Below are 140,424 nucleotides of genomic sequence, written 5' to 3' on the forward strand. Positions count from 1 at the left end.
TGTATTATGAGCATACAAACAGCATAGCCCCACATCCACAGATAGAAAGTGGACAGTACAGTGTATTTAATGAAACACAAATAAGACAAAACTGCGAATAAACAGGATACTACCACAACTTTGTTGATGTACAGGGCTGTAGCCTATCTTGGATTTTGAGGTCGGGGCTAGTGGGGCCGTCAGACTTTCTGTGTCGGACATCCAACTTCAGGGGGCATTCTAGTTGAAATTTCCAACTGGGAAATTCTGTCTTCCGAGTACAACTAGAACACACCTCATTGTAAGCTAACAAAATCACAAGGATTCTTATTTTCAAATGATCATGCACTAATTAAAACACACTTAAAAATATTATATTCTAAATATTATATATGTAGGTTCTACTAGATGACACTAAATTGTCCACACTGCACCTTTAAAGTCATATTTACAATAAGCTTAGAGAAACGTAACACTTTCAGCAGATGAATGTGAAAACAGCGTTCACATACATAATTGGGCACAGTGAAGGTCAAACATTCAGCTGTAGGAACAAGGAGAAAAACATATTTTTGAGTGAAAGGGGCCCATAAGGTTTTTCAATCTCTTCAGTCAGGATCCAGGACATTCATTTTGCAGCAGGAACATGCGCAGTCAGCAGCAGTCAGCTGACAAACACACACTGACACAGAGACACACAGAGGCTGCTTCACCTGACGACAAGTTCACTGACCGGGGTGAGTATTATGAGTTATAATTCTCACTATCTATTTTTTAATTAGTGACAGAGGCTCTGCGCTGTCATGTGATCCCTGCTCACTAACCTTTAGTCGTACTGGCATGCCGCTAACACGCAGATAGCTTCAGCCACAGCTACAGACAGGATAATAAGTGAACTTAAACGAGGCTAGCACAGTTAGCCACATTAGCATTAATTTGTCCAGCGGCGGATAAACAGGTAACGACCACTAACCGTTAACGTTACGTGCTCCAGGCCCTACGGCTGGCGTCACAGCGGCAGGTCGTGATTGTTTTTGTGTAAATTAAACACTGTCAGGGTGCCTAGGGGACGCATTGAGAAGCTATTTCAACCACTGACTACCCCAGCCGTGTTGTTTCCTATGTGATACGTCGTGTGTGTGTGTGTGTCTGTGTCTGTGTCTGTCTGTGTTTTTCACATTATGTCATTTATATCTGTCCATTAGAGTGAAGACGTCGTGTCATGCTGCCTGATAAAGATGGTCCAGCTGTCGGAGGTGGACAGAGCTCTGCTGCGGGAGAGGACCTCTCTGTGACCCTGTTTAGAGAGTACCTCCGCCTCAAAACTGTCCACCCAGAGCCCGACTACGGTGAGAACCTTTGATTCATTGGATCCAAGCCATACCTACTGAAAATGTCTTGTTTGTGTGCACCTGGATGAGGAGCAAATGCAAATATACACTCAGGGTCACTTTATTGGGTACACAGTACACCTGTGCAATCTAATTCAATCCAATACAACAACGCTGCTATAAATTCTATTTTTTAAGTTTAGACATTTTTAGTTTTTCTTAACATTGTCAAAAAGGGATAATTCTACATTATGTTCATTACTGAGGTCGTACTAAATGGTGGTGGCTACTGAGGTGCATTATATTGACTGGCAGAGCTGTTGTATTGGATTGCACAGGTGTACCTAATAAAGAGGCCAGTGAATGTGTGTGTTTCCCCCTCCAGTATACATAATACATAATACATAATGTTTTCATGTTGCTGTTACCTCACTTAAATTATTAGTCAGATCTTATCAATTTATGCACCAACAGTAACATAAAAATACTTGTATGTAAAACTGAAAATGTAGTTGCACACTCCAGCTTGATAGTGATGTGCAGTGTGACATCTGTTTGTCTCCCGTGTATTATATAATCATTTATCAAAGTTCATTTGTTATCAGTGCCGGCTGGAATTAAAGTTCATTCTAGTTATGTATGAAACACGGTGTGGAAAAGAAAGCTAAGCTCATAAACAAGAGATATATAATAGATCAAGAGGTTTTATCGACACATACACAGAAAAAGAGCAGATGGCTTCTCCCAGGTCTAGTTCCAATTAGAGTATATAATAAAATGAGAGATAAATATAATAAAAAACTTCCAATTCAGTAGTGAAACCTTATTTTTGATCTTTAAAAATTTGAATCCTGACCAGAAAAAAAGAGGTTCTTTGCTGAAATCCCAGCTGTAACCTTCATCAAAGGGTACATCAGAGGACCTCAGACATTTAGGTTGGTTCAGGTTTCTGTCCATGATGCCTCTGTTTATTTCGAGGTGCGCCAGTCAAGAATAACTGGGACGAGATCTTGTAGTTGATCTGTGGTAACACAGGAGGGGCTACATCTTCCAGTAGGCCTGTGAGAGTCTGGAATACCCTCATAGTGAGAGTAAGGAAAGTAATTAGTCCAGGGATCTTTGGACTTGTCATCTCACCTGGTTGCTTCCACACACTAAAATAAATAAATGTCCGGAAAGCAGAATATGAATGTGATGAGACAGCTTGAGTTTCTGTCTTGTCTTTCTGTGACCTTACCAAAGTCTGACAGTACCATCTATCCAGTGTTGCCAAATGTTCACACCATGATTAAAATTTAAATGTACTGTTCTGCCATCTGTTTATTCATTTATAGATGCTGCTCTTAGGTTCCTGGACAGAATTGCGGAGGAGCTTGGGCTACCCATAAAAAAGATTGAGGTGTGTGTCAGTCCATGTTAATCCATGTTGCAAAGATTTGTGTACATGCTGTAAGTAAAGTTAACAGTGGGATAAGGCTGTCTCGTTTAAAAAATACTATACCCATACCAATACCAGTACCCCTAAAGTGATACAGATACCAATAAGGTACTTTATCTGATAACTTTTTTTCTAGTTGATTTGATACCCATCATGTGAATGGAAGCAATCAGTGATCTTTTTTGTATATCTCAGTACAGAACAGATTTACGGCAGGTATCATTTGACTTGGTATCATTGTTATTCATTACTGAATTATTTTGCTCAATACTTTTTTTAAAAAAGGTATTAAAGACTGTAAAGTAAGTTCAGCGTCAATGTTTCTGGTAGAGGTGGTGACTTTGATTGACACTTGGTAGGGGGCAGGGTTTCAGCTAACTCGGCGGGCACAGAACACATGTTTATTCTTACTTTACACAGACTTTAAGTACTGATACCCAGCCCTACAGTGGAACTCATCTGTTGTTACCTTTGCCTCTAGGTTTGTCCAGGCAGAGTCGTGGCGATCATGACCTGGGAGGGGACGAACCCGGCCTTGAAATCCATCTTACTGAATTCCCACACAGATGTTGTGCCTGTCTTCCAGGTATGTTGTCCATGTTTGTCTACAGCTTTACAATCCTGTCATACCTGTTATGAACAAGAAAAAAATAGATTTGATATCAATCTCTTCTCCAGGAACATTGGAAATACGATGCTTTCAGTGCTTTCAAAGATGCAGAGGGCAACATTTATGCCCGGGGAACACAGGACATGAAATGTGTAACTATACAGTGGGTATAAACTGCCTTGATAACTTGTCTTATTAAACAGGATTTGTGCTCTAGTGTTGTTGTGATCTTCACTTTTAAATATGTTCTATGAGAACACCTGTAGCACCCACTCATCCAACCTGCATACTGTCAGTTCAGACTGTCTCTTCTTCTATTTCTGTCACAACTCTGCCGTGTCTACGTTTGTTCTCTGTAGGTACATCCAGGCAGTCAGAAGACTGAAGGCAGAGGGACGGAAAATGTTGCGCACTGTGCATTTAATGTTTGTTCCTGGTAAGATATTTGATTGTTTCCCTTCTCTATTTTTAGTTTGTTCTTAAATCTTATAAACACTTGGATGACCCACACAGGTATTGTACCTGATTAGACCTCTTCTGCTCCAGTATTGACACGTTCAGACTGCACTTGATTAGCACCATCCTCACCCTTCTTTTTTTTCACAGTGTGAGACAAATTAGACCTGTATCACTGGATACACTCCAAAACCAGACTTAGGGCGCTTTCACACCAACAGCAGTTGGTGTGCACTAAACAGTCCATTCAGACCAAAAGCTCTTGGTTCGGTTCGTTTTCGTTGGTGTGAAAGCATCAATCGCACTCGTGTGTGCACTAAATCAAGCGGACCGAGACCTCCAAAAAGAGGTTAATCTGAATGGGAAAAATTCATGTACTATCTCTTCCATTGCTTTTAAGCTGTAAGAAGATGAAATTAAAGTTTACCACAGCATGTTTAATACTTGCTGCTGTTTCATTATTATTTAATAATCAACACCATACCTGTGGCCTCTACTCCATTTAAGCAGGTTTCCTGCCCTTGTCACTGTGTAACAAGTGGCATGTCAACATGGTAAAGAGGAGAACAGGAGAATTATTGATTCATGGAGTTTGGTGACTAGCCAAAAGCTCTACCCAAGGTCTAATCAGCCAGAATGATTCAAAACACCTGTGTGGGTCTGTAATTACAATGCAATGTGTTCTTGTTTGGCAGCAGCTATACTAACCGCTTTATAGCTACAAACATTGTTGCAAAATAAAATATGACATTCATTAATAAATCTACATATTTCTTTTTAGATGAAGAAGTTGGAGGTCACAAGGGAATGGAAACATTTGTGACGCATCCAGAGTTCCAAAAATTAAACATTGGCTTTGCCCTCGACGAAGGTAAATAAATAACTGTTTGCAGCATTTTTAAAAAGTTAATGAATAAAAGTTGAACACGGAAGATAATTCAGTCACTTAATGAGGTGAAACTGGGGTCAGTATTTGAGTTTATACCGTGACCACGGATATTCCCTTTTATGTTTAGTTGGGAGGCGTCTGTTAAAATTGTACATCAAAATACCTCATGCAGTCCAGCTTATTAGTGTAATTAACACTATTATAGATATTAAACTGCAGGTTACTATAGCAACAGGACATCTGCTCCAAGCTACATAACCAGTCCTTGGTGAGACTAAAATAACTGATAAAATAAACTTTGATGAATGATATGATATGATATGATATGATATGATATGATATGATTTATATGATATGAAATAAATAAACTTCAGGAAACTGACAACAAATCTATCCATGTTTCCTTTGGGCAGTGACAGAGGAGCAATGCATTCCAAACAGACATAAAGGTTTCAAAGGTGGAACCACCACTTTATATTGTGGTAACTTTTGCCTCCATCTTATTCCTGTATCAAGACAAATCCACCATCCTCTGGATTATTAATACAGGCTAACAGGCCATAAGTGTGTTTGAGTATGTGGTAACCAGGGTTAATGTCTGACCAAATGTTGTCATATCACTGTTCCTAGTTGCCCTCTTTGATTTTTAAGCCAAAGGTAAACAGGTGATGAATTTCAGTCATTATTTGTATTCAGGAATCCTGGCAGGGTGGATATAAATGCTAATCATCAACAATTGTCCTCTATCTTTTAGTTTGTCTGTTTTATAGTTATAGTTGTATTTATGCAGTAGTTAAATGTGCGTAATGTGTGTAAAAAGTTAAAAATATGCTTTTTACATTATATCTGCATGTTCTCTGTAGGTCTTGCCAACCCCACTGAGGCCTTCACTGTGTTTTATGGAGAGAGGAACCCTTGGTGTGAGTATGAAATACATACTGCAGAAAGAATTTCACCATCTGATCAGATTCCAGGATTTTCCAGATTTGATTGTAGTTTGTTTGTAAAACCTTAAAAATGATAAAATTGATATGAATATAGTGACGTCTTCTTTTCAGGGATTACAATCCACTGCCCAGGAAGTCCAGGCCATGGGTCAAGGTTTGTGGAGAACACCGCTGCCGAGAAGCTGGTAAATTTAATTGTCATGTTACCCGTGAATAAAACTAGTTTTAATCATGAAGACCTGTTACAAGGACTGCTAGATGGTGTCAGTGATGACAGTTGTCCTTTCTGTTTCTTACAGCGCCAAATCATAAACTCTTTCCTGGACTTCAGAGAGAAGGAGAAACACAGGTGAGACTGGAAGAATATTTATACTTTCATCTGTTTTGTGTATGGCATGTCTGCCACCTGTGAGATAACAACCTTAAAATGAAGCAATACTCATGGAACAGAGATGTTATTATGCAGTTTGTGTAGTAAATGTTTGTGAGATATTTAACAGACATTCCATAAATATCTGAAAAATGGAGAAATGTGTAAAAATGGAATTTGAACTAGTACAGGGGTTTATTCAGTCGTCTTGCATAGTAACACACAAGTCTACTGGGCACTAACTTTCCAATTTGTCAAAGTTGATTCTTAGAAAGTTTCATGTAAATATATAACCTCAAAACTCAAAATTTAAAGCTAAATTGCCAGTTTCAGAATATTCATTCATTCATTCATTTTCATGCATTCATTACACAATTACTATATGTAAAATACAGTGTTTATGTTATATCCCTCTTGGAAGAAATTTTATTAATTTGATTGGCCCCTGCTTATTTGAAAGAAATGCCGGGTGACTGATGTGCCATTATTTGTTGTGTTTGTGTCCCAGAGACATTTGAAATTTGTATGAGTGGAAACAGTGAATTGCTTGGTGGCTTTTTACTTTCTTGAACAAGAAGTTATGTTAGTTTTCCATGTTGCTCTTGCAAAAATTGGACTTTAGATTTAATTAGAATTGCATTTTAGTTACAGTAGTTTCATTATGACAATGTTTGTGGATTTCAGGCTAAACACCAGTGAGTGTTTCACGCTAGGTGACGTCACCACAGTAAATATGACCATGGTAAAAGGGGGCGTGGCCTACAATGTCATCCCAGCTGAAATGGATGTCAGCTTCGACCTAAGAATACCACCTACAGTAAACCTACAGGTGTGTGAATGTGTGTCTGTATTTACAGACTTTATGACATGCCCTCCTCAACTCCACACTCACCTCTTAATGGTTGTCATTATTCTGGCAGGAGTTTGAAAAACAGATCAAACAGTGGTGTAAGGAAGCAGGGGAAGACGTCACTTATGAGTTTGCTCAGGTCAGTATACTCTACACTCTGTTGTATAACCGCTGTTGGTTTGTTCCTGTTGTCAAATGGATTAAACTCACTGCCGTCCTCTGCAGAAACACATGAACCAAAATGTGACATCGACAGAGGAGCGTGATCCTTGGTGGAGCGCCTTCAGTGGAGCCTGCAAGGCAATGTGAGTTCCCTGTACATACTAAAACATTATGTTGTGTTCATCTTGTGTGTTTCATTTTAGATTGTAGATCCAGATGCAAAGACAATGTAACAATGTATGTACATGCCACATGCACATACAAATATTATTTTCTATTGACACTACACAACACATTTAAAGCTTTTAGTATATTGTGACCACTTTAACTTTACTTTTGGGCTTCAACTCCAATTCAATATGGACAAAAAGATTTTTTGGAATTAAGTTAATTTGTCTGTAATGAGTGTGTATTCATATTCTGTTAAGCCTTGCTGAATAATTTTACCATATTTACAAAATAATTTTTTGGTATACTCTAACATTGCTTCCACAATCCTTTAACACACTTTCACTCCCTGAGTCTTCACACCTTAGTTGCAAATGTTCACACAGCTTCCACAATATTCTGTTCTTGTCTTTGTCTACCTTGTTTACAATTACTCATTTTAGCATCTGAGGAATAAATAATTCTTCTCTCTTTCATTTACTATGTATTCTACTGAAAATTTTGAGGATTCTTTTGGTCATATCTGACATACAATCAACTGCACTTTTATCCAGATAACTGTAGGTGAAAAAAACATAAAAGTACTGTTCTTGCATCATGTAAGATAAGTCTCATGTTGGATATCTTTTCTGCAGGAATATGACTCTGGAAAAAGAGATATTTCCAGCCGCCACAGATAGTCGTTTTATTCGTGCGGTGAGTACGGGCCAGGGACAATAAGAATGAAACCTCCATGAAAATGAATTCATCCATTTATCATGTTGGGCAAAAGCAATTTTTGTGCTTCAGTTCTGTTTGTTTGATGACTCCAGGTGGGTATCCCTGCTATTGGCTTTTCCCCGATGAACCGGACACCAATCCTGCTGCACGATCACAATGAGTATCTGAACGAGGACGTCTTCCTGAAAGGCATCGAGGTATACGAAAGGCTAATCCCAGCTATCGCCAGCGTACCTGCCCTTCCCGCTGAGGCATAGACAAGTTCTCTATTAATGCTCTCTCAAACATATTTCACTGATTATCTTAATCTTTAACTTGAAGGAGATTGCAGAGATTACCAAAGAAGAAGAAGAATAATGTATATCATTAAGCCAAACTGAGCACTTAGCCTTTGGTATTATTGATTTTTAAAATTATTTTTATGATTCTCAGGATAAATGCACAGCAAACTTTGCATTATTCAGTATTGCAGCAGTTTAACAGCATACTGACTGTTTGTTAACATTGTTGATTGAGTGCACCTGTGAGTATGCAGTCTTAAAATAATATCACCCTACTATGTAAACCACGTTTCCTATTAGTATGGAAAAAAAATCAATATACATTTATGTGGAGATGACTTTGATTGATACATTCTTTGATCAAATGCCATTTAATTGCCACTGATTAAATTTTGTTTGATTTTAAAAGTAGCTTTCCATAGATAGAATTTTATTTAATAAACTGGAATTGAATAAATATGTTTGTTCATTACTTTCATCCCAATATTTTCTGTGTCTGCCATACTGACATGCAATTAAAAAGACTTATGAATGAGAGGCAGGATTAGAGCTGTTATGGAGGAAGGTTTCTGACTGCTCACGGCAGCAAGCATTTAACCTCCAACCAACCATCTGCTTCAAGGACAGGATTTAACATAACTACATCAATAAAAACACTCAACATATCAGCTAAAACATGAATCCATCAGTGCAGCATTCAAATCATTGCAAAGTGATCATTGAGTACAGTGTTTGGGTGTCCTGATGGGAAGTCCAGCCTACACACCTCAATGAGCATTACTACATGCACTAAATACATTTACTATGTACTAATTAGCAAATGTTAGCATGCTAACGCTATACAAAGATGGTGGAAGGTAGGGGTTGCTTTAAGAGTAACCTCACAAAACTGCTAGCATGGCTTTAGACTCTTGTTGTCATATTTAATGCAGTCAAATTATTAATAATTAGTTTTAATTCATTACACTGATACATTCTATATTGGTCATACAAATATACATACATACATACATATAACCACATTTTAAAATCTATTGTAAAAAGATAAAGTAATTGGTTTGGCTTTCACTGTTGAGCTATTTTGTGTTCTTACAGTGAAACAAGAGGTGACTCAAGAATTTGCCTTAAATGATGAAGATAGAGTTTGGAAATATTTGCAAACATGCATGTCTTGAAATAGGGGTGCAATAAGGGAAATGAGAAATTTTCTTTGAATTTGTAATGCTGTTTACTTGAGATAAAGGTCGGTCTCATCTACAGTTCAGCTCCCTTTGGAGTTGTCGTCCAATTAACAGTGTTAGGCTCTCCAAGGGGGACTGGCAGGAAGACTGCAGTCAGTAATTAGTCTTCTCTCTCCCCGGGACATGACAGCAGTATTAGCACATGGGGCTGTCAGGGAGATGACTAAAGCTGAACCCACATCCTTCCTCCCAGAGGGGGCAGGAATAGGTGCAGTCATCCTATCGGGTCAGCTGCCAAGCATCTGAGTGTCTAGCTGTGGAAACAGACTCTGTTAAACAACTTACAAGCTTTATGTTCCTCTATTTGAGGAGAGCTTTACATTACAAACACCTACAATATAAAAATGCAGCCAGTTCATTCTGGTTTGAGGCTAAAATTATATTTATATGCCTGTTATTTCTCTGGTAATGATTAACTGCAAAGGCGCAATTCCCTTTCTCTCTTCCTCCCTCGACAGTTGCTCCCTCAGTCAGAGGTTAGGATCAGCTTCAATAACATGAGGCCTGGGTTAGGTGGGGGATTCAGGTCTCGGTCAAGGACAACTGTACATAAGGTTTAACCCCATGGGGAGCTTTAACCTGACTCCTCCAGTCTCTCCCTACACCCTGCTTCGCTCTTGTCAGGATTATTATGATTATATATACTCTCAAAGACATATTGCCAATGGGGGACTGACTTGCATTTACAATGGATGCAAGCTGGCCTGCAGGGATGAAATGAGAAGGTGAGAAAAAGAGTACATTCTTCAGAATAAAGCAGATCACTATATATAAAGAAAGCAATCTTCATATCACTGCTCGTATAGAGCTGTTTCATATTCTGCATCTTCGTCATCCCACAGCTGAGTCGCAGAAAGCTGTTAATATTCACAGATGCTGCGGTGTATGAAGGAACATACATGCTGTAAATTCTCTAGCTGAACGGTATTTCTCTTTATTGTGTTTTCCTGCTGTGAAACCACAACTGTCCTCTGGTGGTAACTACAGCCAAACTCTGTTGTGATAGCCACAAGATTTCCGCTTAAGTGGGGAATAGTTGATTTCAGTTCTTTCACTGTACTGTGGTTTGTTGTCTTGTTTGCTATTTTTTCAAGATCACATAGCTTAAGATATTTATTTTGAGTATCTCCAACTAATTTATGACATTTATGTTTATTGTTGGCATGTCATATTTTGTTTAGATATATCTTGCAGTATTATTTTGGACACTTGGTGGCGGTCATTATATGCACATGGTTGTATATGTTGGTGCACAGGTGACAGGAAGTCGGAGGCACAGGTAGGGAGAGTGCATACAGTTCTCAGAGCAACACACTCTAATTTGTGGAACTGGAATCCCTTTGCATAACTAACTCGATAAACAACAAACTACCATCGACTGCAAAATCTGTTGATTGAGTCTACATAAAATCACAGCTAGTGCTGTTCTTATATTCTGAATTCACCTTGAATGGTTTAGTAGTGGTGTCTCTCTCTCTATCCTATCGTAGTCAAGCTGCAGGAGGAAGACATTCAGTAAAAGCTTATGTATTTTTAATTATGTATTCACTTTTTTCACCTATGGTCTAGTGTTATTTTCACATCTGGCAGTCCATAATTCATTGCTTTATGTGCTCACTTCTGGGGAGTATATGGTGGGATTAGTTTGTTAGGAGGCCTGCAAAGAAGAAAATGCTGTTGAGGCCCTGTTGAGTCCTCATCTACCACATTATGTATGTTCCATCTAAAAATCCACGTTCCTATTTAGTAAAGTGTCCATGTCAGACTGTAAGGATACTGTACCTCCATAGACCCAGACATGAACACCCCTCATATGCTGGAATAATACAATTTAACCCTAGGTTGTCTCTGTATCAAGTAGTTTGTAGTAATTTGATAAAACCCAACATTCGTCAGGGATGTGCACTATCATGTAAGCATTAAATAAACTAGACTTGACACTAGGCCCCTCAAAAAGACGGGGTCCGAATCACGAGATGATAATATGGGACCCACCCTATTTGATATAGACCTTTGTCCCAGCAGGTATTGACATGTGAAAGCGGACAGGGCACAGGTGTAATAATAAACGTTAATGATGGCTGCAATTAGTGGTGATCATGTTTGTGATATAGTGTGCATACTTGGCTTATAGTAATAAGTCATTACTCATCATCACTTGTCTTGGGCTTTTCCTGCTTTGACTAGTCAAAATGTCTGCAGTGAAATATGTATATTTTTATTTTTCAGTTTTTGTTGATATTGTCATACAAGTGGTTATGTATATTATTGACATCATAATGGGTGATGTTGGACTGGAGTGCATTATTGAATGGCGTTCCTAATATTTTGTCCACTCCATTAACACACGAGTGGGAACAGTGTGCTGGATTGCATTAGAGTAGCTATACATGTGTTTCTAATAAAGTGGTAGGTGAGTGTATGTACATATAAATGAAATATATTTGTATATTAATAGACTCTGACATTTTAAGGATGTTTAACACGGCAACCTACTTTTTTTGTGTGAAAAAATCAAATGAGACACAATTTCGTTTCCAAGCATAGTATTTTTTCCCGGAGGAGGTCTTTTTCCTCATTTTGTTGACCCCTTGAGGACTTTAACCTGGTCTTCAGTATCCCCATTCAGACGACTAGCTTTCACTGTTGTATAAAAACTAAATGTATGCTGATGATAACTCCCACGTGGCTCTGCAGAGATAAATAAAGCCAAACTAGATTCTTCTACTGCTCCGCTGTTGCCTGGTGAGCGTGAACGCGCCTGAATGAGAGAGAAAGAGAGAGAGGTGTCATGAACGCGCCGGCCTATGTGGTGGAGGAGGTGGTGGTAGTGGTGTATGTGGGAGCAGGAGGAGAGACTCTGCAGTGTCTTGGCAGCTGCATTAGTGCATCTCCCACCGTCCGCGATGCCTCCACGGCCAATGCCTGCCTCCTCCGCGTTCACTTGACAACACAAACCGATGATGAACTGATCGGGAAACTGAGTCTGGACGTTCACACCAGATCGTTATATATGCCTCGGAGACAGTCCGGAGCTCTTCATTCACGCACCGAAACCCCGTGTGACGAGTATTTTTAATGGAAAATGGCGATAGGCAGAAGGTCTTGCAGCATCGTCTGCTTGGTATCTATCCAGATCATCTTGATTTTCAGCGCATCGTGGCCTGGAGCGGAGGGTCTCACATTCCCCCAGCAATACACGTAAGTAACATCCACCCAGGCTCTGTGGTGGGAGACAACTTTGGGCTTGTCCACTCAGCTCTGGTGTCAAGAGATACTTCAGTCAACCCTGTTCAGTTTGGTGTTTATTTCATTTGGCGATTGTATCAACGTAAAGGCTCTGTAATTAAAGCTCAGTGAAAGGTGTAGTCCTCACAGTATGACTGGGCATGCATAGCAAAGATAGATCATTTATAGATAGGGCCTGTGCAATCAGGTTTGGGTGTCTCAGGCAAACAGAAGACTTTAAAATGTCTTCTTTTTTTAAATATCATGTACAATTAGTAGTATTTAGGGACTAAATATAGGCACATATGATGAGTTCACTCATTTTCGTGGCATATTCCTCATAATCAGATGTTTTGTTTATGTAATTAAAAAATACAGTATCATGCCAAATATTCTGCTTTTTTTAAGAGATGATGGCATGAATGGAGAGATGTTTCCAATGTGGTCCTTCACAAGTGAAGTTTTAGGTGAGGCTGACCATGCCTTTAATTACTCAGAAGTCAGATACTCACTGAATTTAAATATGTGCAGTTGTTGTTGTAAAAGTGGAAAAAGTGTTTTTTCCCCCCAATGCTGTACTTGTACTAGAGTACTAGATTTTTCCATATAGACTTGCAAGGAAAAAGCATAACAATGTCTTTAATTTTGAAACACTTTCTCACAACCTCTTAAGAAATCCATCAGTACAGTATAGCTACTAGTAGTTCTCAGTAGTACTAGAAGTAGGCCTACTCGTTGCAGAGACGAAGAAGAAGGTGTGGTTTTTATTGTGACTTCTTGCTGCAGGCTGCATAAGAATGAACACTTTCTCTCTCTTTTTCGATTGATCCTGAGCTTAGTTCTGGGTTCTTAACCTTTAACCCGTTGCCATTAAGTACAGCTGGCACTAAACTTGAGACTACAGTTATCTGGACCCACCTCCAGGCTCCGCAATCAGGCTGCTCTGGAGGGAGGAGCAGCGGCCAGATGGTCCACTCATCTTCGGGGCACAGAGAGGGATTTCTGGCCAATCACAACTGGAGAACTAGAGATGTATTTACCAATTAGAAAAGGGAGTCTATAAATCAGGGAGGTGTGAGGGTGTGTGTATGCATGTGTGCGTGTTTTTTTTAAATGATGAATTGGGTTATTTCAAGTCGGGTAGTCGTTGCTTTCTCCTCCTCCTCCTCCTCCTCCTTCTCCTCCTCCTTTCTGCTGGTTTTTCTGCTGAGTGCTCTGAAACAGCTACATAGCCCTCTGCCCTGGGTCCCTTCATGTAAGCTAAATGAAGCAGAATCGCTACGCTGAAGAACAGCATCTCATTCCAATTAAGAATTAATACTGCAGCAGTGAGAATTTATTCTCCCTCTCGCCCTTTTCACTCCCCTCCCCTTCTGTCTTGACTCTGTCTCTTGCTCTTTGTCTCTGCAGATAGATTTTTTCACTCCAGGAAATGTCCTTAGACTCTACAGAGGAGTTGGTCAGGGTAGATGGATTTTGAGGCTGGAGACAGGGGTTTATTTTTGTTGTGAGTTTGTCAACAGTAGTCCATAACAGTTGATTAATGTAGTGGTTCTCACATATGGGGGAAGACATTTGATTCATATGGGGACAATAAGCAAGAGTGATGCTATTGTGGCAAAGTTGTCACTGTTCAAGTTAGCAAGATTTATTTGTACAAAACAACATGTTAAATGCTAAATGTATGCAGCTTTGACATAAGGACATAACAACTTATATGACAAATTCTATCTTATTCTTGAGAAGTAAAGCACTCAGTTTGAGAAAAACTAAATACATTGTTTAGGTTTTCATGTCAGAAAACAGGTCACAGAGGCCAAGGGACATTTTTTGGACCAGTCCAAAACCCAAATGTAGTCAATTTGCAGTGATATGAAACAGAACATAGTAGCATCCTCAAATTGGTTTTGGCATTTTTGCTTTATAAATGACCTGAACTATGAATTGACAATCAATTGTTGTAGATTAATTTTCTGTTGATCACCTAATTGAACTATTGACTAATTGATTTAACACTACATGCTTTTAAATATTAAGTCTTGTCCCATTTCATGATCCTAATGTTAAAGTACCAATGAAATCAAACTGTTTATGTTTTTCTGCTACAGTTTACATATCTGCTCAGTAAATCACATGTCCTGTGTTCTCCCAACAGGAAGAAATGTATATTTTAAATTTTGTTAATGTCAGTTAGCAGGCTAGGTAGCTAATTAGCAGCTCAACTGAGGAACATTAACAAGCATGTAAACATACCTCAAAATGTCACTTCAGTGTGATTATATCCTGGTTAGTCTTCAATACCACTGCTAACAACATATTGTAGATGTTCAACATGAACATTTTGTGGACAATTTGCAGATAGATAGATAGATGTCTCCATCTCTTTCTAATATCCCACCTATCGCTCCTGCTGCTCCACCCTCCAGCCTCTCGTTCTCTCCGCTGTAAGTGAATATGGGTCACATCATGTAGTGCCTCTCTTTCTCTAATCCCAGGGGTGTGTGAGTATAGCAGGTAACAGAGTAGAGGCACAAGTGTGCTTTGCTGTTCAGCCGCTTCATTGTGCTGTAGCTCTGCAATACAGAGTTTTCTGATGTCCCACAGGGCTTGAGAGGAGAGGAAATGGAGCACACAGTAAAACATTTAGAATTGTGCTTCAGCTGCACTGACTCACACAGTTAAAGTCGCTCTGCAGATCTGTGGGCTACAGTCATGTAACAAACCTGGTTTACTCATACAGAAGAATTTCACATGCATTGAAATCATCTTTGGTTGCCGTCATCATCACTCCTGCTTACACTGATCATACAGGGGGAAATCCACAATCCTTCTTCTGTGCAAATATATGAGACTTCAACAGTGCCCCTCCACCACAGTCAAGGATACACATGGTGATTTGGTATTGGTATATTTGACAAACTTGGACTGCTGGAGCCATATTAGCTTCACCTGAACATTAGAAGTCATTTCTACACAGAATGAGCACTGTGGATTTTGTCTTCCCAAAAAGTCAGGTCGTGGAGTTATGGGTCTCTTGGCAAGTAGTATGGATGGACAGGGAGAATCATTTCAGCAACCAGGAATTCTTTCCTTATGCATATGTGGCTGTTCAATTAAGACAGATTTAAAAAATGTGAGAACTGATGTAGTAAAAATGTCTTTTTAATTCAGTGAATCAATTAATTGTAAATTGTAGGGCATACTAATATAATCATTAATGTTAAACAACCAGTTAAACCCATTTAAAATACTAAAGGTGAGTTGAAATTTGGAGGATAAAGTTTATTCAGAAGTAGAGAAAAAGACTGAATTACCTTATGAGGTCCTACACTGCAGTGTGATCAGAATATTCACCATCACATATGACTTTAAGACAGATATCTTAAAGTCTAACACAGATTGTGACAAGATTTTACTTGACCCATCTTACATGGTATGACATGCAATACACCTGCAGGATCACTGTTACTGTACACTGTATAGGTGCATTTAAATGAAGAAAAAGCAGCACATCAATCCATTAAGAATGATCAAGAATTAATTAAATGTGGATTTAACTTAAATGTGATTTAGGATTTGACTTTCCTCTATGGATTTCCTCACCTGTTTTGGTTATTTGTGGTGTTCCCAATTTATAAATTTGAAAACAATGAAACACAGACAAAATGTCTAAAATCAAACTGATTGAGTCTCAAAAATAATCCCAAGATTGCAAATGAAAGCCTGGCTCTTGTCTCTGTTTGTTTCTTTTTTAAATCATGGCTATTTTTATATTAGATCTTTAATTTCTGCCAAACAAATAAGAATTGTGTGAAAATCTCAACATGCTGACTCACTGTTGTTCTGTGGAATGTCTGGAGAAGTGTCTCTGTAGCAAAAGTAGCTGCTCAGTTATCATTTTCACAAACCTGAAATCAAGGTGACTGCAGTAATCACATTAACACACTAGACTATAAAAGTTTTTTTTTTTTTTTTTACCGCTTCAGACTGAAAATGATCTCACTTTTAAATAGTGTTATGCTTGTTGTTGGAGTTGCTGGAGTTAGGTTAGATCTAGATGGCATTTTTAGCTGAAAAAAGAAAAAATAGAGTGTTAAAAGTCTGTACCCAGAGCCATCCATTCATCATCAGGTCTACAAGTCTTTTAAGTCCCCTATGTTCAGCTCTTACTAAAATCCAAAAAAGAGGAGGGAGGGGGTTGTAAATAATTAAATACAGTCCTGATTGCCTTGTGAAAAGTGAAAATGTCTCTGAAAGAGTAGCCATGTCTTTCTGCGGATGTGGACAGTTGAGTCAAGATTTGTGGCCTGTCCTACGCTAGAAACAAGACCAACAAGACTTTAATCTGTGATGTTGTCTCGTAAATCTACTGGGAGCTGTCAGACTGATAATGAATTGACTCTCTGGGCACTAACAGGATCCAGGGCTATTTTCCAGGTATTAAGATTTATTTCCAGGTTCGAAGTCGTTTAGGGAGCGAGCCCAAATTATTTTTTTGCCTTCACAATGTCTTCCTTAATCCATTTAGCCAGGCTAAATTACATGATCACCTGTTTGGGCAATGAATGAAGGTTGAACAAGTGAGTCTTTATGGAAGCTGCATCCATTCAGTGATCCTCAGGGTCTCTTGATGATGCGGTAGCAAAGTCTGAGCATGCAGGGAGTCTAAAACACAAATATTATATAGTCTCTAGACTCCTAAAACATATTTTGACCTCACAGAGTGGATTTCGCCTCATTTTAAATGCCTTTCCAAACCACTCGCTATGTTTCCACCTTCCAGCCACACACCATTCACTTCAATACAATAACAGGATCTGACAGTTTCAAAAAAATGCATCTCTATAAACATAACAGCATCAATTCTGGCAGGACAGCAAATTGTGGAAATATTATATTCCAATGCAAATTTCTCTTCTGTTATGACAACTGCAGGAGGGTGGAGGCCTCTGCGATTCATCACGAGCTCCTTTTATGCCACCTCTCTTTTTCTTGAGATCTGCTTGATGTTTTTTTCCCTCTGTTACTGTATCTTCTACAAATAATAAGATTGCTCATGGAAGAAGAAGAGGGTGAGGGTGTTACTTAAGTATATGCACTTTTCTGGACATGTTCCTTCCCGAGTCAGGGGGTAAAATTATCTCAGAATGAACTCCACATCCCATTGATATTGTTGTTTTTCTCGAGGATAAAAGGTATATGAGAGATAGATAGATAGATAGATAGATAGATATGAGCTTGACCGAGCTGGGGAGGAAGGGGGAGGGGGCTATGAGTGTGATTGACAGCTGTCAGACACTCCACCAGACACAATCCTGGCTCTGATTGTTTTTCGCGGTGGATTCTGGCAATTTGCAGTAGGAGCAGTAGGTGGGGCTAAATGAACCTGTTTTTTTTTTGTTTTTTTTACAGATTACTAGTTTCATGTAATGCTGTCTTTACATAGTGACAGTCTTAGCAAATATGACAAAAAGTTACTTTCATAAGACCTACCAACTGCAGCTTTAATCTGTGTATCCTCCTTTTCTTGTGAATGCCACTTCAACATCAAGGGTGATGTTTGTGTGGGCAGAGAGGGAATTAGCTGCAGGAACCACATGTGCTGATACAGTGCTGGTGGTGTTTCTGGCGCCTGGTGTGCATTGGATGGTGGGTGTGATTTCTGTGCTGGAGTTGGCATTTAACAAAGAGATTTTTTGATGTGCTGATGGTGTTGGACACTCATTGGTTAAATAGCCAGTTACCCAAACATTTTGACTCATTTGAAATATGTTCTCTTTTAAAAACATGTTGGCGCTGGCAGTCCTCACCATCATCAGCTGCAGTTTGGTCCTTGCCAAACATTTGTTTGATGCACTGACAACACAACTGGTTGCACTGATGTGATTAAATATCTAGCTAGTTTGTAATAAATTCAGCTCCTGAGAACATTTTCTTACGTGCTTTCATCTTGTCACTGTTAGAGCGTTCAGGGTCAAATGTTGCTGGATTGAAAAGGAATTTGAACATAAACACAATCTATAGGATGAGAGTTGGAGAAGAATCTATAAAACTGGAAGACTTATATTGTCATTGTGGGATGACTATCCAGTAAGCAGTCCACAATAAGATTCTATATTTTAAGTCTTTTGGTGATTATGCTATGTATTTAAAATATATCACCCTATATGCAAAATGTAGATAATTTGACCAGCCATTGATAAATACTATCAGATTTCCACACTGCAGTCCACACATTCTATTGTTTTCTAACTTAACATTATAAGGATTTGTACGTCTGTTTTCAGACAAAATAGAATTAAAATACAACTTTTGGAGACTGAGGATACTGTAACACAAATGCAGGGTTGTATGAAGTCAGCTTCTGGACAAATAGATGTTTGTTACTGCAAAGTTATAAATGAAAATCATCAAAGCAACTTGTGGGTGGATTTTATTTGGGGCCAAAGCAACGTCTTCTGGTTCAGAACTGATAACACAGTGTAGGATAAGATGGGCTTGGAAAGTCAAGCAATTTGCAGTTGAAGTAAAAACAGAACACAACCCACGTTTCACTGCAGTCTAATGAGCTGCTTCACCACACAAGCTCATCACAGAGCCAAGCCTAATTTGTCAGGTTTCTGACATGGAGCGAGACAGTTACCGCTCTTCACAAACATGAATTTAACTATCCAGATATTACATTTTAAAGCCAACTACAAGCTGAAGTGTCCAGAAATGTTATTAAATACTCCTGAAGGCTCATGTATTCCTCCTTTCAACAGTCATTTAAATAAAAGTTGTAGAGATTTGGGAAATGCAGCACACTGTATTCAGCTGTAGTCAGACATATTTTTCATGAAGGGAGGTCAAAAGTCACAGATCTGACCAGTTGTTTTGTCCGATTAGTCTCCTGTCTACTTATTTTTTCGAGTTTTCCTGGCCTGCATTACTGTGGCTTTATTAATTGTGATGATCACAATGTGCAAGCAAATACTGCATGTAGATTTTTGAAAATTTACTACATGTTTATCAAAGAGCCATAGGATTGAATCCTGCTACAGTTGTCAAGCTTCTCGAAAATAAAGCAAGTTTTTATCATTTTTGTGATATTTCTGTTGCAGCACCACCACCCCATCACACACACACACACACACACACACACACACACACATACACACACATATTATGTATCTTTTGCATTTGTTTGCCTTTTGTGACAGTCAGCCTTTGATGTTTTTCACCAGGATAATGCACTGGGCCCGGCGTATCGAGCAGGAGATTGACACAGTCTTTCAGCACATCACTGGAGCTCAGCAGTTGAAAGGGGTGAGTGTGTACTCTCTTTTTATACTATACAGGTCTTACTCATCATAGTGCTGCATTAACCCAATAAGAAATGGCCTAAGCAAAGAGGTCAGCAAAACATCTTTAAATCCATTAAGTGATAAACAGGTATATAAAACAAGAAAACAACTGCAGTCTTCTTCCTTGAAACTTTTTTTCATGATTTTCTGTGGCTCCTTGCAGAGTAACACTTGAATATTTAGTTTTTCCTGAACAGACATAAAACTCTAATGAGGTTTATATTCAGCAGTTTTCAGAATCTATGCTCTGTTTTTTAGATGCTGTTGACAAATTTTGGTGGCACCTTGTGAATTGTTTGAAATAATTATCAATTTTGCACACATAGTGTAATTCCTATGAAGTGAGAGAAATGCCGGAACACATGCCTAGAGTGGTTAGATTTTGAAAATCTAGTATTATATTTTATGAAGTCATGAGCTCGATAACACCTACATTCAGGAATACTCAGACCTTGTGTCAGCTCTCATAAGCTGATCATGTACTGCCTCCATATTAATGCATATGACAGGCATCTTGTATCAATCATGTTGTGATCGTCATCATCATTATGTTATCATCATTTAAGTAATGTGATTACCCCTGGCTCTCTGCACTAAAGTGATTTCTGAAACATAAACGAGAAAACCTTACTTTTTACGGTTAAATGGTCGGTGCCACCAAATCTAAAATCAAATGTCACTTCCATCTGGCACCACCCTAGTACATGGAGGGGAAATGGATTTTGAGTCTGAATATGATTTTCCATGGGGACTATTTTTTCTTTTCACCTCCATTCTATTGAGGTTGAACTAGAGACAGTTATCACTGAACTGAGACTAATAAAAGCACAACTGTATGAATGGCTAAAAACCACAAGTGGTAAATGAAGAAATATGAACTGACCCTTTAAAGGGTAAAATCAATCTTTTTAACACAGTTACATCAGTACTCAAGAAACATCATTATTTGTCTATGTAGCTATTTGGATAATTTATTTATTATTGAGTCATATTTCAACCAAATATGTTTAAATATGTCCATTTTTTTTTCCTTTTTTGTGGCATTTCATACATAACAACTGACTAATTAGTCAAAAGTATATCGATGCAAAATGCAGATTAATCGATAATTAAAATTAAAAGCCGTCAAAATAAAACTGAATTGATATTTTTAGATTTGCTTTCACCTGATTTCTCACAATGATCACAGTCTGTGAGCATTTAAACCTGAATTCAACATTGTAACTTGGAAGTAATGTCACATCATTGCTGTAGAAGGAGACTGGGAATAAGGGGCAGTCCCTGAAAAGCCAAATGCTAAAAATTGGATAAAAGATCCTCTGTAGGGGACAAGAGTGGCCTGTTCTGGAAAGATGTGTGGGGGCGTTCCCTCGGCAGAGAGCAGCAGCACGTGTCCTCTCTGTTTGTGTCACAGCAGAGCAGATGGTCAGCCTGCAGCCTGCAGTAATGCCTTGATGTGAGACTTACTTGTTCATTCAATCCTCATTAATCCCTCCATGTTCTTGAAACAGTCTCGATCTGTTAAAGAAATTGTTTTACTCTGCCTGTGGAAATACAGTGATAATGACAATGTGAATGAAACATTATATTCAGTTTCCAAGACACTAAAAAGTCATGATTTTGCATTCGATAACCATTGTGATACAGGTCCACTGTATCACATTATCACTACTTACTGTAGACTGCTGCACTGTGGTTTTGCAGGACTATTTTTGATGGTGCTATTTTTAGATGAGATCTCAAAAATCCCTCCAAATCCCTCCAAGACCACCTTAATAATTAATAAAAACAAAAATACCAAGCAGTTCTATTAGGCTGTATTTCGGCACAGTAATGCTTCAGCTAAATGTTCATGTTTATGTCTGTGTTAACATGTACATGATGAAAATGCTCAAATGATGGGTACCAGTTGTAATATTTCCCATGGTGATGAATTCTTTCTTTGTTTTGGATACATTTAAATTTTGAGATTTAGTCATAACCACAAATGTCAGCGTCATAATGATACTAGAGAGTAAAATGAGAGAGAGATGCAACCTCTGGTAACCAAGAATGTCAAATGGTGATTCATCCACCAGTCTTGGACTGACTGACTGACCGACACGCAGACCGACATGAGGCTATAAAAGTAAGGCTGATTATGTGCCTGAGAATTGATCTTTTAGTGAGGTTTGTTTGATATAATCTCACGATCAGTGGTTTGCTTTCACCTCATCTTGTGTGAAAATGAATGTATATTGTTAAAAGCTTCGGGCATCGTCAGTGGATCATCTCTACTCTGAATCTGTTCCACACAGGCCCTAGTTTTTCTCAGACAGCTCACAGTTCACACAGTGATACTGTGTTCATTACTGCATGTTCCCATCTGTGAGAGATGGATGCAAGATGTCAGCCTCGGCCAGTAAAGCATCTGGTCAGTACAAAACTTGAGAGATGTCTTGAAGTTCATTTCGTGAAGTCCATTTATAGTATGCACGCATGTTTGCCAAATTCATGCATCCAGGTCACTGTCTCCCCTCTTGTCTTCATCTACTCGCCGACATATTTCTGCACAGCTTAGACACTAGACACACCAGATTTATGTTACACTATAGGAGCCTTTTACTGCTGCATATGTGATGAGAATGAACCTGCTGAACTCCCAGTTACTGCTGTGGTTTCTACATACTGTATGTTTGTATATAGATCCTGCAGGTGCAATGAAAATGGTATATCTCCACTGGCTTTACACCTGCAGCATAATACAATCTCTGTCAGTTTTAGAAACCAACAAAAATAACGATTTTGACCATAAAGGGATAACAATTAGATGTAAAAATGTAAACTCTTAATCTTAAATGTCAGACCACAGAGAGTCAATTTAACAGAGCCGTTTAATAAAAATAATAATGGTAATGCATTTTATTTAAAGGGTGCCTTTCAAAGCACTCAAGGACACCTTACAAGACACACATGACACAACAGTTCATCAAACAGTATAAATCAGGTAACATTGATGTGGAAGTTAGTGCAATTTTGCAAAGATAAATGAATGAAATGAAAGATAAATAATATATATTATTATAATTAAAATGTTGTAAATTAAGTTAACTGTTGTGTTTCCATGTGTAGTCTAATTTAACTTTAGACCTACTGGAGACAAATGTTATATGGGTGAATCTAGTTTCTTTCTGTTTGTATTTGGTTTTAGCCTCTTGACTAAATCATACCAAGTAATATTTGTATAATTTATTACTTCAGTCTGAGGTATAATCAGCCTCATAGATACTGTATTGGAAGACATTGTTGTTAGAGGAAATAAAACTGGATGTCTCACCAGTCTTTACTTCAAAACAATTGTGTTCTTGAACTTGAAGTGTCTTAATGAGATAAATATCCTCAATGTGAGTTTGAATGCTCTTTCTATGATAAATGCCACATTGTGTAATTTAGAAGTGAAACCCCAGTAATATGATTCCTCAGTGAAAGACATTTTTGTTTGAATAGATATCACGAAAATATCCATCCAATATCCATATTTAGGTTTGTATTTAAAGTTCAAACACAACAAGTGTCGTCAGTTTGTAAATGTAAAGAGATTTTTCTTTTGCACATCCACAAGCTTTGAATAATAATTTTTGTTCTGAGATTTTGAGGTTCAAACTTCAACAGTTTCTTGTTTCATGTTTTGTTGGTGTAATTTTACAAAATGCTTCTTTTCAAATATTAAATAGCACCACAAAGATAATCAACCATACTAATGGTAACACAGTCAGCCGAAAGAGCAATGGTCAGCAGGAATGATTTGAAGCTATCATTGTTCTGATGTTTTTAATATTGTCAATAAAAACATTTTCAGATATACAATGAAGAAAGAAGAAGGTTCAGTGTGGTGAGGAATCAGCCTCGGAAGATTGTGGAGAAGGTGGCCTCAGATATAGAGAAACTTCTGGCTAAGAAGCGCAAAGCCCTTGATGTAAGTCTTTTTCTGATAAATATGAAACACTGACAGCTCACTGATACCACTGACTGTGCTTCTTCATTTCTTTTTTTTACTGTAAATATTTTTCTTCTTAGAAATAATGATATAGCTCACAGTATAACCTTATGTTTTACTTATGCAGGAAATCCTTTAATAGAAAATGAAAATTTTATTCATTTAGAATGATCTTGCTGAGCTTCCTTAAATCCACAAACCTAAAGCTCAGCTACAGGCTTTATATGTCCAGTAGATTATTTTCATATACTTTTAATAGCATGTTTTTAACGTTTTGGCTAAAAGAGGGAATAACTGGTGGCTGTCTGACATTGCCAGCAAAGAAGAAATGAAGACAAATACATCAAATTTCGATCGACAACTTTCCTGATATTGTCTGATTGGTTCTTTTGTGGTGTAAAATGCAGGACAGTTGAACCGTGGCAGGTTCAGAGAAATCCACTGTGTGATTCCTTGCACCTGCTTTCACAATGTTCTCTCTTCTTTGTTTAAGAGAGAGCAGACATGTAATTTAACCGGCTCCACTAATGTGAGTGTTTCTGTTTTTAACATGCAGAGGTTAGCCAGTGAAGCAGAGCGGCTGCAGAGAGAGCATCTATGGCAGGATGGGATAAAGGTAAATACTTAAATATCTTTATAAATGCAGTTAAAATGATGTATTTTTAAATTGTTTTCACAGTCACAATTACTTTTATTTAGTACGTCATCCATGCCATCTCCTTCCTAAATCAAAGTTTGAGTCAAAAGACAGAAGAGGGGTGTGCAGACTCATCCTCAGGTTCGAATCCCTGCTGGAGATCCTTTGCTGCATGTCACAGCCCGCTCTCTCTCCCATGTTTCCTGTCTATCTACTGCTAAAATAAAGTTGTCTATGCCAGAAAAGATCAACATATTCCCTTACATAATGCACATTTTACAAACTCAAATTTAACCACTGATTAAAATAATTCAGACCAGATGGGTCTGTCTCTCAGTGTTTTGACTCTAAAACCGGTGAGAGAGAAAGAGCATTCCCCATTCAGCTAAGCTGCTCCCTCAGTGCTCGACTGGCTGAAACAGATGACTGAGTGCATTCAGCCGTGTGGCTCTGTTGAGTCCCAAACACATTGGCATTCCACTTTTCCACTTGGTCTGCTTCGTTTGCCCAACAAAATGAGACGGGGTTAACCTCATCCTCTCACATGGCCTCCCGCATCCTTTTCAGAGGCACTGAATCCGCCCGTTGTTTTAGAAGAACACTGGTGGTTTTGCATGTTTTATCCTATCATTGAAACATTGTGAAGTGAATCGTGAAGAAGTTCAAGTGTTTGAATTGAAACTTGAGCTTGAAAGTGTATTCTTTATCCTGAAAATACTGTAGTAGTTTAGACCCAACAGACTCAGTATCCACTTACCAGTTTTTTCCAGAGCTTTCGGGTCTCTTTCGAGATTCTTTTGTAAAAATCCATTTCAACCACAAGCATGGTCTCTGCTAATTGTTTTTCTTCTGTGTCCTCTGTGAAATAACTTTATATGCAAATATGTTTATCTATCAACATACTGTAGATCACATTAAATTTAATCTGCATATGTGAACAGCTTGGCACATAACCAAGTGTAAAACAATAAACAACAGTCTGTATACCAAGCCAGAGCCATATAGATCTCTCTATGGCCCTGTACCAAGCTAAGCTAACTGGTTGCTCCCTGTAGCTTCATATTTACTGTGCAGACATGAGAGTATTACTGAATAGTACTCTTCAAACTCTCAACAAGAAAACAAATATGAATATTTCCCAAAAAATTTGAAATATATCTTTTAATTTGATTTAAGATTAACAGTGACTATGACTCAAGGTGATGCTCTCACACAAATATGTAATTTAATTCAAGTTATTTCAAGACACAGTGTAAAAACTGTTTGATAAAATAATCACACCACAAGGTTACCCAGTGGATCTTTTAATCCAATTGTACCATCTTCCTCAGCAGATAACCTTAGTCCAGTTGTCATGGAATTGTAATTTTAAAGGCTTTGTCCATGTTGACCTTAAAATTGAGATTGAAAAAATGTGACCTACTGATAAAGAAAGCTAAATGTTTATAGGAATGTGCTCCTCAGAAGACAGGAGATCTGTACTGATTAACAGCAAGAAGACAAACAGGAGACCGAGGGAGAGGTGTCATGTTTAGTTAAATTGTAATATAGGCTATAACTCTCTTTGGAGATGTTTGGTAATCAGAACAGGCCTAAAATAGAAAGATATCGGCCTCTGAGTAGATGCCACAGCTTTTTGTGAAGTGTGTTAGGTCTCCACAGAAACTCAGACTACCAGATGGCGATGCTCTGCCTGAGCCTCACAGCTTGTCGACTGATTCATAATGTGACAGTACTAAGCAGCAAACAATAGTTAACATTTGGTGGTTACAGCTTTGCAAATGGGAGGATTTGCTTCTTTTCTCTTCTTTTTTTAATCATTGTAAACTGAACAGTTTGGTGTTTTTTGACAGTTAAATATGGAAATTTTAGCAATAACTTTGAAATTACAGAATGTTAAATTGATTAATTGCAAAAAATAGATTAATCTTTTCAGTCTAAGCATTTAAGCAGCTGTCAATCGGCACATCGATAGACCTGTTCTTTCCAAGCAAAATTAGCTTTGATGCTCAGATCCAAGCAACATGTTTTTGTTCGTGTCCCACTGTCCATGTTATTTATTGGTTTTGATGTTTTTATAATAAAGTCTCATTAAGCTTTGACCCATAAACAGCATGAAGTCAGGATAGTGACATGGTATGATTTCAGTGAAATCTGAGTAGTTACTTTGAGTAAAGGTTTGCTGTTGCACTTTATTCATATTTATTGTTTAGGAGGCTGTTGTGAGCCTGTCATTTTTGTCAGTTACAACAAAAACTGATTTCAAAAACACATTTCAGTGATCATTTGATTACTCTTCTGTTATTATTCATTATTTTTGACACTTTCAAAACAGAATTTTTCTACTTTGAGGAGCAGATTAATCAAAATGGTGCCAAAACACACATTTTTGGACAGGTTTAATCAATAATGAACAATAACTATTAATCTTCAGTTGGAGCCCTAATTAAGTATTCTTAGTGTGTCCAGAGGGTGACTTGATCTGCATGAACACGTGACTTCTAGTCCTCATAATGTTTTGCATCCCATCTGTTTTCTTCCAGGAGCTAGACATGGCATATTATGACTCCAAGGCAGAGCTGGATTATGTGAGTAAGGGACAAAAAAACTGATACTTGTGTTTTATTTATAATTATTGAAACCATTTAGCAGAAGGAAGATTATTTGAATGAATAGAAATACAATGTTAAAAATGCACAATTATCATTTTCTGAAGTAGAGGAAGTAGAATTCTAACAGTGCTGATGAAAGGATGAAAGTTAGTTTAATATGCTTGTTTTCTCATGTTCTCATAGTATTCCATGGATGGAGAAGGAGAGGTGGAAAATCCTTCTCACATCAAGCTGGAGTTTGTTTACGATCCAAATTTCAAAAACAATGTCAACTACTCCTACACGGCTGTTCAGATTCCCACAGACATTTATAAAGGAGGCAAGTGGAGTGCATATGATGTTTTGTTTTTTTTTACACAGTAGTCGTCATTTTATTTATCTGACATATTCTAAGGAGCATATCGATGACCTTTTTCTCATCAGCTCCAGTCATTCTGAATGAGCTGAACTGGACACAGGCGCTGGAGAAGGTGTTCATGGAGAACAGTCGGGAGGACCCGTCGCTGCTGTGGCAGGCATTTGGGAGTGCAACAGGAGTCACCCGCTACTACCCAGGTACATTTTAACTAGGATGTAAATTATGCCTGACATTCAGGGGAACTCAGTATTTTCTATGAAGTGGGATGGGAGGTTGTTTTTGACTGATCTTTAAGTTATAGTGATTTAAGCTTACAATATTGCCCCACCACATTTAGATGATGATGGCAAGAACAGCATGCATGGTAGTATCTTAATGAAAGTGAATTTGTGATGAATCACCCTCATGCATGAGTCATACATCATGCATGAGTCATACATCAACATTTTATGCATGATCAATGACGATGAAGAGACACAACAATACAAATGCATAGCAAAAAATAGCATATTGTCAATATTTTAGAGACCCCCCAAAATTTCACAAATCATATTTTCAGGAGAGCTCATGTCCTTTTAAAAGGAGCAACGCTACCCCTGGATCCCTTGGTTTTAACAGCCACTTCTGTTTTTCCCTAACTGATGTCAGATGTGACAGGTGAACTTAAGTGTGCCTTTGTGTGTGAAAGAAGACATACCTTGAAGTTTGAGGGAAACATTTTCTTTTTGCTTTTACAGCTTCACCTTGGAAAGCTCCAGATAAAATTGATCTGTATGATGTCAGGAGGAGGCCCTGGTACAGTATACTGCTTGATACATTATTTCATGGTGTAATCTTTCACATAATTAGTAGATTTAGAGGGTTAAAGTACTTTATCCTTTCTTTTCACAGGTACATCCAGGGTGCCTCATCCCCCAAAGATATGGTCATTCTTGTTGATGTGTAAGTAATTCATATTTTAAAAAGTTGTTATTTTTATTGGGTTTAGCAAATAGCTTTAATGTGCTTTATATGTGGAGCCCTCTTCTTTTCTTGAAGTTTTAAATAATTAACATGTGTTGGAACCAGTCTGTGAAGTTTTTTTCCCCCATCTTCCTAGCACTTTCTCACTCATAAGTAAACACAGTGAACAGTGTTATTTTACATAAGTGAGCAGCTTTTCTATGCTTCTGGTCCAATTGGCCATCAGTGCTAGAGAAAGAGGCCAGACTGCAGTTGTAATGTAATGGAAAAACTGCACCTGGCACTGACTGCACCGAAAGCGAGAGTGCAGTTCATACCTCTAATCAGGTGTAGCCCACCTAAAGGTCATGTTAGAGATGATTCAGACATTAGAACAGAATCTAAGTGGTTCTTAGAAGAGATGATTTTATTGTGTGTTACTGCAGAAACAATGACGGACTGTTGATACAGTTTGATGAGACATGAGTTTTACTCTTTACCGAAATAGTCCAAAATTTGGGTAAAATACTGTACGTTTATATGCTTTGTAATGGAGAGTTAGATGGCCATTTCTACATTATAGCCCTTTCATGTCTACCTGTTGAATATACTGTAAGGCTACAGCCAGTAGGCGGTTAGCTTAAGCTGTAGCTTTATTTTTAACAAGAATTCATGCTGAATTAATGATGTGTTGGAACACAGCAGCCTGTGCAACCACTGTGCTGTCCCTGTGGTTGCTATTCATTGTGGTGATATTCAGCTGTCTGTAAGGTTAATCCTGTTGTTGAGTTGAATGAGATAAATAGGAGAGCAGCCCTCATGAATGACCTTTCATCAGCATGAAACATGTTTGTTTATCACATGAAAAAATGAGTTATGAACTATGGACAACCCTCATCCAGACAGTATTTAAAGACACAAGGGTCTATTTACCAAGATTAGTGGCCTGCTTTTAGGTGCAAACTAAACAGTGTGAAGATCTGATTGGGGTTGAAACATTTTCCTGATTAAATTTTGTGACTTGGAGTAAGTGTGCAGGGATTGCTTTTTTCATTGTTCACCAAGGTTTGCAATTTTGTGCTGACTGATCAGGGAAAATCACGTCTTTGATTTAATGCGTGAAAAAACCACGTGTAACATTTTCAGCTTTACTGAAGACTTTAATCAGGCACTCAGAGGCACAGAGAGTGATACTCTTATCTTAGAACTGAAGCATATAATTGCCTACTTGTAGATAACTACCCTTACTCACTACTTTACTTATTAAATAGGTCTATTGGAGTCTTTATATCAGCAGCAATAATCGTGTCAAGTTTTTAAGAACTATCAAAAGACTGTCATTGATTTTTTTTGTAAATCTGAAAGAATTCTTATCTTTTTGTTGCACTAGTATTTCTTCACATATCCTCGTTGTGGGAAAAGTTCCCAAATTCATTTCCACACAAACATGAATGCTTCTACCAGTACTCTTTTGTTCAGTGGCAGAGAACAGTTCATTTTCTGCTCCATTGTTTTTCAGACATGCGTCGTAAGCAGCACAGCATCAGGTCATGTTTAGTGGTGCTTTATTAAAATCAGCTGCAGCTGGGCTCATGTTCAAATGTAGTGTTAGCAAACATCCTTTTGAACTGAAACATGCCATTACATAATTCTTCAGCCCCATATGTAGTATTTTCTTTTTTCCATGTTTGACCACATGACCGGGATGATACTTGTTTCACCCCTTAGGAGCGGCAGTGTCAGCGGACTCACCCTGAAACTGATCAAGGCGTCAGTGATGGAAATGCTGGATACTCTGTCTGATGATGATTATGTCAACGTGGCTAGGGTTGGTCTCTGCTACACGTACAGCATAATTGATTTTCTGTTATTTCACATTTGTATGTTCTGGATTTGTTGACCTCATTCCTTTAATTTCAGTCTTACCATATTTGAGCCCCAATTGCTTCCTTCTGTGTTTCAGTTTAACGAAAAGGCTGAGGCGGTGGTGCCTTGCTTCAAGCATCTAGTCCAGGCTAACGTGCGCAACAAAAAGATCTTCAAAGATGCAGTGCAGCAGATGCAGGCTAAAGGCACCACTGACTACAAATCTGGATTTCATTTTGCCTTCAACCAACTGTTAAATGCAAGTGACATATTGATTCAGATCAAGCTTTCCATGTACTGATTTACTGTACCAACTCAGCTGTTCAATCTCATTAATCCCCTTTTTATTATTATTTTTTGTCATATTTCAGAAGACAAATGTCCCACGAGCCAACTGCAACAAAATAATCATGCTGTTCACTGATGGAGGAGAGGACAGAGCTCAGGATGTCTTCATGCAATACAACTGGCCCAACAAAACGGTTGATTTCCTCTCCTCATCTCCCCATAACAGACTCCTTAAAGCCTCATCCAGTGTTTGAACAAGTGCACTGTGCTATCTAATTTGCCCTGTGAAAACTGTGTGTTTAATTTTCTCTATTATCTCTTCCTAAGGTTCGAGTATTCACCTTTTCTGTGGGTCAACACAACTATGATGTCACACCCTTACAGTGGATTGCATGCACGAATAAAGGTGAGTTGAACTTCCTGAGTGCTTCCATCACCTCGTTCTGTACTTACAGCGTAAGTATATAGGTTATCTAAATAATAATAATACTACAAAAGGTACAAGGTAAGACTGCGGTCTGACTGAAGTGTCCCAACACTTAAAAACACTGGTAGATGATGGATGTGTCCTGTATAGTGTCAATAGTAAACTGAGCAACTTTTAAAGTCATTTCTTTAATATCTCATTCAATCTGTTCTTTTAAATTCCTGTGCACTTTAAATTAGTTAATCAGAGCTTAGACAGAATAACAGTGCACCAAGATCAGAAAATAAATCACTGAGCGTATTTTGATAAATATATAATATATATAATATTACAATATATATATATAATATTTTCTTTTGTTTAAACAAGAATACCAAACATGAGCCAGATTCAGCTTCTCAATTGTAAAAATGTGCTGCTTTTTTGTCACATTAAAGTGAATATCTTTGTTTTTTTTGGACTGTTGGAGACAAAACAAAAACAATTTGAAGATGTCACCATGGTCTGCGAGAAATGATGATGATTTATGGACCAATTTATTAATACATTAATTGATAAAATAATAGATGATAAATTATATGATAATTAGTTGCTGAAACAAAATGGTTGATTCTTGAAAAATTGGAAACTGGATACTGTATTTGATAAAAGAAGAAAAGCAGACACACAGACTTTTTTAAAGCAGATCCTGATAACGAATGAGTTTTTTTGGTGCTGCAGGAGCTTTTAGGCTGGACTTTCTACTGATCTAATGGTGACTGAACTGTATAAAAACAGAAAGCTCAGTTTTAAAGCTCAGTGGTATTCCTCTTTCAGCTTCCTATCTGTGGGATATAAGTGGCTGAGTCACTGGTCTAGTAGCATCTAGTAAAATCTGGAATATTTATGAGCGCCACTCCTGTGTTTTCTAATAGCTCTCGCTCACACATGCTCTTCCTCTCTCTCTCTTTCTCTCTCTCTCTGTTTGTCTTTTTTCTCTGTCGCTTGCCAGGTTACTATTTTGAGATCCGTTCCATCTGTGCTATAAGGATTAACACCCAGGTGGGTTTGTCTAGTGCCTCTGACACAGCTGATCCCCATTCTCTGTTCCTCCTTCCCCTTGTGGTGCTCGCTCACTCTGTAGAAACATCTACTGCCATTTGTTTGCACACCCATTCTTCCCTGCTTCCCTGAAGCTGCAGCCGATCAAGTCCAGTATCACTTGTGTTTTGTCAGGAGTACCTAGATGTGCTGGGGCGCCCCATGGTTTTGGCAGGCAGTGATGCTAAGCAGGTCCAGTGGACCAATGTGTATCAGGATGCTTTGGTGAGACAGCATGACCCCTTTTCCTGACCTTTATCAAAAGTATAGCTTCAAACATATACACACACTGAAAAAACTCATCATTTATATAACTTTGAGCTTTATGTTTTGGCTCTGTAGGGTCTCGGCATGGTAGTAACTGGGACTTTGCCTGTATTTAATCTGACCATGGATGGAAACTCACAGGTAACAAAACAGTAAATAATATGATGATACTTGCAGATTAAGGTCCCTTTGTCTTTTTGTATATAATAAATATCCTAGCAGACCACACCTATAAAAGTAATAGTTTGACATTTTGTGAAATACGCTTATTTGCTTTCTTGCTGACAGTTAGGTGATAAGATTGATACCTCTTTCATATATGTAAAGTAAAAATGAAACTGACCGCAGCTGGTTAGCTTAGCTTAGCATCTCCTCCTGTCAAGAAACCAAAGAAGCATATTCCCTAACTACTCCTTTAACTCGCTGTTTTGCTGCTGTTGTCTTACCAGAATCAGCTGATATTAGGTGTCATGGGAGTTGACGTGCATCTTGATGAGATAAAGCGACTCACACCACGTTACAATGTAAGTGACTTTTCTTTTGTATATTGTATATAATTCTTGAGGAACAAGACAGACACATAATTGCCATTCCTCACTTTTTATGTCCAAAGCAGCTCGGAGCCAACGGCTACATATTTGCTATTGATCCAAATGGATATCTTCTTCTTCACCCTAATCTTCAGCCAAAGGTGAAACATACTTTGTTGTGGAGTAATGTCCAGTTGATGATTAGCACATTGTTCTCCCTGTTTTACATTTATGTTTATGTAAATGTCTTTTTCCCATTCGATCCCTCTTAGTTGGTGAACCTACCTGAGCCTGTGACGCTGGACTTCCTGGATGCAGAGGTGGAGGACAGCAATAAAGAGGAGGTGAGCACTTAGTGCATAGTAGAGTTGAAAAGTTTCTGGTTTTCAGGCGTTTTCTGTTCTTTGCTGTTGTTAAGCTCATGTGCAAACTTATTATCGGGCCAGCGAACAAATATGATCTGCCTCAGGTCACTGACAGCCCGTGTAACATGTTTTCATAACATGTCTGTGGTAAAAATATCATTTTGTGTTTACATTTGCCAGATCCGGCGACAGATGATTGATGGAAGACCAGGAGACATGCAGATTAAAACTCTTATCAAGTCAATTGATGAGGCAAGTCAAATCTCTCTCTACTCTGTAAATCTGATTTCAGCTGCCATGTAGAGTTCACTAACATGTTGGATAAACTGTTCAGTCATCCTATTTCATTGATTACAATACAGTTGGTTACATTTTACTCATCAGCTTCATTGTAGCGATCACAGACCCGGTGACACACATACTCACACATAATCACAGATTTACAGCGTTGGGCAGTGTGTGGGCAAACAAGCTTAAATAAAGTCCTGTTTAGCTTTGTTATCCAAACTACTTATTTAAGAGAAGTGTTTAAGGTCAACTTTATCCTACTTGACATATTACTGCACAGAACTCACCTTAAAGTTATGATTTAAAAACCGAATCCTCGTAAACTTGCTGCTTTTGCTTATTTGTCAGACTATTATAGTGATGTGCAGCTTACTGAATGTAAAGATGAGACAAGAGCTCTTCCTGCCCGCTGAGTCATAAAGTACCTCTGCTATGCAATAAGTGAAATAATGGACATTTAAAGTAATAATTTTCAACTTGGCTATACATTTATTTCCAAGTAAATGGTTTTGTAATTGTGTTAAAAGAATACTTCATCAATTCATCATTGCACTCCTGTAATACTGTCAGACTATGGGCAGTTTAAAAAAAGGATCCATGTTGATGCAGAAGAAGCATAGAAATTGTCTTTTTTATTTCACACATTATGCTTGTAGATGCAGCAGACGTCTGGTAACATCGTCCTTTCTGACTCCAATCAATCAATCAATCTTTATTTATATAGTACCAAATCAAAACAAAAGTCATCTCAAGCCACTTTACACATAGAGCAGGTCTCAACCGTACTCTTTAAGTTCAATTTAAAGAGACCCAACATTCCCACATTAGCAAGCACTTGGCGACAGTGGCAAGAAAAAAACTCCCTTTAAACAGGAAGAAACCTCAGGCAGAACCAGACTCAAAGTGGGCGGCCATCGGCCTCGACCGGTTGGGGTTGAGAGTCCACACCCCCAAATGTTTTTATTTCATTTTCAAACTTTGCACAGCTCCCTTTAGAGTTTCAATGACTGCATGCAGCTTTTTTTTACTTATGCGGTAGTGCTGCCCAAGGCCCGTAAACAGACTTTGATGTTTAAAATCGATAGAATTCCCTTTTAAAGGCCCAATCCTTCATTTGAATTTAATTTCAGAAGTTTCACATACTATTTTTAGAGTTAACTAATCAATTGTAGCGTAAAATGGGTATCTTAAAGATATTGAAAATAGCTCTCGTAATAAGGGGCACCACCTTCGTATGAAGGAAAAGATTTTTCTTAATTGGTTGTTTGATTAGCCAATTAATAAATCATTAAATCATAATAATTAATAAATCAATACATTTCTGAATCAGTCAAATATCTAAAGTTCGTGGCTCTACGGTTCAATAGATCCCCTGTATCACTTCAAAGAATAGACATACACAATTGATTGAGTTTTATGGGTTTTATTAACTACACACTACTAACCAATGATGTATAAATAAATGTGATGGTACAATACAATATGAATTCAAGAGGTTACTCGATATAGCAACATGAATGAAAGATGATGGTGAATGATGAACTTAAATGAAAGATATGTAATTATGTGGAAGCTAAGAAACTTAGTCTATAAGTTTTACTGAGCCTTAATTTTAAAGGAAATTTGAATTACTCGATCTGACATCAACCCTTGATTAATGCAATATTTGGATCCTACTTTCATCCGTGGAGGGTCTCAGCTGTCCGTCCTGCAGAACCACGCGTAACGCACACCAAGTGGAAGATCTCAGACAGCGTCGCAGATTCGGGCGGGGTTCGATGTCCGGGTCGGCTGGCCTCCGTCAGGCTGCCGGTTCCGGTCGTTTTCCGCTGGCAGACTTTGTTCCTCTCGGTTATGATGAGTCGTAGGGTTGACAGACGTTTGTCTGCTCAAAAGGTTCTCTCGGGTTGATGAAAGATGGAGGAAGGGTCTAATTTAACTAGCTCTCTTTCTGGAGAGATCTCAGCGTCAACATCATCAAAAATGTCAAAAACAGGCTGAATGCAAAACTTAATGACGTGTTCACTTAAAGGGCCTTTTTCTAGACGTTGCTGGTGAAAGTTACAAGATTACAAAACTTAAGAAAACTTAGATGAAGGATAACTAAAGATTAAGCTAAGAAGAAAAGAAAAGATGGACAGAGCAAGACCGCTGGTTCGGGTCATGCTGAGTCCGGTTCAGGTCATGCTAAGACCAAAAAAGGGGGGAGAGAGGGCAAGAGAACAAGGGGCAGAAGACAGCGTGCAGCTGGTTTTTGTCCCTAAGGAGGGCTGTTGTGTCAGCCAATCAGATTCATCACAGCTACTCTGAGGATCTAATTTCCAGCTTTTACCATGTAACTTTTCATCATTATCATTCATTCAGTATTTAATCCTGATTATAAAATGCATACTATAATCTATTAACACAGAACACAGGATGTATTATTCTGTTATTAATATGACATCAGCTTGATTCATCAAGCTGCCATTCATTAAAACCTGAAGAGGATTAATATTATCAAACATAACACATAGTTATTCTACTTATTCCATGATAGATAATTGATTATCACCAAAATGTAAGCATAACATCAGTGTAACACTTTCTCACATTAAACAAACATTTCCATACCAAAATTTAGTAAGTAAGTAAACTAAAGAAAGTAAGAAAGTATAATCACAGTTCTTCAAATACACATTTATCTCTGATCGCTGTAATAGCTGTTACAGTGGAGGTTTAGGTAATTGATAATGATATAAGTGATTGGTATTGTTTAAACCATACTTTTCACTAAGATGTTCTTACTTGAGTATTTAACACTAATTTCCTTCCTTTCATGCTCTGTGTGGTTTCAGGAGACACAGAGAAGGGGGAAGTCCGGAATGTGTCTTTTAGTTTACGACCGTTGTTTGTGTGATTCTTCTCTGAGGAGAAGGAGTCTCTCTGATAAATTATGACGTCCGAAGGAGACACCACGTCTGTTTTTCGTTACTTTATGTAGTTCTGCTCACCCTTGGTTGCCCATGGAAGACTTGATGGCTTACAAGCTTCTCATGAGACCCCTCATAAGACCAGAGTCTCCGGGTTTGGGGTGAGAAAAGCCATTTTCCATGCCTCGGGTTAAACCTTATGACCGGAAGAGTGGGAAGAGGGACAAACTGGCTCATTCTTACCAAGTGAATTATCCCTTAACGGTCCCTCTGTAATTAGCTCAAAGCCTTGATTCTGTCCCATGGAATGTTAATGGATCTTTGTTTGTCCAAGAGAAAGACCCTGTTTGTCTCGATCAGACCTGGTTCAATTTCCTCATCTGAGGGTCAAAGGTGACTCTGACCAGAGGATGTTCTGCAGTACTGATGTCGTATTCACTACACAATTAATTAGTTGTTTAAAAATTCTTCACCACAAGAACTGATTTCTTCACTGTTGGCCTAAAGCATATTGAGATAAACATCATCTCGTAGTCTCTTTCTACTCATCATCGTCATCGTCGTAGTAGTAAAGAAGGACTTTTTTTTCTGTTTACAACATAACTGTTGTTTAAAAACTGTTACAGGATCAGAAAATAGTAATCACTGCTTTTAGATTATTAGATTATATAGGATTATTATTAGTGTTTTTAGATTTAGAAGTTGTCTGGTGTTAGACTCTGCATTAAGACATCTTCCAGTCCTGTGTTTTGAATTTTGGTGGTGTAGAAGTTGTTTCGTTTGCATCTGGATCACAGATTAGGTTTTTCATGTCCAAAATAACAATAAAGCTAGTGAGTAAAATTGTACATAAATTAAAATTGGTAAACTGTAGCTCATTTACTTTATCTTTGACTGAAGTGTGTTGAACTGTGTTCTTCATTGTAGCAATACATTGACGAGGTGCACAGGGGTTACACCTGGACTCCTATCAATGGTACAGATTACAGGTGAGTGGTTATAATGATATGAATCACAAATAATAACCAACCAGCAGCTGATGAGGACTGTGATGGATTCATTCTCTGTACTATTGAAGACACACTCCTTATCTGTCTCCCCATCAATTCACCCATCTACCTTTTGGGATGCTGCCACCTGCAGTCTCGGTTTGGTATTACCGCCCTACAATGAGTACTACATCCAGGCAGACCTAAGTGATGTGATGCTGCAGCTCCAGTGTGAGTACCTGTAGGCAGAGCTTTCAAGTCTGTTTTAGACAGATGTAACACAGAGATGAGAGAAAAATCATCTTGCTCTTTCTTTGTTACAGATATGCAGTCGTTGCTGCCCAGCTCTTTTGAATCATCAGGACATGTGTTTCTAGCTCCTAGGTGACTTTTTCTCTATCTATCTATCTATCTATCTATCTATCTATCTATCTATCTATCTATCTATCTATCTATCTATCTATCTATCTATCTATCTATCTATCTCTCTCTTTCTCTCTCTCCCTCCCTCCCTCCCTTTCTCTCTCTCTCTCTCTCTCTCTCTCTCTCTCTCAGACCTCTTCTCTTTTTTTTTATCTGTAAGTAAATGACAGATTCTGATTCTACTCTCTCTGCAGGGAATACTGCAAGCGTCTTCATCTTTCTGACAACAACACGCAGTTTTTGCAGAACTTCCTCTCTCTCATGTTGGACATTTCCCCAGAGTCTGATGAGTGTAAGTTACACAAGTGTAATACAGCTTTTATTAGTATTTTTGGCTACTGTTTAAGACAGTCTGCAATTATTTTTTATCTCAGGTGACCAAGGCCTCATCCATAACCTGATTTTGGATTCTCGGATTATTGGGCAGCTGGCCTCACGTGTATGGAAGAACAAGGACCTCAATTCGTGAGTTTCTCTACACATCATCCCCACACACTGTTCATTGGGAAAAATCACTTGCATTTCAGAACAAGATAACTCATAAGAAACACAGAACTTGCTAATTAAAAATCCGCTCTTACAGGTATGGCTTCCTGGCTGTTTTTGCGTCCACAGATGGAGGAATAACAAGAGTTTTTCCCAACTTGTGAGTAAGATAAATGTACTCACTGGATCAGAGAAATATGCAAGTGATCTTGCACACTTAAAACACTGAATGTTTTGTGTTATGTTTGTTTAGGGCTTCTGAGTTATGGGATGAAGATCCTGAGCCCTTCAATTCCAATTACTACAGACGGAGCCTCGACCACAAAGGTTACATGTTCAGAGCTCCATCCAGAGGCTGTAAGTAACTGAGCAAACCTGTTCTCATGTTCCTGTTCATGTTTATAGAATGAGGCCTTACTGTAAATGTTGATTAAAGTGGCTATAATCAAATGACCAATCTACATTTGCCCTTCAAGTAGATATGAGGGACAACTGCAGCTTTATAGTGTCTTTTAGCTGAATCTTTTGCTTCTGCAGCTCACAACTTTTCTGTTTTGATTCAGTCTCAGTGCCCTCATAGCACCACTTTTGGCTGCAGCAGGCAGCTCTAAAAAATGACTGTACAATATCTGTACAGCACTAAAGATCAGGCAGACAAAGTTAACAACTGGCTGGTGAACACACTGGAGCACTTAGTAGCTTAAATATTTCTCTCAGGATTGGTGCAGAACAAACAAAGTTAAAATGAGAGTGAATGGACTCACATTCACCAGGTGTCCAAATACAGAACTCCTAATGAATGATAATGTTGCTCTGTAACTGTCAGATGTGTGACAATTATTTACTGAAAACATTTGCTACATCGACTTAAAGGTTCATGTCAGCGTTGTGTTTAGAGATTGTTTATGCTGCCCCCAAGTGGGCAAAATATCCAGTTAGTTCAAGGTTAATGCATGAAATGCCAGTTTATCAAATGAGATTTTACTGTAAATATGGATAAAGCGACAATGAAAATTTAATTTTAAGCAACCCTGACCTTGGGTTGAATTTGTGGGAAATACATTTCCTCCTGCATTTCCTCTCATCATATTTTTTATGGCATGTTTTTTTATTGAACAGCCATGGACGACCCTGCAGTTGCAGAAAATGGCACAGTCGGAATTGTGGTTAGTTCAGCTATAGAGGTTAATTTAGGAGGCAAACTTCTCAAACCTGCAGGTAAGCCAACTTGATGAAATATCTTGTGCTGTGTTTACGTACTACTGCTTTTATTTTGACTATTTGCTAAAATGCTGTGTCTTGCCTTCGTGTTATTCCCTCCTCAGTGGTTGGAGTAAAGCTGGACTTGGAAGCGTGGGTGGACAAGTTTAAGATCCTGGCTAGCAACGTGTCAGACAATCGACAGGGCTCACACAAGGTACAGCACAATGTTGCAATTTACAAATTAATAAAATTATTAATCACACAGTTTTAGACTCAACTTTAAAAAGTGACATTATTATCTCATTAAACATTTTTTTAAAACAGTGTGGCCCATCCAGGAGTTGTGAGATGGATTGTGAAGTCAACACTGATGTAAGAACTTTTCTTATTTCACACGACAGTTGTACTGTAGGAGACAGTCATCAATGTTTATATTTGACATCACATTCCTGAGGGAGGATTGAATTTGTTCAGGAAAACTAATATAAATATTTCAATATAAGTCACTCATCAAATGTTACCTTGTGAGATACACTACATTACATTACACTGTGGAAAATTTCCGTATTAACTAGGTAAGTTGCTCAATTGGGATTCCTGGGATTTCCTCAAAGTATGCAAAAATTGTCATTTGGGTGAGATAACCTGATTACATCCAAACTTCTGCTGAACATATCAATTTGTTTTAAGAATTTTCTTAAATCCTCTGTTTAATTACATGAAAAGGAGCAATTGTAATTATTGGGGGTTCATGTACTCTACTGTGAATAAATGTCTTCCAGCATATGTGAAGTTTTACTTTTTACTTAAGTTTTGTCTGTTTTCTTCTTATAAGATTTGACATTTTCTTCTATTGTTCAGTGATACACTACACAGTTAAAAACTGGTGCTGTGTGTGCAGCGTTCTTGAACTGTTAACTGTGTTTTCTGTAGGATCTCCTCTGCTATCTCATAGATGATGGTGGGTTCCTGGTTATGTCCAATCAGAGGGATCATTGGAAAAAGGTGTGCTTTCTGGTAGAAAGTATATATATATATTGTAAACAATTAGGGGTAGAATGAAACAAGTGAAAATCAGCAGTATGGTTTATGTTAAACCACTGTGTGGTATTGTTTCTTGACCTCCCTGACCTTCCTTTCCTTCCATCACAGATCGGCCTTTTCTTTGGCGACGTGGATCCTTACCTAATGCATGCACTCTACAACAACTCTATCTTCACTCGGCGTCAGTCTTTCCACTACCAGTCTGCATGTGAACCGGTCAGCAGCAGCCACACCGGTGCAGCACCAAGAGGCATCTTTGTGGTAAGAGGCCATTTAGATTTGGGGACATTTTATTATTTGTTTTAAGATGATTGGAAATTCTCATCCTAACTTTATTTGCTGGTTTCTGCAGCCGTCCATCGCTGACATCCTCAGCTTGGCCTGGTGGACATCCACACTGGCATGGTGAGACTTTGTTTACCAGAAATCAAATAGCATGTGAGGTGCCCCTAAAACAATCTTAACTGTGTCCAGACTTCTGCACATGAAAGCCTCCTGGTTTCCTGTGCATGTCAGCTTGTCAGCTGCTGCACTGTGCTCAACTATTTTCAGTTCAATGATACTATAGCCTTGACATGTTTTAACTGTTATTTATTGATGTCTCCAGACTGCACTTCGTTCTTTAACAAGGTGCAATGTGATCACCTCTGCAGGTCTGTGATGCAGCAGCTACTGTACGGACTGGCATACAACAGCTGGCTCTACCGAGGTGGATTTTTACATCTTCATGCAATCTTTCTGTGTGTGTGTGTGTGTGTGTGTGTGTGTGTGTGTGTGTGTGTGTGTGTGTGTGTGTGTGTGTGTGTGTGTGTGTGTGTGTGTGTGTGTGTGTGTATACATAAATGTCTGATTAATTCATTAATCAAATAATCTATTACTGAATCCAATTTAATGTTCATTACTTTCTGTTTGTAGTCATGATTAAGAATGTAATTTGCAGCACAAACATTATATTTTAAGCATTTATTTTTTGTATTTACACTACAGGTTTTCTCCTTTTTTTTACTTTTTAAAAAAAAATAATTTCCTTACTTGAAGCATTTTCCGAGCTGTCCTTGTAATAATAAGGATGTTGTTGAAAGTGAACAATGTGTTCTTGCACCACAAAAGTGTGGAAACAGCAAGCTTTTTACATAAATCTGAGTGAAATCAGATGAGAAAGTTTTATTAAAACCACATAAAATGCTAAAGTTTGATGTGTGTTTGCCTTCTAGACGATGTTCTGGTGGAGGGTTTTGAGACAAAGGAGAGCAGCTGTGTGACCATCCAAAGCCAGTTCTACTTTACAAACACCACCAACTCGTACAACGTGCTGCAGGACTGTGGAAACTGCTCACGGTATGTTTTTCTGGAGAGTCAGCAGAATGTGTTCACAGTCTGTGTATGCTACCATATATGTAACAGTACTCTGGACTATCCATCACTGTCTCCAATAGGCTGTTCCATGCAAAGCGGATTGAAAACACCAACCTCCTCTTTGTGGTGGCTGAGACACTCCCCTGCAGCTCCTGTGAGATAGAGAGACTGACCCAGGTCAGGACAGAGTGTATCCTTTCACATACTCTGTGATGCTTTCATATGTGCTGAACGTGCAAACTCATTCATCTAGTGTGGCAGTTAAGTTTACGGTTACCTCTCTTAACTAAATACAAACAGTCCAGGAGGAGAATCCATGTGAGGTACTGAGCAACGCACGGTATCGCAAAGGCCCAGCTTCCTGTTTTGACTACAGTGCCTTAGTAAGTAGAACAGCAAATGCAAATGCACAAATCATTATTTTAATTTACTTCTTAGAGGAATAGTTAAACATTGTGGAAAATAGACTTATATTAGCTTTTTTTATGCGAAGAGCTTGATAAGAACATTGATACCACTCTCTGAAGAGTTAAATATGAAGCTACCACCAGCAGCCAGTTAGCTTAGCTTAGCAGAAAAAGTGAAAACACAGATTGGCTCTGTCCAAAGATAACAAAATCCACCTACCAGCACCTAAAGCTCACTAATGAACATGTGATATGGCTTGTTTAATTTTATATGACAAACAGTCTCTACTGGTTGCCTGGCAACTTCGCAGTGACAAGCATGAATGTATAAAGAGACCTGGATACAGGAACAGCACCAGGCTTTGAAAGCGAATGTGACATAGCAATCAAACCTTGTAATTACAGTGCCTCATGATTCACGCTGACCCACATTGTGAAAGGGACATCTGTAAATCAGCTAATACAGTTTTCTGAGCATCACAACCTCTGTGAAATTATTCCTTTCCTTTACATTTCAAAAGTCTGGAAGAGATTGAATTGTTTTATCCCTATTCAAGATAGCTGGAGGATTAAAGCAGAAGTTAGCCATCTCAGCTGGCAGGTGTGCCTAGTGAGCATGCTCCATGGGTGCATGCAGAGTGGGAAGTGGCTTCTTTGGGTTTATGCACACTGTACAACTTTAATAGGAATAAGTGTGGCCCCACCTTCAAGGCTGTATCCCATTATACTTATCAATCCATGGGGACAAGTCACTTGAGAGTCACCGTAACTGGCAATCTGTGATTTTGTTACCTTCAAAGAGAACCCAGCTAGCTGTTTCCACCTGTTTCCAGTGTTTTTGCTAACCCTAAGCTAGTGGTAGCTTCATATTTAGCATATAGAGATGAGAGCAGTATCGATTTTCTCATTTAGCTCTTGGTAAGAGAGCGAAAAAGCATATTTCCCAAAATGTCAGACTTTACCTTTGATGTATATAATATTATGAGCCATTTATTGTTCATTTTCATTGCAGGAAAACACATCAGAGTGTGGACGCGGTCATTCTCTGCAGTCGTCCATAGGAGTCCTTCTCTTCATTCAGCTTCTTCTGCCTGTTTTTCATCTCTGACACGTGCAAACACTCTAACTTACATCTTTCATCTCTTTGGGTTTAGGCTCGGATCTACTGAAAGTCAGATCAAACTGCAACTGCAGAATTATTCTTTCTTTTTTGATCTACAAAGAGCACACAGTGCATTGTCCTTCGGAGAAAAAAAACCTGGATCAGCTCATAGTGTTTTTTGCCTTATTGCTTATTCATTTGTTGGTGTTTCACGGCTTTAGTGCAAAATGCTGGAGGAGAATGTGTTGAGTGTGCATGCCACTTAAACTAGGACAAGCATGTTTGCAATGTTTTGCACATGAGCTCGACCATGTATACAATCACCAGAAAGTCAGGGAAGCAGTTGAAACAGATTTTTTAACAATCCAACAAAGTATCTCCCAGCTGAAACTGATGTCAGGTGCGGTCGTGACAAATTCTAGGTTTTTAGAGCTCTTATCATCACTTTCTGACACCCTGCTTATCAACTCTGGGTCATGACTGATATGCATTTCTACTGCAGGTTTGATATTATTGTGTGTTAAGGCAGCCCATTAGGTGAGTCTACTGTATACATAGATTTACAGTTTCTATACAGTAGAACTTCTGGGTAAACCTCTCTGGAGGCCTGTTCTGTATCATGAAGAAACATTAGTGGCTTTCTTTGGTCTTCATTCAAGTTTAAAATGGCTCACTTAAAATCGAGGTAGATCACCATGGTAACATACAGATGATCAGAACAAACCTATTAACAGTCCAACTACTGAACAATCAGCTCATTCCTATAGGATTGTGACATGAATTAAAGTACTGAGTTTGCAATACAGTGACTAATAAACACATATTAACATTTTGAATTAACGTAAATTATAAGTGCAACATTTCATATAGATTGACCTGATCAGGTGTTTATTTTAAACTATCTTTACATTTCCTATCTGCTTTGGTTGCAGGAAGATGTTACCTTTAGCTGTTTAAGTGTATCACTTATTCATGACAACTTTTTGATTATGAGACAAAAAGCAAAGAATGTCACTGGAATTACGTACAATAAGGATATTTTCCATATTAATTCTGGACTACTGAACATGTTAAAAAGTTAGAGAGGCCTATATTATAATTCCTAAATACTTTCAATATTTTTATATTATTGTCAAAGTGTCTACAGTGTCTTTTTCTTTTGTAGTTATGTGATTATGTTGTATATCATTTACCTCCTCTTGTTTCAGATCAACCTGCTCAAAGCTGGAGAGAAAAGTTAACTGAGCCAGTGTTGACCTCAATGACAGTAACCCAAAGAGAGCCCAGCTAATGGAATTTTCTTCATGATGCAGGCCCCAGAGCATTTACACAACTGACAATTTTACATTGTTCACACCACAGAAGAAGCTACAGCATGAAAATAAAGAATACAAAACAAATAATAGACAGAATCTGCTGCTGGGTGAGCCTCACAGTTGAAGCTCCCACCTACAGTTTTTGCTCAGATGTTGCTTTTGGCAATTTTTGCTGTTAACTAGAATGAATAATCCGCGCCAGTTTTCATTTGCATGTCTCGTCCTAGTCAGTGTCCTTGCACATGCAGGAGCTCCTGCACTTCGAGCAGTTTTTACATGACAGTAGATCTGGGCCTTCACCTCACATTCACTTCAGTGTCTTTGACCTTTGCCGAGACAGTTTCAGTACAGCACACGACCCAGAATGATTACCCTCTGCCCTCTTGAGTACACTATCTCATAAATCTACTAAATCCAACAACATATCAGGCAGAATTTAAGTGAAGAGTATTTTTCCCTGAATCTATTTTCTCAGAGCACATGACATGTGAGACAACGGATTAGATAAGCCAGTATGATGACAAATACCAGTGTTAGCACATATCAGTGATGAAACATCTGTGAAGTAAGTAAATGTATTGTTTTTTTGAAATGCTTCCACAGATTCCTGGTATGTTCTTCAAGTGCTTCCAGTCAAATAAAAAGTTGCTAAAGGATGTCAAATTGTCAAAAGACAAAAACAGACCAAAATTATATATTTATAAAAAAGGAATGTAGGAACATGTGACAGTGCACAAGGTTCAGTGCAATAATGCTGTGATAATTGGATTCTAGGATTAATTATTGTGACAAACATTTCAAGTGATCTACATACATTTTCTTATGTAGACTTTTAGCACAAAACACGCCCAGAAGTCAGGTGTCAGTGGCCGAGATTTCTTTAAACGTGCTGCATAATTTTTTTGATTGATGGGAAGCTGTTTGCCCGTTTTGTCCCATCCTGTATTGCCACCGTTGGTCAAATCTGAATTTATGCACTTGTGTATGCTTCTATATGGGGAATGTAGCTTCTGAACAGCTTTCAGTGTTACCAATATGTTATCGGTACGTGATGTTTTTTGGCCCTCTGTCCAGATTCTCCCGATCTCTTATTGAAAGTGATGATTCTCTGTGGGAGAACGTTTCTGTTTGATCACACGCCTCATCCTGATGTCCACAATCTGATTCAGCAGTCAGTCTTTTGACATCAGTATGAAGCTATTACTGTGTGCACTGGATCACTTATATTGGAGTTTGTAAATTTGTACAAATACATTTATTTATTTCAGGGCTTAATCTGGATTAATGTTAGCCCCATAACACTGAAATAATGACAAGAAATGAAAGGAATAATCAATAAATATACATGAACTTAATCACCAACTATTTTGATAATTGGTGGTAATTTTGAGATTAATTCATAATGAAAATAATTACAAGTTGCAGCACTAATAATGACAGCATATTTTATGAATAAGTATTTGTGGCAGGAAGGCACTCAGGGCAAAAATGTAACTTAAACATTATTGCCAGTTTACATAAAGAAATTGAATTGAGTGAGTAAAGTGGTCACTCCAATAACTCTCCATGTATTGCTCAGTATGACAAACAAGGCAGTAGTATATGTGAGTTGAAAACACATTAGAATAAGTTAATTAGTGGAGAAAGTGATTAACAGCGTCATCCTGTGAGCTGCAGGTGTATCAGCGTCTCATTCATGTGCAGTTACGCGTGATGAAGTCCTGGAAACGTCCTCCCTCAGTGATTTATCAGGCCCTAATGTCTTTTTGTTGTTACTATTTGATCTGCTTACAGAGTTAGAAGGGATATTTTTTAAAAAGAAAAGGCTTTTTTGACAAAATATTTGTAAAACGCTGTTTTTCTCCGTCTGCCCGGTGTTCCACCCAGCAGTGCCTTGTTGCACTCGTTTTGGATGGCAGGAACATCTGGATCATCATAGATGTGGACGTTCATCCTGCAGGCCATGTGAAAGACGCACTTAAATGTCAAGGGTTGCAGTCGTTAAACTCTAAATGGACTTCTTGGAAAGGGGAAAAGAGGAGAAAAAAATAAAGCTCATGAACTAATGAAACATTTTTAAAGAGCACAACAGATGGGTGTTCAGCAGCTGGCCTCCCCATCCTGCCTTTTCATGGAAAGATGTTTGAGAATGCACCCTGCTGCCCTCCTGCTACGTGTCGTTTCTCTCTACACTGTGGTTCAGCCTTGAATCAAAGCACAGACACTGTCCATTTTCAAAGATTTCTACTTTGTCCCATCTACACACTATTATATATTTGAAGCCTGTCAGAGACTTTCTCCGTGACGACTGACTGAAACAAACGAGTGAATGTTTATGTACAGTATACGTACTGTCGTGCATCTCTGCTGTCCCCGAGCATGGTGGGGACCCAGAGAAGCAAATTAAAGCTCAACACTGTTTGGAGACCTCAGCAACAACAATGCTTTCAGAAAACAATGACAAAAAAAACGGCTTTTCATCTTGCAGTATTTACTTTATTGCAGTATTAAAACAACACTGTTGTACATTGAGGAGAGACATTTTGTGGAAGTCTTTATAGCCTATAATATATTACTACTGTTGAGGTCAGTGTTGTAGTTTTGTTTTGAATTTACCGGTATTTATTTGCATGATCTTTTGAACAATCTACAGATTTGTGTACATAGTCTGATGGATATTTTACATTCCTTTCCACGTCCAGCTGTCCAGTGCTGTCGGGAGAGGTGAGGGAGCCCTCTGTGGATATTTTGGGGTGACATGTGGGACCTCAGAACCCCTCTGCTGGTGTGTAAACAAACAAAGCTGAAAGTTTGACTTCAGTGAAGCCTACAATAACTGTCAGTGTTTGCAATTTAGGTCTTTTGGAACAAGTAAAAGTTTAGAGTTATGAGCAACATACTGCCTGATTGAACATTTGTCATTTATTAGGAAAAATGTCTCCAAGCGAAATAATAGCACTTGAAATGATTTATGCATTTAAAGGCTGTGTAAACAAATAGGGCATGTGTGGGGATTATTAATTAACTTTGTTTATGAAAAACTGTTGCTTATTTCATTTATATATGTATTAATTATTTTATTTATTTATTTATGTATTTATTTGGGTATTGTGAATAATATTTGTATTGAACAAGAAAGGAACTGAATGTGTTTGAAGCTTGCGTGGGCACAAAAAGCAGTTTACAAAAACAAAATAGCAAAACAGACAAAAAATATAGATATATATATATATATATATACTGTACGTCTATGTCATTTTATTTATGGAGTATCAAAAACATAAGAATGTTCATGTTTTTGCTGTAACTTTTGCTTTTCATTTTGCTGACATTGTCGTTTACTCGGGACAGTTTCCTCTCTTTGTGCCAGTCTCTGACGCCACCTCATTTTTGTACAGATGTGAAGCAGTCAGCAGAAGATGAAAGCTTACTTTGTAAAGATTTTGTCAGTCACATAACAAAATGGATATTTAAATGTTTATATCTTTGGTGATTAAAATGCTATTGATATTTTTCACTTCAGCTCTGAATCGTTCTTGTTCTTCACTGTTTAATATCCTGGTTGGACAGTGCTGGAGCACATGCAGTATGGGAAGCAAATCCTTTACAAAGCAGTCATGTTAATACAGTAAAGGGACATGAAACTGCCCTGTTAATATTATTGTTAACATTATTTCATACATAATTGTTCATATTATTAGTGACTTGCATCTAAAATCATATACTTTCTTTCTGTGTCAAAATGCAAACATCTTGACATCTACAGTGTGATGATGCAAGTATGGAAAGATGTCCAAAATAGGAAGTATCTCCTAACATGAAAACAATAGATTTTTTTTTTTTTTTACTGTTTTGTAGCATGGATGACACAGCTGTGCTAATGTTCGGTTAACTAACATGAGCTGGTCACTGTGTGGAAGAGACTGGGTACATTCCTTTATGTGTAACGCATCAGACTTAACTTAAATATTGCTTTCCTAACTTTGCAAAACAAAATGTTACAAATAAATACATAGATATAAATTTACTGAAATGAAATTGAAATAATGGTATCTGATACCAGATCAGCCCAATGTTACCGATACCCAATCCAAGTATTGAAGTCAGTATTAGACAGATGATCCCTGCTGTAAAATCCGGTTTGTACCAGCTTCAAACCTTAGCTGGATTTACCTGCTGAGTCAGCTTGGTTTAGCTGGTTTAACTGGTGATCAGCTGGTATTCCAGTATTGTGTAGTTGGTTAGGCTGGTTTGAGATAGGTAGTAGACAGCTAGTAAACCAGTTACAAACTCAGTGCATATTTAATTCACGATTATATTAAGCAGCAAATTCTTACCAAATTTGAGAAGCTGGAACATGAGAATATTTGACATTTTGTTCTAGATGATTGACAAATACTTCTCTGTTTATCAACTAACTGATTAATTTACTGAAAGCACAAAATTAGTCTGTTGCTGTTCTTCGCTTTGTCCTCCTTCATGGCTGCTTTATAGATTAAGATTATATTTACAGATACTTTAAATGGACACTTGGGTAGCATTGTGAAAGTTCTTTTGAAGATCAGAAGTGACCTTTGCACTCTGGGCTCCTCAGCATCAGATACACACATAAGAAGGTTACTCTAATTGTCTAACATCTCCTCAGAAAGTCAGCTCTGTCCTGCTCTGTACTGCCAGTTTATAATGCAGTGAAGCTGAAGTCTTAGCACTATAGTATATTCCAGTAAGTAGGCGTGCTCTTTTGTCAGCTGTCAGGGATTAAAACTAAAATTTCAGGCTGTTACAGGCGTGGACCAGAGGAGGAATCCAGCTTGTGTAGATGTTATGTGCATTTGCTCAGGATGTCATTCAGTAAGGATATCAAACATTAGGCCAAAAGCGCCAGAGGAAAGACGATAGGTTATTGACTACTTCAATGAAACCTCCAGAGAAATGTATGGGATGTTTTGGCCTCACTTATTCAATGAAGTAGCAGTCATTCAGGCCCTATGTGCTCACTAGTCCTATTTGGATAAGTGATCCTTTCCATCCAGCAGGCACAGAGCCCTGTTATGGGACTTAAAAAGAAATACACCATTTGATTTACTAGTGCTATGATAGACTGTGAGTACTTGGCAAAGAAGTTTGAATCTTGTGATTTCACATTTTAATGTGGTAGGCTATATCCAGCAGACCTCACAAGCTCATCCCTCACAAGCTGAACAAATGAGACACTGTGCACATGAAGCTTTCTGGAGGTCTGCTGCAGAGCACAAACATCGTTTTGGGTAAAATTGTTTGTGATTATAACTTATCAAAGATTTCAGCATCAGATTTTCTGTCTTTAAGTATAAGGTGGCTTTTTTAGTCTACAGTTGACTAACTTATAAATGTGATGAGTTATTTCTGCATGATGCATGTGTTTTAGAGCTGTATGATCAATTATGCCCTTTTAACTTTGACTCTTTCCATGATTTATTTATGAAGAAGTCATTGAGGTACAGCGATGAAAAACAAGTGTAACATGACAGGACACTATATGAAGCATGTCCATGTAGAGGGCACAGTTGTTGTCTGTGTTTCTTTTTTCTAAATTCAATACTTGGGTACATGTTACTAGGAAAGGGGGGCAGGGAGGTATTTGGGGTCTCTGAGCAGTACTTGTTAACTACATAGAGAAAATACAACTATCATGTAGCATACTTGGACCAAAGGGCCAATATAAGATTAAAATAGACAAATAATTGTTAAAATATCTCACTGTCTCCTGTGTGAGCAGTGAAGAGACAATAACTTTACAGTATAAAGTATTGTCTGTCACACATTGTGCTACAGATTCAGGAGCAAACAAGCGCATAAAGATTAGTGTCAGTGGGAGAAGGCAGCTGTCCTTTGTCTCTATGTCAATGAAATGGCTCCCCGAAGAGGAAACACACAGCAGCGGATGACTGCTTCACCCCCAAAGGCTTGTGGAATATTTTTTTGTTCTGTGCTGTCAAGAACACTCACTCCATCTTTACTCCCACTTGCCACATAATTTGGTTAAATGGTTGTCTTAAATAATATAAATATTATATCTATTGACTGAGTGTGATGCAGTGGAGATTAGCAACATGAGAATTCAGATTTTGTTGTAAAAAAAAAAAGTCAAATTCGTTATTGAATTTTAACCTCTGTGCAGGATGAACTCTGCTCTTATTTCTAGGTACAATATACCTGCCCGGTATTCAAGGTGAGAAAACCTGTGCAGGTATGTGACAGATAATTATAATTAACTAATTAATTGTTGTATATATCAAAACAAGAATATTAAGCAGTAAAGGTAAAGCTGTAAGGTGTGCACAGTCAACTAACTGGAGAATGTAAATGTTCCCTTTAAGGCCTCATTCACTGGCTTAGACTGGGGTCATCTCATTTTTTATCCTGATATATTCATATTCAGATGCTTATTCACCCATAGTTTCTGTCATGTGGCTGAAATTTGACATTTTGATAATCTGATGAAGGCCAAAAACAGTTTGGGGCATTTGGATTTTCATAAAGTGTGAATGAGTTGTTGAATATCAGAATTAAACAATTAATATCAGCAAAAGACCAATGTTTCTTTTCTTAGCCTGTGTAAAAAGATGGTAAACAGGTTTTGTATTGTGGATTGAGATCTTGACAACTCACCTGAACTCCCCTAACCCATGACAAAGCATACCTCGCTAATATTTAGTCCTGGAGTGTATCAGCAACTCCTGTTTCTCTCTTCAATCCTTGAACCAAATGTTTTGTGTTTTTGCAAAGATAAGAAACATTTGAAGGCAGCAGACTGACAACACATTTTTATTGAATATAGATCTACAATATTTAGTGAGAATATCTCAATGAACAATCATATTTTATGATTCTCATTTGTGTCTCTCATAGAGGTTTCAGCTTATTCTTCAGCATCTTTTGCCTGAAATAGAGAGGAAAAAAAGAATGAAGAATGAATTCCATTTAAAATTACATTTGAATTAAAAAGAGTCACAACTTTATGCTTCACCAAGGGTGTGTTACTTACTTTTCCAATTTCTCGACTCTTTGCCCTCAGCTTATTGACCTGGGACTCTGCGATGTCGGCACGCTCCTGAGCCTCCTCCAGTTCATGCTGAACCTTCCTGTACCTGGACAGGTGAGTGTTGGCCTGCTCCTCCTGTGAGGAAATTCAACACTAAAGTCAACACCCAAGAAGACTGAAGATAGGATGATTTGACTTTTCTGTTAGCTACAAAAGTGGAGACGTGTTTTCCTTTTTCCAGGTCTGCATGTACTTACAGCCTCCTCAGACTGTCTCTTGTAGGCCTTCACTTTAAGCTGCAGCTTGTCCACCAGATCCTGAAGTCTTGCAACATTCTTCTTGTCCTCCTCAGTCTGCAGTTAAAATTAATTCATGATTAAAATGTATTTATATAACCAACTGTCAGACAACTGTAACAAGCAATAGGAAAAAAACAATTACCGACCTGATAGGTGAGCTCCTTCACTCTTCTCTCATATTTTCGAACACCTTTAATGGCATCTGCTCCCCGTCTCTGCTCTGCTTCAACCTCACCCTCAAGCTCACGTACCTGATGTGAACAATGCTATTATTCAATTTGAATATTACATCAACAGCTGAGATCAGCTTTGAGAGTAAATCAATCTTTACCCTAGACTCCAGTTTCTGGAGCTGCTTCTTGCCACCCTTCATGGCCAGATTCTCAGCTTCATCAAGGCGATGCTGCAGGTCCTTCACTGTCACCTCCAGGTTCTTCTTCATTCTCTCCAAATGAGCGCTGGTGTCCTGCTCCTTTTTCAACTCCTCTGCCATCATGGCAGCCTGAAATACAACAATCATGAATGCAGCACAACACCACAATGGTGTAAAGAGCTATATATAAAATCACCTTAACCCACATCAGTGATTGCCTTCTTGGCCTTTTCTTCAGCATTTCTTGCTTCCTGGACAGCATCTTCCACTTCACCTTGGACCTGGATGAAGTCAGCCTCCAACTTCTTCTTTGTATTGATAAGGCTGGTATTCTATTTGAAATAAAAGCAATGATTAACTTTCATGTGTTCAACTAAATTGCAACTTGTTTGTTAAACCTTTGAGAGTACCTGAGAGTGCAGCAGCCCCACACGCTCACTGGCGTCAACCAGCTCCTGTTCCGCCACTTTGCGGCTTCTCTCTGTCTGCTCCAGTGCAGCTCTCAGCTCCTCGATCTCAGCCAGCATCAGGTTGTTCCTGCGCTCTACCATGGCGACCTGCTCCTTCATGTCATCCTGGCTTCTTATGGCTTCATCAAGATGAAGCTGGGCATCCTGAATTGTAAAACATGATAAGATCAGCTGGTGTCTTTTGTTGAGCTGATCTGTCAGGATTTTGTCAGTGGATGTACCTTAAGCTGTCCCTGGACGTTTCTCAGCTGTTTCTGGGCTTCAGCAGCCTGGCGGTTGGCGTGACTCAGCTGAATCTCCATCTCATTAAGGTCTCCCTCCATCTTCTTCTTGACTCTCATGGCGTCATTCCTGCTCCTGACCTCAGAATCCAGAGAGCTCTGCATGGACTCAATCACTCTCTGACTGTTCCTCTTGATCTGCTCAATCTCCTCATCCTTCTCTGCTATTTTCCTGTCAACTTCACTCTTGACCTGGGTAAGTTCAAGCTGAACGCGGAGAATCTTGGATTCCTCATGCTCAAGGGTGGCCTGTGAACAAGTGTGATCTTTATCAACTAAAGCAGAACAGTTCCTTCATTCAAGATACAGAAATGGAAGCTAAGTCACAGTGCTTATATTTAAACACTTTTTCTAACAGCAGAACTTCAGATTTTCTATCTGTGTTACATAAAAAGTTCTTGTACAATGGCTGAATCACTTGAACAAGGCAGTCCTACTATCACAAAACTATAAGTAATGATTGATATGACGACTGAGTTTTACCTCTGCCTCCTCCAGGGCCGTCTGGATTTCACTCTTCTCACCTTCCACTGTCTTCTTCCCCTTCTCAAGCTCGTGAATCGTTTTACCGGTCTCTCCAAGTTGTTCACTAAGATCGGAGATCTCCTCTGTTGGAGCAGTTTATCATTGAATACATTTTAGAACATTAACCAATGTAAAAAGTTTTTTTTTTGAAAACCAAAAAAACCTATTGTAATTAAATAATAGAGACACCTCTGATAAACTGATTTTGTGATTAGAGTGTGAATCTTTTGGGGAATTGAAACGGGATCTAATGTCTTACGTTGAAGGTTCTTATTCTCCCTCTTCAGGGTCTCCAGGTGGTCCAGAGCTTCTTCATAGGAGTTTTTCATTTTGAACAATTCAGTGCTGAGAGAACGAGCCTCTTTTTGAGATCCCTCCAGCTCTGCCTGGCTTTCCTCATACTTCTGCTTCCACTCAGCAACAACCTGAAAACATACAGGAGCCCCATGTACTTCAATAATTCACAATTCTATGGATTTTATGTGAATGCAAAAGGCACAAATAAATATCTAACCTTGTCAAAGTTCCTTTGCTTCTTGTCGAGGGTAGCAGCAAGGGCATTAGCTCTTTCCACATCAATCATCAGGTCTTCCACTTCACCCTGCAGTCTCTGTTTTGTCTTTTCCAGAGAGGCACATTTTGCGTTTACAGCCTCGATGGATTCCTCTGCATCCTGAAGACGCTGGGCAAGCTTTTTCCTTTCAAGAATATTTGATTTAAAAACTTGATGATAACTTAAACTCATTATGCATGTGTAGAAGAAGCTACAATTGTAACTGTAATACTTACTTTGCCTCCTCAAGCTCCTCAGTACGCTGAATGGCATCAGTCTCATATTTGGTTCTCCATTGAGCCACCTCACTGTTGGCCTTGGACATTGAACGCTGCAGCTCAGCCTTGGCCTCCTGCTCCTCCTCATACTGCTCTCTGAGCAGGTCACAGTCATGACGAGCAGACTGAACAGCATGAGCCAGGGCGTTCTTGGCCTACCATTCAGGTGAGAACATGATTAATATTGAGTAATCGTCCCGTGGCCTTTTCCTCTATGATTATCCTGCTGATTTCATGTACTGTTACCTTAACTTCCTCCTCTATGTGCCTCTTCAGCTCCTCAATCTGCTGAGTGTAAGCCTGCTTGCTTCTTGTGAGCTGAGACACAAGAGCGTCCTTTTCTTCCATCTGACGCACAAATTCACCTAATCAAAGACACTGCTTTTAGTAACTCAATGAGCAACAGTACTAAATGACTCATTACATCATATGTTGATGTGTGCAGTGTACAACAAAACCTCCATTTTGTGAGCACAGGGAACAAAACAGGGTTGTTAGAGATACATAATAAACTAAGGGAAGTCAGTAAGAGTTTGATTTTATTTATGAAGATTTATCATACTTTCATACCATTTTCAGTTGCAAGTCTTGCTTTTTGTGCACTAAGGTCATTTAGTTGACGAACATTCTCATCATTCTTGGATTTGAGTTCACTTAGTTGATCTTCTAATGTCCTGCACATTTTCTCAAGATTGACCTGGTGAAAGACAACATTTACTAGTATAAAAAAAGAATTACCATTTGTTTCTTGCTTCCTATATGAAGTAATGGTACTCTCACCTTTGATTTGGCAATGGACTCCATATTGCTGCTAAGATCGTCAATCTCCATCTTATATTCACTTTTCTCTTTCTCCAGTTTTTGTTTGACACGCTGAAGGTTATCAATCTGTTCTCCCAGTTCTGCCACACTGTCAGCCTGCTTCTTACGGAGAGCTGCGGCAGTGGCCTCATGCTGCAAGGTGGACTCTTCAAGATCACGACGCAGTTTCTGGAACTCTGCCTCGCGCTTCTTGTTCATCTCAATCTGAGCAGATGTTGCTCCTCCAGCTTCTTCAAGCCTCTCACTTATCTCTTCAAGTTCCCTGGAGAGATCAGACCTCTGTTTCTCCACCTTGGCCCGAGCTGCCCGCTCAGCCTCAATTTCTTCCTCCAACTCCTCAATACGAGCCTGAAACAGACATGGTTTAACTGAAAATGGTTCAAGATATTTGAATGTTTTTTTACTCTGACTGATGTTTGTCCAAATTATACCTGAAGTTCCTTTATCTTTTTCTGTAACTGGACCCCAAGAGTCTGCTCGTCCTCAATCTTACCCAGGAGCTGGCTCATCTCGAAGTCCTTCCTGGAGAAGATAAATGTATTGAAGGTGTGTTTTAGTAGATCCTCTTACAGAATCATTTACTGCAAGTAGGATGCTATTTCAAATCCCTACTTTTTGATCTTCTCGTCAGACTGCTGTTTGTCATTCTCCAGATCCATTATGGATTCCTGTGCCAGTTTCAGATCTCCTTCCAGCTTTCTTTTAGCTCTCTCAAGGTCCATACGGAGCTTCTTTTCTTGCTCCAGGGACCCTTCAAGCTATCAGAGATAAGAGTGTTCACTAAAACTTTTGGTATGGCACATGGTCAACATTTGCTTTAAAATGTGGATTACTCACATCATCCACTTGCTGCTCTAGCTTGGTCTTGGACTTCGTCAGAGTGTTAACTTTGTCCTCCTCTGCCTGAAGATCATCAAGGGTCTGCTGATGGGCCTCTTGGAGAGCTTTCTTCTCTTTGGTCAACTTGGCAATGGTCTCATCTTGAGAAGCCATCTCTTCTGTGAGGTTTTTAACCTTTAAAAGTTTATATTTATGTTAACACAAGGTTGTTTATCTACTCTGAGTCAAAAAGGTATAGTGAAAGACAGATCTTGTAACCTTGTTCTCAGTGGCATGTTTCTCCTTTTCCACTTTGGCCAGGGTAAGCTCCAAGTCGTCAATGTCTTTCTTCAACTCAGAGCACTCATCCTCCAGCTTGCGCTTCTTTGCAGTCAGCTCAGCATTCATTTCCTCCTCATCCTCCAGTCTCTCAGCTGTCTCTTTGAGTTTGGCCTCAAGCTGGATCTTTGCTTTAATGAGCCCCTCACACCTCTCCTCTGCATCCGAAAGGTTTTCTCCTTCCTAAAAGGTAATGCAAGCAGGTTCATGTCATTGCTAAATCAGTTTGATGCAGCATATTTAGTGGACAGGCACAAAGGAAGAGATGGTGTAGGGATTGAACTTACAGACTGCACTTGCAACAACAGATCATTCTTCTCCTGCAGCAGAGAAACCATTTTTTCTTCAAGTTCTTTCTTTTTAGCCAGAGCCTTTGTGAGCTGGTCTTTGGTTTTTCCAAAGTCTTCTTTCATTTGGGCCATCTCTTTCTCAGTCTCTGCACTCTTCAGCAGAGGCTTAATCTTGAAGTAAAGCTTCATCCATGGCCACGTTTTGACATTCATGAATGAACGGATGTTGTACTGGATAGCAAAAATGGCCTCTCTAACATAAACAAAGAAATTGTTTTCAGACAAACAGTTTACCAGCTAACTAGCAGCAAATGTCATACCATCAGTTACTGACACTTTACCTCCTCTCCATCATCTTGACAAACTCTCGTCTCATAAGGTAACCTCTGCAGAGAGCCTGAGTCATTGTAACCAGCTCAGCTAGTTTTTCATCTCTCATCTCCTCCAGAGTACCCAGCAAACCGGCTTTGAAGAACACCTGAGAGCCAATAATTATGACGTCATTAATCAGTGATATTGCTGCTGCCTACAAGTTTGTCTTGGCAGTGTTTCCATAGGAGTGTGTTGCATGTGTACCTTGGTATGGCCAAACTTGTACTGAGTGTGGTCCACATCGATGGATCCCAGGAGTTTCTCTGAAGCCTTCTTGTTGTCGATGAACTGTCCCTCTGGGATGACGCTGGCGTTCAGTACTTTGTATCTAAGAGTAAAGATTTCATTCAGTTAGAATTTACTAATTTGAAGGTAAGTAAACACTAATGAGTAACTATCAAAATAGCATTTCTACCTCTGCTTGAAGTCACCATATTGGATCCTGCTGGGAAAACCTTTCCTGCAGATCCTGATACCTTCCAGCACACCGTTACACCTCAGCTGGTGGATGACCAGGAAGTTCTCCATCAGACCTTTAATAAAATCATTGGTTAATTAAAAAAAACAGTCAAAACATATCTGGTCTGGTTTCTTTACTTTATTAACCATAACATTGAGACAAAGAGTACACACCTGGTGTCTTTGATTCATTGGGAATCAAGCAGCGCACAAAGTGAGGATGTGTGCTCCTCAAGTTTGTCATCAGCTTGCCCAAATTCTCCTGAAGGAATATAGGACATTGCATTTGCAAAATGCACTAAAATAGACATAAAAGCAATAAGAACATCACTGCTGTCAAATTATGTTTTTGTCACATCTTACTCTGAACAATGCAGACACAGTCTGGAAGGAACCACCCTTCTTCTTGCCAGCTTTCTTACCACCACCACTCTCAGCTGTCAGAGAAATTGCAGTTGCATTGATTATGAGTAAACTCAGAGCATTTTAAATTTGAATATCTTATGATAGCTAGACTCAGCTGCATTCAATGTAATACAAAACACCAGAAAGACACCTCCATAATTCTTTTCTAAAAATATGATCCTTACCATCTGCTGCGGCATGTGATGCATACAGGAAGGCCAGCAGTTTGACTGAAGACTTCTGGTAGAGCTGAACAACTGAGTCGTTCAGGGGGTCCTTGTTCTTGTCCAGCCAGCCGGTGATGTTATAATCAACAGTACCAGCATAGTGAACCAGAGAAAAGTGAGCCTCAGCTTTGCCTTTGGCTGGTTTTGGCTTCTCAAAGGACTTGTTTTTACCAAGATGCTGGTCATACAATTTGTTCTTGAAGGTTACGTCTGTTGCCTTGGGGAACATGCACTCCTCTTCAAGGATGGAGAAGATGCCCATTGGCTGAAATTAAATGAAAAATGTACTCATGATTGCATTGACATATTTCTTTAATTTATGTGTGAACAAGGTTTTCATTAAAATATGCCATTTATAAAAACAGCATACCTTCTCAATAAGCTCAATGCAGGCAGCCAAGTCCATGCCGAAGTCGATAAACTCCCACTCAATCCCCTCTTTCTTGTACTCTTCTTGCTCCAGGACAAACATGTGATGGTTGAAAAACTGTTGCAGTTTTTCATTGGTGAAGTTGATGCAAAGCTGCTCCAAGCTGTTGTACTGATGTTTTAAAAGAGAAAAGTTAAATGACTTGATATTCACCTGTTACAATCTCTCTAATTTCTTTAATATAAAAAAGTCTTTATTCAAATAAAGCACACTTACATCAAAAATTTCAAACCCAGCAATATCCAGGACACCGATGAAAAAGCTTCTGGGCTGCTTAGTATCCAACATCTCATTGATTCTCACAACCATCCACAAGAACATTTTCTCATAGACGGACTTGCAGAGAGCCATGACAGAGTTGTTTACCTGTTTATACAAATGAATGAGACAACATTAATAAATATGTGGGAAGCACACACAATAAAAAGTGGTTCAGGGGTTTCAGACCTATAATACAATCAGACCATGGGAGCTCATTTTACCTGTGGGACTGTCTGACCCTTTGTCACAAACTCATTTCCGACTTTTACCCTTGGGTAGCACAGAGCCTTATGAAGGTCAGCTGAGTTCAGACCCATGAGATAAGCGATTTTATCAGCGACTGCAAAGAAGAGAAAAGTGAACGATGAGATTTTTACTTGATCAAGAATCCGAAAGAATCTGTGTCATGACTGTTGGTTGGTTTCCAAAAGTACAACACACCCTCAGTGCCATCAGGCTCAGCCTGCTCTTCACGCTGCTTCTGCTTGAACTTCATGTTTCCATGATGCACCACAGCTCCAGTTAGCTTATACATGCCTATCTTCTCCTCTGCAGTAAAGCCCAGGATATCAATGGCAGTCTGTAGGTTTACAAAGAAAATACAGAAGTCTGCTTTCAAAAGGCAAATGAACACATTCATAAATTCACATAGTTTTATATGATGGTGTGGATTTTATTATCTTCTTACGTCAGTGGCAATGAACTCCTCAATGTCATCGATACTCTTGACAGTGATTTCACCCTGACTGATCATGTGATAGTCGTAAGGGTTGGTGGTGATGAGAAGAGCCTCTGGAAAATATTTATTGCACGTCAGTAAGCAGACTCAGGTGAAGTCTGTATTTATAGTACAAATACAACACAGGTTAAATGATACATGGTCAAACTGCTCACCAATCAGCTCAGGTTTGTGGCCTGTCATGAGCTGATAGAAGATGTGGTAGCTTCTCTCAGCAGACAGCTGGAACGTAACTCGAGACTTCTCCAGCAGATCTGTCCATCAATTGTCACAGTAAGAAACCCATGAGTTCCGTTCAATAACAAATGGTATCTACTGCGTTATCTCTAGACTTACATGTTTCAATGTCTGCTGAGGCCAGCTTTCCACTTGTTCCAAAATGGATTCTGATGAATTTACCCTTTAAAAAGAAAACTGTAAATCAGAATTATAACTTCTTACACTCTAATATTGTTTAAAAAGATAACAAACACTTACAAAACGGGATGAGTTGTCATTCCTCACAGTCTTGGCATTGCCATAAGCCTCCAGCAGGGGATTGGCAGCAATAATTTGATCCTCCAGCGACCCCTTTATTAATGAAACAAGCCAGGGCAAATAAAATAATTAAGGGTGATGAAGATTCACATATTCAACGTGTCTCACCAGAAGATCACATTACAAAACTTGATTCTTTTAAGTAATAACACATATATTAAAGGATTTTCCTGTTTTGCTGACATTTAAGAAAGGATGTGTTCTTGTACCTGCATCTTGCCTGAGGTTTGTTCAGATTTCTTTCCTCCAGCCACTGCAATTGTCGCAAAGTACTGGATGACACGTTTAGTGTTGACAGTCTTCCCTGCACCGGATTCTCCGCTGGGTTGTGGGATGTGTGCATAGATATTGTTCAAAATGACTGACATTATTATATTATTGCGAATACTTACAAATGATATAAAAGTCTTGGCACTTACGTAATCAGGATTGACTGGTTTTCTCTATCTGCAATATATCAAAAAAGTATTAAACAGTTAGAGCAGCTGCTGTATTTTTGGACACATAATAGCTTAGAAAATCATTGATACCTTGAAGCATGAACTGATAGGCGTTATCAGAGATGGAGAAGATGTGGGGTGGAGCCTCAATCCTCTTTTTGCCTCTGTATCCTGATACAACCACTGAGTCATACACTGGGAGCCACTTGTAGGGGTTCACAGTGACACAGAACAACCCAGAGTAGGTCTGTGGAGACAGAGAGGATTGTTACTGACACATCATCCCAGCAATGATCATAATGTTCAGCTATTAATGTGTTGATCAGGTCACACTCACGTAGATCATCCATGCTGCATAGCGCTCTTTGAGGTTATACAGCACAGTGGGCTCACTGAGGTGGGTCATCATGGCCATGTCCTCAATCTTATCATACTTTGGAGGGTTCATGGGGAAGATTTCAGTATCTTTCACAGTGAGCGACTGCCACAGAGGAAGACAAGGAACAGAAAAGAGGTGCAGTTAATTTAAAACATTAACTGGTCACTATTATAATTTATTCAACAGTCAGAGATTATATTTTTTTAAACCATGAAAAAGACACTCAAGAATCAATGCTTATGTTTCCCTTTGAGGGCTGATTACAGAGAAGTTATGTGCTGAATAAATGCTGCCCAATCACAAGACATGCACTTCATTTCATTTTTAACATATCAGAAGAGTGATCACACAGTGATCAGGATCAGATAGATGCTGACAAACATTTGTGAAGTTTTAAGTGACGTGAATCAAATCCATTCATATGATGAGCTGCATTATTTTTTTTAAATTCATTGTCACCACTCTCACCTTTCCACAGAGAGTTTCCACGGTTGCTTTGCCACCCTCTTTCTTCACAAGTTTCCCCTTGAGGTACATCTCTTTGGGCTCAGTCACAAAGTAAGCTGATTTGGCATCAAAGGGAGTGTTTTGAGCTTCAATTCTCTCTCTTTCTGGCTTCCGGAGGTAAATGGCCGCCGGGCCGAAACACTCCATTTCTGAGTCGCCCATGATGACTCTTTACTGCAAATAAGTTCAAACAAGACAGCCGTCATTTATTCAAGTCGCAATTTTATCTTCACTCACGATGGTACATTACTAACGAACAATAGGAAGTGCTGTTAATGTTTTTCTGAATATTACACACAAATGAAGAACATAGAAAAATTGACTTCATTAGATCTTATTTAGAGTGAAATAAAATAGTAAGGTATATTTAAAGCTTGTAACAACAGAACACCATCATCTTGTAATTTTCCATTATTTGTATATTATCTTTTTTGTGCAACAACCTTTTCGTTATTAAGTGTTACACACTTAGTGTTAATAAGGGAATCAATCAAATCAATAGTTTGTCCTTACTTATTTAAAGATGTAGACTCCATTATGTGTTACACATAATTTACTATGTTAATCAACTTGTGAATCATTACACTCACAGTAAAGGTTAAATGAAGATGTTGAAATGTTTAAAAAGTCTTCACACATGTACTGAGGTATTAATTAAGACAGTTTGCCACAGTAGAAAAGGAAATAACTTACCTTCTTCCCTCCCCCAGTAGAACAGATAATGATGGTCTGATGAGGATTCTGGAGGAAGAAACACAAATACTTGAAATGAATTAAGTAATCAAACTATTCTGTATTAAATATGAGCTTGATGTATGCTGAGGTCCTGGCATAAACACAACAGCTCTGTAGTAACTTTGTGGTGTCTGGCAATAAGTGGTCATGCCCTGCATTGTTCATTAAGCTGCTGGCTTTCTTCTGTCTAATAAAAGACTGAGAGTCACTCACCTTGACTCGTTGCCTGTCGGTCCTTGGGGGTGTCTGGCCCTCCTTCTTATATAGACAGATCAGTGTTCACTCAGCAGAAATGTCTTTCTTTATTTGGTCATGTAGTTTTATTCTCTTTGGTCATGTATTCTTGCCTCTGATCTGATCCTTCACACATTTTTTAATCACTGATCACTGATCTTTTTGTCACTTTTTTATCACAGACAGATGTAGATGAAGTGAAGTCCTTAACTTTAACAATCACAATTAGCTTTTTTCAAATTTAATGCAATGATATGAATTTAAATTGAGAAATAAATACATAGGCTGTTCTTTGAATGACAAAATGATTATTGTTAATTAGTAGTGTATAAATGGCCAACTTTCCCTTTTGCTGTCATCACCAAATTAATTGAGCTTAACCAAACTAAAACCTACATGAACTGAGTGTTGATGTGATGTTTTCCTCAGGCATGTAAAAGAATTGTGTTCTGCTTCATTCATTTGTTTTAAATAGAAACAATGATGTCGTTAGGGAGAACACATAAAACATGCATCTCACTGTAAACTGTGGTGCCACACAATAGATACTGTTAAACTGAAGACAGAATTTAAAAAGGTATAAATAGATCAAGACACTTCTAATGCAGCATTTTTTAAACCTTCTGTAAACATTGTTCTGGCAGGCAGATTGGTTTCTGAAGTTCAGACATTGTTTTGGTCTTTACAGTAATCTCCTTAATGCACCTTGGCACTGCAGAGGATCCGACTTTAGCCGTGGAGAAGCTCTCATATATCACTGGTATTCTGTTGCAGAAGCCTTGCAAGTCTTTGCTGTGACAAAGAAGCAAAATTAGGCCTTACTGTTGCTAATCTAAGAACTTGTGAAAATGATGATACCTTATGATAGCAGAAACACTTGCAGAGGTCCACGTTTTTATGAAATCCCAGAGTTAATTAGATTTGTTCTGTAGGGAGGAAGGACAATAGAAAGTGTAACAATAATCATATTTATAGCACTTTAATTCCCTGTTCTAATATTTGTTCTTCCAGTCGGGACCCATGTACCCGGAAAAACAAGACAACTGCATCCTATGAAAAATTTGCCTTAAAGTTTATAAAAAATCCATCATAAATAAAGCACTTCATGCATTGTTGCTTCATAAATGACCACGAAATTCTGCCATTGCTGCAAATAGGAACATCACATTGTCTCACTATTGTATAATATTTAATTTGAGGAGGAATTATGTAAAAATACTGTGTGTGAAGTGTGAAATCCTTAAAAAATAGTTTTTGATTATCTAATCACAACACCTAGTGGTGAAAACCCAGATACACTGCCTATATTTGAGTTCATGTGATAAGAATGCATATGTTACTACAGCAGCAGTATCACTCATATTCTGTTTGATTTAGATATATCACATGATGTGCACAACACATTTGAATGTCTTAAATCATTACATATTTCTCTAAATTGAACATGTAAAATGTTGATTTTATACACTTAAATGTATCTAAGAACAGCAGCCCTGTGACTAATTTAGGCTCCACAACAGTATCGGTCTTAAGGCATGAAGGAACAGACAGGTGATGATTGTCGGGGTCTTCAGTCTATTTTTATACATATTATTTCCAACAAGTCTACAGTCTGAGTCATTGTTACCGTTTACGTTCGTCTTTCATTAATGTGCTATTTTTAGTTCTTGTGATATTTTGCTCTCCTTCTTTTCTGTTTATTTGTTAAAATGTGTTGTTACCTTGTAAAACACTTGCACTTGCATGAAATGGTGACATACAAATAAACTTGAACTTGAACTACAGTGTATGGCTTCTGGTATGTCTATACCGTCTGACCTTTGATGTCAGTGTACATGACTCCGATTGAGCTGTCTGGAAGAAAGCAGTGTCAGGTTTCCAGCAGTGCCTTACTGGCAATACTCCAACACAGAGCAGAGCATGCTTGAATGAATTCTGACCCTCCACAGTTGGCCCTAAACCTGATTCTGAGCATTTTACATTACAAAATGTCACATTTGTTTGCAAAAAGACTGGCTGGGTCAGATCTTAGTGTTTTGAAGAGGTTTTTTGAGGGTGTGATAATCCTAGAAGTCAGACAGCTGACAGACATTCCTTTCCTAAATGATCCTTGAGCAGAGGTCAGAGGGCTTTAGCTTTCTAGAGACTGCCATAAACATCTGATTAAGATTATCCACGTCTCGTTATCCTAGGAGGGTCGAATCGAGTAAAACTGAACCTGGTTGAAGATATGTGAAGATATTTTGTATCTCATCCATGGGCTTCTTCAGTTCTATTTCAAAGACCTTGACAACCACCCATACAGGTTAAATAACTGAGACTCCCCAACAGTCGGTTTGAACTGAAGAATCCCCTTGGATGAGGTGTAACATCTTTAAGTATCTTCAACTAAGTCCAATTGGACTCAATCCAACTCTCCTCGGATGTCAAATATCTGATATTATCACACATCATCACATTATCAGGGCCATAAAAAGTTGTCTAAATATTGTGAGAGGGACATTTTTATAGGTTAAAGTGTACAAACCTGTTACAGCAGCTGTTACAGCAGCTGGACTTTAATTTGCCTGTTTCATTATTTTGATTTTAGTTGTAATAAAAAGGTAAAAAAATTAAAACGATCTGCAAGCAAACTGCATACGATGTTAGAGTTTACAGAATTTAAAACTTGAGGTTTGTTTATTATTGAGATATTGTATTAACTTGTTTAATGCAAGAAAATGTTACATTACATTTATTCATCATTTAATGGGGCAATCAACAACTATCAGCAACTGACATACCTCCTCAGTTCAGTTATAACAGCAAAAGTAACAAAACTGACTCAAATTAAATAAAAAAACTTTTAGTAGTAGAAGGTAAACTTGAAATCAGCTTTTTTTAATGTTTGAGTTACCTCAGTTTATCATTTCATTTTTAAATTTTCATCATGTTGTTTTTCAGTTTTTTCCAGCTGTAACGTCTGGCATGTCTTCAAATGCCTGATGATAAATTATTTGGAGAAGTGACGACAAACACTATTAAAAAAATCACTTTCTTCTTTTTTAAAAAAAGTCTTACTTTATCACTACTATTTTACATTGCACTCCTTTTGCAGTTTTGAAAATAACACTGCTTCTTCTTCTTTAAAAAGAAAATCACTTTCACTCATCATATTCCTCATTGTATCAGATTGCCTCTCTGCATTTCTGACAGTATAACAAGTCAGTGAGTGGACTCAGACGATGACCCATCTGTCTCCCCTCTGTGCTGCGGAGAGTCAAAGGTTAACAGAGGAAGACAGCTTCATTTACAGGTGGCTGTTGACATGTCATTTGTCGACTGTGACTCTCTTACACAAGGAGCTTTTTTTATGTTTTTGTTCGTATTATAACACCTACAACAATGGTTGGGTGGGGTCTTAGGACCCTCAGTGGTCCTTTTTTGCTTTCCAGCAAAAAAGGGAATAATTTATTTTCACTATAATTTCAGTAATAAGTAACACAATGACAGAATGTATGACTATTTTGGTCATGGTTTTCATACACTTTCTTTGATAAAACATCTAACAGCAAAAATCAGGTGGGGGAGCCTGGGACGAATTCTTATGAATTGCAGGTCCAAAGTGTAATCTGTATTAGTTTAGGGGTCCTTGACATGAACAAGTTTGAGAACCACTGATCTACACTGTACTATTAGCAGGTATGACGTGACTAGTAGCTTCAGATGCTGGAAATAATATGCTAACCCTAACCCTCTATAAGCATCTTTTACAGGTCTATTGTCCGATTTGGAATCCGCAGTGAACAGGTGATTAGATTTGTGTCTCCAGGTTTTTCTAGACAGGCACTTGTGTTGTCTCAAGGGTGCAGATGTATTTTTAAACCCTTTCTTTAAATGGTCCTGTTGTAGTGTGTGTCCTGACAGATGAACTGAAGACAAGGCCAGGATTGTAGCTTGACCTTCCCCTAAGTCAAGTGTTTGTTCCCCACATGTGGCAAAAAGGGGATCATGTTATATGATGTGTGGTAGTTTGCATTCTTTCCTTTTTGAAAGATGACACTGAAGTGGGAAAGATGGGGAGAGGGCATTAGGAGCTAAATACTGAGGACTTCACACCCTACAAAATAGGCCAATATATTCAATAAAAATGTGATACTTGATCTCTTATGCTCCTGTGTGTGCTTATTTGGAGGAAATACAAATATAGCTGTCTCCTCAGCAATGCTCTTGGGCTCAACCATTTGTCACTGCCCTCAAGTCTTATTGTGGAACAACCTTTGATATAAAACCCTCACTTGGTGGTCTTATTCCCCAGTTTAACAAAAGGGCAGAAGTGTTCACAACTCCGAGTCTAGTTTCAGAAGTCAAATATAAATATGATAATAAATAGGTCCATTGATGTGTATGTCAGTTTAATTTCATATTTTCCAGATTTCTATTGTTTATCTAAGTTTAAATCAAGATTGATGGATTGATGGATTGATAGATTGAAGTCAAATCTTACTGTATCAGCTTTCAGCAGCAGCAACTTCTAACACTAAGCTGACATGTTTGGATATGTGAACACAATTTTAAAGGAATGCGATTAATTGCTAATTAATAAGACAAAATAATCAATCACTTTTATGATTATCTGACAAGTCTTGGTCAATAGGAAGTTGCATGATTATATAATACATAATAAAGTAATTAACTGAACAATTTGTATTCCTCCTTCCACATACTGTATATTTATCTTGACTCTTTCCTCCCATCACTTTGCACAGCTTCATCTTTCATTCATGTCCTTTTATTACAGTCTGCAAAAAGATTTCTAATGAAGATCGCTCAACAGTGGAAGGGTCTGAAAGATGTGAAGTAGCTGTATAGCTATGATAAATATTAATATTTGAAACTGTCTGAATATGATTACTGATCCTTTTTTAACTTTTTTTTATTGTTCAAACAAGTTTGCGTTTTCATTTAGCTAAATGAAAAATGCTGAAATTTCTTCATATATTAACTTTCATTATTATTCTAGAAAGCTAAATTAGTAGCCAATGAATTTGTTCATAATACATTTTAATGTACAGTTGCATAAGCAGCGGGAATAGTATCACTCTGTGTTGAGGTTAACTAATAGGTCTATTTTGATCCAAGGACCCCAACTTGACATAGTGCAACATATGTTTGAAGCACATAGAAAAACTGTAAGGTCACTAGACTGCGAGTAACATTATCACCACATGTGAAAGATTTGCAGTTATCGTAACCTAGAGAACTTTTATGTGACAACAGGCAACAGTTGACAACCAGATTATTTTGAAGGGTTGAACCCCACAGTGGACAGGTGGGTATAAATTACACTTTTCAAAATCACTTTGTGATTCCACTGTGACTGTTAACTATTAGATTTCTGTTCTTCTGATGGATGTAGGTCATTTGTCAGATTTTTGACATGGGAAGACCTTTTGTTGAATGGATAAAGAGTTGTAATTAACATAAGTCATTGTTTATAGTGTATAAGTTTGATTTTTGTCATAAATCTTTTTTTATTTTTTATTTTTGGCTTTAACAAAGGAATCTCAGAATTTAGTTGGATAAAATTAACAGAAAGATTTTTCTGTGCAATAATCCAGAGGGATTTTCAGAACAGATACCGGCGTTGACACTGCCTATATTGTATTAAGTGTCTGTTGACTTGAATTTTCATCTTTATGTTTGGACAGTGTACCTTTTCTAGGTACTTGCAATGTTTGTGTAAAGGTAGTCCTCTTCACATAACACTGAGATTATTAACCGAAACAAACTTTAACAGCACAAAAACACCATTAAAAGACATCAAGTTGCTTGCAGCTTTATTACACACTTAACACATCAAACAAAAAGATCATATTGTATGATTTCTTGTATTGTGTCTCATCAATACTGATGTTTATTCTTCAGCTTCCTTTCCCTTTAAATGAATACAGAAGAGACAGTAAGGAGTCAGAATGTTCTCTCAAGATACTGACATTCATTATTATTATTACTGACAGTGTAATTACTACAAAAAGAAAATATTTAAGATGAACATACCCTGAAGATTTCACGGCTCTTGGTTCTTAGCTTGTTGACCTGCGACTCGGCGATGTCCGCTCTCTCCTGAGCCTCCTCCATCTCATGCTGAACCTTCCTATACCTGGACAGGTGGTTGTTGGCCTGCTCCTCCTGGACAGAACAAGGTGGAAGTTCAGATCTTACCACTTGTATGATATGAAAACAACACAGTCATTAAATCATGCTATATCATGCTGTCAGTCCTCTGGTGTTACTACAGTTTAAGAAAGTGTTAATGGTGTAAAGCCTATTTGCGTCACTCACAGCTTCTTCACACTGCCTCTTGTAGGATTTCACTTTCAGCTGCAGCTTGTCCACCAGATCCTGAAGTCTTGCAATGTTCTTTTTGTCCTCCTCAGTCTAGAGGTGGTACACAGTATAGTCTGTTTGATACTAAAACTTCAAGGAAAACAATCATCCCCTCTGGTTTTATGAACATCTTCAATGCTTGAGAACATTCAATATATTCACATGGATCTTCCACAGCCGAAGACTGACAGGAGGGAGTAAAACCAAACAGACTGCATATACTGAAGAGAAGAATACACAACAGCAGAGAAATGTTCATATTTTCACTGTTACCATTTGCAGAGTCTTGAGGGAATCCTACAGTGCTGGAAGAAACACTGTCATGCCAGTCAATCAAGCTGTCTGAGTGTAAATGCAAGAGTTCCTCCTTTTTCCAATTTTTCACAGTAAAAATGTGTTCAACATAAATGTCACATATGTAGCATAGTAATAATAAGCACACAATTGTGTGTGCTTATAGTGTGTAATGGGAATTCTTATTATTCATCTTCTCTGACACAAATGAGCAACTATGTCATCTGATTAGGTGTATGTGTGTGTCATAATCTGCTGACCATGACACCACTTATGTTACATGAAATGCTGATTGAGTGAACATCATGTATGTTATAATCTACTGATTAACCATTGTCCTGATTGTACACACATTATTACGTGACTATTGTGCTTACATTGTTCTGATGGTAGAACAAGGTCATCCTTTCACAAGATAATGTATTGTATATAATCTGACTATTTCCTCTGCTCTGGGCTCACTCCTGCCATCTCACGCTTCAGACAGCAAGGAGTCCGTCTGCAGACAACTGAATAAACTAGAGAAAGCCAACGAACGACTTTGTGCTTCTTGATGAAAAATACTGCCAGAACAAGTGGCAACAGTAGTATGTATATTGTTAGCTTTGGTCTTTACGGTTTCTCATTTCAGTATGTCAAGTACAGTTGGAGCCTCAGACATACTGTTTGATGGTGATTCATGCCCTCTAGGGGTTTAAAACACATTCTGCACCAAGCTGCTCAAATTAACGAAACTCTTCAAAAAATATTATAATATGATAATAACTAATTCATGTTTTGGTTCTCTTTACCTGATAAGTCAGTTCCTTCATCCTGCGTTCATACTTGCGGACACCTTTCACAGCTTCAGCGCCACGTCTCTGCTCAGCTTCAACCTCAGCTTCCAGCTCTCGAACCTTTACAATAAACCCGGAAGATTTAAGGACTGAACGTTTTAACAGGGCAGTGACATGATGAAACTTTGTTTGGTGTTTGTTAAAAAGGGCAACAATTTCCTTCCTCTCAACAATAGTTTCATTTCATATCTGAAGTGCAGGAATACAGAACAAAAACAAAGCAGGTGAACCTACTCTAGCCTCCAGTTTTTGGAGCTGCTTCTTGCCACCCTTCATGGCCAGATTCTCAGCTTCATCCAGGCGATGCTGCAGGTCCTTCACTGTCACCTCCAGGTTCTTCTTCATCCTCTCCAAATGAGCGCTGGTGTCCTGCTCCTTTTTCAACTCCTCTGCCATCATGGCAGCCTACACATGGAGTCAAGAAGGAAAATAAAAAGCAGAATGTTAATTATTACCTGAATATAAAATTTTACAAAAAAAGAGCTACAGAGCACTATTTAGCAATAAATATCAAGCAATACACATGGACACCTGGGGTAATAATGTCTATTAAGGTTAAACATTTCTCACACACAGATTTGGGTAAAATGTATTGGCCATTGGTTGTTGCCTGAGATCAATTTTCAAGTTAATTGATTGTTATTGTTTATTTTAACAAAATCAAGCCTGTCAGTGATACCTGATTGTAAATCAGAAACATCTTGTATAACCTGTTAACTTGGCGTTAGAGCTCCTCCTAGTGGCTATTACTGTCATTCACCTAAGCTGCATTGACCATTGCTATATAAATAGCCTTTTTTTCCTCCAACATCTCTTACATTGCACAATTGGAGGTTCTGAGTTCCCAACATTTTGTTTACACAAAATTGCATGCATCTAAAATTTGTCAGGGGATCTATTTCATTCTGCTAATTCTCTTTCGTCAAACATACTGCTGGCTGCTCTGCACTTGAATGATTCAAGCACATAACTAGTAATCTGTTGGACTGAGCAGCTGGGTTTACAAAGAAAGAAGCCAACTGTATGTAGGTGCACGTAGAAATATACTGTCACACTGAGGACAGAAAATGGTGCTCACATCAGTGATGGCCTTTTTGGCCTTTTCTTCAGCATTTCTTGCTTCCTGAATAGCATCTTCCACTTCACCTTGGACTTGGGTCAGGTCAGCTTCCAACTTCCTTTTAGTGTTTATAAGATTTGTATTCTAAAAGAAAAGACAAAATCAAAGGACGAATGTGTAACAATGACAGCAAATGTTTAATATTTGTACTGCAGTCCAAATTCAAAATGTAGGAGGAACCCCCCCCCCCCCCCCCCACCACCACCACCACCACCACCACCTGTCCTCCCCAGACTCAAAGCTCATGTGGGTTTTTAAGTAGGTTTAAATCTATCTCATCCAGTTTATTTGTTTGTTGTTGTTTGCTTGCCTCCATGGCTGCAACACGCTCTGTTTGAGTGCCAATGTTACATTTCTGGCAACCTGTGGTGTCCAAATTGGCATCAACCTGATCTCACAGAAATTGACCACAACCTCTTCAGACTGCATTTCGTGCCACCACCATGATCAGTTTGAATGGTCGGGGGTGGGGTAGGTGGGTTGGGGATGGGAGGAGGGGGGGGGGCCCTCAGCACCAGGATGAAAATTTCAAAAATATTGGTTGTAGTATTAAAGTCACAGAAGCCAGTATTTCATGTTTCCTTAATCTCTGATTTTATGACTTAGTACAGCAAATATATTACACATTAGTTCCTTAAGAGTTTTTCTTTTTTAAATTTACAAGGGTATCTTGTATTTCATCAGTACTTGTAAAATATATTTATAGTACCTGAGAGTGCAGCAGCCCCACACGCTCACTGGCGTCAACCAGCTCCTGTTCAGCCACTTTGCGGCTTCTCTCTGTCTGCTCCAGTGCAGCTCTCAGCTCCTCGATCTCAGCCAGCATCAGGTTGTTTCTGCGCTCCACCATGGCCACCTGCTCTCTCAGCTCCGCCTGATCTCTCACAGCTTCATCAAGGTGCAGCTGGGTATCCTGAAATCATGACACAAGTTCCATTTAGCAATTTACATCATTTACTGTAGCTGTGATTTGATGCATATTTATGTGTTTATCCATATTTCTGCCTGACCTTAAGATGTCCCTGGACGTTTCTCAGCTGTTTCTGGGCTTCAGCAGCCTGGCGGTTGGCGTGACTCAGCTGAATCTCCATCTCATTGAGGTCTCCCTCCATCTTCTTCTTGATTCTCAGGGCATCGTTCCTGCTCCTGATCTCAGCATCCAAAGTGGTCTGCATGGTCTCAATCACTCTCTGACTGTTCCTCTTGATCTGCTCGATCTCCTCATCCTTCTCTGCAAGTTTTCTGTCGATTTCATTTTTCACTTGGGTAAGCTCCAACTGAACACGGAGGATCTTGGATTCTTCATGTTCCAGTGTAGCCTGTGAGATGAGAAGCAAAGAAAAACTTTCACAAACTGCAGCATCAAGTATCCATCAAGATAACTGTATTGTAAGCTCTTCATCTGTCTTCTTTTTTGAAATGCATCGTTTTGAGTACTGTACCTCTGCCTCCTCGAGAGCTGTTTGAATTTCTGATTTCTCAGTCTCCACTAACTTCTTCCCTTTTTCCAGCTCATGAATTGTCTTCCCTGATTCCCCAATATGTTCAGTCATATCAGTAATTTCCTCTGTTGATAAAAAGACACAAAAAAATAAATAAAATAAAATCAGGAAATTTACTTATTCATTTATTTACCAACACAATAGCTAAGTGTTATAATAACACTGTTCATCATCAAACATTTAGCTCAGCTTGTTTAGTAAAACTTTTCTAGAGTTATACTTCCTAGTGATTTTCCTTGATATTTAATTTGGATAATTTTTTTTTTGGAAAAAAGAACACAAACAAGATTTGCTGTCTTACGTTGCAGGTTCTTGTTCTCCCTCTTCAAAGTCTCCAGGTGGTCCAGAGCTTCTTCATAGGAGTTTTTCATTTTGAAAATCTCAGTGCTTAAAGCACGAGCTTCCTTCTGGGCTCCTTCCAGCTCTGCCTGGCTCTCCTCATACTTCTGCTTCCATTCAGCAAGAACCTGAAAGAACAACAAATATTTTAGCCTTCATATTAACCTTGCAGTCAGCACTGTGGGTGTACACAAGTTATCTAACCTTGTCAAAGTTCCTTTGCTTCTTGTCGAGGGTAGCAGCCACAGCATTAGCTCTTTCCACATCAATCATCAGGTCTTCCACTTCACCCTGCAGTCTCTGTTTTGTCTTTTCCAGAGAGGCACATTTTGCGTTCACAGCCTCGATGGTTTCCTCTGCATCCTGAAGACGCTGGGCAAGCTTTTTCCTGCAAATACACATTAACTGGTTTTATGATGATTTACAGAATCAATGCATGTGGAAACCATGTGACTTCAGGACCGTTTATTACTTTGCCTCCTCAAGCTCCTCCGTGCGCTGAATGGCATCAGTCTCATATTTTGTTCTCCATTGAGCCACCTCACTGTTGGCCTTGGACAATGAACGTTGCAGGTCAGCCTTGGCCTCCTGCTCCTCCTCATACTGCTCTCTGAGCAGGTCACAGTCATGACGAGCTGACTGAAGAGAATGAGCCAGGGCGTTCTTGGCCTGATAATGGCATAACACAAAATATGGCAAATTAGTACTACTAAATACATCAGAGCATTAATGGCTACATTTATCAGGACAAAAGCATAGCAGTATACCTTAACTTCTTCCTCAAGGTGCCTTTTGAGCTCCTCAATCTGATGAATATAGGCCTGCTTGCTCCTTGTAAGTTGTGAAACAAGAGAGTCCTTTTCCTCCAGCTGACGACCAAATTCCCCTAATTAGAATAAAGAGAAATTATTTATTCTATATATTAAGTGGTTTGTGCTATGTTATACAATATTGTTTTCGAAATAATTTCTGAGTCTGTTTTCATTGGTTTTCATCCCTGATGTTACACTCACCATTTTCAGTTGTCAGTCTCGCTCTTTGAACATTAAAATCATTTAACTGACGCACATGTTCTTCATTCTTGGACTTTAATTCACTCATTTGATCCTCAAGGGAACGGCACAATTTCTCCAGGTTAACCTATCAACAAAAGTAAGTAAAATGTAACAATATAGTCATAATACTTCTGTAGACAATAAAACATGGAATATTTACTGTATAAGTATTTCATTTTTTACTTTTGACTTGGCAATGGACTCCATGTTGCTACTGAGGTCATCAATCTCCATCTTATATTCACTTTTCTCTTTCTCCAGTTTCTGTTTGACACGCTGAAGGTTATCAATCTGTTCTCCCAGTTCTGCCACACTGTCAGCCTGCTTCTTACGGAGAGCTGCGGCAGTGGCCTCATGCTGCAAGGTGGACTCTTCAAGATCACGACGCAGTTTCTGGAACTCGGCCTCGCGCTTCTTGTTCATCTCAATCTGAACAGATGTTGCTCCTCCAGCTTCTTCAAGCCTCTCACTTATCTCTTCAAGTTCCCTGGAGAGATCAGATCTCTGTTTCTCCACCTTGGCCCGAGCTGCCCGCTCAGCCTCAATTTCTTCCTCCAACTCCTCAATACGAGCCTGAAACAGACATGGTTTAACTGAAAATGGTTCAAGAATTGAATGTTCTTTTACTCTGACTGATGTTTGTCCAAATTATACCTGAAGTTCCTTTATCTTTTTCTGTAACTGGACCCCAAGAATCTGCTCGTCCTCAATCTTACCCAGGAGCTGGCTCATCTCGAAGTCCTTCCTGGAGAGGATAAATGTAATTCAGTGTATTAAAGGTGTGTTTTAGTAGATCCTCTTACAGAATAATTTACTGCAAGTATGATGCTTTTTCAAATTCCTACTTTTTGATTTTCTCATCAGACTGCTGCTTGTCATTCTCCAGATCCATTATGGATTCATGAGCCAGTTTCAGATCTCCTTCCAGCTTTCTTTTAGATCGCTCAAGGTCCATACGGAGCTTCTTTTCTTGCTCCAGAGAACCTTCGAGCTGTTTGAACCAAGATGAGGCATTATTTTTTGCTTTTAAAGTTTCAAGGGGAGTGAAATTATAGTCTGTTATTGTTACATACATCATCCACTTGCTGCTCCAGCTTAGTCTTGGCCTTCGTCAGAGTGTTGACTTTGTCCTCCTCTGCCTGAAGATCATCAAGGGTCTGCTGATGGGCCTCTTGGAGAGCTTTCTTCTCCTTGGTCAACTTGGCAATGGTCTCATCTTGAGAAGCCATCTCCTCAACCAAGTTTTTAACCTATATTGGAAATATTATGAAAATAATTTAAAAGGGTTCTGGTGTTCTCTGAAGTTGAAGTTTAAGGCCTTACGAATAATACACCAACCTTGTTCTCAGTGGCATGTTTCTCCTTTTCCACTTTGGCCAGGGTAAGCTCCAAGTCATCGATGTCTTTCTTCAACTCAGAGCACTCATCCTCCAGTTTGCGCTTCTTTGCAGTCAGCTCAGCGTTGAGTTCTTCCTCATCCTCCAGTCTCTCAGCCGTCTCTTTGGCTTTGGCCTCAAGCTGGATTTTTGCTTTAATGAGACCCTCACACCTCTCCTCTGCATCCGAAAGGTTTTCACCTTCCTAGATTTGCAATGACATTCAATTAAATATTATTAGTTAATTGTAAAAACCTGAAAAAGCAACTCCCTCTTTCTATTTAACATACAGACTGAATTTGTAGTTGCAGATCATTCTTCTCCTGCAGGAGAGTAACCATCTTCTCCTCCAGTTCTTTCTTCTTAGCCAGAGCTTTTGCTAGCTCCTCTTTGGTTTTTTCAAAGTCTTCTTTCATTTGGGCCATCTCTTTCTCAGTCTCTGCACTCTTCAGCAGAGGCTTTATTCTGAAGTAAAGCTTCATCCATGGCCACGTTTTGACATTCATGAATGAGCGGATGTTGTACTGGATGGAGTAAATGGCTTCCCTGGTGATACAACACAGAAAAAGAGAGTCATTTTTTTTACTTGCCTGGTTCAAAAGAATATATGCACATTTATTTAACAAACAAGGATGATGGAGTAAAATGGTTTCTTGTTGCTGTAATGTCAGGCATTTTAGCACCCACAAAGAAGGCATGTTTGAGTGTGCCGAAAGAAAGAAAGGAAAGACAGTTTGTGGGTAGAAGTGGATTTCAGGAGCTTGGAAATGATAGCATTGTGGAAATACGTTATTGTTGTGGACAGTTTGGCCTCTGTGGCCAACTCTTCACAGAGGAAATCCTCACGAGTGAATACACTGGCACACTCTCCTTTATTGTCCCAACATTAAAGATCTCAAACTAGGTCAGAGAAATGAAGAGGAGGCAGCTCACATGTGGAGGTCTCCCCAGGTATCAAACAGATAATAAAGGAAGTACTTGGCCTCCAGTAGTATACCCGGCTGCTTGTGGTTACCATGGTGCATTAGATATAGCATTATGCAATAGTATATCCACTAATATATATTCTATTCTTAGAATTTTTCAAAATTATTTATATCACCCATGTAGATGCTCTCCAAAGCGAGAGGTGCAGAATCTCGTGTCTCCCTGGATCTCATTAGGATGTCAGACAGTGCTGCAGTACCAACTGTACTGAACTGTATTAAATATTAGCCAGGGGCAACTGCTTTGAAGCAACTCTTCATTTCACCGCACACAAGCTCAGGCCCAAAACAGTGAGTCAGTCGACCAGAAGTAACTGCAATCTCCATTGCAGAAAAACAAAATCCACCATGCATTCAGTTTTTGGAGGCATTTGAGTTTGCCACATTACCTGAAGAAAATAAATCAAACTTTGACAATGTTATGTACACACGGAAGTATGGAGAATACATTATTTTCTAATACTCTGTGAGCCTTCCAGTATGAGTGCTGCTGACCTATAAATTTATCAGCTTTACATCATAAATATATATTAAATTTTTTTCTCCAAACTTTTTAAAACTGTGGCTTTGCGTGGTCATGAGCAAGAAAGTAAATAAACTGCACTGCTATCATATTTAAATCAACAAATGAGAAACAAAACATGTAACAGTAAGACACAAGAGCGAATCCACTGAGATATAATGATAAGACAAAACGTGAGCTGTGGATTAATCTAAATCTGCACTGAAAAATCTTTGGCCTTTCGATTACGGCAGAAGAAACTAATCAAACTGCAGTCAACACTCATGAGAACCATGTTGTTGGACAAATTTTACCCATTAATGCCACAGTAATTTTTGTTTCATCTGTCGTTTGCTTAAAGTACCACAATATTTTTGAAGTTTACGAAATAGTAAAATCACCTTCGCTGCATCATCTTGACAAACTCTCGTCTCATGAGGTGACCTCTGCAGAGAGCCTGAGTCATGGTCACCAGTTCAACCAGTTTCTCATCTCTCATCTCTTCAAGCGTACCCAGAAGTCCAGCCTTGAAGAATACCTGTTGACAGATATTGTAATGTTGAATTAATCTAAATATTTTTCTGTTTCAAGCCACAAGGAGATCTCATTATTTCATGATTATACTTAAGTGTCTTCATTTACCTTTGTGTGGCCAAATCTATACTGTGATTTGTCCACGTTTATGGATTCCAGGAGTTTCTCTGAGGCCTTCTTGTTATCGATGAACTGTCCCTCCGGGATGACACTAGCATTCAATACTTTGTATCTGAAAGATTTTACTTGAATCAGATCACTATGAAACAAAGTCATTGATGAGGTAAAGAAACATATGTGAAGTAAAGGAACAGCTACCTCTGCTTGAAGTCACCATAGAGGATCCTGCTGGGGAAACCTTTCCTGCAGATTCTGATACCTTCCAGCACACCATTACACCTCAGCTGGTGGATGACCAGGAAGTTCTCCATCAGACCTTGAACAGAAACAAGGACAGCCAGACATGTCATAGACAATTTATCTTCCTGTTAGTACTGTAGAGAATAAATAAGAGTGACTGTCCCAGTTTAATCTGTCATCTAAAGACATTGTCCTGCTTTGTGACAGTACCTGTTTGGTATACAGGCAAGTACAGCATCAGTCAAAAGTTTGAACATGCTTTCACATTCAAGTGAATGGTAAGGTGTGTCCAAACTTTTGACTGATGCTGTACTTGATGAACATGGATGAATGAACAGGTAGACGAGTAATGTGTGGATTCATGAGGTGATGATCTACAAAATAACATAAACCTCCTGCTGGTAATTAATAAAAGTGCGTGACAAAAGTGCAGAGTGCACACCTACCCGGTGTTTTTGACTCATTGGGAATTAAACAGCGCACAAAATGTGGGTGAGTGCTCCTCAAGTTGGTCATCAACTTGCCCAAGTTTTCCTGTTGAAGGACAAAACATTTATAAGTTTTATTTTCCTAAAAATATTGACACTGACAGTACTGTACAATCAAAGTAAAAACCATACATATACAGTGAAAGTCAAAAGACTTTCCATTCTCATTCAAGAGAATGGGAAGGTGTGACCAAACATTTCTCAGCACAAAAGTAGAAATTATGGCAAATAAACAAGCTGAAAATGTGAGATTTCAGTTTGTAAAAGTTGAAGGTTTTTCATGTGCTGTCAAAATTAAAATATACATTTAGTTTTTTCCCCAAAAGCAGTTTGTCATTAAATGTTTGACAGATGATTAGAATAAGAAATATATAATTTTGTTTGTTTCTCCTTCAGGTTGCACCGATGTTGAAGGTCTGACTGATCAATACACCACATTTATCTGCAGCAATTGCAAGTAGGTAATAACTGCCAATTAGTCATTTACTGTACTAAATGCCTGATTCTTGCATAAAGCTCAGTGTCATAATGTCTTATTATGAGCAAATCCCTTCACTTTTAACGCACTGTCAAGTGTTTCTAAACAACCCAAAAAATTATTTGTTAAAATAAAATTTACCCTGAAGAGAGCCGATACAGTCTGGAAAGAACCACCCTTCTTCTTGCCAGCTTTCTTTCCACCTTTAGCATCTGTGAATGTATTTACAGAGTCATTTTTATGTTGCATCCTCATTTGGCAAATTGCAGAATAAATTATTTCCATGTATAGCAGATTTGTTGTTTGATGTTATTTTTTTAATACTTTTATCTTAAATAGTTCAACTCCTTGTTTAATCCCCCTCAGTTTCCTTGTTGTTAATGTTGTTAATCATGACCAGCAGCTTCACTGAACACCAGACATACCTTTCTATTTATTTTTCAAACTACGACCCTTACCATCTGCTCCGGCATGTGAAGCATAGAGGTGACCCAGCAATTTGACTGAAGACTTCTGGTAGAGCTGAACAACTGAATCGTTCAAAGGGTCCTTGTTCTTGTCCAGCCAGCCAGTGACATTGTAATCAACAGTGCCAGCATAGTGAACCAGAGAGAAATGGGCTTCGGCTTTGCCTTTGGCAGGTTTAGGTTTCTGGAAGGGGGCACTTTTACCAAGATGCTGATCATACAGTTTGTTCTTGAAGGTCATGTCTGAAGCCTTGGGGAACATGCACTCCTCTTCAAGGATGGAGAAAATGCCCATTGGCTGTAAATGATAACATAAAATTAAATTCTGTATTCTATAGTGGACATATTTTTTTCCAAGAAATGTTTTCTTCATTATAAATATCTTCCCTGTACCTTCTCAATAAGCTCAATGCAGGCAGCCAAGTCCATGCCGAAGTCGATAAACTCCCACTCAATCCCCTCTTTCTTGTACTCTTCTTGCTCCAGGACAAACATGTGATGGTTGAAAAACTGTTGCAGTTTTTCATTGGTGAAGTTGATGCAAAGCTGCTCCAAGCTGTTGTACTTGGGGTAAGAGAAAAGATAGAATGCCAGTGTTTAATTGTGCCGGTTAACATTGTATAAACAAGAGCTAGTGAATGTACAGCTTACTTACATCAAAAATTTCAAACCCTGCAATATCCAGGACACCGATGAAAAAGTTTCTGGGCTGCTTAGTATCCAACATCTCATTGATTCTCACAACCATCCACAAGAACATTTTCTCATAGACGGACTTGCAGAGAGCCATGACAGAGTTATGCACCTAGATTTAAGGATTGGAAGAGTTGGAAATCTGGTTATATGGGACTACTGGTATTTTTATACCGAAAAATGAATTGTTTTCAGAAAATCTTTATGTAAATTACCTGTGGCACAGTCTGACCTTTAACCACCATTTCATTGCCGACCTTCACTCTTGGGTAACATAAAGCCTTGAGCATATCAGCTGAGTTGAGGCCCATGAGGTAGGCGATTTTATCAGCCACTGGTGAAAACAGAAACCATTAAAGATTAACAGTAACACAAAATGTAAATCAAAAGGTGACTGGTTTGATCTGAGAATCTAAAGTCCTTTTTATCATATTTATCCATCCTCTGTTGCATCCCTACCTTTTACAAAGCAATTATGACAGCACAATCGAATATAGGAACTCCAATTAAATGGATGTCATAAAAAATCCATTTCACTATGTAAGTAATGATAAATAGTTTTTTTGCTATATGAAATGGAGACATTTTAGATCAGCATCTACCCTCAGTGCCATCAGGCTCAGCCTGCTCTTCACGCTGCTTCTGCTTGAACTTCATGTTTCCATGATGCATCACAGCCCCAGTCAGTTTGTAAATGCCTATCTTCTCCTCTGCAGTAAAGCCCAGGATATCAATGGCAGTCTGCAGAACAAATGGACAAAAACACACATTTATTGTAATATATTGGTCTTAGGTTATCTGAAACATTTTCAATAAAAATCCTCCATGACAAATGTTTATAATGAGGGTTGACTATTTTATGAGTAGCTCTGAAAGAAAAACTTTTTGAAGTTTTAGATGTTGCAATACATTAGGTCAACTCACATCAGTGGCAATGAACTCCTCAATGTCATCAATACTCTTGACAGTGATTTCACCCTGACTGATCATAGGATAGTCGTAAGGGTTGGTGGTGATGAGAAGAGCCTCTGAAAAATATTTATTGCACGTCAGTAAGCAGACTCAGGTGAAGTCTGTATTTATAGCACAAATACAACACAGGTTAAATGATACATGGTCAAACTGCTCACCAATCAGCTCAGGTTTGTGGCCTGTTGCGAGCTGATAGAAGATGTGGTAGCTTCTCTCAGCAGACAGCTGGAACGTAACTCGAGACTTCTCCAGCAGATCTATAAAACAAAGTGATAAGGTGTTTTACAGTTTGTCCTTTTATCAAATCTTCTGGATGATAAATAACTGGAGGCTTACATGTTTCAATATCAGCTGAAGCCAACTTTCCAGTTGTTCCAAAATGGATTCTGATGAATTTACCCTAAAGAAAGAACGCTGTTGTGAGTGTGTATTTGTACAGTAACTCACTGTAATGGTGCACATGCCTAATACTTAGTAAATGTGGTGTATTTGAATGCTAGCAGACATGTGCTTAGGTGTTTAGTACATATAATCACATTAATTTCTACTGAAAAATATATGGAAATATATCAAGCCAAATTGTTTAACACTACACAGGCAAAATATGTGTGACCAGAATGCTTTTAAAATTAGATACTACACAACATACTGTGATAGGGTAGAGTACTGCTGGATCATCTTAAAACAAACACATTTTTAAAGCAGACAGATTTTGTGATGAAAAACTTACAAAACGGGATGAGTTGTCATTCCTCACAGTTTTGGCATTACCATAGGCCTCCAGGAGTGGGTTAGCTGCGATGATTTGATCCTCCAGCGACCCCTTAAAATGACAGATAAAATGTTTTTGGGGTTTTCGTGTGATTCCAATTTCCACAGATATACATCTGTACCACAAATTACATACCTGCATTTTTCCAGAAGTTTGCTCAGATTTCTTTCCTCCAGCCACTGCGATTGTCGCAAAGTACTGGATGACACGTTTGGTGTTGACAGTCTTTCCTGCACCGGATTCTCCGCTGGGTTGTGGGATGTGTGCATAGATATTGTTCAAAATGACTGACATTATTATATTATTGCGAATACTTACAAATGATATAAAAGTCTTGGCACTTACGTAATCAGGATTGACTGGTTTTCTCTATCTGCAATATATCAAAAAAGTATTTAACAGTTAGAGCAGCTGCTGTATTTTTGGACACATAATAGCTTAGAAAACCATTGATACCTTGAAGCATGAACTGATAGGCGTTATCAGAGATGGAGAAGATGTGGGGTGGAGCCTCAATCCTCTTTTTGCCTCTGTATGCTGATACAACCGCTGAGTCGTACACCGGGAGCCACTTGTAGGGGTTCACAGTGACACAGAACAACCCAGAGTAGGTCTGTGGAGACAGAGAGGATTGTTACTGACACATCATCCCTGCAATGGTCATAATGTTCAGCTATTAATGTGTTGATCAGGTCACACTCACGTAGATCATCCATGCTGCATAGCGCTCTTTGAGGTTATACAGCACAGTGGGCTCACTGAGGTGGGTCATCATGGCCATGTCCTCAATCTTATCATACTTTGGAGGGTTCATGGGGAAGACTTCATCATCTTTTACAGTGAGAGACTGCCAAATTGACAGAAGAGGCATAGAAATAAGTTTAGTCATGGTCCTGCACTCGTTAGTGTTTATAGACTGATCTGTGAGTCTAGTATAATCTCACTGCAGTCCAGATTCTACATCAAAAATATTATTTAGCACTCTGTATTCACCTTTCTACAGAGAGTTTCCACGGTTGCTTTGCCACCCTCTCTCTTTACAAGTTTCCCCTTGAGGTACATCTCTTTGGGCTCAGTCACAAAGTAAGCTGTTTTGGCATCAAAGGGAGTGTTTTGAGCTTCAATTCTCTCTCTTTCTGGCTTCCGGAGGTAAATGGCCGCCGGGCCGAAACACTCCATTTCTGCATCGCCCATGATGACTCTTTACTGCAAGGAAATAAAAACAAGTCAATAGTCATTCACTTTAAAAGCAAAGTAGGTAGACAGATGCACAAGTGGTGACTCCTACAATGTCTGCTATTACTGTTGTCAAATGACTACTATTGAGAATGATTAAATAGCCATACCTGCACTTAACTAAGGACTAGTAAGATTATTATGTTCATAGCCAGCAATCTTTTCATGTACTGGAGATTTATTGTCCAAGACAAATTGATAGACTATTTTATATAGTTACATAGTTTATGTAGTTCATATTTATAATAAATACAATACTACATGGTTTATTAATACATATTTCATTTAATTTCACCAGTTGTATGAATTTACCTTGTTGTTGTCAAGTGACACAGCTGCTGGGTGGATACTAAAAAAAAGTCAAATTAGAAATAGAAAAACAGTTCAGCTTTACTAAAGCTGAAATCAGTAACTTTTTGCACGTTCAAGCAAATATTGTGAAAGAACTATTCTTGAGCAATGAATTAATCAAAATGACTGATCCCTGTGAAAGTATGTGAGGAGCATGACTGTATGAGAAGACTCACCTTTGTTGGCAGCCTGTCGGTCCAAAACTTCTGAGGAGCCTAGATGTGCTTCTTTTATACTGACATCTCCAGCCTCCACACAGGACCACCCCTCCTGTTTAGGTCAATGAGCGTCTCTTGGGAGAATGACATCAGATGTCTTCCCCAACTCATCGTCACAACTGGTGTCACCTTATTCCATATAACAAAAGCCAAAGGGAAAAAAACATTGACAATGATAGCACATTATAACTACCGTATATATTTTAATACCTATACCTACTATATTATAATATGTGCCGATGGTCTTACTAGGAGGTATAATTGATGTATACTGTATTTCTGAGATACTACATACTACAGGATTTAAAAAAAAAAAAAAAAAAAAAATATATATATATAAATGAAAATAAGGAATAAAACAATTACTTGAAATTTGCATATATGTGAGCTAGAAAGTAATTTTCCAGGTTTTTGTTTTCCATCTGCATGTACACAGAAAATTCTGTTGGCAGTGATATTGTTTGAAGCATCTCCTGAGCATATGGCCAAATGTTCAGTTGTAGCTAATTTAAGATCCCATTATGGTCCATTATGCTGTTATGCTTTCTCTCCAAAACAAAGTTGACACCTAAAACGCAGTTAAAGTATTCTCTTGTGGTCTGATTCAGTTGCAATAAAAGGTGATATTCAATATGTCTGGCCTTTCTTAAAAGTCTTATTAGGTCCTAAAGCAAATATAGTCACCAGCTCACAAGGGCCCAAGCTATTACCATTGTTTACAAATGCATTGAACGCCTCTGTTAATTACATGTCAGATGTATTTCAGCATCAAGTTACTAGGCACCCCAAAAAAGTGTCCAGGCTGTGAAGCCCTCAGTTTGTGACTAGGTCATGAACTCAACAAGATAGGTTCTGTTTCTTAGTAAGTAGAAAACTAAAGAATATAATTTATGTCTCTGTTCCTCCACAGTTCATGAGTTTGATGGGTGTATGCTATTAGTATTGCTTATTGTTTCGTCCCTTTGATGGCCTCTGATGCTACAAATGTTTATGCTGTACGCTTTTGGGAAAATGTGCCGCCCAAAAGAGGTATGTGTAACTGTGTGTTTCATAGTATTTACAGTTAAGACTAAAAAACTATAATAAGGTTCAACATGCTGGTTGCAAATGGTGACACAAGATGCCAGAGTCAGATGACATATTGTGCTTTGCATTTTCAGGCGTAAATGAAAATAGTTTGATGAAATTTCTTTAGGTTTCTCAATTGTCTCCCTCTAGTAAACGTGTAGAGATCAATTTATATAATCAAAATGGAACTAACACACCATTATTTTACTCTCAATATATTGGTCCATCTATCACTTTATTAATTTAACTGCATATGATGGTCATTGTTGTTATGTCAGTCAGTACAGTCAAACATTAACATTTGTAATGCTGGAAAACGAGAAGGAGATGAGGTAAAGAATCAGTCTAACAGAAAAATAAGATATACTGTAAACAAGTTGAAGTCTCTACATTAGGCCAGAAAAAAAAACAAATAAAATCACAGTACAGCCCCACATATAGAAATACAGCACATATAATCTGTTATACTAACATAAACTCTAGTAGTACTCAAGATCACCTATTTTCTAAATTGGTGTGTCTATAAGCCATTATTTTTTAATTGAGTTTTGCATCTCTAAATAACAACAAACAAAAAACAGAACCAACAATCAAATGCGAACGTGTCTAAATGAAAGCAAATAGCTTTTAATAGCTTTTAATAGATGGCCAGCTGATACTGTCGAGTTTTCAGGGTGGTCAAACATTTCTGCGACTAATGCTCCCTGGTGTGTGATGAATGATTCATCTGTGTGCAGGTGTTACGCAGCACACAGAGAATTTGCTCTGTGTGTGTGTGTGTATGTGTGTCTGGGTGCGTTTCCATTTACTAATGTGTGTTAGAGAAATTCATATTAGTAAGGGCAGAAAGGGAGTTAAGAAAAGAAACATTGGGAGTGATGCTTTTCTTTGAATGGAAACATTGAGTACTGAACATTTATAATACTGAATGCAGCAAAGTCAGGTAAGTGAACTACTTACAATACAGCTTAGAATTTGTTTTTTTGTTGTTATCACTTGTAAAATCTGACTTATTGATCATATTGTGTATTGATTCTGTAGAGGTGGTTTTCTGTTAAGGTTAAAACTCTTATAAGAGGCTTGATTTTGGGTCGATGGTGGTGCAAAGAATGATGCAAATTTTGTTTATGGATTGATTGCATCTAATTTAATTTCCTTACTAGTATCATGAAAAATGTATCAACAGTCTGCATCATAACAGCCTGTTTTGTAATGAAACATACGTTACCTTCTTAATCTCCTATTGCTGCTTTTGTCTTCCTAAAGTTTAACAATCAGCTTTGAACAGCGTTGCAACCAAATCTCACAAAACATGTGAAGCATCATGTTGCATAAGAAATACCACGTATTGGAATGATACTTATAAGATCTGTCTTGTTTCCAATATTATAAGATACACTGTATACTGATTTAACACTTTTGTTAGAATCAATTTCTACTTATTTACAAACTATTCAATTTTCAATATATTAGTATGTCTTAAAACATGTCTGGAGCTTTAGTCATTAGCAAACCTGACACAGGTTGGGAGTGAATGCATTGAAGGTATAGTAAGTGTCCTTTATGTACTTCTTTTACAGTGAGAAAATACACTTCTTATTTTCATGAGCAGTGCGCATTTTCTATTTTTGTGAAATATTAAAAAACGCACACTAAGGTAAGTGTGGAGCAAGGTAATCAGCCTGGTATTATGGTGTTTCATTAAGCCAGGCCGACATCTTTAAATGTTAATACAGGCTCTGTATTTGCGTTCAGTGATAAAAGGACCTTAATTTGCTGATCTCAGAATCAGCAATGCCATGTGATTCCTGTAAATTTCCAACTCCAGTCAGTGTTTACCTATGAATTCATTCAATACTCTACAATTCTGTTTAAATCTGTAATTTCAATGTAATTTAATGTTCTTATGTGTATCTTGATTTTTTCTAAATTAGCTTGCGCAGGAGTAATGGATTTCATTTATTTATATAAATGTAAATGTTTGTCATTCTGGCCATTTCTGTCCCCCATAGGTACACCAAGACATCCCCAACATTTGGATACAAACCAGTATCCACTTCATCACCTCATTTCCCAGCTTTGCTCACTTATGAACAACCCTCCCCCTTTCTGTAACTGTAAAAGTCCTAAACCAACAGTCTGTCATCCAGGAATACTCTGCATTACACATCACTGACAGTCGATTAGTTAAATCCATTAGTTGTGCACACCACTGAAAATAAAAGTCACTTGGGTGAGCTATTGAGAGTTGTATGTAGGTATACTTTGTCAACACGTTGTCACCTAAACTTCCAGTTTTCTCTTTAATGATAGATTGAGGTGCAATTAACTGCAAAAAATACAGAACAATAGTTAGTTTTGTACCTTCAGCTATTTCTCAAGTTTCACTTTTGTGTTTCTTCCAGTTGGCATGAATCAGCAGATGTTTCATTTCACTCTCGTCGCCCTTCTTCTTCTTGTTTTTCAGCCTGTGCAAATTAAGGTGTCATATTTGAGCATCAGTTTGTTGGTTTAGTCAATTAAGTTTCTTTGACTGGAAAAGTGCAAATCTAGATAGTCTAAATCTAGTAAAAATGTACATTACTGTATAAAGCAACTGCAAACCAAAACATTTGAAACAAAAGATAGTTTTCTGTGCGTTTAATAATGAGAATTTATGTTCTTCATCATATAACTAATTAGTCAATCACTACCATGCCCACTATAAGCCCATTGATGACTGAGCAAATGAATTAGTGACTATTTCAGGAGTTATACTGGGTGATTTACATCAGCAGCATACAGTAAATGACACACAGTAAGTGCTTCTAAGTGCCAGAGACTGGCCTGAGCTGAAAAAATAAAAACGTATTTTAAAAGAAATGCAGCAGTTCTTGCTATAGCCCTTTGAATACAGATGAATACCTACCTGTCTACAGTAGGTATACAGTACCAAAACATGAAAGCACTCCTTGAAAAGGGAGATAACTTAATTACAGTTACTTATTACATACATACAGCAGTGAGTCATATTAAGCTCCAAAATGCACACCACTAACTGAACGTTTTAAAATTATCTAGTATTTCAAGGAGAAGAGTCTCACAAATCTTGGTAATGTATGCCAAACAGACACAGAGGAGCAAGCTGAACTTATCCAACAGTGATATAGAGAACATAGTGATTACGCTGGGTGCTGCTAAGTGCTTCTAAATACCACCTTTGTAGGAATGCTTGTGATAGTGATCAAATTACTACTAGTCGTTTGTCATTAGGATGTTTACATTGCTTTGTCTCTTTGTAATTTAAAGGATGCAGCGTGTAGAATTTAGTGGCATCTAGAGGAACAGACTTGGTGGAAAGTTAATATAATAGTACTTGTGGTGTAGATTGTAGAGAGTTATACAGCAATTAACACTGAATTTTACCTTGGATTCCCATTTTCTAAAAAGAATGAATGTAAGCAGTGTTAATGAGTTCAAAGCTCTCACCACATTAAAACATAAAATGCACCTGTTTTGAAAAGTACAACCAAAGGCAGACAGTACGTGAAACACATATTTAACGAATATGTGTCATACCATGTTTTAAGATGATTCTGATGGACTGCCTGACTTGTTTCCCTGCATTCTGTCCGAAGCATGGTGGGATAGACTCCAAGACAAGCCTGTGACCATTAATAGGAACAAAATTATGAAGAAACATACATTAATTAAATTTTCTTTAATTGGTGCTCCTATTTTTGTAATGTATAAAAACATAATTTTTAATACAGGACTAATTTGCACCCCATGAGCTGGTGTCCCAAAGATGATGATAACAGATGTTGGTAACATTGGAAGTGTGTTCAAGCTTTTGAAATTTGAGGCTCCCTCTGGTGTTTATAAGATGCCACAGACCCACCAACATTAATACACACACACACACACACACACACACACACACACACACACACACACACACACAGACTTGTATTAGTCAGTAGCACAAGGAGGAGCAACTTTTAATGTGCATAATCCAAATGTCACAGTCACACCAGACCGCTTAAATAATAATAATAAAAAATTCCACAATGACAAGATGATGTCAATTTCCATCTAAATGAAGCAGTTTCCAAAATATCATGTATGACTAATGCACTGTTGGAGAGAAACAGTCTTACAGCCTAATTCCAGTAACTGGAAAAAAGATGGACAAACAGCAAGGGTCACAGACATAAAACCTAAAACCTAAAGACAATACTACAGTGTATGAACTGAAGCATGAGTAACACAAGAGTATCTTAAAAACGACATAAATGAGAAACACATTGTCGAGATTGTTGAAGAGTTTATGTCCAGCCTGTACAGTTAATTAGCTTCATGCCTCTTTGTTTTATAGACCAAAGCCAATGAGCATGAAAATGTCTTGCTTTCAAAAACTACTGTAATTGCAATTCAAAACCATCTCAATGATTGCCATGCCAAAACATAACAGTCAACTAGTTTGTACATATACTAGTTATGTGTGCGGCAAAAACAGGTACACCAAGCCCTTTTATATAGAATTTACCAATAAAATAATACAATAAACCATAATAAAACATAAGACCACTTCACAAATATATTTAAAACGTTACAAATGTTGAAATACACCATTTACAATGTTAAACATGAATGTTACTGTTTTACTCAACACACTCACCTTAAGTTTGTTATTCTGAGCACAGTTGTTGCTGCTTGGCAAATGAAGAAAATGACAGATGATGATCAAAGGCCATTAAAACACAATAAGCCTCTGGAGCTTGTGGCATTTGGCTTGAACATCAACACAAGGGTGCTTCTATATTTGAGTTTTGCCCTAATAAGACATAAGATTTCCAAGCAGGTATCGTGTAACGTGCGTGTATTGAAGACAGTGCCTCATTATATCTTGTTGGTAACCACTTTAGAATTTCTTCTTATTCAATGATGTAAGTGGATCATCCTTCCAAAGGCAACAGTACCCAGTGTCTGTCTCCCCACACTTTAAAATTGAGCCGGCTGTGTGCCACGTTCTTCACAAAAACCTTTGGCCACAAGTATACTTGCCATCTTTGATGTCTTCTGTCTCATAACATACAGTACACTTCTTCTCAAAAAGGAATACCATAAACATGAAAAAATAAAGAAACATGCTACACCTTGATGTACACAAAAAGGTATAAAAAAGGTATGAGATGGTATGTTAAACATGCATCTTAAATAAAGTGCAGCTGCAATCCATCACTCAGTGGCACTACATTTAGGGATTGTCTCAATCTCCTGTGTGTATCCCTGAAGAGCAAGAATAAGAACAGCTGTTGGCACTGCTCTGAGGAATAATACCTTGGCAATCTTTTCTTTTCCTTAAAGCTTGTTGGCACTTATTTCATTTTTTAGTCATTTCTGACTTGTAAGGACTCTGACACAGTATATCAGTGACATTTTAAAGCTTCTCCAAAACATAGCAAGGGACTACTGTTGTGCCAGGGAACATTAAACAGATTCATTAGTCATACCATTGGACTGTCTGTAACTGCTGACTTTATCTTTAACAACAAATGAACCTTCTTCACATACGTGTAGTGCATTTGCATTAAAGTATTTAGCTCACAATAAGTTAAAACATATGTATAGACATCTAAACCTGTTGTTCCCATCTTCACAAGTGATTCTGAAGGTCATTTTTTTTTTCCTAATAATTACAGGGGTAAAAATATTTATGAAAACCAAAAGTTTTTTGAGACAAATTCTAACACTGTCAACAATCCAACAAGGAAAACATAAGATAAACTGTGTAACATGAGAGCTAAGAGGTATTTCTCAAATATAATGCCAGGCAACATGACCAAATACAGCAAGACACGTGCAATGGGCTCCCCATCACTCTTTATAAAAAGGCAGAGCAAACCTCCACCACAGACAGACACCCAGCAAAGGTAGGTTACTCAGTAGCTCAGATATATTGAGTCATTAAACTAGTCTGATACAAGATGTAGAAAAACTGCCATGCATCATTTATACAGTATCAAGTCGATGTTGTGTTACAAATAAGGAGAAAAAAGATAAGCATTTACATCACTGCAAAAATATTTTCTGTGAGATGTAAATCCATCAATATAATTAAATTTTCTTTTCCTTCATAGATTTTGAAATAACATATCATAAAGGTAACTTTTCAAAAAAGGCCTTATTGTACATCTCTGCTCCTTTTTTTTCCAGAAGTCCTCACTGAAGTCTCCCAGACAAACATCTGCTCACCTGGTGTCGTCCAAGGTAAACAGGTTATCAATTTGCCTTGGAGAAAAAATCTATATAAAATATTGTTTTAAATACTAGTACATGAAAAGATTGCCGGCTATGAACATAATAATCTTACTAGACCTTAGTTAAGTGCAGGTATGGCTATTTAATCATTCTCAATAGTAGTCATTTGACAACAGTAATAGCAGACATTGTAGGAGTCACCACTTGTGCATCTGTCTACCTACTTTGCTTTTAAAGTGAATGACTATTGACTTGTTTTTATTTCCTTGCAGTAAAGAGTCATCATGGGCGATGCAGAAATGGAGTGTTTCGGCCCGGCGGCCATTTACCTCCGGAAGCCAGAAAGAGAGAGAATTGAAGCTCAAAACACTCCCTTTGATGCCAAATCAGCTTACTTTGTGTCTGAGCCCAAAGAGATGTACCTCAAGGGGAAACTTGTAAAGAGAGAGGGTGGCAAAGCAACCGTGGACACTCTCTGTGGAAAGGTGAATACAGAGTGCTAAATAATATTTTTGATGTAGAATCTGGACTGCAGTGACATTATACTAGACTCACAGATCAGTCTATAAACACCAACGAGTGACTAAACTTATTTCTATGCCTCTTCTGTCAATTTGGCAGTCTCTCACTGTAAAAGATGATGAAGTCTTCCCCATGAACCCTCCAAAGTATGATAAGATTGAGGACATGGCCATGATGACCCACCTCAGTGAGCCCACTGTGCTGTATAACCTCAAAGAGCGCTATGCAGCATGGATGATCTACGTGAGTGTGACCTGATCAACACATAATAGCTGAACATTATGACCATTGCAGGGATGATGTGTCAGTAACAATCCTCTCTGTCTCCACAGACCTACTCTGGGTTGTTCTGTGTCACTGTGAACCCCTACAAGTGGCTCCCGGTGTACGACTCAGGGGTTGTATCAGCATACAGAGGCAAAAAGAGGATTGAGGCTCCACCCCACATCTTCTCCATCTCTGATAACGCCTATCAGTTCATGCTTCAAGGTATCAATGGTTTTCTAAGCTATTATGTGTCCAAAAATACAGCAGCTGCTCTAACTGTTAAATACTTTTTTGATATATTGCAGATAGAGAAAACCAGTCAATCCTGATTACGTAAGTGCCAAGACTTTTATATCATTTGTAAGTATTCGCAATAATATAATAATGTCAGTCATTTTGAACAATATCTATGAACACATCCCACAACCCAGCGGAGAATCCGGTGCAGGGAAGACTGTCAACACTAAACGTGTCATCCAGTACTTTGCAACAATTGCAGTGGCTGGAGGAAAGAAATCTGAACAAACCTCAGGCAAGATGCAGGTAAGAGTAATTGAACAATACTAACAAGACATCTGACGTGAAATTAGAACACGCTGTGTTGGGAAGCTGACTATATTAATGTTATTTTTAGGGGTCGCTGGAAGATCAAATCATTGCAGCAAACCCACTGTTAGAGGCTTATGGTAATGCCAAGACAGTGAGGAATGACAATTCTTCACGTTTTGTAAGTTATTTTGTGATTTTTCTTATTTTAATTATTTTGTTATGACAAACATCCACCATAACAGAGTTTTAATTTAAATATTACTCTGTGAATGCATAGGGAAAATTTATCAGAATTCACTTTGGAACCACGGGAAAACTGGCTTCAGCCGATATTGAAACATGTAAGATATTTTTTTGAAACTCATTGGGCATTATCTTCTTTATTCACCTTTTAGCTAGATATGCTTCAGGGGGCGATTTTCCTTAATTTTTTACAACTTATATCCATACAGATCTGCTGGAGAAGTCTCGAGTTACGTTCCAGCTGTCTGCTGAGAGAAGCTACCACATCTTCTATCAACTCATGACAGGCCACAAACCTGAGGTCATAGGTGTGAGATTTGTACATAATATTGTAAATAATAAGTCATTCTACAGCAAGTGAACAACAATGGTTTCTCAGTTATATCTACAGTATATCTATATCTATATAGATATATATTTATATTTATATTTATTTATAATTGGTATATTTGTTTTTTCTTTCTTCAGAGGCTCTCCTGATTACCAAAAATCCATATGACTATCCAATGATCAGTCAAGGTGAAATTACTGTCAAGAGTATTGATGATATTGAAGAATACGTCGCTACTGATGTAAGGATACCTTCATTTTGATGACTGAATTTACTGCAACCAGTTTATTAATTATACAATCTACAATATAAACCAAAAAAAGCCCTGCAATAAATCTCATCTTTCTGAAGATTACCATGCTAAGTTTTAGAAACTTTGACAGTGAGGGGTTGAATCAACTTTATGGGAAATTTTGGGTCTGTAAATAGCTTGTCAGATTTTACAATTGTGGAATGAAAATAACTTTCCTGAGAAACTCCAGCTGTAATTTGTGTTAAAAGGGATTAGATGTGCTTGAACGTTAGTCAAGTGAAAGCATTACAGGTTATCAGTAAAATGTTAGTTAGTTTTATTTTTATTTCTAGGCAACACATGTAGAGGAGGTAGAATGGAACTAATAATATTACACCAATCTGATTGTATCAAAAGTTTGGTTATGTCAACATTTTCAATTTAGTGTTTATATTGCAGACTGCCATTGACATTCTGGGCTTCACTGCAGAAGAAAAGGCAAGCATGTATAAGCTGACGGGAGCTGTGATGCATCATGGAAACATGAAGTTCAAGCAGAAGCAGCGAGAAGAGCAGGCTGAGCCTGATGGCACTGAGGGTATGAAACCAACAAACCAGGAGCTTTTAAGTAGTAGTACAATTTTTGCAACTTGAAAAAAGTCTTGGAATTTTTACATTTATCCTAATGTGGATTTTCAAGATGATTATTTGTATTTTTCCTTCAGTGGCAGATAAAATCGCCTACCTCATGGGTCTGAACTCTGCTGATTTGCTAAAAGCATTATGTTACCCCAGAGTAAAGGTTGGGAATGAGTTTGTGACCAAAGGTCAAACTGTTCCTCAGGTATATGATGTCAATAAGAAACAGAAATAAAATAAAATTACCATATTCAAAGGATTGTCTCCCATCTTCACCTCTTCTCTTACCTCCTATCTGTTAAGGTTCACAACTCTGTCATGGCTCTCAGCAAGTCTTGCTATGAGAAAATGTTCTTGTGGATGGTTGTGAGAATCAATGAGATGTTGGATACTAAGCAGCCAAGAAGTTTTTTCATCGGTGTCCTGGATATTGCTGGGTTTGAAATTTTTGATGTAAGTATGTTTGGCTGATACTATTATGCAGCTTCACTTAAATAAAGCCCAATTTTAAAACCAGCATTTCAAAATCAGCATGCAGGGTACATCCAATCTTAGAGTACAAATAATTTCACCTTTAGGACTCTTGCCAGCCTTTGACATTTTCATTTCTTTAGTACAACAGCTTGGAGCAGCTTTGCATCAACTTCACCAATGAAAAACTGCAACAGTTTTTCAACCATCACATGTTTGTCCTGGAGCAAGAAGAGTACAAGAAAGAGGGGATTCAGTGGGAGTTTATTGACTTTGGCATGGACTTGGCTGCCTGCATTGAGCTTATTGAGAAGGTATGCTGTTTTGGTAAATGGCATATTTTCATGAAAATCTTGTGCACACATAAATTAAAGAAATATGTCAATGAGTAATTTTTTCTTTTCTTTTAGCCAATGGGCATTTTCTCCATCCTTGAAGAGGAGTGCATGTTCCCCAAGGCTACAGACATAACCTTCAAGAACAAACTGTATGATCAACATCTTGGTAAAAGTGCCCCCTTCCAGAAACCTAAACCTGCCAAAGGCAAAGCCGAAGCCCATTTCTCTCTGGTTCACTATGCTGGCACTGTTGATTACAATGTCACTGGCTGGCTGGACAAGAACAAGGACCCTTTGAACGATTCAGTTGTTCAGCTCTACCAGAAGTCTTCAGTCAAATTGCTGGGTCACCTCTATGCTTCACATGCCGGAGCGGATGGTAAGGGTCGTAGTTTGAAAAATAAATATAAAGGTATGTCTGGTGTTCAGTGAAGCTGCTGGTCTTGGAATGGATGCATTTATATTAACATTTTGACGCACTGTACATTGTTTGTTTTTCGGATTGTAGTCTGAAAAATAAATATGGAGATATCTTACAGTTTTTTAAATTACATTTTACAATCCACTGAATGATTTGTGTGAAGGAGTTTAACTATCTTTGAAGGAGTTGAAGTATCTCAGGATCTTATCTATGACTGAAGGTAAAATGGAGCGTTGGATTGACATACAGATCAGTGCAGCATCAGCAGTAATGCGGGTGTTGGACCAGACCGTTGTGGTGAAGAAAGAACTCTAGTTTATCAGTCAGTCAGCTCCTTCGCTTTGAAAGGAGTCAGCTGAGGTGGATTGGGCAACTGGTCAGGATGCCTACTACCTCCTGGAACCTCCTTCTAGAGGTGTTCCGGGCGCATCCAATTGGTAGGAGATCCTGGGGCACACCCAGAACATGTTTGAGGGATTATATATCTCTCCTAGCCTGGGAGCACCTTAGATTCCACCAGGAGGAGCTGGTGACATTGCTAGGGAGAAGGATGTCTGGGTTTCATTGCACAGCCTACTGCCACCGAGACTCTGCCCCGGATAAGTGGCGGAAAATGGATGGATGGATGATTTTTATGTAACTAGAGTAAGAGAATACATCTTACCCATTTACCAAATTTCATCTTCATGTAACAGGTGAGGGTGGTGGTGGAAAAAAAGCCGGCAAGAAGAAGGGTGGGTCTTTTCAGACTGTATCTGCTCTGTTTAGGGTAAGCGTCACAAATGTTTTTTGAATCTTTATTTGATCAAGACTATATAACCACAAGGGAAATGGGCCTTGCCATTTCTTATGTATCAATTTGAATTTTTCCATATTTCAGGAGAATTTAGGCAAGTTGATGACCAACCTAAGAAGCACTCATCCTCATTTTGTACGCTGTTTGATTCCAAATGAATCAAAGACCCCTGGTAAGCTTAATATGAGTATTCATTTATGAATTTACAATACCTACTATACTTACGCAACACTGGACTGAATTTAGCATTTCTTCAGGTCTCATGGAGAATTTCCTGGTCATCCATCAGCTTAGATGTAATGGTGTGCTGGAAGGGATCAGGATCTGCAGAAAGGGCTTCCCCAGCAGAATCCTCTATGGTGACTTCAAGCAAAGGTACTTACAAAATTACACATCTTTTTTTCCCAATCCGATGATCAATTATTTATGAACCATCAAATTCCCTCCAATTAGATACAAAGTATTGAATGCCAGTGTCATTCCTGAGGGGCAATTCATCGACAACAAGAAAGCCTCAGAGAAACTCTTGGGCTCCATTTCTGTTGACCACACTCAGTACAAATTCGGACACACAAAGGTAATCTGTTTGTTTGTAATAGGTGTGAACATGAAAGTTGACCCTTATACTGAAAGTAAGCATTACATTGTACTTACATTAATACTGTATTTCAGGTGTTCTTTAAAGCTGGTCTGCTGGGTACTCTGGAGGAGATGCGGGATGAAAAACTTGCTGCCCTGGTAACCATGACACAGGGTCTCTGTAGAGGTTTCCTCATGAGGAGAGAGTTTGTAAAGATGATGGAGAGGAGGTACAGCAAACATTTAGCTTCATACATCAGAAGGCAACTGTACAATTATAGATGACAATTTGTAATTTCTAGGCAAAGTATTTATCTTAAAAATCCAAAACATATTTCTGATAAATACACCTTCCAAAATGTGAGTGCATAGGTTGATTTTCCAATGTATCTCTTATCCCCAGGGAGGCAATTTACTCCATCCAATACAACATCCGCTCATTCATGAATGTCAAAACGTGGCCATGGATGAAGCTTTACTTCAAGATTAAGCCTCTGCTGAAGAGTGCAGAGACTGAGAAAGAGATGGCCCATATGAAAGAAGACTTTGAAAAAACCAAAGAGGAGCTAGCAAAAGCTCTGGCTAAGAAGAAGGAACTGGAGGAGAAGATGGTTACTCTCCTGCAGGAGAAGAATGACCTGCAACTACAAATTCAGTCTGTATGTTAAATAGAAAGAGGGAGTGGCTTTTTCAGTGACAGAGGTTTTTACAATTAACTAATATTTTAATTGCATGTCATTGCAAATCTAGGAAGGTGAAAACCTTGCTGATGCAGAGGAGAGGTGTGAGGGGCTCATTAAAGCAAAAATCCAGCTTGAGGCCAAAGCCAAAGAGACGGCTGAGAGACTGGAGGATGAGGAGGAAATGAATGCTGAGCTGACTGCAAAGAAGCGCAAGCTGGAGGATGAGTGCTCTGAGTTGAAGAAAGACATTGATGACTTGGAGCTTACCCTGGCCAAAGTGGAAAAGGAGAAACATGCAACTGAGAACAAGGTTGGTGTATTATTCATAAGGCCTTAAAGTCCAACTTCAGAGAACATCAGAACTCTTATTTTCACAATATTGCCAATATAGGTTAAAAACTTGGTTGAGGAGATGGCTTCTCAAGATGAGACCATTGCCAAGTTGACCAAGGAGAAGAAAGCTCTCCAAGAGGCCCATCAGCAGACCCTTGATGATCTTCAGGCAGAGGAGGACAAAGTCAACACTCTGACGAAGGCCAAGACTAAGCTGGAGCAGCAAGTGGATGATGTATGTAACAATAACAGACTATAATTTCACTCCCCTTGAAACTTTAAAAGCAAAAAATAATGCCTCATCTTGGTTCAAACAGCTCGAAGGTTCTCTGGAGCAAGAAAAGAAGCTCCGTATGGACCTTGAGCGAGCTAAAAGAAAGCTGGAAGGAGATCTGAAACTGGCTCATGAATCCATAATGGATCTGGAGAACGACAAGCAGCAGTCTGATGAGAAAATCAAAAAGTAGGAATTTGAAAAAGCATCATACTCGCAGTAAATGATTCTGTAAGAGGATCTACTAAAACACACCTTTAATACTCTGAATTACTTTTGTCCTCTCCAGGAAGGACTTCGAGATGAGCCAGCTCCTGAGTAAGATTGAGGACGAGCAGATTCTTGGGGTCCAGTTACAGAAAAAGATAAAGGAACTTCAGGTATAATTTGGACAAACATCAGTCAGAGTAAAAGAACATTCAAATATCTTGAACCATTTTCAGTTAAACCATGTCTGTTTCAGGCTCGTATTGAGGAGTTGGAGGAAGAAATTGAGGCTGAGCGGGCAGCTCGGGCCAAGGTGGAGAAACAGAGGTCTGATCTCTCCAGGGAACTTGAAGAGATAAGTGAGAGGCTTGAAGAAGCTGGAGGAGCAACATCTGTTCAGATTGAGATGAACAAGAAGCGCGAGGCCGAGTTCCAGAAACTGCGTCGTGATCTTGAAGAGTCCACCTTGCAGCATGAGGCCACTGCCGCAGCTCTCCGCAAGAAGCAGGCTGACAGTGTGGCAGAACTGGGAGAACAGATTGATAACCTTCAGCGTGTCAAACAGAAACTGGAGAAAGAGAAAAGTGAATATAAGATGGAGATTGATGACCTCAGCAGCAATATGGAGTCTGTCTCAAAAGCAAAGGTAAACTAAAATCATTGTATTAATGGGCAGCAGAGTCAACACACAAAAGTTGATCAGCAATGTAACCCAAAATTCATAATGTTTTCTGTTTATCCTCTTATCTCATCTCAGACCAATCTGGAGAAAATGTGTCGTACCCTTGAGGATCAACTGAGTGAGCTGAAGACCAAGAATGACGAACATGTGCGCCAGTTGAATGACATTGTGGTACAAAGGGCAAGACTGCAAACAGAAAATGGTATATTTTTGTGTTGGTTTTTTTAACTGACCATGACATCATATTTACAGTATTAGCCCTCTCTTTGCTTTTAGATAAGTTAGATTTTTCTTTAGTGGTATTAGAAATGAACAAATGAATGGCGCGCAGGTGGTCGAGTGGTTAGTGCGCATGCTACATACGAAGCTGACCTCGGTTCGAATCCCGGCTAGAGGTCCTTTGCTGCATGTCAAACCCCCCCCTCTCTCTCCTGTTTCATATCTGTCTACTGTTAAATAAAGGTGTATGTGTTAATCTTTCAAATGAATGTCTCTCATTAGGTGAAATCACTCGCCAGCTAGAGGAAAAAGAATCGCTGATCTCTCAGCTGACAAGGAGCAAGCAGGCTTATACCCAGCAGACTGAAGAACTCAAGAGGCACATTGAAGAGGAAGTTAAAGTACGTGAGCATGAAGAACAAACAGGCTATCAATGAACTGCAGTGTTAGATGGTTACAACAGCAGTTTCAGTTCAAAGCTTGAAGTTAGATACTTAAAAACATTTCTATTTTTTGAAAGGCCAAGAATGCCCTGGCTCATGCTGTTCAGTCTGCTCGTCATGACTGTGACCTGCTCAGAGAGCAGTATGAGGAGGAGCAGGAGGCCAAGGCTGAGCTGCAACGTTCATTGTCCAAGGCCAACAGTGAGGTGGCTCAATGGAGAACCAAATATGAGACTGATGCCATTCAGCGCACTGAGGAGCTTGAGGAGGCAAAGTAAGTTTTTACAATTTTTTACACACGAGTATTGAGTTAAAGGTATCATTAAGTTTTTTAATCAAATATTCTTGAAAGGAAAAAGCTTGCCCAGCGTCTTCAGGATGCAGAGGAATCCATCGAGGCTGTGAATGCAAAATGTGCCTCTCTGGAAAAGACAAAACAGAGACTGCTGGGTGAAGTGGAAGACCTGATGATTGATGTGGAAAGAGCTAATGCTCTTGCTGCTACCCTCGACAAGAAGCAAAGGAACTTTGACAAGGTTAGATATTTATTTGTGCCTTTTGCATTCACATAAAATTGATAGAATTATGAATTATTGAAGTACATGGGGCTCCTGTATGTTTTCAGGTTCTTGCTGAGTGGAAGCAGAAGTATGAGGAAAGCCAGGCAGAGCTGGAGGGAGCTCAGAAAGAGGCTCGTTCTCTCAGCACTGAATTGTTCAAAATGAAAAATTCATATGAAGAAACTCTGGACCACCTTGAGACTTTGAAGAGGGAGAATAAAAATCTGCAACGTAAGCAAAGTGTTTTGTTTTTTAAGCTAAATATTCTGATGAGCCATTTCAAAAAATAATTGATGGTTTTCAGATTTTTACAGAATTTACAAATGATTGTGGCTTCATCCTTTTTTTAAATCTGCTCCATATACTTTGGTACAATAGGACAGGCTTGGAATGTGTGCCCCCAGTGGGCTAAGAGACTTACTATAATATGCATAGTCCATCACTGCAAACTAATATCAAAAACATACATAGAACATTTTAGTGTACAAGCTAGGGTATATTAAACATAAATGTCTAAAAAAGTGTAGACAAAACATTTATAAAGTGGACGCCACATGAAATATCTCCTTATACCTTGTTTCTTAAAGAGGAGATCTCTGATCTAACTGAGCAAATTGGTGAGAATGGAAAAACCATCCATGAACTGGAGAAAGGGAAAAAGACTTTAGAGACAGAGAAGTCAGAACTCCAGACCTCACTTGAGGAGGCAGAGGTAAGGTTTGACAAATGTCCTTAATAAACACTATTCTGAATAATGCTGGAGCAGCACAACGCATATATATATATATATTTTTTTTTTTTGTCAAGGCTACCCTGGAGCATGAGGAATCCAAGATTCTCCGTGTTCAGCTTGAACTTACCCAAATCAAAAGTGAAGTTGACAGAAAAATTGCAGAGAAGGATGAGGAGATTGAGCAGATCAAGAGGAACAGTCAGAGAGTGATTGAGTCCATGCAGAGCACTTTGGATGCTGAGATCAGGAGCAGGAATGACGCCCTGAGAATCAAGAAGAAGATGGAGGGAGACCTCAATGAGATGGAGATTCAGCTGAGTCACGCCAACCGCCAGGCTGCTGAAGCCCAGAAACAGCTGAGAACTGTCCAGGGACATCTTAAGGTAAGTGGCATAATGATCAAAATTGTAGGAAGTGTCCTCTCATTCACATAGACTGCATTGCAAATGTTGATTTATTGTTAATTTAGGATGCACAATTGCACCTTGATGATGCCATTAGAGGTCAGGACGAAATGAGAGAGCAGGTCGCCATGGTGGAACGCAGGAACAACCTGATGCAGGCTGAGATCGAGGAGCTGAGAGCTGCACTGGACCAGACGGAGAGAAGCCGCAAAGTGGCTGAACAGGAGCTGGTTGATGCCAGTGAGCGTGTGGGGCTGCTGCACTCTCAGGTAAATTATGAGGACGATTCAAACAGTGACATGTGAAACACCTGAAAAATTAAAATCAATTAATATAAACTTGTATTTGTTTAGAATACCAGCCTTATCAATACAAAGAAGAAGTTGGAGGCTGACCTTATTCAAATCCAAGGTGAAGTGGAAGATGCTGTGCAGGAGGCCAGAAATGCGGAGGAAAAGGCCAAGAAGGCTATCACTGATGTGAGTTATCATGACGCATTATGTAACTGATTATAAAGTATTGTGCCATTTCTCCGCCAAACCTAGCAGTGACTTTAGACCACAATATACTTACATCTAGCAATACAAAATTCTGCAAAATTTCAGGCTGCCATGATGGCAGAAGAGTTGAAGAAAGAGCAGGACACCAGTTCTCATTTGGAAAGGATGAAGAAGAACCTGGAGGTGACAGTGAAGGACCTGCAGCACCGCCTTGATGAAGCTGAGAATCTGGCCATGAAAGGTGGCAAGAAGCAGCTCCAGAAACTGGAAGCTAGAGTAGGTGTCACAAGGACCAGTTTACTCAAACATACTGTAGGCCAGGACAACATATCACATTTTGACAAAACTGCATTCTTCTTCATCCAAAGGTTCGTGAATTGGAGAGTGAAGTTGATGCTGAACAGAGGCGTGGTGCTGAGGCTATCAAGGGAGTGCGAAAATATGAGAGAAGAGTAAAGGAGCTCACCTATCAGGTAAATTTACATTTTCAATGCCATCAACTTCTATTAATACTATGACAAACAATAATAATATACAGTAATGAAAACAGTAGGCTTAGGTTATTTTTGTGTTCTATCATTCCTGATTTACAACAGACTGAAGAGGACAAGAAGAACATTATAAGACTTCAGGATCTGGTGGACAAGCTACAGCTGAAAGTGAAGGCCTACAAGAGACAGGCTGAGGAGGCTGTAAGTACACCTGACCCTCAATGACACATTTTATGAAAATGTAATTCATTCTCAAGGTTTTGACTTCACTGTGGCTTATGATATAGGAGGAGCAGGCAAACACTCATCTGTCCAGGTATAGAAAGGTTCAGCACGAAATGGAGGAGGCTCAGGAGCGTGCTGACATCGCAGAGTCCCAAGTCAACAAGCTGAGGGCAAAGAGTCGTGAAATTGTTAAGGTAACAATGAATCATCACATCAGACTGAAGTCTGTTTACATTTTTATGTTATTATAAGGAATCAACATAGCAGTTTGCTTCACATTCTGATGATCTGGCCAACTGTCTTACATGCCACTGTTATGTCATTGCAGACCAAGGCTGAAGAATGAAGAAGCCAGTATTATACAGTAACAATGAGTCATACAATATGAGTATCATGTTACTTGTTCCCTTCAGTATGTTAAGCATGCTGTGAAGTCAATAAAAGGTAGATATTGCACTTTTTTGTTGTCCGTCCCCATTTTTTTACAACTGAAATCTTTCAGTCCTTGAAGGGCTTACACTATGAATCATTAAGTATGCTCCTCAATACATGGGGTGTGTGTGTGTGTGTGTGTGTGTGTGTGTGTGTGTGTGTGTGTGTGGTGGCAGGGGGGCAATACAGTACACTACTCAGTTGTGTTATAGTTATTATAGGGTCTGCTTGACTATACAGGGGCAACCAGATTTCAAAATAATCTAAAAAAGGACTGCTCAGTGTCAGTCTGTTATAGATGCAAACACACAATGCTGAAACGCAATTCCAAACTTTATCCCCATCATTCAACTAGTTTATTAAATGACACTGATCATATCAGGTATTTCAAGTAACAATTTCCATTGAGAAACAGACAAAATCTTCCAATTGATCAAAGTCATTCTCCTCGCACCCAAAGAGGCTAGGCCTGTTTGGTTGTTTTATATTTTATTTTATTATTTGTAAAATATTCCCCGAATTGTGAAACTCAATTTAAAATCTGTGACATCATCATTATTATTATCACTATTATTATTATTAATATTATTAATATTATTATCATTATTAACCTTTATTTTACCTTGACAGACAATTGAGGAGGAATCCTCATACAATGGTATCAAGAAACAACAGCAACACAACAACAATGCAAAACAATATTAGGGTAAAAGAAAAGAAAATGATGAATGAATATAAGTAAACAGATACGACTATAGTGAAGTTAAAAACATTTGCAATTAATTAAAACAAGGTCTGGTGAAAATAATCTAATTTTAATGTCTTTTTCAGATTGCTCCAAGTGTAAGGTGCATTATAAGAGAATAACATTTTTCCTATTTCAGTTCTGACGAATGTAGCATAGAGCAACAACCTATTCTGTTGATGTGAGTTAAAAGGCTCGCTTTGCACAGTGTATGTACTGTCTTTGGTTAACTGTGATGATACTATTGCTCATTTTTGCTAGGGAAAACCAGACTTTAAACATTAAAACAAAATGTAGGTTACTCACCAGAAAAAACCAAACAGTCAGCATGTTACAATAAGCTGTGTGCTTAAATGCATGTGTTTACGCTTCGTCTGTACTCTGTGAATTGGTTATGGTTATCATACCATTACCTAACTAATTGTTGCTGTAGTAGCGACTTGTTAATCAAAACGTTGCTAAGCCATAAAGCATACCACTACTTTATCGTCAAATTTAAAATTAAACCATACCAGAAGACTTCAAACTAATAATTGAGAACATAAACTCATTAGGAAAGCGTTTACCGAGGCAATAAATCAAGTGAGAGGTAGGGTCATATTCTCATTCTCATTCTCTTACTAAACTAGGGGAGTCACCCCCTGCTGGTCATTTGAGATAATGCTTGATTAAAGGACTTCTGTATTTGCTCGACTTTTAAGACCTGGAACTACACGCTTGTCTTTGATTCATTCATTTTTTGTGTTTTTCTTTTTGCATGGAGAGAGAGAGAGAGAGAGAGAGAGAGAGAGAGAGAGAGAGAGAGAGAGAGAGAGAGAGAGAGAGAGAGAGACTATAGTGTACAAACCGTATATATGTCTATGGTACAAACAGATTAGGCCAGCAGAGGACAGCATTGAGTGGTGGGTCGGTCGACAGACTGTTGCTGTCACAGGCTATGAACAACAGGGTATCACACAAACCGTGTTTTTTTTGTTTTGGGGGAAAATGTCGCCCATTTTAAGGGATGATAGCGATGCTGGCTCAGATGTTTTAAGCAGGTTTTTCAGATGAGCTCGGTCGAGTTTGGGGATGCGCAGTGCGGCTCGCTGCCGATGCTGACTGGGACTGCTGCAGTGTAAACAAGAATGCCCAAGACTGCAGCGCTGCTGTCTGTCTGTGGGTGAGAACATAACAGTGCCTGTTGGTAGTTGACTCCTCGGCTTAAACGACCAGAATCTCACCATGAACCCTCCGTGGATGGTTTTTCATTGCGCATCGACTTCAGTGCTACAGCAGAGAAACTGGCCCCAAGCGCTCGTAGAGGATTTGTTTTTTTAATTAAACTGAACATCTGCCAATTAGCTAATCTGTGCAACCAGCAGACGTCCATCTCGCCGTTGGATTTGTCAGATGGACAGCTGATGAAGTATCAACTCATACTTCAATCTCAGGAGGGGAAATGAGTGACAACCAGGAAAACACAGACACCGAGGACACGACAGCGCCCGGGAGAGCGACCTTGCCACTCCGGCCGCCGTGCGAGCGCCTCTCCTGCCATAAGAGCAGCGTGTGCTCCCGTTCATACTTTGTGGTGGTGATGGTGTTTTTTCACGTATACATCATCAATGTCATAGGACTGTTGTTTTACGTGCACTACAGCAGCGGGCAGGACGATCACACACGCAGTCATGATGCTCCCAGTGGTGACCAGCAGCGCCCCGAGGCTCAGCGTCCGCCATCAAAAGCCGAGTTTCTGCGTGATGTTTCCCTCACACGCATCGAGGGTATAAGGGTGAGTGATGTGATGATGCAGCAATGCCACTATAACATTCATTCTTTCTTTCGCTCACGCACACACATAGACCACTTATTAATCACTTCTCCCACTTATCTTTCAGGTAGGACATGTCCAGAAGGTGTCATTAGTGCCAGATAAAGTGCATGAAATGCGAACTCTGAGTCTGAAACCTTTGCTGTTTGGTAAGAAGCCAAAGTACTCCTATGACAGGCTACAACAAATCTTCAGCACAAACTCACGAGCGTCTAGTGGACAAACATGTTTCTTGTTGTGGTGAAAGCAACTAGGCTTTGTTGTGTATTTTACACCCAGTACACTTTCCTTCTTATTTTCATCTTCATATACATCAGCTTATGTAATGTATATTAGGCTATGTGCCAAGATAAATCGTGGCTGCATGGAATAAGCCACTTAACTCCAAATAAGTCCTGAAGCATCCTCAGCTTTGCTCATGTGATCCAATTAAAGGCTTAAAGCTCACTGGCTGAAGAGCACACAACTAACAATGCATACATATATTAGATGGAGAATTTACCTGAATCAGGTGTCCTAAAGAAAAAATGTAGAAAGCATTTTAGGTGGAGAATGTATTCCATTTCAGATTGTTTTAACTGCCCCCTAAACGTGTGTAATTATTAATAATTTGCATATTTTGTTGGCTGTTCTCTTCATGAGTGTTATTTATTAGCAACAAGCAAAACTAAATCCATTATTGCAGGCAGCAGACAGATTCATTGAATAAATAGTCCATCTGTGCATCAGCAAGTCTGCAAAATAATGAATGATTAATCTATAGTCTGCATAAAGTAGAGCCATTTGTAAAATGGAATAGAAGTAGTAAAATACAATATGACAGCATGGCAGATCAGGAAATGTAAAACATGCTGCAGCTATATAGTGTCTCTGTCTTTTTCTGCAGAGATCCCAGGGTTTTTGTCAGAGGATGAGTGCCGTGTCGTGATGCAACTGGCGCAGCTAAAGGGTCTGATGGAGAGCCAGCTAATGGTGCAAGATGGCCAGGAAGAGCTGGCCAAGGAGCTCAACCTCAGCCCAGATGATATCTTCAACCTTCTTGACATCAACCAGGACGGACAGTTACAGCTCCATGAGGTGTATGTCAGTTTGCATCATGCAACATTCAGTAGTTTCTTGGTTCAGCATTATCTCATCCTGTATTTACCACTGTGCTTCCAACAGATACTGACTCATTCTCGAGTGAGAGATGGCATCTGGCTCACCCCAGAGAATCTGAGAGAAATCTATGCTGGGCTCAAAGCTGATAAAGATGGTAACGGTAAGAAGTCAACTTGTTTATAACCAAGACTGTTCACTTTGCACTTATTACAGTTCTCAGTGTCACAGAAATGTACATATTTGCATAGCTACTGTTTCAAAAACATTTGGTGGCATTTTGCAAAATTGTAAAAAAAAAAAAAAAAAAAAAAAAAAAATTCAATACATTTACATTCATCACAATTACAAAATGATCACAAATCTAATTTGCGATGATTTTGAACATTTGTGTACATTTCACAAAAATGCTACCTGTAATTTTTGTTAAAGGCTATAAATCAGTTTTGCAGGACCAGTAAAGATATACAATATACTGGACCATGTATGCAGGAAGAACAGTGGTGGGTTTTGGCTAAACGATGGGTAGGAACGATTAATTCTTTTCAGCGTGGGAATACATATTTTTGTTTTTAAGTACAATAAAAACAGCATTGATTCAAACACATTATTTAAATAATACCCATGTGAGAATCATTTATTATTAATATGATCTAAAATGCTGATGCGTGTAATTGGTAGTCTTGGTGCTTCTTAAAGTAATTTGTTAATGTTTTTAAAGTGCAATTTGGATGTGTGATATACCTCTCTGTATATACATAGTTCATAGATATGAATATGAGGGGATTTTCACAGGATATGAAATGTATGTTAAACTCATATTAGCTTAAATTTGAACATGAAATGTTGAAAATGCATTATAAATCTGTAGGGCTGCAAGTCACATTTGAACACAAATATACAGATGATCAAAGAGCAGTAGTAAAAACTCATTCCCTAAATGACTAATGAATCTGAATCCATATCCTCCGGAGAACATATTTAAATGTTATACTACAGGATTTAAGATTATTATTATAAACAGGGCCAGTAATGCCTGCTATGAGGATAATTTCAAGCTTCAGTATCAGGATGTGTGTACACTTGCATATGTTGGGCAGGTTTGCTGAGTTTAGAGGAGTTCAGGCTTCTGAGCAATGATGCCTTCCAGCGCTTCTTGCTGCAGCGAGGGGTGAAAAGGAGTCAGCTGGTGAGGAACAGCAGACACACCTGGCTGTACCAGGGCAAAGGAGCTCACCAAGTCCTCCAAGACATCAAGGCGAGGTGAGGAAGACATATTATGTTTTGATTTCTGTCTTGCGTCCGTCTCTTGCAATAAAATATTACAATGTGCATTATCCACAAATAGAACGCACAATTTCAGAAGTCTTTCGAAGTGTTTGTTTAAAACTTTCCTACCCTTCCTTTACTTTTCTATAACAAAGGGTGACTCGCCTCACTCAGCTCCCATCTTCATTAGTGGACCTCAGCGAGCCGCTCCAGGTGGTTCGCTATGAAGAGGGAGGGCACTACCATGCCCACCATGACAGCGGTCCTGTCTATCCTGAAACTGCCTGCACACACACACGTCTTGCTGCCAATACCTCTACTCCTTTCGAGACATCTTGCAGGTGAGGTCACCAAAGTCTGCAGTGTTGAGTGAATTAAATGAAGAGGCTTTTCTAGACAAAAAGTCTGTGTGTGTACAGATCTGATTTCATCTGTCCGGTGTGATTACTAAACTGTGCTTTGACATTCCATTGTGACAACTGGCATGTTAGTTTGTGTGACTCTACGTTGTCAACTCGGAAAAGATTTTTGTGCTTGCCACTTGTTTGCAAAGTGTCTGTATGTGTGTGTTTGTGTAGGGTATGTTTGCACCATACATGTGTGTGTCAATTTAAATCTGTGTTGCACACTTAGGTACATCACTGTTCTCTTCTACCTGAACTCTGTTGAGGGGGGCGGGGAGACCGCATTCCCTGTGGCAGACAACAGGACCTATGATGAAGTGGTGCGTAATTGTGTGTGGGTCTGGAAATGTGAACGCACACAGCCCTGCAAAAGTATTGTGTACATACTGTGCATGTCTTTCATATCTGTGTTAACTCACTTGTTTGTCAGTGAGTGCTTGGGGCTGAGCTTACTGTGAGCATGTTGCTGAGTTTGATCATGTGTTTTAGTCTCTCATACAGAATGATGTCGACCTTTTGGACACCAGGAGGAATTGTGACAAGAGTAACCTAAGGGTGAAGCCTACCAAAGGGACAGCTGTTTTCTGGTACAACTATCTTTCCGATGGAAGAGGTACCATTTCCAGCACACATTGCACATATGAACTTTAACAAAAAAGAAACTGTTGGTCATGTCACAAAGGTAGATCTTCACTAATCTACTAATCTAAAGTCAGCTTAACCAAATTGGCTCCAATGTAAAATCAACTGGGAGAACAAAACTGCTCAAATAATTAATCTTTATTAACCAGTTGAAGTGGTGAATGTGTGTTTAAATTAATGCGTGGTAGCCGAAATATCAGTGTAGACCCTTTAAAATACAAGAATGATATAAAGCAGTTTACTAACAAAAATTAAACAAGTTCTTTTTTATTTCTCCATAGGTTGGGTTGGAGAGCAGGATGAATATGCCCTGCATGGAGGCTGTGTGGTCACCCATGGCACAAAGTGGGTTGCCAATAAATGGATCAACATTGATCCAGATTACCAGCGACAAGCTCGCTACCAGCAGCTAGTGTCACAGCAGCCAGAGGATGAGGATGATGAAGGTCTGACTCTGAACCCTGACACACAGAGTTCCGATATCCATCAAGACTTGTAGCTCATAAACCAATATTTTAAAATAAGAAAAATCTACCTAGACTTCCTCAGTCCTGTGCACAACTTCTTTGGTATCTTCCTCTGTGGCCAGTATGTAGAGACAAGATTTATTCAGGGAATGAGGTCACAGTGGGTTTATGCAACTGTAAAGAGATGCTTTTGTCAAATATTTCTTTAATTTTGTGTTCCTGATATGTTCTAATCTACTTTTATTTCCCATTTTAGGAATGTTGCACTAGAAACTCATCTAAGAGTTGAGATACAAACATTTCCCTTTGCATGGATTGATAAATAAGTTTTGCTGTTGCTATGATCAAAAAATTGCACTTGACTGAAATGCAAACATTTCAGTGTCCTACATTGCTGCCATGACCAAAAAAGGCTCACACATGTGATGCATGTTACCTTGTCTTTGTTCCTTATTATTTTCTTCATTAAAATACACAAAGTACTGTTCAGATTTTATTTATTTGTTTTGTTCTATAAAATTCACTGTATTTCTCTCCAGCATTAATAGTAAATTAAGCTTGTGCCATGTTACAATTCAGCGTTAGTCTTCCTTTCACATACCTTAAAGACAAAATGTATAAATATAAATAAAACTTAATAAAATGAAAGAGATACACAAAAACATTTAGTCATGTCATCAGTAATTTATATTTAATTGTTTGTTTTGAAGTGAAGAGCATGTATTATTAATATGATTTATTTATTCAGATGTTGAGATACTCTGTGCTGACAGCTGGACGTCCTGTTTGGCTTAAGTCACTAAAGTTTGGTGCTCTCCTCGATGTCCTGAAAAAGTAGTTTTAAAAAAGTAATTTAGTTAAATTGACACAATTGAATGTTTTAAAGCATTTATTCAATGTTTTATCAGTCACACTGGTTGGATTGTAAAATGCTGATAATCAACTGATTTAAAGTGCACTTATAGCAAACAGCTTACAAAGTGTTTCTCCTTAAGTCAGCTGAGAGTCATGTATAGGCATTAGACTGTCCAAATAAAGTGTCACCTGAGCAACATACGCACCATTAATGGCTCATATCTGGGGAAAGATGAAGCTCCACGATGGTCCAGACAGTAGAGTACAGCATCATGGACGGAAGCAAAAAGATTTCTCTTTGTTATTGACTCGGAGAAGAAGTTACCAAGCTCCAACTGCTCCACCACAGACGCTGAAGAAAACAGTTTTCAAGCAGACAGTCAGTACCACCAAGATTTTTTTGTGTGAAGTGTTTGAGAAGGCATACACTTACCCTGACAACCAGTCATGTAGATATCTACATCAATCTCACTGAAGTCCTGGAAAATCTGCCAATATAATAAATGCAATTCATCAGTGTTAATTTAAGTGTATAAGTGCCATCAATTAATAAACTCCCATCCCATCATTGTCGATTCCATGAAAAGCAGTGCTCATTGATACTGATAAATTTGCCTTTTATAAAAACGTCCCTCCTTAAACTTCAAAGACAAAACCTAAATGCTGCTTTTGCTTCTCAAATTACATTCAAATTTGATCTTCCCACAGCACTAATCTTATCTCAACCTCTCATGTCCATTTTTGGAAATGTCCCAGAAGAGATACAACTGCCTTCAGGGGGTCAAAAGATAATTGCTTTAACTACTGTTTTGGCATGTCGCCTTACATTTTTGTTTTGAGATGGAGGGAGGCAGCTCCATCCACAATAACTAACTGGATTATGAATGTAAGGCCTTATTTTCCTGCCGCCACAAAGGCAAATGCAATTTTAATTCAACTGTGCTCAGGCGCTCAGGCTATTTTTATACAGTCTATGGGCACATGTCTATTTTTTTTTTGCTTCTGCACCCTCCTTCAATGCCTGAAAACCTTAGAAATCTTCAGAAATTCTTGAAAATATGTACCTACTACTTAACTTTTATAAAACCTCTGTACAGGCACAGGACTTTTTTCATTTTTTCTCTAAATCTGTTTTGTCTTTTTACACTTTTTGTTTTTCTATATTGGTCTGGGTCTTGGCCCTTAGCACAAAGCTGAATAGAGCCAATTTGAGTCCTGTTGTGTGTTTGTAGATGTGTGGTGCCTATTTTACCTCGCCTCTTTTTGTTTTACTTTTTTTTAACATACTCTATGTCAGGTACCATGTACTAGATGTCAATTTTTGGTGTCTGCATCTAGTCCTTAGTATATGTATGCATACAGACTGATATGTGATATAAGGCAACAGTAACACCGTGGGAGGAAGAGGTGGGAGGTGGCAATATCGTGGTGTTATATTATATTTTGTAGTGGGAGGGTTGATCGGTTTCTAAAAGTTTTTTTTTAAAAAAAAGAACTTACATTAAAAAGAAAAAAAGAACCTTCACATTTTGACAAATGGGATTAGACACCTGAATGGTCAAAACAAGGGAAAATGTTGGGGCCTTTTGCAGTCATTGTTTGCCTTTTGTTCGCAGGATGTTTGTTGCTTTAGTACTTACATTTTTCATAGTTTTAATAGCCACCGTGTCAATGAAGTTAGCCGTGGAGAGGTCGAGAATGATTGAGTGAATGTCCCAGGTCCACTTGCCCAGGGACCCGAGAGAGATGCGCTCCAGGTCATGACTCAGGGTGTCCTCACTGCTGGAGCCCAGAGTAGCGGAGTCTCCGTCCTGCAGCTCAGACATCCACCCTATACTTGTGCTGTCCGGATCTCCTCCTTTCAGGTATTCCCATCTGCTGTGTCCATCTGGTGTTCGGGGCGTAGTTGGTATGACAAACACTGTTCCGTTCTCCCTCTCAGTCCAGCCCTGCTCCTCCTTATCTGTAACATTCCTGTCCATGCATGTGTCCCTCCAGTCACCAGCCTCCTCCTCCACAGAGAACACCGGTGGTCCAGACAGCTGTGCAGCCGCCGCTCTCTGAGCCCGTCGCTAAGGAGTGGTCAGTAAAATAAATTACTTTGTTAAGTTGTTTGGGAGTTTTGCCATTGGACACTTGAAATGTTTCATAAACACAATCCATGGTACTGCAGTTATAGATTTGCAGCATATTACCTCTCTCTTGGCTTGCCTTTTTGCTCGTCTCTCTGCCCTCTTCTCTCTACGTTTCTGCTTGGCCTCCTGCCTTCTCTTATAGATAATCATTTTACTGATGTCAAGCCCACTCTGAAGACCCAAGGAATAAAATCAACCATCTTATAAAAAATGTATCAAAAAGATCAAAAACAAAAAATCATTGCTTTCTTAAAGAGAGAAGGGCAAGATTGTTAAAGAATACTTTAAAAGTGAGAGAGAGCAAACCTTCTCTTTCAGGGCTTCAAGGTAGAGATCAGCATTAGCAAAATATACTGTAGCAGAGGAGCGGAATATAGTAACACCTGGAACCTGTCTCGCCTGCCAAATACAGAGACATTGTTAGCTTTTTTTGCAGTCAGTGCACAAAAGCTTTTATAAATGGTTTGCCATCTTTCAGTTTTACCTCTCTGTGGGTCTCTATATCCACATACAGCTCTGTACCTGGAACATTTCCCAGAACAGAGTATGTTGGCCTAAGATTAGGAAAATAAACACAAAATGTTGTTACAGCAGCAATTTAGTTGCACACAGTATTTTTGTATCATCCTGCAGCCCAACATGACTTATTAAGGTTGCAGTATGACTTTGAAATAGTAGTGAAAAGTATACTATGCTGTTTGCAGAAAAGTCTTACAGCTGAGTTCTGATGATGACAGTAAGCAATGCAAAAGAAATGGCTGCTGCAAGACCCATATCCAAATTGAAGAGCAGGGTCGACACCCAAGTGACCAACCACACCACCTAGAGGACACAGTATGATGTTGTTTTATTCACCAGAGTGGCAACGAGGGGATTCAACATCACATTTGACACAGTTGTTGCTGTTTTACTCACCAGATCAATCTTGCTGCTCCTCCACAGTGTAACAATGTCAGCATACTGCTTGAACATACCCTTCAGATTTACAAAGACGATTGATGCAAGGACGGCCTAAAACACATCACACAAGTTTTAACATGATTAACTCTCTACCCAGAAATGTAAAAGAGGCAAATCAATAAATCCATAATATTACACAAAATCAGTTATGCATGACATAGTTTGCAAATATGTGTGCAACAAAAAAAACAATGCAGCAACAGAACCTTTGGCAGCTCCTGGAAAAGAGAGCCAAGTTTCAGTATTGTCACCAGCACAATTACAGCCGAGGCCACTCCAGCCATCTGCAAGAACACAGCAAAGCTGTTAATGCTTTCATTTAACTTGTGTGTTTAACAGATATGTTGACATATTACATACTTTTCTTAGGCAAAAAGCTTGACCATATAAAGCACACATATTACTTTTTCCCCCTCTTTTTTTTTGGTAATAGATAAATATTTTTGGTATGTTGCTGAATAATATATTGTTGACGTTTTTTGTTTTTTTTCTACATGTTTCTTACAATCACAAGGTTGTTATAATTGTTGTTGAGGTCAATTTGTTATATAATTTAAAAATAAAACCTCAGTCAGCTGAGTCATATTCGGCTTGTGAAGTAATGCTGCACATGTTATGACTTCTCAAGTGTTTCTATTCATTATGTTTTTTTATGTCCATTTTCTACTCACCTGTGTTTTTCCTCCAGTGGTCTCCTGGATCAGACTTCGAGACATGGAGGAGCATACAGCGTAGCACTGGAAGAAGCCTCCCACTACATTACTAAGACCCAGTGCCACCAGCTCCTGCAGCGTGGTGGAGACAAAAATCACAATGAGCAGAGAAGAATGGTATCAGGTATCAGTAGAATTCATGGGATATTTGATGCAAGTTCTGGTTCACCTGATTACTGTCCACTTTGTATCCATGCTTCAGTGCAAATGTTTTTCCAAGTGAAATTGATATAGCATATCCTACAATGGCAAGTGCAAAAGCATCACTAATAACTTCTCCAACAATGCTAACATCTGGTACCCCGGGAGGACTTAGCCTGGTGAAAACAAGAGCACCAGAGCGAAATATTGTAAGTCAGTACTAATCAAGCTGGGAACATGAGTCCAAAAAAAAAAGACAATAATGCAACTGAAGTCCAGATGCATACCCACTAGGAATTTCTCCAACAACAGGAACAGTGTAGTTGCTGTTCAAGTGGGCAAAGTTTGATATCAGCGTTCCTGCCACTATCTACAATAACCAACACAGACAAAAACATACAGATCATAAACACAAAGAAGCCAATTTCACAAATCATTTCAACTCTTAAACATGAATCATTACCCAATTCAGTCAATCATATGCAGAACATGAAACAAATTATTAGCCATAAGTATCTCCTTTTTGCTGTGAACTGCACAAAATGCAGAGTCCATGACACCACTGCTGATTCAGCTCCTTGGTTCCACTGAGTCTGTGCTTTTTCATTGCTGCAATATCAGCATCAGCACAGAACACAGAGGTGATAACATGAAGTGAGGGAGAGAGTTTGTCAACTGACTGTGATTAGCTCCACTGGGATGGGCACTGGCAGCTTTGGACTCAGGAAGGAGTTGAGCTCCTTGGCTGCAATTAGAAAGGCAATGGAAACAGCGCTGACCACAAGTGTGGGTAGATGAGTCTTTGGCAGCAAGGAACAAACATCCTTCAAAGTCTGAAATTGAAGAAACATAAAGCAGCCTGTGGTTAATGCTTGCTACTACACAAAAAAACACACACACAATGAGCTGTACAAACTTAATGGTTTTTAAAGTCATACTTGAGTTTAAAATGTCCTTTTCACCTCGCTTATATTCAAAACCATTTTGTACATGTATCTCGCAGTAAATAACAAAATCATTTATTTATAAATCAAAGGTTCATTTCTTTTAACTTCCTGGAACACAGTGTTTTGACCCCATGTCCTATTGGTTTACACGTTTTAACACATTTCATCACAACATCTTGTTTACAGCACGAGAATCTGAGAATCTCAACAGCATGCTAAAGCACAATGTGACATCAAATGTTATGTGGTGATGAAGTATTTCTATGGCCAGAAAAGTATAATGAATCTTTTCTCTGACAAATTAAGATACTTTTGGTTTATTCCTAATAATTATATGGTTATAGGCTTAATAGAAGTATTGTTGTTGGATCAATTCAGATGAAAATATCAAACAGTGTCATGTATTGTGGGTTATTGCTCCAACAAAGACACAAACATAGGGGCATAAAAAAAATAATAAAGGGCCCAAAAATTCAGTGGGAGAGTCCTTTAGCAATTATATGTTTTAAAGTGAAACAACTTTTACCCTCATATCAAATTATTTTCTGATTCTATATACACCAGTTGAATCTTTCACAATTTACTTTAATAATTACGAATTACCATAATACTCAGATTAGGATTGTTGTATTTACAAAAACACAATAATCAGAACCCAAAAATAGACCGTACTCACATACACCAGTGACAGTGGACCACTAAACCGTGTTGGTGACACTCCAAAGATGTATTTCAGTTGTGCAACCACAGCATGGGCTGCAGCCGCTGTTGTGTAAGCCCGAACCAGAGGTTCAGACAAATATGTTCCCACAAAACCAAACTTCACCAAACCCAGTATCATCTATAAACACAAATATTTATGTACAGATGAGGTTTTGCACTAGAAACGACAAAAAAGGACATTGTTATTTCAGTGGGAGGTTCTGTTTTTCAGACCTGAATGAGTCCTGCTAGGACAGTAGTAGCAGCTGCAACCTGCACCCTGTACGAGTCTCGAGCAGTTATGTCCACCTCTCCAGTTACGTTGTTTTTCTGGAAAGCATCATCTGGAGCAAGTCTCTCTGTCACACTACCTACCATGATGCTGAGCACAGCAAATGTACCTGAAAACAGTAAATTGGAGCAGTGTGTGTTATCACAAAGACTCTAATTCTCATTGTACAACGCCTCTTTCTACATACCTATAGAAATATGACGTGATGTTCCAAAAAAGAAGTAGATCAGTGCTGGATAGAGGGATGTGTAGAGCCCAAATACAGGAGGCAAAGAAGCCAACAATGCATATGCCATGCCTGTGGGAAGAAGTTGTCTTTGATACAGCTGCATTACACTCAAAAACTGTATGTTTGATTCTGCACTGTTTTAGCTTTGTGGAGAAATGGAATATCGTCCAAAAGCATGAAACAAAAAGCGTATGTATTCATAAATCTGTCCTGTACTGATTTTTTTTTTTTAATTACATTAGGATTATGTCAAGTGACACAGAACCACAAGTGCCAAAATGTATTCAACATACAGTATGATTGTTTTCAGTTCAAATGAAGATGTTTTTCTTTTCCGCAATATTGAAGAAATCAATTAGTCCATTATGGATTATCATCGTACCTTGTGGAAGATGCATTATACCCACACTGATGCCAGAGACTAGATCTGGCATGCCATAGTCCCAAACCGAGTATTTGGGCAGCCAGTATAATATAGGCAGGCTGCTCACCACACTTCGTTTCAGTTTTGGTACTGTACATCTGGAAGAGATTTGAGGAACACACAGAGATAAAAGGGAACATCTTTAAATTGGCTGATATTTTAAAGTCTTTGACATGGTCAGACCTACAGTATAGAAAGTCACAAAATCAGGCCATAAAGTTCTCCTTACCTTAATGAATTTTTAAGTCGTTCAGTTAAAGGAGGGTGAGCGTCAGAGTATGTTTTTCTCTGCGTTAACTCCTCCAGTCTCTGCTCATCCAGCACTCCCCTCTCCACTTTGTACTTCCCATATCTGCGTGTAGAATTCATTAGGGCTGAATCTGTCAAACTCTGCACAAGTTTAATCTTTTTTATCTTTTAATATGAATATAGTAGATTTATTCTTAAGACCCTTGTTTACTGTAAACTTTCCACAAGTCTGTCTACCAAAAGCCGATGCTGCTATACTACTGCCACAAGAACAACTGTATCTGCATAAGTACATCATATTTCCTAATGGTTAACTTAAGTTAGGATGTTGTAGGCAGAGTAATGATTAGTAAGTGACTGCAAAGGCAACTTGAATAAACAAATGGTGTAATTATGGTCTCAAAGGGGAAAAAATTAACTTTGTTGGATTTTAACAGATGTGTGACAGGTGTATTTCCATCCTTTCTGTTTTTCCATTCAAAAGCAAAAGCAAAGCTAATGAACCATGACATATTAACTTAAGTTCAAACCACAATGGTTTACTCTTTATGGAAGGCTACATCAGAATGTAATATGTCAAATACAAAAGTGATTTCTCCCGAAAATACACTAGTGACCAGTTAATGTCCAGCAAGTCAAAAAGTAAATTGTGTAAACATATTTACTTTACAAATGTTATGTTTGCTGTTGCAACAGTCTGAAGAATTTAGAATTTAAGAATCAAACTTAAAACACAAGGATTGATTTCCAAAACATATGGGCACGCTGTATACTGGGCCTTTAAGAAAGCACTGTCATGAAATCTGAATCCAACCTTGTGCAAAGTTTATTTCAGTAATTTCTGAGCTGCATGCATGTGACCAGGGCAAGTAAACTGGTACAGACAATTACCCAAAACAGATTTTTTAATTTAATGAGGGAGAGTCAAATTATAAATGACAAAAATAATGTGCAATATTTGTCCCTGTCAGTGCTTGAAAACCTACTCTTTCCTGACTACTCAAACAGTTCTGACCCACTTACTGACAGCAACAACACTGTCTATTTTTGGGTTAGTAGCTCAGAGGGCCACAGCAGTGGAGGGGGTACATATCTTTGTCTCATGCAATTGCGAAGTCCCTCTCTAACCCCCCTGGCTGACACATTCAGCAAAATCAACTCATGCAGTCTCATGAACAACATGGATACTTATTTGCCTTTTTAGATCTAAGATATCAGCAGACAAGAGGAGCTGAGGACATTGGTAAGGACTTTTACAGGGGAATTGAATGCTACATGACATGGACATCTATAGTACTACCTTGTACAAGTGCACATGTTATATAGACCAGTGAAATTGAGCTATTTGTTATATCTAATGCAAAGTAGAAAGTGAGAGAAGATTTCTTTAAATGGTGGCTGCTGAAACATGAAGTTAATGAAAGTAAAGTAAGTAAAGTTAAAATGAAAGTATTAATCTTTTATCCACATTTCCACATGTCAAGAAGGTTAAGATTAAAAAGACTTGGCAAAATCTAAAGTTGACTAAACACTACTATTTACACATTGAAATGTGGTTTATTATGATATTGATGTCAGTACAACTTATTTTCTGTTTTTTTCCCTTCATTTTCAGAGAAAACCCCCACGTTAGTTTTTCTCCATGTCTAAAACCCCCCGTGTAACTTTGTAAATATTAATCTTCTTAAAAAGTTGAAGCAAAATGGATTTTTCAGCCAAACATGGGCTGGTGTTGCTCGATCAGCTGAGGAGGATGAGGGAGTCTGAGAATCTGACAGATGTGGTGCTGGTTGCTGAGGGCATTAGCTTCCCCTGTCACAGGGTTGTTCTATCTGCCTTCAGCCCATACTTTCGTGTCATGTTCACATGCGGCCTGCGTGAGTGCAACAACAGAGAAATATTCCTGCGTGACACCCCTGCAGACAGCTTGGCTCTCCTCTTGAACTACATGTATTGCTCAGATCTTCCTCTCACTAACGCCAATGTACAAGGCATCTCTATTGCAGCTTTTCTCCTGCAGATGGACGACGTCTTTGCTCGTTGCCAGCAGCACATGACCGAGAACATGGATGCATCTAACTGCCTTGGTGTGTATTACTTTGCCCGTGACCTTGGTGCAGAGGAACTGTCTGACCATGCTCAGCGCTTCCTGAGGCAGCACTTTGTCCAAGTCTGCCATAGTGAGGAGGTGCTGGAGCTGGAGGCTCATCAGCTGGGAAAGCTCCTCTCTTCTGATGACCTTAATGTTTCACGAGAAGAGACCATCTTGGATGTGGTCCTTCGCTGGGTCAAACACAACATTGTAATGGATGGAGAGGTACGCACTAGGCATCTCCCAGAGCTCTTGAGGAAGGTCCGTCTGCCACTGATATGCCCCGACTATTTAAAAGAGGCAATGAAGAGGAATACAGCTCTGCTGGCTGACGCTGAATGTCTGGAGATGTTGAATGAAGCTTTACAGGTCACAGCGATGCATCCCTCAGCTACACCACGCAAACTAAAGTTGCGGTATGGGATGGAGACCACAGATCTGCTGCTCTGTGTGGGTAACGACAGTAGTGGGATTAGGTCAAGATATGGCAACTTTAGCGAGCGCAGCTTTTGTTTTGCCCCATCCACAGGCCGAATTTATTACATCACTTCACCTCGCTATGGAGACGCTCTGGGGTATGTGTGTGCCGGGCTTGTAACAGAAGACAATAACATTATAGTATCAGGAGAGACCAGTACTCGCAGAATGGCCAGGCAGAAGGACGTGAATGTTGAGCTCTACAGGTAAGAAAGATATGAAGTGATATATTTGAAGTCTTTCTCGCACAGGTGGAACTAACTGTTGTTGTCTGGGACCACCAGGTACAAAGTAGAGGCCCAAGGGAGCTGGGAGCGCCTGACGTCAGCAGAGTACCGTGATTCTTATGGTCTAGGATCACTGGGCGACACTCTGTACCTGATTGGTGGGCTGATGAAGCTGAAGAACCAGCTTCTTATTACTAACTGTGTGGAACGGTGGTCTCTGCAGGGAGGCCCCTGGCGCAGCGCAGCCCCTCTGCCAATACCTTTGGCTTATCACAGTGTGGTCAGGCTGAAAGACTGCCTTTATGTGATTGGTGGTCGAACTCCACAGGTGATGTGTAACCACTTACACACTGCATGAAAAGAGAGGAATCATATGAGACTTGTGAAAATCACTATTTTTTTTAAATGTTTTTGGAAATAAGACGAAAGACTTGCGTTGTGTAAGACAAATTCAAGAGTTCAGTTCAAATTCTTTTACACTTTTGGTTGCTGGCTGACCTCCAGTACAACTGCAGGCTCTCATATGTTAGTGACTTGCTATGATATGCTTTCAATAAAAAGCCTGACTATTATCAGAACTGGTCCAATGCATTCAGCACAGTTAAAGGTATAAAGGAAAATTCATATATGAATTAAATCTTTTGAAGCTATAAATAGAGAAACATTTTATCACAGTACAGATGAAACTTAATCATGTATTACACATTTTACTTGGAACTTTTTAAATACATCTGGGTTGACTTCTTAGTTTTACTTCTTGGGAAATCTGAACAATTTATACACCTAACATGAGCCCTTACAGTTCCTGTATGACTGCATCTGCTCTAAATTGTCATACCCTTTCTTTCCCTCTTGGCTGTCCAGTCATACCGAATGGATGATGAGCCCGACCATCTTAGTAACCGCCTTCTGGAGTATAATCCAAACACAAACAAGTGGACAGAGCTAGGTCCAATGAAGTACTCAAAGTACCGCTGCAGTGCTGTTGTGCTCAATGGTGAAATTTTTGTAATAGGTAAGATTGTTCAGTTAACTTGATCAATTTATATTAGTTCAGATTTACTTTGTCTTGTGTTTTTGTACAGTAAATCTCTTGATATGCATATATTGACTCAATATTGTCATATGTCTACTAAATACATTTATTTGCACTGATTCTGTAAGAACGTGTTTGGAAATCTTTCATAGTAAACCCAATTTGCACCTTTAGGCGGCATTGGTTGTGAGGGTATGGATCGTGGGCAATCTCGCCGCTGTCTCGATGCTGTGGAGATCTACAATCCAGATGGAGATTACTGGAGGGATGGACCTCCTCTCCCCTGTGCCCAGCTTTCACTTCGTACCAATGCCTCAAATGCAGGAGTGGTGGGAGGAAAGATTTATGTGTGTGGATACTACAAAGAAGCAGGTAAGGGAAAATGTTTATCCATTTATACAGCAGGAGAATGACAAATGTTTCTGTGCGAGTGTAAGACCCTTCTGTTTCTTAACAACTTTCAGGTCGTAATGATGATATAACAAAAGACATTTTGGAGCTGGACCCGTGGGAGAACAGGTGGATTCTGTTGGCTCGACATGTTCTGATGCATGACAACTATGATGTGTGCTTAGTGGCAAGTCTCAACCCAAGAGGTCTCATGTCCCCACCTGCAGACTTAGTGAAAATGTGACACATCATCCCAGATCATAGTCTGTTTGAGAATTTGAGGTGGAAATTATTAATCAGTAATGCACTTATTGCTGGGCCAAAAGCTTTCATTTTGTCAAGCAGAAAAGGTCTTAGTGCTCTGCATGAAAAACGATCTGCAGTTAATTAATGACTTGCATGCTGTGAGAATGAGAACAAAATTACTTGTACAGATTTTTTTGCTGCTTTTTATCTTTTTGTGTAACATCTGCAAAGATGCATTTCCTGATTCCTGCAACTGTGTAGTGCATAGCTGAAACAGTATGATCACCAACAAAAAGGAAATTCTCTCCATTGATATGAAACAGACATTGGTTGGTTGTAATTATGCACTTCTGGCCTAAATACAAAGTTATTTCACATGTTTTTTCCTAATAAACAAGCACTTTAGCCATGTTGTGGAGAGTGATTGTTATTTGAACACAGTTGTTTTTTAATACTGTAAATGCACAATAAGATACCAGTTTATTAGTTTATTACCTTATACAGCAGCCCTGCAATAAATCCAACCTTCATAAAAGGTTATATTTTTATTTAAAAACTTTGAGAAAAATTAATCCTTTTATATTTACCAAATAGTTTTGAAGGATATAGTTTAGGGTGTAATATGAACTTCACTAATTACACAGAAGTGTCTGATATTTAGTCTAACTTCTTTATTTAAATCAATCTAATAAATATTTAAAACACTTCTCAGTATAACAGGAAGGTGTCCAATGGTGACATATGAGGGAAGTGACTTCTGTTTTGACATGTAGAAAAGGTATTTTTACATAGTCAGGATTTGAATACTGATGTCAGAAATTATACATCAAATATATTCGGTTCCCAATGATGATCCAAAAGAGTTGATTTATTTTCAAAAGCTTTGTTTATTTTGCAATGTTCAGTCAGCAGAGTAAATACAGAATAAGTTAAATTAAAAAGTCAGTAGAGAAGCCTGACTGGAACAGTTTTTCATTTTCACAGAAAAAAGTAACTTGAACAAGGTTGTTTTTTTAAGTGCCTTACTAATCATAAAATAACTTGTCATTGATACCTCTTCACAGCTCTCCATTGCTTCTCCACTATAAGACAAAAAAACAATGTGTTCCTTCTCTTAAAAAACTGAATAACTTCAAAACTAAGAACACAGGTCACAAGAGCCAAATAAATAATTTTTTGGCTTTTATTCTGCTGGATACAGAAATAAATAAAGAAAACAAATGCTACTCATTTAGTAATCCTCTAAAAGCCTAAATCAGAATCACAATTCATGTCAAACAACTGCCAGAAGCTTTCAGGTTTTGCCGGTGTCTCAGCTGACAGCTTCTCTAAGATGGGTTCGACTGCTGTGAGGCACGCAGAGCTGTTACTGTCCTGAGACCAGCAGCTGAGAGGGGTGATGAAACATCCTGCAGCTTCAGTGGATCTGGTCTCCCTGTTCAGCGGCATTCGAAAGTCTGGTTTGAAGCTGTCTCGGCTGGTTACCCTGTTCAGATCACGATGCCCACACAAAGGTTCCGAAACATTTTGTTGTTTGTGACATTTCATGACAGGTCGATTGTTTTCGTCTGACACGCTATGCTTATTCCTCTGTGAGAGCACCAGCGGTCTCTTTTTGTGCCTCCTCCTGATGCCTCTCGCAGTGGATTTCCTTTTTCCGATGATGTAGCTGGAATCCCGAGGGGGAACTTCAACCAGATTGCATTCAACGTTGTATGATGTTAACTGTGTGTCTTCCAGCTTGTTGTCCTGGCATGGTGACGTCTGACTGGCTGAGTCCATTACCTTCCCAGGACTGGGTTTAGACGAATGCTCTGAGACTAAAGTGCTAAGCAGCTTCAAGGCCTCATCAAGCATGCTTCGTTCTCTTTCCTGCTCTTCTCTCAGACACTGCAGATTTGTTTTAAAGCTTTGCACATTTGAGCCAAGTTCTGCAGTTGTGTCTCCGCTCTGAAGAACATCAATAAACAATTAAAATCAAAAATAAAATTTGCTAAGCTGAAACTGCACTTATCTTGACCATAAGCTACAAACAATGCACCTTTTGCACCCTTTCTTCCAGTCCTGTCATCACCTCTTTCTGAGAGTTCACCTTATTTAGCAAAGTCTCAAACTGCTGTGAAATGTCACTCTGGAGACTGTTGAGATTATTTTGCACTGGGAGAAATAAATAAAAGGATAGAGATCAGTACATGAAGCCCCCCTGACAAATTCTTCATTTCAAAATGAACAATTAAATAAGAGATTGGGCAAAGACCACCATCTACTGGTCATACGAAATACCTACTCAACTGTACCAGTTCAGTTGTTCTTGTATGCAGTAATCCAGGAGGGATTTTTAAGTGCATTAACATGAAGTTTAAAAAAAGAAAAAGAATTTAATAGACCCCATTAGGAAACTTACATGTTGATGCAAAGTTGTTAAACTTTTCGAGGACTGTTTGGCACACTGCAGTATTTTTCTCTGTGCCAATGACCAGTTGTTGGATCTGAAAAACATTTTTCTTTTTCCATTAGACATTTTACATCTAGAAAAGACAAGCTATAGCAGAAAAACAACAGAATGGATGCCTATAATCACTTACATTATTGAGGGTTTCTTGTATATTTAGACATTCTTTGGCCAAAATATCACTGATAAAGCAAACAAGACAGATTTTAGAAGTGATTATAATTCGTTTTAATGATCAAGTTGCAGGTTTCAAATCTGTTCTCCATTCCTAATACAGAGATGTACCTGTCAGTTTTTTCTTTTGCCTTTTTCTTGTCCTCCTCAAATTTATCCAGTAATCCAAAAGCTTTGGTTTTGTCCTTCAATTCTCCAAACAGGAGAGGTTTGGTGTGATAACTGCTTGCAAACTTTGGGTCACTCCCCTAAATAGTTACAAAATGCAGACGTTAATGGATATAAACACAAGAAAAATAATCTGAGAGATGATAAATTTAACTGTATGCACTCATTATTCTATGAGTTATGTGATGTTTTCAATATGACACCAATGTCCAATAAATGGGAAATGTTACATGCAAAGAATCAGGTGAAAAATAATGAACTTTACTTTTAAACAGCTCCTTTGACTTTAGCATTTCTCTTTAACAACACTGTTGCTTGTTTCCATAATGCTAAACCCTAAAAAACAAGTCATGTTTTGTGATATTGGCATCAACTAACAATTAATTTCATCTTGATTAATTGCTTGTCCACAAATTGTTGGGAAAAATTTACAAAATAATTACCCAGAGCCAAAGAGTAAGTTACTTAACAGCTAAAGCAAAGATATTCCATTTACTATCATACATGATAGTAAACATCAAATCCTCACATTTGAGTGGATGAAAACTACAAATTCTGTATGAAAAATAACTGAAACGATAAACAAATCATAATAATAGATGCAGATTAATTTTGTGGCAACAGACAAATAAGTTCAGCGTCCATAATCATTAAAGCTGGTTGAAATGGTGGTTATGTTTTGTCTCTCTAGATTTGCATGAGATGACACTCTTTATTTATATATATATATATATATATATATATATATATACACAGATAGATTTACTAAAACACATGGCATCATTTTTGACTTTCCTTACAACACACATCAGCTGTACCATTAGATCTGACACCGGGCTCACTCATAAATGTTATAATGGCATTAAACCAGTGCAGCTGCTTTCTTCATGCATCTTGTTACTAGAAGATATTACTACCTCACCAAGAATCACCTATAAATGGTTAATCTCACCTCTTGTGAACTTTGTTGGGAGGCCCTGGATGACAAACTCATATCCTGTGATGCACCTTGTGAATTTTCAGGCCAAAATTGAGACCCCAAGAAAAACTGTGAATCTGTGCAGCTGGAGTAGCCGCTGGTGGCCGCATTGCTGTTGGTTGTTTTATTCCCACCATGTTTGAAGAGTAAAGAAAACACAAACACACAATATGTATGTGCAGAAAAACAGAGAAAGTGCTTGTAGAAATTACAAATATCAGTCTACACAGTTCATGATATTGTATCCAAGTATTGTTTTAGATGAACAAACAACTTCATCCATAACTTTGGTTGAAAGTAGCTATAATAGCTGTGTTTAAGTTTAGTCATTAAGTAATTTACCTGTTAGCCAGCCACCTGCTTCCAGTTGGGAAGCTCAACATTTCTTTTATGTTCCTTACGTGATTCATCGCTTCTGGTTTCCTGTTTGTAAAGATGACAAGTTAATTATATAAGTGAATATAACTTTAGCTAACTGGCTAATGTATAGCGTTGGCTAACTTAGAAAAGGCTTCATTATCTAACTTTAATTAACGTAGTCAGTTTAAACAGAGGTTTATTGTTAAGTCCTATCAAGCCTTTGTCACATGATAGTTATATTAAGTTTAGTAGTATACAAAGGTTGTCGTGGATTAAGTACTAAACGATAAAATTAACTCACAGTTCACATACTCTGTGATGAAGATGATGACGTAGTATTCAACTCTCCCGCCCTATGAGCGAGGCGAGGCTAATGCATTCACGTACAGTCGGAAAACTCTAAACTACGGCTTGGTACATACCTCAAACAAATTGTTAAAAACTTGATTTCACAATGATATTGTATATTATATTTCACTGGGATATTGCTGTGACACATATGGTGTTCAATCAACATTTCATAGACAAGGGCCATTTTAAATGTTTTGTATCAAAATATGAATGGGTCAGTTGGGTTTAATATTGGGAGACAACAAGTATGCACCTATGGCACAGAGGGCAGTAAACTTCACAAAAATATAATTTCTGACTGAGCTGTTGTGTTGGATTGCATTAGATTGCACACTCCTAATAAAGTGCTCGATACTGTAAGTGTATTTTGTCATTAATGGCTGAACTTATTATTACCTTTACAGATTGTGTTTTATCGTAATATTTTTGATAATGACATCCATTGCAAAAGAAATGTTTATATTTGTTAGAATTTCCTAATTAGAGCCTGAAAATAATAGATACATATGAACTAACAATTATTTCATATATTTTTTATTTTATTTTATTGTTATTTTCTATTAAATCGTGTTCATGTTGCTTCTTTTTATTATTGAGATGTAAGACAATATTATTACAATCATTATAATTTGATAAACCCTGTATTTGAATCTCATTTATTTGTTTGTATTGATATATATATTCATTGTTATTTTTTTATTACTATTAAATTGTGTTAATGTTTCTTCTTCTTATTATTATTATTATTATTATCATAATTATTATTAATATGTTACTATCATTATGCTTTAATCACCATGTATAAATGATTATGTATGAGAATGTCCTAACTGAAGCCTAAAAATAATAAATAAGTAAATGAATAAGAACTATTATTAACAATTATTTTTTATTATTTTTATATTGTATTGTTATATTTTTATCATTTGTATCAATTGTATTAATGTTTTTTAAATGTTATTATTAAGATGTAAGATAATATTACTATCATTATGCTTTGATAGCCTTGTATTTGATGTTAATTTATTTGTTTATTTGTTTATATTTTCCACTCATTGTCTAATAAATGAATACAGTAATTAAATTATTATTATTATTATTATTAACAATAATTTATTTTATCATTCCTATGACTTTACTGTTATTTAAAAAAAAATCAGTATTAGATTGTGTTTAAAGTTTGTAATTATTATTATTATTAAGATAATATTAAGATAATATTATTACTATCATTATGCTTTGATAACCCTGTAGAAATTATTATATTTATGAGAATTTCCTAATAGGAGCCTAAAAAAAATATTATTAACTATTATTTCATTAGGGGGTTTTTTATGTTTTATTATTTTTGTTTCCATTATTAAATTGTGTTCATGTTTCGTATTATTTTTATGAAGATGTAAGATAATATCATAACCCTGTATTTGACTCTCATTTGTTTATTTTATTTATTTATTTCCACTCAGTATCAGCTGGCGTGGGTTTTTTTAAGTCAGAAACTCGTACCCGGAAGTGCTGAATGAAGGCTGTCTGACTGAGCTGTGAGCCACACACTGCAGGATGATCTGTGGTTGAGCTGCAGAGGTTTGTAGATGACAACCCTGCTGATAAATATAAGTGACTGTCTGTCTTGTAAAAACCTCTGCGGCTGACGGGATCTGACGTCGATTAAAAATCACACCCAGGCTGCTGTTTTCTATCTGGTGAGTGAACTTTTTTGTGTTTGCAGATTCAGCAGCTGCTAGGTCTGTGGCTATAAACAAAGCTGATAGTGTTAAAGGGGGAAAAAAGAGGATGTAAATAAGATGAGCAGGTCTGCTTCACTGATCGCAGCTGTGTGTGTCTGCTGCTCAATCACAACTTCATCACTCTCAGGTGCTAAGCTAGCAGGCTAACCATCTGCTAAGCTGTCGTCGTTGCATTTGGAGACATTAGCTGCGTTGCTTTGCTCGTTACACATCAAATATTTGCCTTTTGTTTTGAAAATGCTGATGGTGATGGTGTAAAGTAGATCATTGTAACGTGAAGACAGACAGAGAAGTAGCAGGTGTGTTTGAAACCACACCTTTAAAAGATGTAGCGCTGCCTGCAATGATTAGTCGATTGATCAGTTTGTTGTCAACTATTAAACCGAACACCAGCTGTCCTGATGATCAATTAATCGTGTGAAGTCACTTTTTTAAGAAAAACATGTCCAAATTATTTGATTCCAGCTTCTTAAATTTGAATATTGTTTCTTTTATGAAAGTAGACTGAATATATTTGAAGACATTTGGGGGTGTTTCTTTGTGATTGATTTTTTTTTAACCAAACAATGAATCAATTAATCTAGAAATTAGTCAACAGATTAAGCAATAAGGAAAATGATCTTTATTTGCAGCCCTAGTGTGGGTGACTCATTTATTTAGTTTGAATGCAATCAGCTAGAAGTTTAGTTCAACCTGTCAGATGTGTTGTTGTATCCAAGCCTAGTAAGGCAATTAATTACAGCCTAGACTTCATGTTTAAAAGATTTTACTTAGCTTGTTAAATTGGGAAACTTATTCACAAGAGATTAAAGCTACTACTAACAATTATTTACATCATCAGTTAATCTGTCGATAACTTTTTGATTAATCAATTTGGGGTTTTTTGTCTATAAAATGTCAGAAAATGGTGAAAAATATTCTCAAAGCCCAAAATGATTTTGTCCTGACCAACAGTCCACAACCCAAACCTATTCAGTTTATTAACATAGAAGACGAAATAAACCAGAAATTATTCAAATTTAAGAAGCCAGCTCTACAAGTGACAGAATCAGCCTTTCAAGACAAACATGTATTAAGAGAGTTGGGTATTGTTTCAGATGTATTGATTCATTAAAAATATAACTGAGGTTTGGTGTACTGATAAAACTGCTAGCTTACACCGAGAGGTAAGATATATGCTGCTTATCTTTCATTTACCAAACAAATATTAAATGTAAATCTACTCACTGTTAGCTGCACAAAACTAAATGAAAAGGAGTAAGTACATGATTAAAGAATACAGTAAAGTGTAGATGTATCCAGGGCCAGGCATTAAATTAGCCTTTTTGCAGCTGACCAATTTGAATGCTGTTTGCACAGCTGAGAGGAAGCTTGACACCCAGCCCTAGTTATTAAGTTTTGTTATGTCAATAAACAGCAATTTCCACAAGACAGAGAATGACATTAATATTCTTTGAATGATTCGGTTTATCCTAATAATAAACTATACAAGACAAAGTTACTAGATAAACGTCCAGCCAGTCAGTTTGTTTATCCATCTTGTTTCTTGTAGTAAAGTCTGCATCTACTCTGCAGTCTTTATCTCATCCAGTCTGTTTTATCTTTAAGGGTTTGAATATGGCTCTGTCATTCCTCTTGGTCTTGGCTGCAACTGTGATTCTTATCAGACCCGAGACACCTGTAACTAAGGTACACAATGGATGCTATGTTACCAAACTAAAAGTACAGTGTGCTTTTGTGTTGCATCAGTTTTTTTTAACCACTGTTCTGTCAACAGGCCCTACATCAGAATTCACTGGAGTGTTGTGGCGAGAAACAGAGAGCCAACAATTCATGTTCAAATGACACTCACTGTGAACCAGGTAATGTGGACAGCTTTTAACATTGTTATTTCATTAATATTTGTATCATTATTGGTCAGAAACTAACCAGGGTGAAATTATATTCTGCCCAATAATCAGCGCCTCATAAAATGAATCTGCTAAATTGAAATGCATAAATCAAAGCTTCTGACTGTTAAAATCAAAGATATTTGTTAGGCTTAGTAAGGCAGAGTCATTTGGAGAGCACACTGGAATTTAAACTAACAACATTAAAGTACAGTATGATAGAAATGTAGGTGGACTTGATTTTTCTGAAATTTCAACCCTAATGTTTTGCTTTTGTGTTTTTAAAATTGGTTTAGCAAAAATCCTGACATCAGTTTGTTGAATGGTGAATTGGCTCTCCTAGAGTGTGTGATGTGTTAGGTTTAACATTTATAAACTAGACCAAATTCCTGCTCTGCAGGTCAGAAATCTTTCTGGTTTTCCTCTTGATTTGACCCACTTCAGCTGGGTTAAACTGTTAACAAGAGACCAAAACTGGACCAGCGAAATTACGTGATTTGTCTGAGTTTGCTTGCAGCTGGTGGCATATAGGAGTTTTAAACTTTTGTGCTTATAATAAGAATTGAGTTAATGGTTGGATGAGCCCAATCAAGTTAAACACACACAGTATATGTGCTGTTATCATCAGTGCAAATACAGTGCTTGAAAGAACATGGGAGATATTCAAAGAACAGATTATAAGTGACTCATGGTAAAAAAAATATTATTGTTTTGAGTCAAGTTTCATTGCTGTACTTTCTAAAATGAAAGAGAAAGTATGACTGTAATACAGTCTAATATTACAGTGAAATAAACTTGAGGCTGTGTTGCTCATGTGTGCTTAACTAGAAGGACTGAAAGTTCTAACTTACAAAAACATCCTGCTGTGTCCCTGTGCTCATGTTACTCTCATTTTTGGCACCGTGTAATAAAAGAAACACACATTTTTTTGTTTTGTTAATTTAAGATATTAAAAACAGGATTAGTTTGGTTAAGTGTTTGCATTAGTAAATCCTGAAAGTAGCCTACAGTAGAGCAATTAATATTTTGTCCTGTCAAGTTCATTTAAAACTTGTGGTAATACATTTGCAGAATGAAATCAGCACAGGGTTTTGAAGGTAAAAAGTGGGAAATTATATTAAATCAAATTTTCTTTGGATTTTTTTCAGGATGCTTCTTACGTGTCCTGGACAACAGCAACACTGTTTGCATATTCTGTGACTCTGCAGCTGTAGATTTGGAGAACATAACAGTCTGCACCTACAGTAAGCACTGAGAAGTTCATTTACTGTTTTTGTCTTGAATGAAAATCTCATTGTTACATTGCCTGCTTGTCTTTTTTTAATGTGCACTTTTCTGTGCTTGTTAGACTACACAGTGGAGAGGAAAAATCATACAACAGTAACTACTGTCATTCCTAAAATTGGTAAGATTTTGTATAACACATACTGCACTGTACTGTTTATTTAACTGTAATGCCATGTTTTCCTGTATAAATTATTTGAAAACCCAGTTAATTATTTTTCAAGCAAATGTCTTGCATTGTTGCATGTTATTTTTCAAGGGAATAAATCAAGTGACTTTAAGAACTAATATAGTCTTCATTTGCTGTAATGACAAAATGAATCTGTAAATTAGAGTTACAGGAGACCAAAATAGTTTCTCTTTCAATGGGTAACAGAGGGGCATGTCTGTACCATCAGTAAAATATTTTCCAGTGTCGTCACCCCGTGTTGTGCTTTGTTTTGGAGCAGGAGGGCCAGGTGTGGCTGCCTCTCTTCTTCTGGGAACACTGTTGATCAGCCTGTTTCTGATTCTCTCTGTGGCCTCTTTCTTCTACCTCAAACGCTCCAACCGACTCCCGAGCATCTTCTACCGCCGCAACAAGGGTAAGCCCTGTACAGTACGGCTGTAGCTTGTTTTACCTGGATATGAAGCTCCAGAGTTCCTGTTTTTAATACTACCACAACTAATAAATCCAGTTTCATAAAACACTGAAGAGCATAGAACATGGAGAACACAGTGTTATTGTCATGCTTCAGTCAATACTGTGTAAATCAAATATTAATATATTTTGTGCACCTTTTTTTCTTTTTTTTTTACAGCATTCATATTCCAGCCAAGTGAGACAGTAAGTCATTTTTATTGCTTATTCAATCCTAATCTGACACTGGCAGGCTTTTGTAGTGACTATGAATGTGTTTACTGTCACCTCAGCATTATTCTCCTGTACTACAAAGACAATGACTCCTTTGTGTTTTTTCCCTTCCAGGCTGTCATGATACCCTCCTCTACAGGTAAGACTACTATGCGGTCTTGTTCTGTAGGCTACCTGTCTTGTCTTGAAACTGTGGCTCTCTGATCTTACTGAACAGGTTATACTATTAGCTGTTGAGTAATCTAAAGCAGTCAAAACATTACCAAGCACCAAGCAATGCTGCTGAGGAGTGTTTAATTCATGAGGTTGTAACATCAAAGGCTTTTATGCAGGAAGAGCTGATCTTGGCAATCAAAAAGCTCAAGGTTAGCATTAGTTAGGTTGGGTTATAAACAATGAAAATATATACCTCGTTTACTGCCTCTCACACATTATTCTGTGTTTTTCTTTTTTTTTAAGTGAGGAAGCCAAGGTATGTCAGAAGGGAGCGGCCCTCTGCAACTTCAACACTGAATAGTGCCATCATACCCACAACATCCACGACTCAAGTCTATAATGTGTAGGAGGAGGGTGGGAGTGCTGGTGCAGGTACATAAAAGAGAAAGCTCAGGAACGATGTTTGATTTTCATATCATGTTGAAGGTTCAGCAGTGCAGACAAAGTACGATTGATTAACTCATTCTTAATGTAGGTGGCCAAATTTAACTGTAGCTGCTTGTGCTGCGTTCTTACCATGTGGGCTTTTACTTTTTCTGTATTTAACTAAAGTGTAATAATGTAGAGAATCAGTGAATCCCTGAATCATTCTTTTTTTTTTTTTTTGAAAAGAGGCAGACACAACACACATGCTGCTCTGTAGCAGTGAATGAGATACAGGATCCCTCCTTCGTTTTTCAGTAAGAACAGTGAAAGACTGTCATTAAGCAGCTTTTATCTGCTCTTAGACAATGTCAGTTAAACTTAAAAGAATAGTTTGACATTTTGTAAAATATGCTTTCTTGCCAAGAGTTAGATGACAGGATCAATACCAATGATATCTAGCTGTTAAATCTGCACTAACTGACTTTTTTGGGTGCATAAACAAAAAGCAAACAAAAGCAAAAGGTTGCTCTTTTACACATCCAGCAGACAAAGAGCAGGATAAACATTCATTTGGAGTTGGTTTTTAGAGCTTCTGCAGTGCAAAGGATGTTGTGAGAGCAGTGAGAATGAACCTAAACAGTCAAATAATGAGCCAGAAAACCAAAACAATGGGCTAAAAGATGCTAAAATGTTTTGCAGAGCATAGGAGAACCGCACACTTAGTTGATAATTATCTGTGGTTTTGACACCACAAGTGACCTCTTTCACCTATAATTAATCATTGTTAAATATAGCCAGCAGGCGGTCAGTTTAGCTTAGCTTAGCTTAGCATAAAGATAGCCAAGAAGTAGTCTGGCATATACTGTAGCTCCAACCCCATGAAACCACAACTTGTCATGTTTACACTTTAGTTTTGTATGGATAGAACAAATACATTTTAATTATTGAACCTTTTAGGGCTGATTTCCCCTTTTTCCTCTGAGCAGAGTCAGAGGAAGATGTTTTTTTAGTTAGCTAAACTAACCGTCTCTGCATAGATATGAGACAGCTATTGATCTGCTCATCTAACTCAAGAATGCAAGAAAAGCTAAAAATCTCCCCAAAATGATTCCTTCAAGTGATGGGTTTCTGAATTACATGGACCAGTCTATATAAAGCTAAGATGAATCGAGCTCGAGACCAAATTAAGAGACCATGATAAACTGATTTTACTTTATTTTTAGTGCAAAGTAACAGCCCATTGACATCTGATGGAAGCCTGTTTTTTGTTGTTGTTGTTGTTGTTAAACTTTGCTTATTAGTATGTTTATTAGTATGTTTTTTACATGTGTGATATTTATTTGCGTTGTGTAACTGTGCACTGAGTTTGTATGTGTGTAATAGCAGTGGAGTTTGTCTGGTGGACTGGGACAGTTTAGGCGCTTTATTGATGATTGACTGATTGCATATTGTATTTTTATTATCGTGTTTGTATTTATTATTTTCATCAGCTCAACCAAGATGAATGTATTCCACAGGTACAACAAATCACGCATTGCAGTTGCATGCATCATTTTTTGCATTCCACAACAAGACCAATCATTTAAAGAGCTCATTTTCAACAATAATAACCTGATCGTTCATAAGAAAATCTGTGGCTTTTAAATTTCCTAAATTTGCTCAATGAAGAAGTAAAATTCTAATAGATTTACCTCTAAAAACATAGATTTACTGGATCATAGTGCACTTTATTAGTCTGACGTCACCAGCTAATGTTGGACCATAATTTTGATAGAAATACTTCAGAAAATCCTGTTGCCATCGAATGTGATTGAGGTTTTTTTTTTGGCAACGTTATTGTTGCATTGTGAACCTTACTTGACTACTGTTACCTTTGCCAAATGTTGTCTGAACGAAATGGCTCATCCCGTATGCCATAACTGTGATTACTGTGTCATTTTGAGCTAGGAAACGTTTGGTCATGACGTTATCTGTGAAGAATAATTGGGTATGTTAATTATATCCAGTGGCCTTTACTGTATGTACAATTTTAAAGTGAGTTATCCAAGTTTTATTTGCTTCCAAGCATCTTATTCCATATAGTTTTATATCTTAATAACACTTCATCTTCAGTATATGTGAAGCAATGTGACGTGAAACTATTCACAACCAGATAAAAGGCAGCAATCATTCCATGAATATTCCCCTTTTGCTTCATGTGTTTGCTGTTGTACAGCTGAATACATGTACATACTGTTTTATACAAATGATGTATTGTTTTGTAATTATGTACATATTCTACTTTCAATGCCATGAAGAATGCTCTCGAGATGTGTAATGTTTGCAGAAATAAAGCACCTTTCCATAATCGTTGTCTACATTTACTGTCATTGTGCAGCCATGATAACATTTAACACCAGTAAATCATTTTGGTGTGTTTCTTTTTCCTGTGAAAGACATGCCATATCCCTGGCATTTTGCGATTTATGATATTTAACATGTACCTGTTAACATTGAGAAATTGCTCTGCTGCTCACTTATTAACTTGGATTGCATAAAAGGCCTCCTAGAAGTTGGCCAAATAAATAAAGAGAAATAAAACACTGGACTTATGTTGATTGTTAAGGAGAAACTGATTTTCAACCAGCTTTGTATCATTACAATGTGGGTAGTATATGCAAATTAACAATGTTTAACTTTCCTCCATGTTACCTGCACACAGAGCTCCCTGTCACATCTTAATTATGGTCACTAGTGATGGTCTGTAGTCAAGTTATCTATTTTCTCTCTATGTAAGGAGAATGTAAGTCTTAATGCTTCGATTAAATTTATCTGTATCTGTAGAAAGTGATTACTAAATCATTTTGAATATCACAATTCAATCAATTTGTCAGGGTGGATTTTAAAAAGTGACATATTCAAAATGATAATTTCTCAAAATGTCTTCTTTAAGTTAACTTTTTTTCCTTTTTATACACTAACAGGACCTGAACTCTCACCTAATTATGTGATATGTAATCCTACACAACAACATCCTACCTCTAATAAATGTAAGAGTGTTTGTATTGAAATGTCACTGAAATGTCACACCTCTGGTAACGGAGGGAAGGACATTTGCACCAGCAGCAGCTACATGTGACTGGACATACTACTCTATTTATAACAGCTGAGTGCAAGGCCCCAGTCTGACATAAGCAAGGACAGACGGACATCAGACTATGTCTCTGCTGGGAGAAAGTACTGACGCCTTCAAAATGAACAATGTGTCGCTGTGCAACAGGTAGGCTCCTTTTTACTACAGAAACCTATTAACAAAGACTGTTGTATGGCAGGGTTAGGGCTGTGCTTGATATCCATCAGTTTAATGCAGTAATAACACAAGACCTTTAATGACTTTGAAGTTGTTTGCAGTTGTTCAATTTAATACAATACTGAAGACTAAATAGTAATCCTCATAACTGCACACCTGAAAATAATTACAATATTCTCATTTGTTGCTGAAACAATTTTGCAAAAAAAAAAAAAAAAGTATTGATGAAATACAAAGTACTTTAAGAAAGTATTAAGATTTGTGCAAATAAAATGAGGTGTTATTTTAATGTTTTTATCATAAACGTCTGTCATTTCTGCAACGACAGTTTCACTTTGTTTACAAAAACACTTGCGGAGTATGTTTGTTAAGATGATACAGTGTGTCTCAAGCTGACATTTAGACAGCTGAATTTTTCATTTCAGGTCATGTGACCTGTTTTCTAAGAGCTGGGTCCTGGAGTATTTTGGGGTCTGTTATGGTGCTTGTGACCACGGTGGCTTGGTGTTGCTTTGAAGCTCCCTGAGGTCATCATTTTACCTCATTTATTTTCAATGAGAAATGAGCAGTTAATTTGCACTACATAAGATACACCTCACCTTTACCTTGCACAATAGTTTCCTAATGACAGCTGATTACAAACAATCGTACGCGCCAGACAAATGCCTGCACTCTATATTTAGATCAAATGTGTTTATGTACCTTCAATTTCACCAAGGACACAAAGGATGTACTGCTACACACTGCAGAAGGACAATTATTATTAGCAAAATAAATACCTACATCTGTAACCTTCTAACAACCTCTCTACCTTTTATCAGATTGAAGAACATATAAGGTATCAAAATGGATGATTTGGATCACAGCATACACATTGCAGAGTACGACTGGACGAGCTTCTATGAGGACAGTGAGGAATGCAGTCTGCTGCAGCCTTCACTTGCCTACCCTGATAACTCAAGCGATTCAGAGGATTCAAGTTCCGTCTTTGAACAGGAGCCACAGCACAGGCCTGCTGCAAACAAGGATGCACCTGAAGGCAACACGAGAGGATGCAGCACTGAAGAGGAAAGCTGCACAGGTTGCATTGAAGTATCAGTGCAGCTCAATCAGAGTGATGCGGGAGGACAACGAGATGATGTTACAACTAAAGCTGAAGAGGACATTGTAACACAGGTGCACTCTGAAATATGTCTCGATGGAGGAAATACTGCAGAACACATCACAAACGTGACAAATAACATTACCAACACACTGCACACTGAAGTAATAGATGTTCAAGTTTCTGTACAAACAGAGAGTGACATTTGTGACTTTAAATCCATACATGAGCCTGATCCTGATGTAAAAGATCAAAATGTGAATGAGCCACTCGCTGCAGAGAAAGCTGTGGCTGTGAGTGAAGATGTGGACAGTGCTCCTATTAAAGCAGAGAAAGAGCGCTGGTTCGTGACAGTCAATGAAAGTCCTGCACGACACCGGCCACGTATTGCCTCTGTGAAAAAAAAACGAAGACAAAAAAAACCTTGTAAAGACAATCACATGATAATTACACTTGGATATGGCTTTGAGTCCGAGAAAAACAGAGATAAAAAAGAATCTGAGGGAGAGATGGATATGGAGTTCATCATGCAATTACACCAAAACTCTGGAGGCCATTTAAGAGCTGAAACAAATCCTGAGAGCTTGCAATGGGAAAGCATGGCTTCTCTAACATCTAGTGAAGAAGACAATGTGTCACATTCCTCAAAAGAAAACACAGATAAGCCAACCATGTGCAGAAACAAATATGAAATGTGCAGCTTAGCAAACACATTTACACTAAAAGACCTTTCACAGCTGGAGAGCATGGAGTCAGATGAGTTTGAAGACAGTGTTGAGTTCTTCTCCAGTCACAGTTACGATTCTGAAAGCTACATGTCAGCTGCTGAATCAGTGGAGGACCCTCTACATCTCATTAAAGATCAACACACTAAAACCCAACAAATGCAATGCAATGCTGTCATTACACAGGACAGAGAAATGCATTCATGCAATGGCGCTCTCTCCACTAATGCAGCAGCTACCAACTGTGAAGGTTATGAAATTGACCGAGCTTATGTTGAACCTACCGTGACATTTCCATCTGCCAGCCAAAGAGTTGACAAAATGCCAGGCGGCAACTCCACATGTGACATTGACACAGACAGCATGGTGCCTCACATGCACTCAGATGCACCTGGACTCCAAAAAGACGAATTGCCAACTGAAGTGAATCTTCCAGCATCTGGTTGCACTGTGGGAGATCAGCTTGGATCCCCTCCTCTCCCTGTTCCTGATATAACTATGACACCTTGCTCTGAGGTTGACAGCCCTGAAACATATGCAGAAGCCACGGGCCACACTCGGCCAGTGTACGCCATCTCTGCTTTTTGGGATGAGATGGAAAAACTGACAATAAATGACATTTTGCAGCTTAGGATGGGTAGAAGCACACCTCACAGGGAAACACAAGAAACAGTGAGACCTAATGTAGATGTTCAGACGCATAGCAGCTCTCTAGCAGACACTGAGGAGTATCATCTGTCTGATGTAGGTTTATTGGATATATCCGACACAGCTGACTCAGACTATTGCACACAGTCTGATGAATCCAAGCCGGATCGCTCAAGTTGTGACTTTTCCACCTCAGATTTTGAAGAAGACTATTGGCAGTTTATCAGCGCCAGCAGAAACCCCAGCCCTGATTCTTATAGCAAAACCCAACACAGCCAAAGGACAACTGACTTTCTTTTCTCATCACATGACGAAGATGGGTCAACGAGCTCTGAAGGTAAGGAGACACCAGTTCCTCCAGAGCACTCTGATCAAGAACTTGAGTTGCCGAGACAGATGTTGAAAAGCGAAAGTGTTCAAAACATACAAGCTCTCAATACAGAGGACTCATCTTTGCAGGGTTTACTCAGTAATGGTGAGAGCAGTCTGTTTCTCAGCAGCTGTAAGTCTCTGGAGGAAAGCTCGATTTTGGATTTAAGTGACAGTTTGGAAACATTAGTATCTGCACCTATTCTATCCAACACAGACGTACTGGATGAACACTACCGAATAACCTTCCCAGAAGTGTTTGAATACTTTTTCATGCAGGGTAAAGCAGAGAATGAATCCAGCTGTGTCACCGTCTACAATCCAGAAAACCTCTTAGTGGCTCCTACATATGAACACAGTGTTTGTTTATTCAGGGATGAAATGTCATTCTCTTCCCTCCATGATTCCCGGTGCGGTGAGGGGGAACCCATCCCTATCTTCTCTTGTTCACATCCTACCGTCAGAGAACTCACATTCCCAAAACCAGACTATTTTTTCCTGAGTGCAGCCTTGGAAGAGGATGACATCTCTCCTATCAGAGTTGTATCTCGCTCTTTCATCCAGACTAGTGATTGTGGGATTGTGAGATCTCAGGATTGGAAAAGTTTGCTGTCAATAAGGAAAATACACTTCCATGGCAAAGGCAGCATCTGGTGCGGTGGGTCTGGTGCCTGGGTGTTCCCTGCTGCGGCTGAGAAGAGAACAGATCCTCAAATCCCTGTGCTCGATGTGGGAAGAGTCTCCCCAGCACCATCCAAGCTGTTTAGAGAGCTGGCGGTGCAGCAGAGCATACTGGACACAACAAGTAGGTGTAAGGCTCTCATACAGGACAGACTGAATGTGAAACAAAAGTACTGTTAATTAAATGGTACTTTTCTATGTTATTTACAGAACAAGAAAGCACCTTCTCCACACTTAAGCAGTCCGATATGTGTCTGGTCTGCATCGCCTTCGCCTCCTGGGTACTAACATCCTCTGATCCTAAGGCTGCTGATGCCTGGAAAGCTGGTAGGAGACTTCTTGAATTGATATTCAATTGTTACTCTGACAATCTGATTAAATTTTTTTTTAAATAAAATAAAACATTAGATATTTAACATTAATAATGTGACTTGGTGATTTTAGATTAAATTCTACAAACTAACCTTTAATGAAATCTTTTTCAGCTCTTCTAGCAAATGTGAGTGCACTGTCAGCTATCCGGTACCTGCGGCAGTATGTGAAGAAGAGGAGTTCTCTTCATGATGATCCCTGATACACACAACAGATGTCATTTCCAAACGTTTTCCACTTGGGTCCATTCATAAAATATATCTATTGTACATATAGTATATACTGTATATCATATCTACTTTCTCAATCAGTGTATACATCAGTTACACTACAGGATGTAAAATCAGAGGTGGGTAAACTGATGTTCATTTCAGCTTGAAACTAGTTGGATATTTTAATTGAAGGATGTCTGGTCATGTTTTACATTGTTCTTATTGTCAGCAAATTTCATGAAACGACCAAAACCAACAATTAATTAATCAGACTAAGAAGTGTTTTGTGTAGCAAAAGGCTCAATTGTTGCCATGATCACTGTAGTTTATGGGTTAGGGTTAGCTGACCCTAACCCTAACCCTAAGCCCACAAATATGTTTATTTACACCCCATGCTGTAGGAAAATTAGTTGTTTTACAAAATTACTTTCCAAAACTGACAGTATTTATCAACATAGGCCCAAAAATGTTATGTTGGGCTTTTTTGCCTTTATTTAACAGTGGGTGGCATAGAGGCCAATAGGAAACAGGGAGGGGAATGACCTGCAGCAAAGGTCCCTTGCCAGAATTGAACCAGAGCCACTGCCTTTATGTGGCATGTGCCTTTACCACTCAGCTACCAAGGTGTTCTTGAAAGTTTATTTAACCATGAACTTAGAGTTAAGAACCACAGAGATACCAGGGAAGTCAGGAAGTATTGGTATTGGGAGACTGTCTACAATACTGCACCTTTTGGTCTTTTTGTGGGATTTGTTGACAATAAGAAAAAAATGAAGTATTTCCAGCCCTATTCTGTAAGACATTAACACATTTCAGCTACATTTTAAACATTTAATAACTTAGCAGTTGTGGGTTAATTGATGTCAATATATGGACCATATACATTGTTACGTCCAGTTGTCAGTGTCTGGTTCTGGTTAGGTGCTTTTAGATGCAACCAAGCTAAGTGTGATGGCCGCTTGTAGGTTTCTGATGTACTGATGTGAAGCGTATACAGGGTGCCTTTGTAGAGGATGGAACTGGAGATGAAAGTGTGAGAGAAAGTTGAGTTGAAGATTTTGGTTTGGTTTGTAAGTTTAGTATGTTGGAAGAACAGATTTAGAAGGTGACTG

The 140,424-nt window shown here is 38.4% G+C and overlaps 10 protein-coding genes across 12 annotated transcripts; 7 read left to right on the forward strand and 3 right to left on the reverse strand.

Moving 5' to 3' along the window:
* Positions 1–572: 572 nt before the first annotated feature.
* LOC128355591 (aminoacylase-1-like) lies at positions 573–8,658 on the forward strand. Of its 2 annotated transcripts, none has more exons than XM_053315898.1 (15): positions 573–716; positions 1,185–1,328; positions 2,645–2,709; positions 3,230–3,334; positions 3,427–3,521; positions 3,718–3,794; positions 4,596–4,685; positions 5,567–5,623; positions 5,762–5,835; positions 5,950–5,999; positions 6,705–6,849; positions 6,941–7,009; positions 7,096–7,175; positions 7,836–7,896; positions 8,013–8,658. In XM_053315898.1, exons 2-15 carry the CDS (start codon positions 1,202–1,204, stop codon positions 8,175–8,177), a joined length of 1,260 nt encoding a protein of 419 aa, XP_053171873.1. In that variant the 5' UTR covers positions 573–716; positions 1,185–1,201; the 3' UTR covers positions 8,178–8,658. The 2 variants fall into 2 exon arrangements, with proteins under 2 accessions (XP_053171873.1, XP_053171874.1); XM_053315899.1 differs by lacking the exon at positions 573–716 and adding an exon at positions 818–937.
* A 3,869-nt stretch (positions 8,659–12,527) lies between these two features.
* Positions 12,528–43,599, forward strand: LOC128355174 (voltage-dependent calcium channel subunit alpha-2/delta-2-like). The gene is made up of 38 exons (XM_053315414.1): positions 12,528–12,643; positions 19,897–19,978; positions 23,855–23,971; positions 24,549–24,608; positions 27,173–27,217; positions 27,425–27,560; positions 27,665–27,796; positions 28,337–28,394; positions 28,491–28,541; positions 30,270–30,369; positions 30,505–30,666; positions 30,779–30,889; positions 31,023–31,101; positions 32,114–32,163; positions 32,338–32,427; positions 32,545–32,610; positions 32,919–32,993; positions 33,086–33,160; positions 33,272–33,343; positions 33,545–33,616; positions 37,492–37,553; positions 37,708–37,784; positions 37,877–37,937; positions 38,171–38,268; positions 38,351–38,441; positions 38,560–38,622; positions 38,716–38,819; positions 39,582–39,680; positions 39,788–39,879; positions 39,990–40,037; positions 40,599–40,670; positions 40,818–40,970; positions 41,062–41,114; positions 41,363–41,418; positions 41,924–42,047; positions 42,146–42,255; positions 42,366–42,448; positions 43,485–43,599. The coding sequence occupies exons 1-38, from the start codon at positions 12,528–12,530 to the stop codon at positions 43,578–43,580; spliced, it is 3,291 nt and encodes a 1,096-aa protein (XP_053171389.1). The 3' UTR covers positions 43,581–43,599.
* An 8,192-nt stretch (positions 43,600–51,791) lies between these two features.
* On the reverse strand, positions 51,792–61,881 carry LOC128355210 (myosin heavy chain, fast skeletal muscle-like). The gene is made up of 39 exons (XM_053315457.1): positions 61,681–61,881; positions 61,171–61,314; positions 60,924–61,080; positions 60,813–60,840; positions 60,603–60,714; positions 60,334–60,426; positions 60,193–60,256; positions 60,012–60,110; positions 59,806–59,909; positions 59,559–59,697; positions 59,339–59,457; positions 59,073–59,222; positions 58,797–58,967; positions 58,385–58,691; positions 58,158–58,231; positions 57,969–58,056; positions 57,751–57,868; positions 57,540–57,663; positions 57,305–57,441; positions 56,961–57,216; positions 56,614–56,856; positions 56,353–56,529; positions 56,128–56,273; positions 55,947–56,037; positions 55,474–55,863; positions 55,264–55,390; positions 54,940–55,058; positions 54,652–54,848; positions 54,377–54,560; positions 54,122–54,287; positions 53,821–53,945; positions 53,278–53,586; positions 52,997–53,200; positions 52,793–52,918; positions 52,545–52,715; positions 52,360–52,464; positions 52,172–52,267; positions 51,918–52,049; positions 51,792–51,812 (listed from the first exon to the last, which is right to left on the reverse strand). The coding sequence occupies exons 1-39, from the start codon at positions 61,879–61,881 to the stop codon at positions 51,792–51,794; spliced, it is 5,814 nt and encodes a 1,937-aa protein (XP_053171432.1).
* Positions 61,882–68,584: 6,703 nt separating this feature from the next.
* LOC128355211 (myosin heavy chain, fast skeletal muscle-like) lies at positions 68,585–83,025 on the reverse strand. The gene is made up of 39 exons (XM_053315458.1): positions 82,825–83,025; positions 82,535–82,678; positions 82,288–82,444; positions 82,177–82,204; positions 81,967–82,078; positions 81,790–81,882; positions 81,396–81,459; positions 81,218–81,316; positions 81,012–81,115; positions 80,690–80,828; positions 80,303–80,421; positions 80,050–80,199; positions 79,788–79,958; positions 79,386–79,692; positions 79,069–79,139; positions 78,408–78,495; positions 77,920–78,037; positions 77,710–77,833; positions 77,469–77,605; positions 75,870–76,125; positions 75,542–75,784; positions 75,277–75,453; positions 75,049–75,194; positions 74,858–74,948; positions 74,387–74,776; positions 74,162–74,288; positions 73,916–74,034; positions 73,621–73,817; positions 73,353–73,536; positions 73,111–73,276; positions 72,750–72,874; positions 72,318–72,626; positions 72,017–72,220; positions 71,266–71,391; positions 70,422–70,592; positions 70,143–70,247; positions 69,013–69,108; positions 68,728–68,859; positions 68,585–68,605 (listed from the first exon to the last, which is right to left on the reverse strand). Exons 1-39 carry the CDS (start codon positions 83,023–83,025, stop codon positions 68,585–68,587), a joined length of 5,811 nt encoding a protein of 1,936 aa, XP_053171433.1.
* Positions 83,026–91,231: 8,206 nt separating this feature from the next.
* LOC128356077 (myosin heavy chain, fast skeletal muscle-like) lies at positions 91,232–103,253 on the forward strand. 2 transcript variants are annotated; one of them, XM_053316509.1, is made up of 39 exons: positions 91,232–91,432; positions 91,569–91,712; positions 91,802–91,958; positions 92,042–92,069; positions 92,168–92,279; positions 92,371–92,463; positions 92,563–92,626; positions 92,738–92,836; positions 92,997–93,100; positions 93,551–93,689; positions 93,817–93,935; positions 94,034–94,183; positions 94,345–94,515; positions 94,612–94,924; positions 95,656–95,729; positions 95,841–95,928; positions 96,014–96,131; positions 96,210–96,333; positions 96,429–96,565; positions 96,739–96,994; positions 97,086–97,328; positions 97,410–97,586; positions 97,669–97,814; positions 97,915–98,005; positions 98,089–98,478; positions 98,590–98,716; positions 99,016–99,134; positions 99,254–99,450; positions 99,529–99,712; positions 99,802–99,967; positions 100,324–100,448; positions 100,544–100,852; positions 100,939–101,142; positions 101,227–101,352; positions 101,479–101,649; positions 101,742–101,846; positions 101,970–102,065; positions 102,152–102,277; positions 103,227–103,253. In XM_053316509.1, the coding sequence occupies exons 1-39, from the start codon at positions 91,232–91,234 to the stop codon at positions 103,251–103,253; spliced, it is 5,820 nt and encodes a 1,939-aa protein (XP_053172484.1). The 2 variants fall into 2 exon arrangements, with proteins under 2 accessions (XP_053172484.1, XP_053172485.1); XM_053316510.1 differs by having other exon boundaries at positions 94,612–94,918.
* Positions 103,254–104,707: 1,454 nt separating this feature from the next.
* On the forward strand, positions 104,708–108,991 carry p4htmb (prolyl 4-hydroxylase, transmembrane b). Its single transcript, XM_053316511.1, has 9 exons — positions 104,708–105,040; positions 105,147–105,228; positions 105,966–106,156; positions 106,244–106,340; positions 107,278–107,440; positions 107,602–107,787; positions 108,080–108,170; positions 108,340–108,463; positions 108,774–108,991. The coding sequence occupies exons 1-9, from the start codon at positions 104,708–104,710 to the stop codon at positions 108,989–108,991; spliced, it is 1,485 nt and encodes a 494-aa protein (XP_053172486.1).
* Positions 108,992–109,999: 1,008 nt separating this feature from the next.
* Positions 110,000–116,726, reverse strand: slc26a6l (solute carrier family 26 member 6, like). Its single transcript, XM_053315521.1, has 18 exons — positions 116,587–116,726; positions 116,316–116,455; positions 115,892–116,002; positions 115,647–115,813; positions 115,387–115,551; positions 114,444–114,596; positions 114,051–114,133; positions 113,792–113,939; positions 113,581–113,694; positions 113,116–113,193; positions 112,865–112,960; positions 112,665–112,771; positions 112,434–112,503; positions 112,256–112,348; positions 112,010–112,120; positions 111,455–111,886; positions 110,248–110,302; positions 110,000–110,166 (listed from the first exon to the last, which is right to left on the reverse strand). The coding sequence occupies exons 1-18, from the start codon at positions 116,724–116,726 to the stop codon at positions 110,000–110,002; spliced, it is 2,430 nt and encodes an 809-aa protein (XP_053171496.1).
* Positions 116,727–118,308: 1,582 nt separating this feature from the next.
* kbtbd12 (kelch repeat and BTB (POZ) domain containing 12) lies at positions 118,309–121,367 on the forward strand. Its single transcript, XM_053316234.1, has 5 exons — positions 118,309–119,381; positions 119,460–119,730; positions 120,267–120,417; positions 120,613–120,810; positions 120,903–121,367. The coding sequence occupies exons 1-5, from the start codon at positions 118,309–118,311 to the stop codon at positions 121,070–121,072; spliced, it is 1,863 nt and encodes a 620-aa protein (XP_053172209.1). The 3' UTR covers positions 121,073–121,367.
* A 5,757-nt stretch (positions 121,368–127,124) lies between these two features.
* c3h1orf159 (chromosome 3 C1orf159 homolog) lies at positions 127,125–132,089 on the forward strand. Its single transcript, XM_053316344.1, has 9 exons — positions 127,125–127,261; positions 128,915–128,995; positions 129,084–129,168; positions 130,344–130,439; positions 130,544–130,600; positions 130,929–131,063; positions 131,280–131,305; positions 131,447–131,471; positions 131,792–132,089. Exons 2-9 carry the CDS (start codon positions 128,924–128,926, stop codon positions 131,893–131,895), a joined length of 600 nt encoding a protein of 199 aa, XP_053172319.1. The 5' UTR covers positions 127,125–127,261; positions 128,915–128,923; the 3' UTR covers positions 131,896–132,089.
* Positions 132,090–135,956: 3,867 nt separating this feature from the next.
* On the forward strand, positions 135,957–139,302 carry perm1 (PPARGC1 and ESRR induced regulator, muscle 1). Its single transcript, XM_053315522.1, has 3 exons — positions 135,957–138,898; positions 138,949–139,055; positions 139,214–139,302. The coding sequence occupies exons 1-3, from the start codon at positions 136,050–136,052 to the stop codon at positions 139,300–139,302; spliced, it is 3,045 nt and encodes a 1,014-aa protein (XP_053171497.1). The 5' UTR covers positions 135,957–136,049.
* The last annotated feature ends 1,122 nt before the right edge of the window (positions 139,303–140,424 follow it).

The sequence above is a fragment of the Scomber japonicus genome, chromosome 3 (assembly GCF_027409825.1).
Source record: "Scomber japonicus isolate fScoJap1 chromosome 3, fScoJap1.pri, whole genome shotgun sequence".
Taxonomy (NCBI): Eukaryota; Metazoa; Chordata; class Actinopteri; order Scombriformes; family Scombridae; genus Scomber; species Scomber japonicus.

Bases quoted from the DNA above. Each gene is read 5' to 3' on its own strand.
- LOC128355591 (XM_053315898.1), top strand. From the start codon at position 1,202: ATGCTGCCTGATAAAGATGGTCCAGCTGTCGGAGGTGGACAGAGCTCT. The intron at 3,795-4,595 runs GTAAGATATTTG...ATTTCTTTTTAG, and splicing joins GCATTTAATGTTTGTTCCTG to ATGAAGAAGTTGGAGGTCAC. The intron at 7,176-7,835 runs GTGAGTTCCCTG...TCTTTTCTGCAG, and splicing joins AGTGGAGCCTGCAAGGCAAT to GAATATGACTCTGGAAAAAG.
- LOC128355174 (XM_053315414.1), top strand. From the start codon at position 12,528: ATGGCGATAGGCAGAAGGTCTTGCAGCATCGTCTGCTTGGTATCTATC. The intron at 33,161-33,271 runs GTGAAACATACT...GATCCCTCTTAG, and splicing joins ACCCTAATCTTCAGCCAAAG to TTGGTGAACCTACCTGAGCC. The intron at 39,681-39,787 runs GTAAGCCAACTT...TTCCCTCCTCAG, and splicing joins CAAACTTCTCAAACCTGCAG to TGGTTGGAGTAAAGCTGGAC.
- LOC128355210 (XM_053315457.1), bottom strand. From the start codon at position 61,881: ATGGGCGACTCAGAAATGGAGTGTTTCGGCCCGGCGGCCATTTACCTC. The intron at 57,869-57,968 runs GTGTGTACTCTT...ATTTTATTAAAG, and splicing joins CAATGAATCAAAGACACCAG to GTCTGATGGAGAACTTCCTG. The intron at 53,946-54,121 runs GTAAGACATTAG...CTGCTCCAACAG, and splicing joins GGAGAATAAGAACCTTCAAC to AGGAGATCTCCGATCTTAGT.
- LOC128355211 (XM_053315458.1), bottom strand. From the start codon at position 83,025: ATGGGCGATGCAGAAATGGAGTGTTTCGGCCCGGCGGCCATTTACCTC. The intron at 82,205-82,287 runs GTATCAATGGTT...GATATATTGCAG, and splicing joins CTATCAGTTCATGCTTCAAG to ATAGAGAAAACCAGTCAATC. The intron at 70,593-71,265 runs GTGAGCACCATT...CTCCATGTGTAG, and splicing joins CCAAAAAGGCCATCACTGAT to GCTGCCATGATGGCAGAGGA.
- LOC128356077 (XM_053316509.1), top strand. From the start codon at position 91,232: ATGGGCGATGCAGAAATGGAGTGTTTCGGCCCGGCGGCCATTTACCTC. The intron at 92,070-92,167 runs GTAAGTGCCAAG...CCCACAACCCAG, and splicing joins AACCAGTCAATCCTGATTAC to CGGAGAATCCGGTGCAGGGA. The intron at 94,516-94,611 runs GTATGCTGTTTT...CTTTTCTTTTAG, and splicing joins GCATTGAGCTTATTGAGAAG to CCAATGGGCATTTTCTCCAT.
- p4htmb (XM_053316511.1), top strand. From the start codon at position 104,708: ATGAGTGACAACCAGGAAAACACAGACACCGAGGACACGACAGCGCCC. The intron at 106,157-106,243 runs GTGTATGTCAGT...TGCTTCCAACAG, and splicing joins GACAGTTACAGCTCCATGAG to ATACTGACTCATTCTCGAGT. The intron at 108,171-108,339 runs GTGCGTAATTGT...CATGTGTTTTAG, and splicing joins ACAGGACCTATGATGAAGTG to TCTCTCATACAGAATGATGT.
- slc26a6l (XM_053315521.1), bottom strand. From the start codon at position 116,726: ATGAATTCTACACGCAGATATGGGAAGTACAAAGTGGAGAGGGGAGTG. The intron at 115,552-115,646 runs GTCTGAAAAACA...TTGTGTTTATAG, and splicing joins TCCTAGCAGGACTCATTCAG to ATGATACTGGGTTTGGTGAA. The intron at 113,695-113,791 runs GTGAACCAGAAC...ACCACGCTGCAG, and splicing joins ACAAAGTGGACAGTAATCAG to GAGCTGGTGGCACTGGGTCT.
- kbtbd12 (XM_053316234.1), top strand. From the start codon at position 118,309: ATGGATTTTTCAGCCAAACATGGGCTGGTGTTGCTCGATCAGCTGAGG. The intron at 119,731-120,266 runs GTGATGTGTAAC...TTGGCTGTCCAG, and splicing joins TTGGTGGTCGAACTCCACAG to TCATACCGAATGGATGATGA. The intron at 120,418-120,612 runs GTAAGATTGTTC...TTGCACCTTTAG, and splicing joins TGGTGAAATTTTTGTAATAG to GCGGCATTGGTTGTGAGGGT.
- c3h1orf159 (XM_053316344.1), top strand. From the start codon at position 128,924: ATGGCTCTGTCATTCCTCTTGGTCTTGGCTGCAACTGTGATTCTTATC. The intron at 130,601-130,928 runs GTAAGATTTTGT...GTTTTGGAGCAG, and splicing joins TACTGTCATTCCTAAAATTG to GAGGGCCAGGTGTGGCTGCC. The intron at 131,064-131,279 runs GTAAGCCCTGTA...TTTTTTTTACAG, and splicing joins CTTCTACCGCCGCAACAAGG to CATTCATATTCCAGCCAAGT.
- perm1 (XM_053315522.1), top strand. From the start codon at position 136,050: ATGGATGATTTGGATCACAGCATACACATTGCAGAGTACGACTGGACG. The intron at 138,899-138,948 runs GTACTGTTAATT...AGAACAAGAAAG, and splicing joins AGACTGAATGTGAAACAAAA to CACCTTCTCCACACTTAAGC. The intron at 139,056-139,213 runs GTAGGAGACTTC...AATCTTTTTCAG, and splicing joins TGCTGATGCCTGGAAAGCTG to CTCTTCTAGCAAATGTGAGT.